The sequence below is a fragment of the Centroberyx gerrardi genome, chromosome 8 (assembly GCF_048128805.1).
Source record: "Centroberyx gerrardi isolate f3 chromosome 8, fCenGer3.hap1.cur.20231027, whole genome shotgun sequence".
Taxonomy (NCBI): domain Eukaryota; kingdom Metazoa; phylum Chordata; class Actinopteri; order Beryciformes; family Berycidae; genus Centroberyx; species Centroberyx gerrardi.
This window is the reverse complement of record NC_136004.1, coordinates 17,054,525-17,166,717: the sequence shown is the minus strand read 5'-3', so window position 1 is coordinate 17,166,717 and position 112,193 is coordinate 17,054,525. Positions and strand designations below refer to the sequence as shown.

At 42.7% G+C, this 112,193-nt stretch overlaps 6 protein-coding genes across 8 annotated transcripts; 2 read left to right on the top strand and 4 right to left on the bottom strand.

Moving 5' to 3' along the window:
- The first annotated feature begins 14,596 nt into the window (after positions 1-14,596).
- ficd (FIC domain protein adenylyltransferase) lies at positions 14,597-17,121 on the top strand. Its single transcript, XM_071899752.2, has 2 exons — positions 14,597-15,175; positions 15,280-17,121. The coding sequence occupies exons 1-2, from the start codon at positions 14,905-14,907 to the stop codon at positions 16,359-16,361; spliced, it is 1,353 nt and encodes a 450-aa protein (XP_071755853.2). The 5' UTR covers positions 14,597-14,904; the 3' UTR covers positions 16,362-17,121.
- A 1,404-nt stretch (positions 17,122-18,525) lies between these two features.
- Positions 18,526-29,867, bottom strand: sart3 (spliceosome associated factor 3, U4/U6 recycling protein). Its single transcript, XM_071899705.2, has 19 exons — positions 29,682-29,867; positions 28,520-28,646; positions 28,306-28,410; positions 28,032-28,216; positions 27,534-27,639; positions 26,746-26,870; positions 26,425-26,580; positions 24,768-24,906; positions 24,328-24,435; positions 24,135-24,212; positions 23,971-24,029; positions 23,412-23,521; positions 23,156-23,268; positions 21,379-21,455; positions 21,122-21,290; positions 20,542-20,999; positions 20,247-20,399; positions 19,751-19,938; positions 18,526-19,381 (listed from the first exon to the last, which is right to left on the bottom strand). Exons 1-19 carry the CDS (start codon positions 29,865-29,867, stop codon positions 19,189-19,191), a joined length of 2,835 nt encoding a protein of 944 aa, XP_071755806.1. The 3' UTR covers positions 18,526-19,188.
- Positions 29,868-30,361: 494 nt separating this feature from the next.
- Positions 30,362-32,089, top strand: iscua (iron-sulfur cluster assembly enzyme a). Its single transcript, XM_071899759.2, has 5 exons — positions 30,362-30,478; positions 30,687-30,800; positions 30,898-31,008; positions 31,114-31,192; positions 31,369-32,089. Exons 1-5 carry the CDS (start codon positions 30,377-30,379, stop codon positions 31,458-31,460), a joined length of 498 nt encoding a protein of 165 aa, XP_071755860.1. The 5' UTR covers positions 30,362-30,376; the 3' UTR covers positions 31,461-32,089.
- A 4,990-nt stretch (positions 32,090-37,079) lies between these two features.
- On the bottom strand, positions 37,080-39,978 carry tmem119a (transmembrane protein 119a). Of its 2 annotated transcripts, none has more exons than XM_078285347.1 (2): positions 39,881-39,978; positions 37,080-38,207 (listed from the first exon to the last, which is right to left on the bottom strand). In XM_078285347.1, exon 2 carries the CDS (start codon positions 38,174-38,176, stop codon positions 37,421-37,423), a length of 756 nt encoding a protein of 251 aa, XP_078141473.1. In that variant the 5' UTR covers positions 38,177-38,207; positions 39,881-39,978; the 3' UTR covers positions 37,080-37,420. The 2 variants fall into 2 exon arrangements, with proteins under 2 accessions (XP_078141473.1, XP_071755909.2); XM_071899808.2 differs by having other exon boundaries at positions 37,080-38,191; positions 39,881-39,962.
- Positions 39,979-41,750: 1,772 nt separating this feature from the next.
- Positions 41,751-81,026, bottom strand: LOC139911999 (coronin-1C-A). Of its 2 annotated transcripts, none has more exons than XM_071899654.2 (11): positions 80,901-81,026; positions 63,401-63,600; positions 50,339-50,461; positions 49,170-49,299; positions 48,808-48,989; positions 47,158-47,277; positions 46,683-46,787; positions 46,411-46,556; positions 46,093-46,150; positions 45,701-45,943; positions 41,751-44,871 (listed from the first exon to the last, which is right to left on the bottom strand). In XM_071899654.2, the coding sequence occupies exons 2-11, from the start codon at positions 63,596-63,598 to the stop codon at positions 44,752-44,754; spliced, it is 1,425 nt and encodes a 474-aa protein (XP_071755755.1). In that variant the 5' UTR covers positions 63,599-63,600; positions 80,901-81,026; the 3' UTR covers positions 41,751-44,751. The 2 variants fall into 2 exon arrangements, with proteins under 2 accessions (XP_071755755.1, XP_071755754.1); XM_071899653.2 differs by lacking the exon at positions 80,901-81,026 and adding an exon at positions 76,089-76,138.
- Positions 81,027-89,150: 8,124 nt separating this feature from the next.
- On the bottom strand, positions 89,151-111,346 carry ssh1a (slingshot protein phosphatase 1a). Its single transcript, XM_071899699.1, has 15 exons — positions 111,232-111,346; positions 108,558-108,595; positions 101,198-101,298; positions 97,676-97,740; positions 96,577-96,698; positions 95,901-95,969; positions 95,512-95,577; positions 94,975-95,169; positions 94,732-94,825; positions 93,925-94,053; positions 93,683-93,729; positions 93,411-93,557; positions 92,924-93,124; positions 92,013-92,709; positions 89,151-91,806 (listed from the first exon to the last, which is right to left on the bottom strand). Exons 1-15 carry the CDS (start codon positions 111,310-111,312, stop codon positions 90,691-90,693), a joined length of 3,168 nt encoding a protein of 1,055 aa, XP_071755800.1. The 5' UTR covers positions 111,313-111,346; the 3' UTR covers positions 89,151-90,690.
- Between the last annotated feature and the right edge of the window lie 847 nt (positions 111,347-112,193).

Below are 112,193 nucleotides of genomic sequence, written 5' to 3'. Positions count from 1 at the left end.
TAGATAGATAGAATATACAACCGTTTTTCTTCAGTCCTCAGGGTTGATAATGGTGATATATTTTATTATGGAGCCAAATAAATCACTTTCCAACTTTTCCCTAAAAGGTTGCAGGAAAAGGTCGTTCAGTTCTATTAATCTGATAAGTATCCTGGTTCGACTTGGTTGAGTATCAAACACACACGCTGGCTCACTCCCCACAGATGCCCTTGAGTAAAGCTGATGTTTTGCGGGCTTCAAAGTCCTTCCTGATTGTAAGAATAAAATGATAAATGCTGGCTTTAAATATCTACAGGATAGGAAACGGATTATTTCTGTATAACGTCTGACATCATGACTTTATCTAAGTCCAGTGTGTTTGTTTGCATGAGGTCCCCATGGTTTAAAATGTGTACAGTGCTGGAGATTAGAGTGAACACTGGGGCAAGATATAAATTACCTCTAAGATAAAAGCCAAAGAAGAAACCAGTCCAATTACTCAACTGCACCAAAGAATGTATACAAATGCATAGACAGCATTACTCTCCTCTCTGAGCTGATTTTATGCTGCACTGAATTTGTCCTCACACTTGGACATCAAACTGACAGCGCATAGAAGCATAAATGACCATTGATTTCAGCAGGATGTGACCTAATTTATGAAACGTTCCAACCTTAACTCAACCATTCTCTCTACTTCTTTTCAAGCGCTCAAACCTTGCAATAAGCCGCCGCACTCATGATTATTCTTTCAGTCGGAGTTGTCTCTCTCTCCCGGTTTGATGGAGTGTCGTCTGCCCTCATCTCGGTATCAGGTTCCACTCCTGTCAGACAGTGTGCTATTTCAATTGTATTTTAAAGTAACTTGAGCATTATCCCTACATTAGTGTCTTCCGCTTGAAACCCATTATATAGATTAGAGAATGGCAGAGATGCAGCAGTCAACAGCATAAATCTGTTTACCTAAAATCCAGCTCAACAATGCAGATTAAAATGAAAGGATATTTGAATTACAGTATCAGAAATGTATGGTAATCATGTGTAAAATTGATCGATTGACCAAAGCAATGGCATTAATCTCAGAAGGCAATGCTGTAACTTCATACTTCCTAACTTTGCCTCTGTTATTAGAACCAGAGGCCTATGGTTTTGCAGCAGTTTTGTGTGTTTTGCTGGAGCATCAGCATAGATACTACCATACTGACTGAGTAAGACATAACATTAACATGAAATGCATGCGCTGAGCTTTTTAAAATAAGACAGAGCTCTAATTCTCTCTGTCATAGAGGCCCCACATTATACTGACAGCAGTTTCTCTCTGTCAACAATCTGTATGCTTACAATAGTAGAATGTCACTTTACAACAGAAAAGTCTGTAACTTTGTTTGAAATGGCATGGGTGAAATTGTCTTTGAAAATAATATGGTTTGTTTTAGTGTCAGATGGGTGGATGGGTGGGGAAAGACAATACAGTGAGTGACAGAAAGTTTAGACAATCAAGTCTTTGAAAGTCAATTTAGTATACTTGTTTGTGATTGACAGCTTAGCTGACAATATCTGAACTGTCCTGATGCGGTACACTGTACCCCACCTATCTGTCACACCAAGCAGGGTGAAACTTAGTGTCAAGATGTATTTGCATACATTATCTGGCCCATGTCTGACTATCCCAGTGGCTAATTAGAGCCTGTGATCAACATAGCTCCATGTCCCTTGTGACCGCAGAACTATTGATTTCCTCTGAATGCGACATGAGCATCATGTATAACAGTCGTCCTCCTGTGGAACGGCTCGAGCCTGGCACTTTGATGATGTGTGGCGTATCCTGAAAACGGGCCAAAGCCTTGGCAACTCTGATTAGCTTTTGCTGGCCACGGGGGAGCAAGCCATTGCCAATGGGATTATTTTCGAGTAGTGACGTGACTTGGCCTCGCTGTGAATGTAAGTGTCTGACTTGCAGCACAGTAGAAGCAGTGAGCAGCAGTGATGAAATGTAAAGCTTAAAGAAGGACAGCAGGGAGCGGTCAAAAAGTAACATTAGCATGACTTGATCACCACCTGTTGTTTACTTAGTATAGATACAATTGCTCTTCATGAAGTACACTGATGAGGTGAATCTAGGTAAAAGCCATTATCCCTTATTGATTTCCCTTAATACATCTATACCAATCACAAAGGAGGAGATGTAGAGAAGCAGACGAGTTAGAGAAGGATTTTTAAGCTTTGGGGCAATTGAAATATGGTTTGTGTAAAAGGAGCTGCAACTCAATCAGGAAGATGTTCCTAATATTTTGTTCATTCAGTGTATAGATATTTGATTTCAATAGACATAAACAATTATATATACCAGTGTCACTCAAATCAATCTAGACTCTACTGCTCTGCATGTTGTATTGATTTAATTGGGACAAATTTTATATGAATGTTAATCATTATTTTTTATTATTTCATTTTGTATTGGTTTGGCAACAGTGATTTCATCATCATTCATGCCAATAATGCCTTTTTGAATTGAATTGAGAGAGGGAAAGAGACAGAAAAAGAAAGAGAGAGACAGAGAAAGACACACACATGCACACACACACATGCATCCACACGTATGCACACACACTCTTTATACCCAAGAGGATTAGAGCTGGCTCATACGCACAGATGGGCCAACAGGGCTCCATGTTAAATCTTTACATTAACAGGCTTTATCCATCCAGAGGGAGGTTCAGAGATACAGCTGCCTCCCATTCAGACAAGACCTGAGTTACATTATTTCCTCTGACATTATTTCCACAGATCCCGTCTGACTATGACCCCTTTTCAGCCCACATATAGAAATACGGTTCCTGCACACACATATCGCTGCAGCACCAATTAGTGTATGGGTGGTGTTGCAGTCAAAACACCCTTCTCAAGACATCACTGACTTTTCACCCCACGCCTTCAAGTTCAGTTCTGTTGATATACAAAGCTCCACATAGTTATTTGTTAAAATGAGAGGTATTTTCACACTAAATCGGTTTCCCTATAACTCAGGCCTTACTGCTTGGCCACTTTGACAAATTGGCAAGTTATGATGGGACTAAAACTTGTGCCAGAGGTACAGCAGCAGAGGCAAACTGCAGCAGAGGCAACTGCTGTGTGGAGGACATGTGACACAGCATTAACTGGTCCGGAGAGAAAACTTTTTGAAAACTCAAGAGCTGGAAAAGAACAGCGGCTGTCTGCTTCAGTGGCCTGACTTCGCTGACCTCTTTGCTCTTAAAGGGGAACAACACTAGATTTTATCTTTCAAGTATTGCTGATGCCTAGTGACAGTTCAGTCAGTGTTGGTGACCACCGTTCACCCAGCAGCTCTAGGGAGACTGAATTGCAAAACACAGAAAAATATTACCCAGGCACATTTTCTCAGACTAAGGGTGCATTTTCTATGCTGGAATAAGAGCACTACAGTGATATAAAACTCATTTGGATGTAAAAGTAGAAAAATACCTTTGTACTAGAAGCAATAAAAATAAATAAGAATTGTGAGATTTCAAACACAGGACAATTGTAAACTATTATTTCATCTGTATGCAATTGACTGCTGACCTCTGCCTGCACTCTTTTTGTTATGGGATATGTGTAGTCTACGTTTGCTTTTGATGATTGTTTGTACTTTTAATTATCTTTTAAATTGTCCCATATGGGATAAATTAAGTTGAATTGAATTGAATTGAATTGAATTGAATTGAATTGAAATTCAAACTGATTTTGCATGCATTCACCAAGTCGGCCTTGTATTCACTGTCCCTGGAGCAGCTCCATGACATTGCAGATTAGAGTCTTAGTTCTCTGATTTCTAATGTTGGGTGAGAGTTGTTTATGTTCATAATTTCTGACTAGATTATCTTATTTTTATAAGAAAAAACAGGTTAGTTAAATTCCCATTCAGTGAATGGTATTGCAGATACTCGTATTGCTTTCTTTCTGTCTGAGGATGTAAAGACGGCTTGCAGCCTGTAGTAATTTATTTAGACTGTGAGTGGTTGTCTCAACTCCCTGAAGAGCTTTGGTATTTCATTCAGCCAGCTGAGATCTTTGAATCATGACTTGAATAAGGTCACTAATTGAGAAGTTTTGTACCAGTTTTGTATTAGAAAGTGCAGAGATGTTTGTGATAAGCAGTGTGTGTATTTGTTATGTTTATATACATCCATCTAAACTGACACACATCCCACTGAAGAAAGACAAGTGAACTGGATGAGTGTAAAACATCTTCTCTTGTACTTTAATGGATACACCACAGGGATTACAACCACTATAACCAGGAGTATTAGTTGAGGGAGCCCCTTACTCTGTTACAGAGGAGAACATTATATAAGGAGGTTTTGGGAGTTATGTCATCTTTCCAAGGGTCACAATGAAAGAATAACTGATTTGTTAGGAAAAGAATAGTTGAACATTAGATATTTTCTCATTGTCATGCCAAATTCAAACCAGACATCCGAGGAAGCTGAAAGGAGTTTACAAATCTTGGCACCTCACTCACTGGAATATATATTTACAAACTGCCAATGAAGCGGTTTGTACCATAATACCAGTCTTACTGTTATCTTGTTAAGCACACCGCCAGGCAGACTTTCTGCTGCAGCAGATGTACACATTCATTCAAAAGATCAAGTGAAAACTAAGTATATCGCTCTCGCTTTAATCAAACGCAGCACAGACATGTTTACTGTTATCAGTGTCACTGCAGATTAAGAGAAAACTATTTATCTAAACTCTCTCATAGATCTCACCAAAATATACGTTCTAGCTTTGGGTAGGAAACAAGCTTTTGAATTAAGGAAATTAAACCAATAAGATACAAACAGAAATGTCATAAATTATGCAGCTATGATAATCCAATATGACCCAGGCTCTGCGGTTTTATGTGATCATCTGTGCGGCTTTACCATCTAAATCCTGTTAGAGTGATCAGAAATATCCTATGGCTGAGAAAAAGTCAATTAGCAACACTAATCCTCAAAGTGACCTGGGCTCATGAGGAGATTGCTGCATGTAATCAGAATGTCATATCATTACAGTTTCCCTCCAAAGTTAGATGATGATAATAACATCGGTCCAATCTGGCATCACTTATATCTAAGACAGAGTAATAACTGAATATCTGAAATGGTAATATGCTTAAAATAATGAGCTAGAAGAAGTTCTGGTGGGCGGTGGAGAAACTTTTGTGTCATGTTTCAAGTCACGCAGGACAGTAAGGCAGCTGGGTGGAGGCCTCTGTCCTCTGAAGCAAGCGGAGCTGTGGAAGCAGATAGTGGAGCTCTGGCTGCCTGATTCTGGGGGTTTACATGCCGGCCTTGCAGATGTGAAGCTGGAGGAAATGGATGATGCCGCTGGCTATTTGTTTTTGCATTACGTATTGGAGGCGGTCTCCAGATGGGAGCCTCATGTATAATTACCATAGGGCCCGCAATGATGAATCAGATGTCAGTGGCATCAGATGGCCCTCGCCCGTCAACTACCACCTGCCAGCAACTTACACATGCGAAAACCCACATGTGACTTCAAAGCACATGTGCTTTTTGGACACAGTGTTGGTTTTCATATGTGAACTTTTCTTTTTCACATTGTATCCTGACATCACGTGACAGTTTTTACTTCAGATGTCAATTCATAGGTGATAAGTGGGTTTTTTTCACATGTGAAATTTTTTTTCAGGTTTTCACCTGCCATTACATATGACTTGACATATGATTTGTTTCATATGTGAAAACTTAATTTCACATGCAAAGAGACAATTCACAGATGCAAATGTCATTTTCACACGGGAAATGAGAAACTTCACATGTTCACATAGGAAAACCAACATGTGACCAAAAAGCACATGTGCATTGAATTCACATGTGGGTTTTCACATGTGAATCAATGCTCGGTTTGTCAGTGGCACAAAAGTGCCACTGACAAACCGAGCATTGATTTGTGACTTTTAATACTGCTGGCTTTTGATTCATACATTACAACTGACTATTGCCATATGAGTTCCTAACTGTAGGATGTGGGAAGGCCTCAAATAATCCTACTTTAATAGGATAACACCTGTATGAGTCACATCAAGGCTTTTGTTGAATAATTTCCCCCCTGCCACAGAATCATATTCAGCCTGCATTCACAAAGGCTCATAAACAAGTTACAACTAACGACAAGTAGACAATTTCCGGGGAGTACGTCTGAGCAATAATGTTACCAAAGAAACTGAACAAAGTCACCAGCCAGCCATCTCACTTCCCCTCTTGGTGGGTGAAGGAAATAATTAGCCACCCACGGTTGCTGAGTCATCCTTGTGTGCTGGAAGATGTGGCTGTTAGTGTTGGAATTGGTTCGTTTGACAGAGCCAGTGGCTTGTCCACCCACTCCCCTGAATGGCATAGGGCAATGTGGAAGTGAAATAATAAGTCGAACAGCGAGAAGCGCCCGAGGGAGGTCCCCGGTAATGGCTGCCCCTCAGCGGAGACCTGAGATCTCCGAGCTATTTCTGTCTCCTGTCTTTTCACGGGATCATTTGTTCACCTGTTGGCCCTGCTGAGTTCCCCAGGCATGTGACTAGCCTGGAGGAACAAGCCGACCACACGAGACCGCCTGAGGGAGATCATCTCCAGGCTGATGTTACTGACACAGGCTTTAATCTGCCGCCGCTGACAAACAAGCAAATATGACACTGATGAGGACAAGAGCGCCATGCCAATCGCCTGGAAAACAGATCACAAATATGAATATCTGTGCCTGTCTATTATAATGACTCTCCATGCCAAAACAAATGTTCTGTCTCTCTCTCTCTCTCTCTCTCTCTCACACACACACACACACACACACACTGAGTATCCTCTTTGTTCAGTCATTCATAAAGGGTGCCTCTATGTGAAATGCCTCCCCTCGGGGGGCTGTGTCAATAAGTTAAAGAGGAAGGACAGATAAGAGCATAAAGTGAATTAATCGTGTCCAGTCTCTCCAGACCATGGGCAGGAAGTCATGCGGAAAAAGCGTCTCTCCCTTCTGCCTAATCGTTTCTGTATTCCTCCGGAGTTTAGGAAGGACAGCATACTAAAAAAGCGATTCTCCACTCTACCTCCCTCCAAGTTGGTGTGTATACGGCATAAGCTTCCAGGAAAATTAATTATCCACGATGCTGGTTTCTGTGCTGTAGGGTTTTTTTGAACAGACCCTATGGCATATGTGGCAGCTGAGCCGATCTGCGGACGAGGCAGTAATAGTTAGTGGGGTCAAGGACAGACAACTCAGATGTCAGAGTGACCTGATGAGATAATAAGCATGTGGTGTATCTGAAAGGTTTTGTATGACAACACAACGTTTCTATTCATTTATATTTTGCGGCGAGAAGAAAAAGTGATTTAGCTAGCAAAATGATTAGGACTGCACTTGGCATTTTAGAGTAGTTATTTTCTATTTGAGAGGATGTAAATAACAGCAAAACAGAACTATTTTTGTGATATTTCTTATATTGGCTCTTGAGGAAAGCATCAAATTCTGGGTATACCTGAAAGCACAAAGTAAAATATAAGTATTTAGTTGTTAAAGATTGCATTGACCAAAGGCATATCCAAATTATATTTAGGAAAAGGGATAAGTTCCTGAAATATATCATTCTGTAGCTCTAACATATGGTCCATCCAGGCTGCAAACATGTTAGCATTTTGTCAATCATGGACTTAAGTTAACTGCAATTTTTTTAAGAAGGACCATAGGGAGCGGAGTCTCACTGTGCACTGGGCCTTTCAGGGAGAAAGACCGACTGCTGGACCATGCAGAGCTGGACTGTGAGTGAACCCTTGACTATTGTGTGTGTGTGTGTGTGTGCGAATCAGGAGAATTTTGAGGCCGTAAGAGTAAGTTTTTTGCTGTGGACTGTTTGATCTCTTTGACTGAGTCTAGACGGAAGAAGAACTCCTGGCCCGACGGAGGAAGGACCACTGACACCAACCACAGACAATTACTGTATGTTTTGTATTACCTGCCTGGGAAAAGGAGGTCTTTATGTGCTCAATTCAGAGCTGGAATATTTGGCCTTCATTTTGAGACAGGCCGGTATGTGGGCACCACTGAGGAGGACAGACTGTATTGTCTATGTGAACTCAAAGAAATTGAAAATGAAACTGACTTTGTATTTTCCCTTCTATGACGCCATTAGGAAGAGTTTTTTAACAAAGTTGATTTAAAAAAAATTTAATTCACGTGGTTGAAAAACGGAAATGGCTCTTTCAATATGAAACTTTCTCTTCTGCTACTTTTTTAGAAAAGGCTTGGTCGATGAGGAGGGCAATTTACAAGTAAAAATTATTCCATGTGCCTATGTGTATGTATGAATATGTATGTGTGGGTATGTATGCATGTATATACAGTATATGCTCATATATTAGCCCTTTTTATAGACATATGTGCTTCTTTTTGTTTTGTTTTGAGCTGAACACACCTCTAGTAAGGCCTGGCAGCCCACAAAAGACAATCATTTTGTAAGAGAAGGCATCAGTTTCTTCAAATTGTGGATATTGTATTTTGAAGCAAACCCCTCCTTGTAGATAGGCATTTGGGATGCTGACAGTCAGGGAGGCCCTTCTTCCTGCCAGTGCAGCTCTGCTTCACTCTGTCATCCATTTTACTGCCCACTCATCCCTGCCTTCTGAGCCATCCATACTCGGAGAGTGCAAAGAGCGTCACCATCCCTCTCCCTCTGACTGTCTAACGAGATCCTCTATCTCTGACACCCAGCTCTGTCACCCAGAACAAAGCCTCCACTCAGACAGAAAGGCAGGCAGACTGGCGGCTCCAAAGCCGGTCCGCAGAGGCTGGAGAGAGGAGAGGGAGACGGGGAGAGAGAGAGAGAGAGAGAGAGAGAGAGAGAGAGAGAGAGAGAGAGAGAGAGAGAGAGAGAGTCAGAGACCGAGGCGTCTGTGCCAGAGGGATTTATTTCCTGGCCTGACAGGTCTCTTTTTCTCTCCAGGTGGGCAGATGGATTTTCTACCTCTTGAAGCAGAGTCCCTGCAAGTAACCAAAAGACAGGTTGGTATTTTAATAGTCTGTGATGGGTCACTCTGTATTCGTGAGGCCTCCTCTGTTGGGGCTTCTCTGTGCGCTGGAGTGCGCTTTAAGTTAACATGTCACCTAATCTAAAGATCACGCTGTTGCATGCAGCGAACCTTTCCTTTACAAAATTTGTAAAAAAAACATATTAAAAAAGTATTTTATGGAGACAAAGATTCATGTACCATGCATTACATCATTTGACACCACTGATACAGGAGATAAAATAAAGGAATGTGTTACAAGTAACAGGCACCTAACTTGTTTTTGTAAGATTGTTTCATTCTGATAATAATCCCAAAGTGACATGAGGCATTTAATTGCATCAACACAGCAAAATTGGAATTAGTATTCTTCACTGATTTAATCTCCACACCCACACAGTTTGATCTATTTCCACAGCTGAGCAGTTTTAGCTCATATGAGCATATGCCAGATGGGCATGGAATTAGTCCACAATATGACCCGAGGGTCATTCATTTCATGCCATCGTTTCTCCTTCATCAGTCGCTCATTCTGCCACATCACTTCCTTTTCAATTAAAGCCTATTCTAAACTGGATTGTTGTGGATTCTTATCTGGAGAAGTGGCTAAGAGTTCACTGCTTTGAAGCTCATCTGTGGTTCGTTCTGCAGCAATAGCCAGAGAACACAACACACCAAGAACAGAGCAAAATTACTGTAAACACACATTTAACATTCAAAAATTTGGACGTTAAATCCACACAGGGTCCACTGAAATTTAACCATACCTCTTTATTCAGCATCAGCTAGTTATTCTGGGATGCACGCTCATTCACCGAATACAATTTACAATAGGCCTATAGCAGCTAGTTATTATTACTCCACAGACCTACTTTTCTCTAGGGACTTTGAGCCAGAAACCCTCTTGTCACTCCCCCAGCTCCCCCACACATTTACAGGGTGGGGGACAAAAAAACAGCACATGAAAAAAGATTTTAACTTTGAAGTAACTAAATCATAATTACAAAGGCAGCTACATAGTAAGCCATATTAAGTTGAATGCCAATTAGGGCATTCAAAGCAACATGAGGCAACTAACAGAGTTCCAAATAGGCCAAATAGTTATTACCCAAACTGTAGGTACGGTAAAAACTGCAAAATGTTTAATGTGGCAAGAGGAACGGCCTTGAAAATCATGACAACATGCAAAACACAGACAAACTGCATCAGTGAAGAGGAGCAGTGGCTGCAAGTCAGTAGGGATAGATTCAGGATTGTTGCTAAACACAACACAAAATTACGTCCTCAAAAATGACCACAGAAATGAACAAACACTTCTGTGACACACTTTCAACAAAAACTGTACGTCATGAGCTTCACAAAGCTGGTATTTATAGCAGGGCTGCCATTTGAAAACCGTTTGTATTCAAGCCATAAATAAGTAATATGGTCTTTTGAGTGATCTTTCACCTGTTTTCCTACATCCGGACGGGTTTTCTTTTGGAGAAAGCCTTCACCCATGGTTGTGGATGTGAAATGGTATTGGCAGCCATCTTGTGGGAGTCAATAGATCCGATGGTTGCTCTGCATGGTCGTGTAATGGCAAAGGAATATGAGGCCATTTTTGGGACCTCATGATGTTCCCATATTCCAAGATGATAATGTCCCAATGCACACTGCTAAACAAATTGAAGAGTGGTTTGATGAACATCAGGATGAAGTCAAATGCCTCCCATGGCCTCCCCAGCCACCAGAAGACCCTTCTAGACTGTTTATGGGAAGTTCTGCAGTACGAAATGCATTTTTACCTCCTTCATCCCTCAGAGAACTGGATGCTTTCCTTCTTGATATCCTACTAGACACTGTGCAGCCTGTCCCAAGATTAGAGTTGATTCAGGGAGATTATTAGTGGAAGCCTAAATACTGGTGTCCGTTCCCTTTTCATTCAGATGTATGCTACCTCCATCCCATTGTCACTTTCCTGAATATATGGTGTCTCCATCTGAGGTTTTTGATAGTGTAGACAGTAATACACATATACATCCATCTGCACTTTCTGTACGTTATCTACATCTGTAATTTGAATATATTTTATAAGGTGTGTAGTTTTCTTTATAATGCACATACACCTAGACACTTTCGGTTCGCTGCTGTTGCATGAAAACCTTGTTCCTCTGTTTTTTCAGGAACTAAGAAAAAACAGCCTTGGTTTTGACTTGACCACCATGCATCTATGAGTTTATTCAATGGGATTTGAAAGGATTTATTAAGCTTGAGGGACGCAGTTTGTCTCCAATTTAAGTTGAAACAGATTACCATGACAGTAGCGATATGTACGGCCCTCTGTAGACCCGTTTGAACACAAGCACATTTTTGCTCTTCCTGTATATATGATGCAATTTCTTATATTGTTTTTGCTCATATTCTGATTTTCCCCTCATTTGTTACATACTGCATATATCGCTCATTTGTCATTCTTTTTGACATATGCAAAAATATCTAATAACCGCCAGTTGGGTAGTGCAATTTGGAATTCAGCTTATAAATGGCATATTAAATGGACAGCCTTCAGGTTGCAGGCTGCACAGACACATTATGGTCTTCTGATTTCTTTTCATGGAAAAATAAAAGCTATGAATCTCCATGTGAAAATACCAGCCTGTGAAGGCTTCTTCCTTCTTCTCACTGCTACCAGCAATAGGCCTTGTTTCATGCATTATGGAGTGAAAGCTCCTTCCAAGCCAACCAGTAATAATAAATGTGTCCCAGTGCAGTGGCAAAATTACATTCCACTGAGGCTGAGTTGACCCACAAATCCACAGAATGCAGCATCTGTATTTCCCTGCAACAGCAGTTAGCAGTCCCTCCCCCAACATAGTTGATCATTTGCAACATTTTGATTAAATTTCTCCCCAGGGATGCTATTTTTCTCTTTCTTTCTTTCTTTCTTTCTTTCTTTCTTTCTCCCTCTCTCTCTCTCTCTCTCTCTCTCTCTCTCCCCCTCTCTGATGGACCTTCACTCCCACGTAATTGCATTTCATTGAGGGGGAAGGAGTCGTCACAGCAAATATACTCGTCCACCATAACTGCTTGAGGTTGCAGGGAAAGAAGCCCCTCGTATCATAAATCACTCTCCCCCCCCCTCGGAGCCAGAGAGGACACAGACAGCTACAGCCTCTCGTTGCTTTGAGAAGTGTGTGCATGAGAGTGTATGCATAGCATGAGTAAGAAGAAATAAAGAAATAATGTAGCGCAGGCCCACTCAAAACGGCCACTCCATTATCCTCCTAGGTGAAATTACTGTGGGACTAAGCAGCACACAGAGGCACAGTGGTGATAAGGAGGTTAGGCTGTGGCTCAGGAGCGCACTGTGAGCTTGGTGTGTGGAAAACAATTGTCTGCTGAAATCCAAATCCAAAGCTGAGCAGAACATCAGCGATAGACTCGTCACCTGTCTCTTTCCACAAACTAAGATCAGCCTTCAGACATGCCTTCGTAACTTTGCCAGTGCTTTCTGTGGTTGCAGGATCTTATTGAAGAGTCAGAGGCTGCGTTTGAGTACGTGCTATTTAGAGGTGCCGGCCTGCCGTGCCCATCTGTTGAAGATAGGTCTACCAGTGTTGCTTCTGGAAAGCAGCCAGGAATCAGTCCTCATCATCACAGGCCGTTCACAGCCAAAGATAATTTATGTAAAGGGAATTTCACTGAAAATAGTTGACACACACAAATATAAAAGCTATGAATAAAATACAGAATAACAGAACAGAACAGAAATACCAAGCACATGAAGGGCAGACATAAATATGAGTAAAAGCTTACAAAATGCTAGTAGTAAGTAGCCCAATAGGCTATAGGATCTTGCTTCATATAATTTAAGATTTCAAATAATGGCTTTCAAAAATGGTAGAAGACCAACACTTGACTAATGATTAGTTTTGAGTCTAAAACTACTGCTGCAGTCGTCAATGCAGGCTGTGCCACAACATTACAGTGATGGCTGCATGACAGAGCAATACTGCCCTCCTCTGTTTGTGGGTAAAGCTCCATTGAAAAGGTAAAAAATGAATTCTGTTATGTGCCATCCACAGAAATAGAATCAATAGAACGGCCACTTCCTGATGGATCAAGGTAATCTTTTTTTGGTACACTTCAAGATGGCCGCCATAGATGTTGTAGTCATGGAAACGAGCACTGTGGACAGTGCATGAGAAACACAAAGTTAGAGTTGTAGAGTTTGAATTGATAAAACAGTCATTCCCATTCAAATCTACACTCTTTAATTATCACTTGGCTAGTACACTTACAATGGCTGCCATAGAATGTTTGATAATGTAAATCAGTGTTGATTTGGTACATGAGACTCAGAAAGCTCATGTGTTACCATGGCAACAGCATCATTTGGATGAACATTCCAGTGACAGTTGTGATAAACATTCTAACTTTCTGAATCTCATGTTCTGTCCACAAACGGAACAATGTCCGTTTACATGACAACATCGTCATAATTATATGGTGTAACAAAGGAAATGACCATGACACCCTCGCCCCCCGCCCCAACACACACCAGCCAGTGGCAGTGAACGAGCCTCCTGCTCCAGAGTTGACCTGAACTAGTCTGATGCCCAGACTCACAATCTACATTGAAAGCAAATAGCAGAGCAATGGCGCTATCAATATTGCAGAGATTCTGACATAATAATCTTCTTATTAATTTCTGTTCACCCAACACTTCTGATGAATTCAAACAAAATGTAAATTTATAAAACTAGGAGCTGTAAATATATATAGTGCAGATGTCCACATAATCAAAAATACTGACGAAATAAAAGGCATCATGGCAAAAGCAACTACAAAGAGGACATTTTATTGCTTTTATTGCTTTAGCAATCAATCAATCAAATCAATCAAAGAATGCAAAACTCCCTGCTGTCAAGGAACAGTGCCTGTTCTGTTTTGCTCTGACTCATATCAATGCTTCAATAGATTGGAAATGATAAAACTGTGGTAGATTAAAATGATGATGATCAAATTAAAATGTTTCAGTATTGTAGGGGTGAGGGTGACTGTGGCATGAGAGGGCAGAAATAAGGGATACAGTTAAATATGGGGTTTGAGGAAATATCTCCCCCCTAAGACCAGGACAGTCTTGATCTGCCTTCAAGTACTGACGGAAATCGTGTCCTAGTTACAAGTTGCGCGCACATGAACGACCCAAAAAGTGGTAAATGCGACTGGACTCGTTCAGTTCATTGGCTGAGGACCAGACGTACTACCGTTAGCGCGTCTTGTCGATATTAAAGTCTGGGGCAGGTTGGGGCTCAGCTGGCGGCCTTAGTTGCCGTGGCTACTTTAAGAGAAACCGGAAGTACACAGAAGTGAAACCTCTCCCTTCAGCTGGAGTTGCTTCCCGCTACATCCAATCAAAGACGGCTACGAACCATTTGTTGTATTGCTGCGTTGTCAGCCAATCCGCAGCGTCTATCAATATGGTTCTGACCAATGATATTCCAGTATGTTCACAAGTCCAGCCTTTGATCGAGGAAGTTGATGATGTGTATTTTGTACATAACCCTGCCTCCGCTGCAAACGAGACAAGTCTATTCACCATTTAGTCGGCGTCAGAATTTCATCCTCAAGTTACATGACAGTTTTACAGACGGTAAAGGATTAACGCGATAGTGATTAGCTACAAAGCTAAGTAGACCTAGCTAACAAGCTGGAAAAGTTAGAGTGAGCGAGGGAGTGGTGAATTTACTTGGCAGTGTTGGTGAGTGACAGCTGTCATGTTGGTTGTGCTTTTCCTCCCCTCGACCGCCCTTCGGCTCTCCCAGCTGGAAGTGGAGTAGATGGGGGACGAGTCACCGGAGAATGGGGGATTCAACCGGGGATGATGGCTACTTTAACGGTGTGGCGTTACACCTGTGGCCGTGTCCTTGGAGGATGGGGGCCGCTGCTGTGTGTCCTCCTCGGGTCTTTGGTGGCGCTGTTGATGCCGATGGTCGGGGTGGAGGACCAGTGCTGTGCCACTCTGAAGGGCATTGCTCAAATACGCTGCCAGCTGTGGGGAAGCTCTCAACAGCCCAGTGTGCAGTCCACCAGCCTCACTGTCCCCTTCACCGCCCTGGACCTGCTGCCTCATAGGTCCAAGCCTAGCAAAGGTAAAAGCAATCACCTCACTGTCCATTTGCCCTGTTGTGTGTTGAAACGTTGCTATATGGAGAGAGTACTGGAGATGACGCTGTGTGTTATGTGCTGATTGCAGAGACAGAGCTGGAGGCCAAAGCAGCCCTGCAGCAGGCTGTGGAGATGAAGAAGCAGGGGAAGAGAGAGAAGGCCCACAAGCTGCTGGTGCACGCGCTCAACATGAACCCAGACTTTGTGGACGCCCTGACGGAGCTGGGGACCATTTTGGAGGAGGAGAAGGATGTTGTCCAGGCAGACCACCTCTACACCAAGGCCCTGGCCATCTCGCCGTGCAACGAGCGCGCTCTGGTCAGCCGAGACCGCACCCTTCCCCTGGTGGAGGAGATTGACCAGCGTCACTTTGGCATCATTGACAGTAAAGTGCGCAGGCTTATGTCCATCCCTAAGGGCAATTCTGCACTCCGACGCGTGATGGAGGAAACCTACTACCACCACATCTACCACACGGTGGCCATCGAAGGCAACACGCTCACTCTGTCCGAGATCCGTCACATCATAGAGACGCGCTACGCCGTCCCAGGCAAGAGCCTGCAGGAGCAGAACGAGGCCATCGGTGTGGATGCAGCCATGAAGTACATCAACACCACTCTGCTGTCCCGAGCCGGAGCCATCACCGTCACCGACATCCTGGAGATCCACCGGCGCGTGCTTGGCTACGCAGACCCTGTGGAGGGGGGGAGGCTGCGCACCAGCCAGGTGTTTGTAGGCCACCACATCCCACCCCACCCTCAGGACCTGGACCGACACATGCAGGAGCTGGTTCAGTGGCTCAACTCGGAGGAGGCCCTCCAGCTGCACCCGGTGGAGTACGCAGCGCTTGCCCACTACAAACTGGTGTACGTGCACCCGTTTGTAGACGGCAATGGACGCACATCACGCCTGCTAATGAACCTTGTGCTCATGCAAGCACGGTACCCGCCTATTACAATTCGCAAAGAACAAAGGGCTGAATATTATGCAGCTCTAGACACGGCCAACGAGGGTGATGTCCGGCCCTTCATTCGGTTCATAGCCAAATGCACAGAGATCACATTGGACACGCTGTTGATTGCGACGACTGAGTACGCTGTGGGGCTGCCAGGAGCCGGTCAGCACCAGGCCTGTCCCGACTGCAAACAGACTATCCCAGTCCACAACTGACACGGAGGGGGGGGGGCGGGCACAGGGAGCATGAGCAAGAACAACCCTAGCATAAATATTAGTTTCTTGATTGACTGCTCTCATGGCCATATGCTAACTTATCATTTCCTTGTCTTTCTTTGGGTTTTTCACCTGCTGAATCTAATGAAGCCCTGCTGCAGGAACACTGGAATCAGAGCATGGCATCAGGTCCCACCTCTCTTCTCTGTTGAAGTCTGATTTTGCTGTGCTTGTGTTTGCTATCATACAAATCTATTTCCTGCATATTGAAAAGAAAGCAATTTCCCACTTAGTTTGCAACCACAATGCCATAGAAATATTTTAATTGGCATCTGAGTAACATCTGAAGTACAGTATGACTAGCATAGATGTGAGGAAGAAAGAAAACCATTGACCTGAGATGCTTCAGTGACCAGTGATGTTGAAATGTGTGCAGTGTGTGGCCATTTAGTTTATTACCTTTGTCTCTGGCATGAAGGGGCTATCTCATAACACTGTAAAGCACTTTCATGTATTTGATTATTTATTTTACTATAAAATAAACTTGTTTTATTACCTTCCATCTGTAATGTCTTTAGGTTATATTACCTGTCTAGGATTAACAGAGTGAAGCTGTCAGAATGATATTGGGATGAAAGTTCATTTCCATTTCTTTATTAAAACAACTTTTAGACCAGAAACAACAAAGTAATGTGACAAGATGACTTTTTTTACAGCACCCAAAATACAGGGGTAGACCATGAAACAAGCAGGAAAATAAATAAACTAAACAGCTAAAAATAGCCATTTGTTATTTACTTCTATACCAAATTGAAAACCTTATGACTATAGAAATTATACAAAAACAATGCACATACACCACCTTTTTTTGTATTGGACAGAAAAATGAAGGTAACTTCTACAGACCCAATATATTCATATTTTTTCTCAATTAGGCCACTGTGGTGATATCAATACATATAGCTTGTATTCCATCTGTTTTCAAAGTTATAAATTCTTTACAAACTATGGTGACCTTTTTGAAATTTCAACACGGAACATAATGTTCAAACAAACCAAACAAAATCTCCTCGAACACCAAACCAAACACAAGTGAACTCTAGTACACAGTAAACTAGTGTGGCAAAGCTACATCGGCGAATGGTAAACTCTTCCTAACATGGAAAAAAAAGAATATATATACTTTGAACACTTGCAATCAAAAAACTGCATAGATTCTCTCTTGTATCAATGGACCCTGCAGACCTACATAGCATGTGTAGATGTGAGCAATAGCCTAATTTCCCAGAATATTTCAGAGCTGTCAGCTAATTATGGTCCAGCTGATGCCAACTTCATACAGAGGGCAACATTAGCTCGCCAAAAACCTCATTTATAAAAAAAACTGATCATAGGATTCCTTTGTGCACACGACTGAACACAGTTGCACATGTACTTTCTATAATGGCAAGTATGTTAGAAAGTTCACTGTGCGTGGATGAACTTCAGTTTGTTATTAACACCATTATTGTGTTCAACACATTACTGTTTTCATCTAAAGTTTAAGATTAAACGATCAAATTTGTCTGCAATACATTTTTATAAACAAGACCCCAGTGCCACTGGATGACTTGTTAGACACCGGGCTTGTGTCCTGCCTCCAAGGTAGCCAGTGAAATTAAGAATTTCTTCTAACATCACAACACATTAACATCCTGCCACTTTCTGTGTTAAGGGGAAAGAGATGTGTTTCATTTTCCCTTAGCATCCATCTCCCTCATACCGTCGTCTGCAAATCAAGCTTCTTAGGAAGTCTTAGGAATCTTAACCAATATAAGTTATTTCATGATAGATGCATTTTATCAATTGTCCCTAAAGAGAGGGGTCATACTATTGAACAGAACACCCACAAACAACATATGAAAACAATTATAGCATAAGAAGGTAAACTTATGGGCAGTTCTGTGAATAAATTATTTGTATAATTCCAGCTGAAGCTTTAGCAGTGTGACATAACATGAATGGCAGTGTCTGTATAGGACAATGTTATGTAATACCATGTCCTCAAGCCAAGATAAAGCCAATGAACTAGCTACATTAATTTAAGCAAATCTACACTGTTGGACGCTCTCTGGCTTTTAGAAGGGTATTCCATAACATTATACAGCTGATGGTAACTCAGAGAGATGGTATCATGGAAAACAATGTATTAGTCACACAGTCTGATAAAGTCATTGCTAGCATTGTTAGCTGTGTCCTCAGAGGTCAAGATAAGTTACACAACAAAGTCCTAAATGTCCTAAAAACGTCTGGAGAATGTCTTTTCATCATTGTAGCACACCCAATATATGTACACACACCAACTATGACACATCACATCTGAAATGTCCAACATTTGCATATACCTTTTTTAAACAACATTCACAAGTTTGGCTGTTAGAATATTTAAAAAAATACTCTCCCCTATGCTTCTGTCAAATCCTTTTCACATAGTCAGCACAACAAAAGAATACACCTTGCAACATGAGGTGTACAATTTTATATATTTACACACAGATACATTTTTTTAATAAAATAATCTGCCAACCTCCCCCAAAAACTGCTCATGAAACATTCTGTCATACCGGTCAAAAGTAACTTCTCTTTCACTCTTTCGTTGAAAAGGGTTTGTGAGAGAGAGGGCAGGAGCTAGGGTGATTAAGGCTTTCTCGCAGGAACTGATGACAGGAACAAGACTGGATTAAAGGGAAGTCAGGCAACCAATTACAGAAAAATCACCATCACTAATTTGTAAGGACACAAGATGGCTTTCAATATGAAGGCGGTCATAATTCTCTCGCTCGTCGTCTCACTTATTGAGGAGCATTCTGGCAAAGTCTGAATTCGACAAAGGTTTTGCCTGTGCTTCAAACCCAGCGTCTCCAGCTGCGTTCGCTGGTATTGGTTTAGTCGCAGTCCCATTCTCCGCTTTGCTCGGGGGCCCACTTGGTCGATGCAGGGAACGAGGGAGTAGTGAGAGCTGGGTGCGTCCTCTCCCTCTCCTGGAAAAAGAAAAACATCTTTGATTTCTTGGCCCAAATTTTGTTCTTGTACTGGGCTATGAATATACTGTAGCTCCAAGGGCTACCAACTATAAGCTTAGCATTATGGCTGCTTCTATAGTAAATGTCTTTTTAGATAATACTTGCATTTCCCATCACTGATATAAAGATAAATTGTATATTTCACAACCAAACTTAACTCTATACAATCTGTTCAAAGATAAAATCTCAACAATGGTCAACAGCTGCTGCAGATCTGATAATATCAGTAACATTTAAAAATCTGAGCCAATCTGTAACTTCTGCATACATTCACTGTGCAAACAAGCATATTTCAGTTAGCGTGACAGAGAAGTGGATCAAACTTACGCTCCATAGACCTGGCGAGTCATCGTGGCTGCCATGGCCCCACTGGAACCAGGTGTATCCTTCATGCTTCTGCGAGGAGGGTTACTGATGGCGACCGATATTTTGTTGTCCTCTATATCCATGCCGTCCAGTTTCAGCACTGCCTGAGAAGCCTGAGCTTCATCTTCAAACTCAACATATGCCAGACCCTGAACAGCCACACAGCAAAAAGGAGGTTAATGAGTATGTCACTACATTTTAAAAGCATCAACGGAGCCTTTTTTTTGCGATTCTTGTGAACAATTAGCATGTCACAGATAGATATGAATATTAATGTGAAATTCTTAATGGCTTGGAGATTCTCACCATTTATTAGAACCACTAACTTTCCCCCCTGCACTCAAAAAGCCATGTGCTTTTTGCTGAATGGTCAAAAGTGGGACTCATTAGCTGAATCACAGTGATTATTTTTAGCCGAACATCTGGACGCTGTCCTTCCTCCTGCAGTATGCCTCACCTTGGGTTTGCCTGACCGATATGTGACCAGACGAACATCTTTAACGGTGCCGTGACTCTTGCACAGCTCCTCCAGCTGCTCCTTGGTGCAGGAGAAGGGCAGCCCCGAGATGAAGATTTTGTGTTTCTCCATAGACGAGTTGTACTTGAACACCTATAGGGAAATTAATGTCAAGTGGTCACTGGTACTGCATGTTATAATACAAAAAGGAACGTGGCCCACTTGTGTCCAAGCTGAATACAACCTCATATTCATCTGCCCCCAAATCCATACAAACACAATCGGTCATATTTACCTTAAAATCAGGGTTTGTGTTTTTGTCTACACACGGCGATACGAACATGGGCCTGCCCTCCACTTCTCGTCGGTCCAGCTTCAGGGCTATGGGGACAGATGCTTGGGACTCGAACTGCACGTAGCAATAGCCTTTGAAGGTGCCCTTGTTGCTGAAGACCGGGCGCACCTGCTGGAGGGGACCACAGGTCTCAAACAGTGTCCTGAGCTTGCTCTCCGGCTCCTCCAGGGTGTACGCCAGGTTGCTGATGAACACGCTGTTGTTATCGTTGCGGAGCTCGGGCTTGTCGTCTTGCTGCCTCTGAGCGGCGGCCGCTGCTCCCTGCTGGGCTTTTTTAGCGCCAGGTGGCCCGAGCCTGTGGCCAGCAGGAGTTTTCCGCCCAAACAGTCCCGCCTCTGTCTCCATGTACTCCTCAGTGCCGGGCTCGCCGTCTCCTCTGTGCCTCTTAGGAGCTTGATCTGTCACACACAGAGAGAGAAAGCATAGATGACATTATGTTCACCGATTTTCTCACGGGTCATTCTTTCTAGAAAAATACTATTATCATACAAACTGTATAGGCCAGTCTATCTTTCCTTACCTGACTGTTCATCCCATTCATTCTGATAATCATCCTCTGCTCTCCTCTTCTCCCCAGCTCGAATTCCCTTTTGGCCCTTCTTCTGAGCCTTCTTGTCTGCCTTGGACTTCCGCCGCTGCTCAGCCTTGTCCTCCTCCTGGCGGACCAGGTTGGCTTCTTTCTCGGCCACCTGACAGATGGGTGGAGGACAGTAACGTGAGCCAACAGCAGCGAAAATGACGGACCTGTACTGTTACAGTGCTGATATGTTCTCTTACTTTTGCCCGTTGCTCATTGATCCTGTTCAACCGGGTCTCGGTCTTCTGCACTGCCACATCCCAGTCTTCCAGAGAACCTGTAGGTGAGAGGGCACAAACATTCAGAGACAGACTGTAATTTATGAACATATTCATTTTTATCCCTTATCTTCCCTTAGTTTAACCTTTATTTATACAGGAAGTTTTGCTGACCACTCATGCTTTTTCCAGCAACGCCCTGCTTCACATACATTTCACACAAACCCACTGCCCAGTGCAACCAGTCCTCACACAGCATCACCTCGGGTTAAGTGCCTGGCTCAAGGGCACCTCAGTGGTAGTTGGTGAGGGAGGAGAGAGCGTTAACCATTTACAGTTTCTGCCCATATTTTCCCCAGTTGTTCCAGGGACTCAAATTTTCCCCATGGTTTGTTTATTGGCATTTCTCATTGGAAAAGACAAAATAATACAGGACAACAGACAATAAACAACAATAAAAAAAACCCACAACATTTAACTTAAACAATATACACCCAGAAACATAAAAATGAATAAATAGATAAATAAAAAAAAGTACAGATGGCCATTACAGTAAACCACAGCGTACATCAGGTTTTATTCCCACAACCAGGGACTCAAACTTAACTAATTAATTCCACTCTTTTCTCCTGACTCACCTTCCACTAGGGATGCACCGATCCGATACTTGGCATCGGTATCGGGACGATATTGGCCTAAAATGCTGGATCGGACATCGGTGGCAGCTAACGTTATAATCCGATCCGATCCAGAGCAATCAGTTCGAGCCCCCGGAGTAATAAACGGGCGTAGTCGCCTGCCGTAAAACATGCCTGAGTTTGCACGTGACGCGACACGAGTGAGTGAAGAAGTTGGAAAAAGAAAGCGAGCGTGCAGGCAATGTGCTGATGTAAACATGTCAGCGGTTGGGAATTATTTTAGCCACAAAGGGATGCTAGATGGCTATGCCATTACTAGCGTCCCAAAGATCTTTATCCAACTCACTTTACCAAGAACTTCATCTGGCGACGCCTTCCAAACGCCTGCTCCTTAGCTCAAACTTACATCGAGTGTCCTTGGGCTTAGTATCATGTACACGCCACCATAAAGGTTTCAATTAAGTCTTCCGTTTTCACAAAACAAAGCTTTTTGGAGATGGGGGCTAAAGCTAATGCTACCGCGCTGATGGCGCTGACGCGACCTGTGCGTGCGTCAGCGACTGTCAACACTGTCAGTGAACGGAGGAACAGGCCGACAGCAGAGAGAGGTGAGATGCTTCTGTTTCTGAAGAAAAACCTGCCCCTTGTCCTAAGTGATTAAAACTAGACTAGACTTGGCACACACTGGATGTTATGTCCAGAAAAAGCCTATGTGTAGCAGTATTTTTTCTGTCAGTTATTCACACTAAAGAAGAGGAAAAAAAATATAAGCAAAGGCTGTATGGTTGTTTCAATATTGTTTTGTAGCAGTATGCACTGGTCAGTTTATTGCTCTTTTGCACTTTTGTGAGTTTTTTTGCACTGTATCCCTATATTGCAGCAATCTTATATATCCTAGGAACTGTCATTCCTATTTTGGTCAGTTCTTTTGCCCTGCTGCTTTTCTTTTTTTTAACAATAAAATTATTGTTCCCATGTTATTTACATGTTGTATGCAGCTGTGTAATTACAGAAGAAAAAAAGGGGTCAATATTGGATCGGTACTCGGTATCGGTTAATACTCAAAATTCTGGTATCGTTATCGGATCGGCAGTAAAAAAACGGTATCGGTGCATCCCTACCTTCCACCCTCTCAAAGGTGAGCAGGACTTCACACACATGCTCTGGGTAGTCCGAGGTGCACTGGACGGCCCTGTGGAGAGCCTTTCGGCAGTGGATGGGATCTCCATAAGACCTGAGGGTAAAGTAAAAAAAAAAAACATACAAGGTAAACATACACAAGTTTTTTAGCTAAATGTTAAGCACAAAGGTATTAACCACTGCACTTTAAATTAGCAATTATATTTCATTTATTTGCCAAGATGTGCGCTGACAGACCTTTCAAGGTTATAGTACTCCAGCCACATATTGGCATATTTGGCATTCCCCTTTGTCATGATGCTGTCCCACAGCTCTCTGGCCTTTTGCATGTTCTTGCAGTGGAGGGCCTGGTAGGGAGAGGAAAGTAGAAATATGAGACACTTTTTGTACCGTTTCCATATTACACATGCCTACATGCAGAGGGAAAGTATGTGACATTTATGCATTTTCTGTCTTACTTTGAAACAAAAATGTATTCAGTATTGCCCAGAGAAACTATTAGGTCATTTGATAATAAAAATTCACTTTTTTCCACCCCATCTACTCAACAAAAATTGTCACACATTTTGCAGCATGTGTGGAAAAAGTACGCAAACTCCTACTATAGTTCAGCAATAGGTCCTTCACTTCTTTGCAGTGCATTTTACTTAATTGTCTTTTAGCAGTGGCCTCATTCTCCTTCACCGTACTTTGGTAGCATGTGAAATACATAGTTAACTTTGTCCTGAGCAGCAAACCCTTCAAAATGGGTGTCAAGTCAACTTTGCTATCTTGATTCTTTATTTCTCACCCTTACCTCTATCCTTGCCCAGATCTGCATTATGGTACAGGAAGGATCTCCACTTTCACTGAATCCTACAGGAGCGCAAGACATTAGTGAGTCAAACGAGAATAAAAACTAAGAACGACACAAAAATAAATAAATAAATAAATTCAAGAATAAGACTGGAATCCACTTACTTTCTTCAACATCTTGTTTCATGTAGTCCAGAGAGCGAGAAAAGGCTGTCCGTAACTCCTCTAACTCTTTACTTGATTCTGAGAAATGCAAGATAACACCATCAATAAATTAACAATCTGAACTGGATTATCCGCAAACACAAAGAAAAATCTGGTTTTCATACCAGTCATACTTCATTCATTTCATACTCACCTTTGCTAAAATCTACGCGTCTCCTCAGGTAGTCAAGATATGCTTGCCAGATGTCCACATAATCCGTAGCTTGAATGAAACCTGCATTCAACGCCTTTTCAAAAATGTCTGTGAAGAAGACAAAAATCCAGGATGACTGAGCCCAGAAAATTCCATGTAATAGTGTGGGATATTTCTCCATACTACTATTATTGATATTTAAAAGCAGTTCTCTAATTTATCTAATCTCTGCATCTTTCAGACCTCACTGTAACAAAAATACAGGTCAATTTTGCCAGTCTTCACCAATAATACATACATAAATCATTTACGGCTTCAAAATACTATTTAATTCACGTTTAGCTGTCAAACCCTGTTAATGCTTGTGCCAACAACTCAGTAAATAACTGTAACGTGCAGAAAATAAACACACACAAAACAAACAACCGAGCTGTGGTTACCTGAGACGGTTTGATGCTCGGCCCCGTGCCTCTCCAGGGCCAGCAGGTAGCTCTTCCACAGACCCATGGTCCAGGGGCAATTCCTGACGGCACGGTCATGAGAGGAAAGAACTATGTCTTTGATCTTCAGCTGGCGGTCCTATGGAGCCCAGAGGAAACAGATAGAAAAAGGGTTTAATGATCTAAACACTGGTTAAACAGTCTGATAGAGACATTTTGCTGCAGATACAAAGTCATTTTTATGGGCAGCCATATCTTCTAACATCCCACCTACTCTTGCAGATTTTCAATCATTACTATGTATGGGTAGCAACATCTTTAGAGCCCCCCAGCTCTACCTTATTAATGCAGGCTGCTTTTATGTGCAATTGTGCACATTTTCACATTATTCAACGAGGGAAATTGGCCTAAACCATTATAATTTGAAATATGAGTAGGACTGAATCACTTAGCTTAAAGCAATTCAATTAGTGTCCACCTCCATTAATGTAATCACTTCACTGAATAATAAGCAGGAGACTTTTACCATTAGTTTAAAAACTTCCTTCATACAAGACATGGCTGCTTCCATGACCTTGTGGTTCTACAACTTTGCGAGTGAAACACAGGAAGATCCAATAAGACATTTTGGGAATGAATGGGTTAAGGGTTAGAAAACATTTTAGTGAAATCATTTTCCTCTAATCAGAGGAGCATAATGATAATCATCTTGATGAATCACCGGATATTGTGTGAGTTTAGTGTTTGCAATGTCAGCAGCCAATTACCATGCCATTAAAGCAATTAAAAGACTCATGAATAAATTTCAGGAGGAGCTGTTGGAGAGATATCTGGCTGTGAGTAATTAAGATGAGATGCTCCACAGTGCAACACAGCGCCCAGTACCCTCCCAGTACTGCCTTAATCAAGTACATTTGTAAACCGGCGACTGCAGCAAAACGAACATGGCCCAAAACATGACAGATCAAGTGAGAAGAGGAGCTGTCACATCTTCAGTCAGTGATGAATGAAGTTTCATTTAGTCTACCATAGATCATAAGAGTGTTTCCTCTGCAATTTTATGCAGCTGTGGTGCTTGGGGAGATAATTCTAGTTTTGTCCCTATCTGTCGCTGTTTGGGTCTAAGTTATGTTTCAAGTTGAGGTTGTAGTGATGAAAATGTTTTTTTTATCATAATAAAATAATTTCTTCTAAAACATTTGAACTACACTTATTTTAGTTTTAAATGATAGTAAGACTAAATTACAATGCTAATTTTAATTTCACATTTTCTCTAGTAGTGGTGGTAATTTCCTTGATGTGGCGCACCACTGCTAAATGAATACAGAGGAAACAACTTTGTATAACTTTATAACTTTAGTCATTCTTAGAATTCATGCCTAAGTTACATATTGTGCACCCCGATAAAACAGAAATACTGATATATCTATAGAATATTTATATAGCTTTCTTATGAGCTCTTTGTGGGGTGGGAGCTATCTTGAGTCGAGAGATGAGGAAATGTACACAGACTCTGAATGTCTCTTTTGATACATTTGGCCACTGAATTGGAGCACTTGCTCCACCCAGCTGGTACATCACTGCCTGACTGAGAGCCCTAAAAAGAGTGTGCCCAGCCCAACACTGGTGCATGATTGTGGGGGAGGGCAATACTCACAAGATAGGTGGTGTATTTCGCCCACATGTCCGGTACCAGGCAGTTCTCTGCCAGTGCCCGCTCAAAGATAAGCTGGACGCGTGCCGGATCACCCTCCTTTAGCTCGAAGTCAATGTAGGTCTGATACTCTGCCAGCTTGGGAGGCTCAGCTACCAGCTGCAGCGAGACATTGGCATATCAAATGCATTGTAAAACGTTTCAGTCACATATCAGGTATTGATGCAGGAGGACAATATCAGACTAATAAATAGTTAGCAATAACAAATTTAAAAAAGAGAATTTAAAAAAGAGAAACGGGAAGTGTCATTGTAAGATACATACCAGTGTCTCTTCAATAGCCTTGCACTTCTCCTTCTGCTGCAGGGCCCTTTTGTACTGATGTGAGACTGTCTCAGGCACCCCATGTTCAGCCCACTCCTCATACTCAGCATAGGTGCCCTCCATGTCTACAAAAGAGCACAGTTCTCTCAGTTTTAGAGATCCTGTTCTCTTTTCTCAACACTACCAACAAACCTAAACCAGTTAGTTACAGTATGAAAAAGAAGGTAAATATTAGGAAGTTTAGATTTAAAAAGTTAGACAAATGTGTACTGCAGAAAAGCATACATTTGCACATTTCCATATATACTGCCTTTTCTTTGTCCCATAATCTGAGGGAACAAGTCAGCAAGTGACATGTTCAGATAAAGAAGGATTATAACCAGAATGCTGGCACAGGTTATTGACAAGAGAGGCTGAGCCATTCCAGAAATGCCTCTGGTGTCCGTTCAGCCGGGCCAGGAAAAAACGTGCACAATACCAGACCATCTGGCTATCTCTAGTCCAGTCCTGCAATTAACTGAAAAGCTGGTCAGGGACTGTGCAACTGGGCCTGGAGAGTGATGTCTTTGTAAACCTGTACGGCTTTTCAAAAGCCTCACCACATCAACTGTGCAACACTCAGCTTATCCCATAAGGCCGCATTAGCAGTGCATGCCCCCCCGCTCAAAAAGATCTTTTTAAAAAGGAGGTAATTCACAATTTCCCAGGTGAGCCATGATTCCACCCCACAATAAGAATCCTCCCCATTTTACAGCACCCCCTCTGGACGGCGGAGGTGGGATCCGTACCCATTAAGGGGATGGCCAGCTGGCGGCGGAACAGCGTATGGATGCGCTCAAGCTGAGTCTTCAGCAGCTCCTGGTCCTCACATGTGGGCACCCTGCCAGGGGGAGGCTGAGAAGAAAGGAAGGAGAGAAAATGGTGTCAAAATTCAGGAAAGGCCTATTTTGTGTAGCATCAAAGGAGTTAAATCATGCATTTTAGGTTTGTATTTTCTACTCTCAGGAAAAATTTATCAAAAGCATGCTTTGGTGCAACATTAACCTGACAAACAGATGGGTATGTTGATGGGTTTTAAAACACCTACTGTCTGCTACTACTGTAACAACATTTTTTTATGCGACTACCTTGCATAGTCTAATATTGTTCTCAGAAACTGCCCTTCTCCTTTTCAAAATCAAGCTTTCTCTGGCATATGCATGCAATCCAACAGTTAAGAGCAAATACAAGGGTGTGTGTGAATGATGAGCGGTGAGATCTATAATACTACTGAAGGAAACTCAGACCTGTACTGTGGACAGCATGGCGTTCTCAAACTCCCTGTACGCTTCCCAAACAGTCTCTCCCTTGGTCATGTGCAGCCCCACCGCTGTCAAGGCTCTCTCAAAGATGGACCTCACCTTGTCTATCCCACCTGGTGACCCCATGCCACCAATTGAGTACTGGGCATATTCAAGCCAGATATCGGGACCTGGGTGTAAAGACAAGGGACTACATGTTAGGTTCTCACAGTGACAGTGCGTCAAATCAAAGGCAGTAACAATTCTGTAATGCACTCACAGATATAGTCTTTCACAGCCTTCTCAAAAAGTTCATAGACTTTTTCCCGGTTGGGCTCCTCCTCGGTCAGGCGGATCTCATCCTTGAGCCAGTCTAGCCAGATCTCTGCAGGGTAAGTAAAATTGTGGTTTCAGTAAAATTGGAGACACAATACATTTGTATGCTTGCTGTGAATTGGCTTTTGCTGATCCCAAAATAATAGACATACACAAACCTTCAGTGAGTGGGAAAAGTTCACTCATCTTCTGCCTTGCCCTACGCAGACGGAAGAGCTCTCCCTCCTGCCTTAGTAGTTTGATGAGATCCACATGGCAGTTGTAGTCAAAAGCATTGATTGACAGCTGAAAATCACACAAAGAAGGGGAGACAAGAACTTGATCAATATAACAAAATATAACCTAGTTATCCTTATGTGGTCTAGAAACAAAGACTACCATACACTAGAAAACTTTGAAAAGACTTTTAAAAGACTAAAGACCCTCTCACATCCAGCTCACATCTAAAGACTGTGTCATAAGTCACTGAGTTTTTAGTCACAGACTGTAAGATTTTGCAAAGACTGCCTACCATACACTAGAAGACTTTGAAAAGAGTTGTTGACAATGTTCACGTCATTGAACTTCACTATTTGCATGAGCCAAGACTAAAGACTTCGGATAATATTAAACATGTTTGATTTTATCGGAACGTCAAGACGAGAAAAAGACTGACTTAAGACAGCTCGGACTGAGTTTTCTGACCACCTTACACCAAACGAAATGACGGGAGCGCGCCACAACTCGAGCAAAACTCTCATGATTTTATTCCGACATTGGAAATTTGTCTGCGACAGTGAAATCGCTTGAAAAGTCGTTTGGTGTAAGGTCGCCATGATGAGACACACATGACTACTGCGACGGATTCAATCACGACCGATACATATTTTGAATAAGACGTTATCACAACAGTTTATACAATGACACCCAAACTTGTTGGTACAACGCATCTTCTGCAGCTACTGTACTCTACTTCAGACAGTTGTAATGTGACATTGGCCAGTAAAAGTCCACAGCCATGCTTAAGTAAAAAAAGGGCGCGTGGGTACAGAGACTAGCCATTCGCATCAAAGATTAGCTGGAAAGCTAATGACGTTAGCTATGTGAATTAATCGTGTCACATTGTAGTGCGCGCTCATTTGATTGTTTTGGGTAACGGTAGCTACATATTACATTTCTATTAAACCACAGTGCATAGTAGTCCACAGTTTGGAGGTTGTTGACCTGTTGTTGATGGCTAACGGTCGGCTGATATGTTTATAACCCATTCATTGTGGCTAGCTAGCAGTTAGGATAGTTAGCTAACGTTAGTTAACGTTAACTAGGTTGGCTAGGTGTTACCTGCTCCTCCAAACGCTGGATTTCGGCTTCATTTTCTTTCTCGTCCTCTGATGATTCGTCCTCTTCGTCATCTGAATTTTCGACACCCATGCCCTCCTCTTCGTCCGATTCCATCTCTCTTTCCATTCCTGCATCTTCCTCCATATCTTGCAACTGCGTTTCCTCTGCGTTGCTTGACGCTGCCATGTTGGAAAGGCTGTCTGCCTGGTAACAACCTAACAACAAGCCAGTATCGTGAGAGGTGGAGCCTGTCAGTAAACCCGCCGCCGTCCGCCGATCTATGATCCCTACTAGTTCATATTCATAGTCCGTTTTTAGTGATCGCTGTGTTTACTACTTATGATAAAAAAAAATCCCCCTTTTCCGTAGTTGTAACGCGTTTTGCTGTGTGTTACATGACAGTTTATAAGCCCACTCTGCACCCTAAAAGTGCCTCTGACTACTACTTGGTTAATATCAGTTCTCAGTGAATAATGCATATATCCTGACACCTGCCCCCTTTGGTTTGCTACAGTGTATGCCTAATTCGTTCTGGCTAATGCTAGCCACTAGGGGCTCTTGTGTTTGAAGTTCCTGCCTGTTTGTCAACAAAACAGGCCAGCGAAATTCACTGCTGGCCACGGGTCCCCTCGTGATCACTCGTCAGTTTCCGTGAATTGTCGTCAGTCTGAACCACAGATCGTAAAAAATAAAACATGGCGATGGTCTCCTTACGAAAGTGTGTGTCCCCGCTGATGTTGATTGGCAGAAGGTTACTCGGCCCGGAGCTGAGTGCACTTTGTTCATATCACAAAAAGGTAAGTAATTGAATATGTTTTCAACTTGTCCTTTACATGAACAGAATGAACTAAACCTTGTAAATTATAGCGTCAATGATTCTGCGTGTGTGTTTGTTTTTGCCAGTAGGTGTAACTTTACCAATGGCGTCCTCTCTCACCATAACAAATGACTCTGAACAACAGTACTATGTCTGTATGTTTTTTCTGTCTTTTTGACTTTTTGCAGGTGGTGGACCACTATGAGAACCCTAGAAATGTGGGTTCCCTTGACAAAAACGCCAAGGACGTGGGGACTGGATTGGTGGGTGCACCAGCCTGTGGCGATGTAATGAAACTTCAGGTATGGAGGTCAAAAAACTGTGGTGTTTGTTGTCCCTGTCATGAGTTTCAGTGTCACACTGTGCAGTTAAACGAGTGTGAATCTTGTTTATTTACAGATCCAGGTGGGTGAAAATGGAAAGATTGTGGACGCAAGATTCAAGACATTTGGCTGCGGCTCAGCTATTGCCTCTAGTTCTCTGGTAACTGAGTGGGTGAAGGGGAAATCAGTAAGTTGGCACATCCGAGTTTGAAAACAAACAATGGCCATTACTTTTATAAGCACTATGTTTTAGTTTCTTGGATTTCTGGTTATTCTGTTTTCCATCATGCAGATTGATGAAGCTTTGAAGATCAAGAACACAGACATTGCCAAAGAACTCTGCCTTCCTCCAGTCAAGCTTCACTGCTCTAGTAAGTTCAAGGCAACAAAGCCAATCATTCATTTGTGCAGTTAATATTATCACACACTGATTTGAAAAGCTTAAAAAGAACACAATATTCTTGGGAAAATAACAGGTTTTGCTGCATCTGCGGTTGGAATTCATGCTCATACTGTTTCTCGAACTTTCCTGCTCCTTTTCTTTTAGTGCTTGCAGAAGATGCCATAAAAGCAGCTCTGTCAGACTACAGACTCAAACAGCGGGAGAAGAAGGAGGAGCGTGTGAAAGCCAGCAGTTAGTATCAGTGCCCCTTTAGTGATATCTCAGCACCAGCATTGTAATGATGCATTGCAGCGTTGGTGGGCAGATTGGTTGGAAAGGTCAGCTGGTACACCCTAGGAAGTCTATGGAAATCTTCCTGTAACACTGCTGTGGTTTCAATAATTTGAACTCAAGCAAAGATTCCCATATCGCAGAACACAGCTGCTAGGTGTTAATGCTGTTTATAGTTGCAATTTCTTTTTTCTTTTGTTGTAATGGTCAGAAATTGCGGTGTTTGATAACTGATATTGATTTTGAAGTAAGTTAAAATTAAATATTTCAAAACAATTCTGATCAGTAAATTTCAACAAGGGAGCTCAATACTATTCTTATTGCAGAGTGTTTGTCTACAAGGAAAATTAATTAGCCTAGATATAGAAATGAGGAATTACAATTTGAGGTGTATTTGTTGTGTATAATTTTTGGCATTAAAGCTTTATTTGGCTTTACTGATTGTATAAACTCAATGGTCACTATAGGAGGATTCACTTTAAAAATGCAGTTATATATCAATAGCTAAACTACACATACAGAGTATAACACATCGGATACAGGATATAAGATTCTGTGTATGTGCCTGTCTCATTCTTACTGAGAATTAAATGGTAAAGACAAATGTGTTTCAGTCGTCTGTGCCGAAGTCAACCACCAGATTTACATTAAGCCAACTTTCATTTCTCAGCAGTTTATATTAGCTTGAAGATTGTTGCAGTGGAGCCACCCTCTGTTGGCGCGTCAGGACCTTTTTCAGTACAAGCAGCACTACCAGCGTTAGGAGAGCCACCAACACACACAACACAACCAGCAGAGATATGACCACTGCAGAGTCCTGCTGAGCGACCGGCCTGGGGTTGGGAGTGGGCAAGGGGCCAGCCTTGTTTGTGGAAAGCAGCGAGCCTGTCCCATCAATAGAGGTAGAATTACTCTGAGGGTACCGCCCTGTGACATTGTCTAGGCACCTTGGCTCCTCATCGGGGGGAGGAGTAGTGGTTCTAACATGGGGCAGACTTACAGATGGTGGTGTTGCATTGAGGGACAAGCATTCCTCATAGCTAAGAGTCTCTAAAGAGTAGTGTTCGGGTAATATATGAGTCAAAGGAACATCCTGATGACTATTACGAGCTTCAGAAAGGAGTCCAATGGTGGTGAATGTTTCCGTCGTTTTTTGCTGTGATGATCCGTCAGTCAGACCTCCCAAATTCCTCTTCTTTACACATGAGGATTGGACTCCAGGTGCTGTGGGCTTCACTGTCGGGGTCTCCGACTTTCTTTCCGGTCTAGAGGAGAAGCCAAGTTGGTGGATTCTCTCATTTGGCTTCAGGACACGGGGACAGATCGCCATGACGGAAAGGTTTAGAAGCAGACGGTGTGCAAGATGAACTGGCTCGGTGCACACCAGGTCCGTGGCCATCTTCAGCCTTCCACTCAGCAGCCAGCGGTAAAGATACAAAATGTCACACTCGCACACCCACAGATTGTTCGCGAGGTCCACAGATCGGAGACGCGGCAGGCTGTCGAAGGCGCTCTCTGGGACCGAACGCAGGCAGTTGCTGTTGATCTTCAGAACCTGCAGGTTGACCAATGCAGACAGCGAGGGCAGGTCCAGGGCAGAGATGCAGTTAGCCGAAAGGTCCAAGTGGGTCAGTGAGGGTGGAAGATTCAGAGGCAGGCTTGTTAGTTTGTTGCCCTTCAGTGTCAGGACCTGCAGCTTCCCAAGGCCCTGAAGCGCTCCCGGCTGGATGGCACGAATGCGGTTGTCCTCCAGATCCAGGCGGGTGAGGTTCCCCAGTTGCCGCAGGACGCCGGAGGTGATGTAGGTGATGCGGTTCTCTTGCAGCTGCAGCGTCTCCAGGCTAGACGGCAGGCCGCGAGGGAAGCGGGCCAGCTGATTGTGACTGAGGCTGAGCTCGTGCAGACCGGAGAAGGGCCGGAGCAGGTGGTCTATGTTACAAAGCTGGTTTCTGGCCACAGATAGGGCCGAGGTACTGAGGGGGACGGAGCGAGGGAGGGACCTGAGGCCCAGGGACTCGCAGAGAACCAAAAGCCCCGGGCGAGGGCAGCAGCAGCCGGGCGGGCAGGGAGACATCACCAGGCAGGCGAGAGGACAGACACAGAGAACCAGTAGGACACCACATCGGCACCAAGGCATGACTCACTGTGAGGGACGAGGGAGGAGAGAGGACGACATGACGAGAGAGAAACATGCAGTGTGAATACAGTGTGAACTGTATTGGGTAACATTCTGAAGACCGCTACGTTGTTTGTCATTTTAATCCAGATAAGATAAGTCTTACCTTTACTAGCAAACATTAAACGGTGTAGAATAAAGTATTGAGGCTCTATCACTCACCATTCTCTCATATCTGCTCCTCCGAAGAGATTGGCAGCCTCGTTTCCCAGTGGTCCTTACATGATCCACTGTGTCTCTAAAGATAACCACCGCTGTTGAGAATTTCAAGCAGATGCTCATCAAAGTTTAACGATAGCCTTAAGGTGCTGTATTACCTATTCTGGATCCTCTTCACCATCCAAATTGTTTTGAGAGCTCCGGGTTCTTTTGTCAGTGGCAAACACAGAGGTGCGTCAAAATGTAATACGCCAGGAACCTCCGCAGTAGGTGCAGTGCGAAAGAAACCCAGTTGTCCTAAGTATTCCCTCATCTGAGGTTACCGAAGGTGGAGGTTCCCGTGGTTTAACTCAAAGAGAGGGTGAGCGTAGCAAGCAGGCCTCTGACAGAGCCTGGTTGGGTGGTCCTGTGGCCTTCTGCCTTCCTATCACCTGGTGGGACGAGTGAAAGTGAAGGGGTAGTATTTTGCAGAATTATTTAGCACCTCATTGACAAAAGAGCAGGGAATCTGACCCTAGCGCAAGGCTCTGTCAGCTCTCACATTTCAGCCACTACAAGGTTACGCTTTGCTTTTGAGCTGTTCTGCCATCATCTTTGATGTCTGCTCTGGGTAAGCTGACACTCTGAATACCTGCTGATTAACTCTTACTTTTTATTCAAAACCTATTTGTGTTTCAGTCGTTTCTTCAACATTTGGAATGGAATTTGCAATCATTTTTTAAATGAATTTAACAATGCATGTTGGTCAATTACTTGGCATTTATAAAGAAACTACCCATAAAATACAGTATAACTGGTAGTTTTAAAAGTCATGAACATAAATCTGGTTGCAGGAGGACTTGTCAGTACTTGCAGCGTTCACATGAGGGCAGCATTAACCTGGAAGCACTCGGTGCTTCGACACATCAGACACATAAAACGTTATTTGAAATAAAGATCTGAGTTTTTGCCTCACTAAAACAAATCAGTGCTTCCAAGATTTTAATAGGAAATACATCATGTCATGTTGTGGAGCAAAGTGCTCCATGTATCTGGTTGACGGCTGTTGAAATATTTATAGAAACTTGTTCAGTAGCCAGCGGCGGGACAAAGGGGGCTCTCGTCATTTCTAGGCTCTAGTGCCTTTTGCTGCCTTTGTGTTTGGGCAGGACTTCACATGGTGGTGCCAACTACCTTACCAAGGCCAATCATAAAATGAGGAGACACCAATGCACTATATGTGTGTGTGTGTGTGTGTGTGTGTATCCGTGTGCTTGCACCTCCACAATGTAAATACAAAGCTTATAACTTACAAGAAAGCAGTAGAATTTATGTCTCTAGAGGACAGATATTACAAATCTGACATTTGGGTAATTACCTTAAAAATAGCTACACATGATTCTTGAGTGCATATAGCTCAAAATTACAGATTCCAAAGTTATACATAATGTGCACGTAGCTAGCATCCTCTCTTTTTCGCCCTTTCATGCCATTTCTAATGTTAGGTTTCTTGTTAAATGTCAAGACTGTATTTGTCTTTCATCATGAAACTGTTTCCACCGTTTTCGCCACACATTTTCAATAACGACAGATACATCAACATCAACCATTTTATTAAACTTAAGTAAAGAGAAATTAATTATCATTTTGTAAACAAAACTGTCACTTAGAGAGGAAGCATCTGTCTCAAAAGCTCTTGGGAAAACAATCTGGGGTTAAATGAGAAAAAAAGTATATAAACATTACCAAATTCCGGCCCTTATACAAACTGAATATCACACGTGGTTTAAATACATAGAGTCAATAGCATAAGTAATGGGACAGTGAGCTGAAGCTTTTTTTTCAGATGCTCATCTCCAGTGTAATATGGATTTAAAGTCAAATCAAATCAGATAAGTATGTGAAATAAAAACATCTCAGCTTTTGATTTTAAGTCTTTACTAGCCTCCATGAGTCTAAGTCAAACCATATTAAAACAATGACACTAGCAGAAAAGGTTTTTGATTGTAGATCAGAAAAAAACATAACATTAAAAACAATAACTATATTCCTAAAATCTATCTCATACATAAATATGTCCATTACTCATTTGTGAAAAACTCTAACTCTGATTCACAAAGCGTTTACTCCAAAGAACAAATTAAAGCTGTTTTCCAGAAAAGTATTTGTCATTTGAAGGCAGATCCAAATTACCAACAAAAATAAATATTCAGACAAATAGGGATGCTCAAAATAATGTTCGTTTTTCTTTTTATTTATTTCTTCATTTATTTTAGCTGTTCAGCTACCCAGAAAATACACAGGTGCAAATTGTGTTTTGGGTATAAACCTTTGTGAATTAGAGCCTCAGAGTGAAATACAATATGATATGAAATAACACTATGTAAATACAAAATGAAGTTAATATGAAAGTAAATATGAGGAGATTGTGGTTTTTTTTACATCACGTCTAATAAATCAAGGTTACTGGCATCTCATTTTGTCTCATTTACAGCACCAAAGATCTTATTGGACTGAGCCACTATAAACACCAAAATTCACAAACAGAAACATGGAAACACACAACAAATAGTTATCAAACTTTCACAAATATCAATATTTGATGACCAAGTCTAAAGTTTCTTTTTTCAGCGCCAAGGCATGTACTGTCTGGGAGGAGATAAAGGATTAAAAACCTCAACAAGCCAGGCTGCTGAGGCGTGAAACTGTTTTGTTCTAACTGACAGGCTGATTCAATCAAGACTCTCAGCAGTCCCACTAGCTGAAAACACTGGGGTGTGAAGGATTTCAGCTACATGTATTTAAAATACATGCATAATTACTATTTCTCTGTTTTGTCATTTCTACCTGGCAAGCATGGGGAAATCATCATCTTGCAGACTGCTTCTGCGGGGAGTTTTATATTTTTAAAATACTGAATTATAGGGTTAGGGTTAGACAGACAAGACAGACAATAGAAAACCAAACTAGACATCAAACTAGAAAATCTTGACCATTTAAAAAAACATATTTCCCTATGTCATGCTGCCTTAATGGCACAGTGGTATGATATTAGACTGTTGAGACTAATCAATGATAAAAACAACCAGCTGATTACATTAGTAGGCTACACCATAAGGCCTCAGCAGTACATGAGGCAAATAGACCTGCAAGGCTGCTGTTCTACTGTCTCTCCAGTCCCATGACTTTCTCTCTAGCCTCTGGTTGATTAAGGTCTAGAAGAATCAAAACTTTGGGAAATGGGATCAACATTTGTAGAGACACGGTTTGTGTGGCAACACACTTGAGAGTTTACTCAGCTTTCTGGGCACTTATCATCTCTCTTGCTGAGTTTTTAGCTTTGGATAAAACAAGGTAGTATTTCATATGTTCACAAATGTTTAGATGTTACTGTTTCAAAGATTAATGTTTTTTTCTTTTTAATACCAAGGGCATGTAAAACACACGTCTTGGTGGGAGTTGTAAAAAGGCTATTCTAATTTGCTTCACAAGACATTTTGATATATTTTGCTCACCTCTGTTGGAATAAACCACCTGTCTCCTTATGTATTTATTTCACGGTTCGATTCCCTACATTTCAGCACTTATGTCAGCAACAGCCTTGAGATTCACCTAGTGGTTTGCCTTTTTGAGATGGCAGGTGCAGACTACAGGCTGGCTGGAGCTGGAGCTGGAGCTGGGACCGGAGCTCTGCTGCACCTCCTCTCTCTGCTTCGCCTGCTCTTTGTGCTTGGGCTCCTCTCTCCTCTTTTCCACCTCTTCTGCTTCTCTCACCTTCCTGACCTCCTGGCGAGGCGACGACCTGACGTCCCTGCCCTTCTCCCCCACCAGCGCTTTAGAGGGCATGCGCAGGTTCTTGGGGGAGGCCATGCTCTGAGTCTGGATCCTCTTGACGTGGTCGACGGCGTACGGCCGGTCCTGGAAGTCGCTCGCACCCTTGACTCCTGCGGTCTTATCTGCCACATACTTCCTGGCTGGATGAGCCGGGGGCTTGTGGGCCTCCAACTTGCGCTTATGACTCATGGCGGAGGCACAGCAGATGATAAAGACCATGACGATGAGAAGAGAGGTCACCACGATGATGATGAGCAGATTCTCCTGCAGGAAGTCCACCACTCGGCTGAGGACGAAGTCCTTCAGGCGGATCATGGTGGTGGTGATGGTGTTGGTGAGCGAGGGAGCGCTGGTGGCGGAGGTGATGTGAGCAGGCGCTCGGGTGGAGAAGGAGGTTGGGAAAAGGAGTTCCTGCTCGCCGTCGTCGCCACTGCCGTCCACGGATATGTTGTAGAGGGGAGAGGCATGACACCCGCTGCACCAGAGCACGAGCAGGGTGACACAGGAGAGGTGGAACACAGAGCGGGAATTCATCTTCTCTTATGAGTCCTGAAACAACAACAGGCTGGTTTGAATCAAGAGGCAAAACAGGAGCCACAGTCAAATCTGATCTTTAGGGCTGCAGAGGCATGCACTCTGTCATGCAACAGACACTATGAAAATAATAATGATGTTTTTTGAGGTGTTGTTTCCCTTTGTAATGCAACTATATGCATTAAAGGAAAGTTCAGTTTAGGTTTTTCAAGGTTTTTCTTTCTTGCATCAGATCTATTTTAGCGGGCAGTGGAGTAGCCATTACTTATTCGGGGTGGAGACAGTGAGTTTGGTGCTGAAGGGCTTATAATTTGTAGAGTGGAGGGAGGCCACCCATCCACCACACCAAAGCCAAGAGGAAGCTATATATTCCCCAGGGACCAGGGAGGCGTGGGAGACCTGTGGCTGCGGCCTCTATATTTACACTGGGCAGCAGCTGCCTCACTGCAGACCACAGTGGCAGAGACCTGATGAAGATATTTCTGCAGGCAGGGAAGCCTGCATTTACTGTTGTGTCTTGAAAACTGTTACAGTACCAACTGACTGAATAAACTGTTCTCCTGTACCCAATATTAGATTATTTCTTCCCCCCCCCCAGCCCCCCCAGCCCCCCCTCTCTCTCTCTCTCTCTTTTTTTTCTCTTTCTCTCTCCCTCTCCCTCTCTCTCTCTCTCTCAGTGAAATCAAGAACATCTGTATTGTACCTTATTTTGGCCTATGCTACTGTAATATGTTTTGACAACACTCAGTACTTGATTGATTGATTTATGCCACTGAGGTTTCTCTGAATCTGAATCTGAAATCAAGAGGCAGCTTTAGCATTCAAAATTGCAACCTTTAGGGCAGACCTGAATCTGTTACCATTTGACATTTTAACTCTTAACATAGTATGTAATTAGACAATGCTTAGCTGTAAAGACAAGCTTCTAATCAGCATCATGTTATAGCCTAGTGAAGCTCCGCCTGCTGCTCCTGTGATTTACACTATATAGCGTACCCACGTCTCCCTGTGTGGTCGTACATATGTAATACAAACTATGCTGAACCAGATGTTAGGCTGGATCTTCCTCCTTGGATGTACAGCTATAGGACGGCGACTCACTGCACCATAATTTTAACCAAGCCATAATTACATCTCCGGGAATCCACTGGTGGGTCCGCATCACCTTCAACTGAAGGCCATCCAGACGCCGGTCATGCAATTAATCCATTTCATGTGTCATTTGAGTGCTTAAACTATCTCAAAATGTAATCTCATATAATCATGTAAAACATTATTAGCTTCTACAGTCTATTAGCTACAGCTCTTGGCATTTACAGATAAAACACGTCTGTCATCAAAGTGACATTATTAGGAGCTGGATTCCTGCCAGAGCCAGACAGTAATGGATATTACTTATTATAAAATGTATTTCATTCAATTTAAATTTGACACGTTGAAGCCTTTTCTGATGTTTCTGGCAAAAGAATAAGACTTCTGTTGTCAAAACATTACACTCAGTGATGACAGATCCTGAGAAAAAAAATCAATGTATCTCTCAACCTTAAATAAGTATATTCAACGGATAATAAAGGTTGAAACTTCACTAAAAAAAACTTTCTGAAATGTTGTCAGGATACACAGACTGTCCTGAAATCCCTGAAATATTTATCTAAACCTTCCTTCCTTGATAATATCCACTTTAAAATAGAAATATATACTTACAGAATGTGATATCTTGGGTTTGTCCTCTGAGCAGAACAAGACGGAGCGAAAGACAGACAGAGAGAAAGAGGGAATAAGGGAGAGACGGAGGAATGAGAGGAAAGTAAGGGTGGAGGAGAGCTTCCAAGCATCCGCCCTCCCTACTAAGTTATACTGAGGTTTTTTTTCCGAGCTCTAAAAAGCCTGCTAACTGCGAAACGATGTCCATCCCTCTATTTCCAGCTTCTCCTCCCTCCCTTTCTACCTCCCATCCTCATCCTCCTTTTGGGATTCAACCATATATATATATATTTTTCTGAACCATTATAGAAGGAACAGCCATATAGAAGTGAATCTATACATTGTGAAATTTTATCATACAGGGAGCAAGTCCTAAGGATAAACTGATGCATCCATTAAGGGTCGTCAATGGAAGACTTTTGGGTCAAAGGTCTTTTTACCAGGTTATGTTTTGATTATCAGACTTTGTCTTTATCAGATTGACAGTCAAAATTGAGCTTTCTACATTCACAAGAACATTACAGTGAGTACATGACTCCTAGGGTGAAGGCCAGCGGGTATTTCTGTACTTGGCAGGGCGAGTCCCAAGATTTCTCTGCCTCCCACTGAGTCCTCTCTAATTAAGTCCTCTTGATTACAGCCTGTCCCGATAGGGCATACAAGACCAGTGCACAGGGAGAAGGAACGCCTTTCATCCCAAAACACATGTACAGAGTGAACACATAAACTTCATGGTCTTTTACAAGCATTTACCTCGAGACATATCTGTCAATATGCAGGACGTCTATTTGAGACAAGTCAGATATCTTTATTCCCGTGATTTGACTTGGAGATGTTGATGTTGTGGCTGGTCAGCTGGGGAGTTAAGCGTGAATGTGGTGGCAATTCACAAGACAGAGGATACACCGGTGTGTATTTGAAAGGCTTGAGAGGATTTGATCAAGATTCATTTTAGTTTCAATGTATGCATACTTGTCAGTTTGTTGTGGACTATTTTCACTGCCTGGTAGTACTGGTGTATGAACAGACGCTGTAACACAGACTGCTTCTGAAGTGTGTTACATCTGATCTTTGGAGAACGCAACTGAAATAGTGCGTTTGGTTATTTCTTGTTGTGGATATCCTCTGTGGTGCTTGGCTTACTGTCTCCCCATAGTAAAAACACTGGAGACAACAGTGTTTGACAGAGAAAGTATCAACATACCCATAAAGCAGGAGCGATAAATCTGCAAAGGCAAAAAGACAGTGCCTCTGAAGAGCAGAGTTCCCCTTTTTGAAACTTTAAAAATCTGATGGCTGCTCACTTTTTTTACTGCAGAGTAAAAATGGGGCCATGAATCTACAAAGCAATGCGTATACTGCAAACTATAGAAAATAATTCACTTTTGATTTTAACTTCAGCTTAGATTCAAGCAACTGTCTAGTTCATTATCTATCTCTATCAATTTCTTTTCCAACTGTTAGTTTTAGTTATTTACTTGATTATAAGTTTTATTGTTTCAGCAGTCGGGCCACTGAGCAATTTGTTCACTAGGCTCCCTGATTTTGCGCACATTGACAGGGAGCTGCCTTTGGATGGTTTGTGTTGATGTGTTGACAGTTTATGTGGGATCAATACTAGAGGGTTGTCTTTAATTTTTTTTTAAGATGACTATTTTTTGTGATGTGTCTTGGTTTTAGTAAATTAAAACAACCTCAATGCAGAGTGACAATTGAGGCAAATGTCAAACAGGTGTTTTTTTTTGAGAAACGTACAGGTATTTGTCTTTTTGTCATAACCTTTCCTCTGTAATGAAAACTTAAGATTGCCCATATCCCCCTAAATCCCCAGAAACAGGCGCATTCACCAATTCAAAACTATACAGAGAGCCCACGTTTTAAAATTTCTTTATTAATTTTTCTTATAATCAATGTTCGATACTTGAAGCAGGAATAATGAACAAAAACGCTGAGCAGACCTCCACATGAGGCTTAATCCTGGTTTGTTTTCTTCTGTGATTAATTTCTTTCTTTTGATATTCATAATACCTGCGATATAATAGAGGTTCTGCTTTTCTCATGATGCATTATGGCAAGGTGCAGGGAACACAGACAAGGGGAAACATTTAAAACCCACCATAACCCAACTCCCATACAAATACCCTCTTCAGCACAACCACAAAACAGAATTTAAGAAAAAAAAAATAAAATACAAAAAAATATGGTCATGTTATTTACACAGCTTTCACTCATTTTTCTAGGCCTTTATTACAAACATACATCTACCTTTCAACTGCACATTTCTCCAACCTACGGTGTCCCTTTGGATAACTATTCACTAATATTCCTCAAATCTTAACTCTCGTGCCTAGAGTGCTATAAAGAATCCATAGAGTGGCAGTCTGATGTACAAGATAGGGCAGTATAGTTTAAGACAACAGGTCGTCTGTGTCAGACCCACATTGCTGTAGCACTCTAGATTTCCTTAGTCGTCTATGTGACTCAATGGTGCTCGAATTCAGGATTATATCTTGAAGCCACGATGAATCAATGGACTGTGCATTTAGCTGACAGCTTCCCGGTTTGACATCATTTTTTAATACCCGTACCATGGTGGAAAGCATCCAAATGTTGGGGGCAAATCAGAGCAATCAGATTCAATGCACCCAACTAAACGTAATCAGAAATGCTGCCTAGTGTATGTTGTACTGTAGGATGGGTTGGGAGGATGACGTCATCCAGGGGGCTGACATGCTTTGCTAACAGCGTCCATTGAAGAAAGGATGTGTCAAATACTTTATTTAGCACCTCAAAGTGATGTTAAACTTGTTAAAGTGTTAAACCTGGGCACCTATCATACCTTACTTTTTCTAAGCAACTCAAACTATTCACACAGTCCTCTATAAACACTCCCATGGTCACCTCTATGGCACTTTCTGGTCTTTACAGTGGTAACAAACTTTAAAGGCAAACAACAGACTGAACCACTACCCGTCTCACCTTCCCTCTGGGATACAATCCGAACTAAAATATCAAAACAACAGAGCTTTCATCATAGCTGGCAAATCCATCAAAACAACTCAAATTGGACAATCCAATGGTTCCTTGTTTTTCTATACTATACTGACTTGGGGCATCTGAGAAATAACCATTTAAAAACCAAGAAGTGGAAGTGCTAAGAGGGATATAAGCACAGCTGGAGCAAGAAACAGGCTAAAATTAACAGTGAAGCAATGACCCAACTATCCAATTCATCGTAGTTTTAGGCAAGTCTTACACATTCTACTGTGAGTCCATTTCATAACCAACCCCTCCCTCACATTTTCTGCCAGTGACAACAAAACAACAAAAACCCCACATGAAACAAAGCAGGTACATCCTTACAACAATACCCAAAAGGCCAAAGACATGAGGCACATATTCACACATACTTCAAGCCTTTATGGTCAATCTTGAATGGTTTCTGAAGCAATCTGCGGCTTTATCACCAGACAGTTGAAAATAGTCAAAATGAGATTACTTAGTTGTTTCATATACATTCCTGTCTTGGTTGAACAGATAAAAAGATCTGAGATGGGGATGGCATATAATGAACTGGAAGGATGGAAAAAGAATCCCACTATACTGGACTACACTTGTGTTTCAGAACATGAGCAAGCCCACGCATACTAAACACTGAGGTTGGTGACTGAACCTCTTACAAAAACAAAGCATAGCTGACAGGCCTTTTCTGCAGAAAGGTTGAAAATCTACAACGTCATTGGCCCTTCCATGGGCAGCACACAGCCAAAACAAAAATCATATAAACCCATAAATGTCACAATAACAACCGGCCACAGTACCGGAGTCAGCACCATGGACTACAGTAGAGTGTTTACAGAACGTAGAGAGGAATTTTAAAATGTTTTTTTTTTTCTTTTCTTTCCACATGAACTATGGCAAATGAGATTTGTGGAAGCCGTTTGTCATTTACTCCAATAAAGCACACAATGCATGTTAATAAAGCAGGTATGAAAGGAATGTATGTTTACATGAATTGTTGTGTCCACTGACAGTAGAGCATATTAGAATGGCGGGAAGGGGGATGGGAGAAATACCAGAAAGAAGTATAGATTTACGTAGCTTTAACACAGACAGCAAGAATTATGTCGTCATTTATGTCTGAGAGTGCTACTGTAGGTCGAGACTGTGGCACATAAATGTATGTAGATTCAATCAGAATTGAATTCCCTCCTAATTACAGTTTGAGTTGTCTGCCTATCATAACTATCCAATTTGTCTTGATTGATAATTTCATAGTAAATGATTGATGATTGATGAAATCCCCCCTCCTTGCATAACCGGCAACTGCATTGAGCCTCACGGTTTGCATTTTGAATCTTCCCACAAAAACGGAGAGAGAAAAAAAAAATACTGTCAAGGAGGTGTAAACAAAACTGCAAATTTGGCAACAGTGTAAGTTGGGGTATGGGGACATGAAATACTGATACCTACTTAAAAAAACATTTGGGTATACCATAGTAAATGGGAATTGTTCACATTGGAATTTTCTTGGTCATAATTCTAAAAGGAAAAGGAGTATGTAAGACTTTTTATACAACAAGTAGACAAAATAAAAATGACTGCCACAGATTAAAAGGAATAGATTTCTCTTTCACCAAAAAGCAAGAATATTTTCTGCAAAAGTTTGCCACACGTCCTTCTTATTCCACCTGTGTTAACTGAGGGTTAGGGGCTGGCTAAGAAAAAAGTTCATCTGGAATGTTGCTAGGGATCGTTGCTAGGCAGGCCTCAGGCGGAACGCTGTCATTGAGATTGGCAGTGACTGGTCCCGCCCACCCCCCAGCCAATGGAACGTCCTGAATTGTAGTGGGTTGGGTAAAGGGGTCCTTTTAAATGGCAATTTTGGACATCTGCTCTTCAAGTTTGATGATTCGCTTCTCCTGACTGCTGACCAGGTCCTTGAGGGATTTAATTTCTTTCAAGATCTCCTCCAGCTTGGCTTCACTTTTCTGTGGGAGACAAAAGACACATGTGAGACTGTTTCTTGGCATGCCTGTACCCATTCTATCACATTAGTGCTACAACTACCATGCTGTGAAATGAAGCACACCTACAGTCATATTTTGGCTAATATCAAACCAAATTTTAGGTTAATGTAGTCCAAAAGACACCCCCTTTGTTCAATCGCTACCTACAGCCTGAACTGCATGTGCCATGTGGCAGGGCCTGGAACTCTGAGGGTTAACATGCTTCGCCAGCAGGCTGCATTGCAGGAGCCCAGTGGGCTGTGATTACAGGCCAGAGCTGCAGAGAGAAGCAGAGGCATGGGCTGGGTCCCGAGCGGGCGGCTGTGTTGTGGGTGAGGTGCGGCAGGACGCCCAGCAGCAGGGCGCCCAGAGCAGCAGCAGACCCTCAGTTTGTGGGTCAGAGATGGGGCTGAACAACATCTACAAACCACCTCATGAAGTCAGCCAGCAATCTGCCATGCTTCTTACATATACATATACAGTCTGTCTGACAACCACTGCATGCTCCAGAGACCCGGCTACAAAGTGATGAGGCCGGGACTGAGGTGCATTAATGACTGAGTCACAGTGATGGAGCTGGGAGTCAGGAGGCCAGAACAACCCAGTGCAGACGGACAGTATCCATATCGAAATAGCACAAAGTACATAGCCGACCTAGATAAAACGTTCAAAAATAAGGGCCATGACACCAGTCGCCAAGAACAGTAGTCTGATGTCTGTTGATGTCTACTGACTGTCTGGTCTAATGTAACCCTGGCTGCATGTAACAGACCCTATAGAGCGCCAGTGCACTTCAAACAGCAGAACTCACAATCGATGGAGTGGGAGAGGCAGACTTGTTGGCTGGGCCTGTGTTCTCTGTGTTCTTGGTCAGCTTGTTGTCCAAAATGTTCTTCTTGACCACCTTGAGGTCGCGGTTCTTGCCCGGGACGTAGCCGTGTTTGAGGGAGATGAGGATGGGGTCTCCATTCTTGCCCTCAAACCACTCTTCAGCCTCCAGGGCGGGGTCTGGTCCAGCTGTGTCTGGGTACAAATCGTCCTGGAACAGGTCCGACTGGAGGGGAGGGACAGAGTGACAGCTGTCAGGAAACACTGTAGCCAACACATTACACGGTAGGGCCTTACAGAGCAGCCTGTGACAAGGCAAGCTGATGAGAGGCTTAATAACTGTCTGCAAAGTTGCCATTAAGGATGAAGACTCACCTTTCTAGGTACAGTCATGATGATAGGCTCACACTTCCTTTCCTGCAGTTTATAGAACCTGTCAACATACAATTACAAAGACCAATTACCCACAATTTAGTGCATCATTAAAGAACATTTCTTAGAACCATGTTTACTTCGGGCTGTGCCAAGAGAGCTCAGTGATTATGTTATGAATATCTACTGCCTCCTAGTGGTGAAGCTAAGAAATTCCACACTAGTCAGCGCTGAATAGAATAAAAAAAACACAGAATTAATTCTGGATATCAGAGGAAAAGATTATCCATCCATCTCTGCCATCTGTGTGTTTAGTCTTACCTAGCTATTTCACACTTATTGACGTCAAGGCCCCTCTTGGGCATGTAGCCCATGCCCCTCTGGGGCTCCTTGGTGGTGAAGGTGTTGAGGTAGTGGACAAATGGAGCCTCGTCCGTGATCTCAAAGTAGCGGATGCTGCTATCACCCTGTCAAACACCAAGAAACAGAAGAGTCTTTTATTTCTGTATTTAACTTCATGGAAATCAAGCCCACATTTCCAACTATATGCTATTTAATGGTTGAATCGACTTAGGCACTTCAAGGGAACTTACCTTTCCACAAAGGTAAACCACATTGGTGTCTGGGTCATAGAAGGGCAAGAGGACTCCGTTGCTGGTGTCCATCTCGTGAACAGAAATGGCCTCATCCATGCAATGCTAAAAATGAAGCATAAAGATCAGTCAGAGCCTAGGAGCGCAGGGTCTAAATAAAAATCCATTCTACTCTAGAGGGTCTCAAGAGAGTTGAAAAAAGGCCTTTTGTTGGTGGTTGTTAGACTAGAGGTTTGTATATAGTGGTGGATACTGTATTTATTTTTAACAGGTGTATACTGTTTTGTTTATGCTGTTGACTGAATTTATTTTTCTGCCTGCTTGCCTGCTAAACAACATTGTAAATACGTTATCCTCATAGCTATAATTCTTCATGCTTGTTGCCATATTGTAACAAATAAATTTGCTGTAATGGCGTGGAACATATAAGCTGTGAGTACTGTAGTTATGCAGTAGTAGTTATGTAGAAGCTTACCGGGTTCCAGAGGGCTAGCTGTCTCTCACTCATGCGGCTGAAACCTGTGGTGAAGACATTCCCATCGGCCAGGAAAATGGCTCTCATGGGTCGAGCTCCCTCATGTGCCTTCTCCTTCTCCTGTGAAGTATAGTTCAAAGGTCAACACAACACTTGTCTGGCCAAGTCACAATTTCCTGAACTCAGGAAAAATCATGCAGTTTATCAGAAACCCTACATTCTGTTCATTCATTTGTACTCTATTGATCCCTGAAGGGAATTTCTCCTTTATGTTGCCATCAGGGCTCCTAGACCGTGGAACACACCTGCCTGAGGAACTGCGGCCCCATTTACACTTGTCATTTCATTAGCCGTTAGCCAGATAGAAATCCGATTGCATCTCTTACTGCTTTCCTGCGATGTATGCAAATGTGGAGATGGCAGGCGCCACAGAAATTCCGATTTTGTATGCATTTCTGCGTATTCTTCAAGATAGACAGCAGCCGCTACTTCACACAGATTATTAAAAAAAAAACACTTGTAGTGAGAATGTGCGTACTGCTACAGAAACTGATCCATGTGTGCGCACATTTGAGATAGTGGGGAATGGCGACTTCGATGGCAAAAGTAGTGAAATAAAGTAAAAATGGCCTTTACACTCACAGTTCACTTCCAGGCCGACTATACAGCAAATTAGAAATCCCTCTAATAATAATATTCCGTGTCAGAAGTGTCTTTGTTGCCTATCGTTTGTCCAAAAAGCATCTACGTGTCATTATAGGCTCATATGGTCATAAGGTTATAAATTAATGATGCGTTATGGTTTTGTGGAGATGCCGGTGCCGGGCGCACAGCCGTCCTCTACAGCAGCTCTCCGCCACCGCAATGAGCTTCTTGGTGTCAACCTTTATATCTTCATATATATTTTTAGTTTTAGTTTTATAAACAGTCCGGCTCTTGGAGCTGGCAGCATTAACTGCTGCTATGACATGTTGCCACTCAAACTTTATTTCGTTGGTGATGCCCGAACCGAGGCTACCGGGGAAATTTCTCTTTTCCGTCTTTGCCATTTTCTCACACAGAGAATGGAATGACAAGCACATTTACATGCATCAGTATTCATTAAGGGCGTTGCTGAGAGACGTTTTTCCGTTTGGGATGAGTTGACGGTAGGCGTATGCGTCTTGACAAGACCGATGCATTTACACTTGGCAAATTTGAGGACACAATGCGTCTCAAGCCACCTCCGAAGGTGGTTTGAGCAATCGGATACCAAACTGTCTCCAATGCATCTTGGTTGCATTTACACTTGGCTTTTTTGCGTCTTGAGCAGATCGAATGGCAACCCGATCTGCTCAAGACGCATTAAGTGGCTCAGTGTAAATGGGGTATTTGACTATTGTTGTTGTAATACAGAACAGCGCCCCTGGAGCTGGTAGCAATTCAGTGTCTTGCTCAGTGACACGTCAGCGGCAGGTGCTTGTTGTCACAGGAGCCTGAACCCAGGCCTTGCAGTTGAAGCAGTCTCCCTACTTGCTACACCAGCCTCCTGCCCCATTTCCTGAAGTAGTTCATCTGATCTCCTAAATCAGTTTTCACCTCTCAGAGAGATACAATGACCTACAAAAGAGAAACATCAGCAAATTTAATTTCTTAGAAAACTCAGCTCACCGCCACAATCTTCTCCTTGCGAGGGTCGATGACACGGATGCTCTTGTCCTTGCAGGAGGTGCAGATGAGGCCGCCATTGCGGTTCCAGCAGACGCTGTAAATGACGTCGGGGTGCATATCCTCCAGGGTGATCATGGCATCACCGGTGCCCACGTTCCAGATGATGATCTGGTTGTCACAACCTGGCAATAGAGTAAAGTTAAGCTAAGCGTGCACACATCCAAGACAAGTATGCTTGTGATACAGTATTTTGCTATCTCTCTTGCGCAACGCCTCTGAATTAGTCCCCATAATGTCTTTACATCATATATTGTTCCCGGCCTTATTTTGTGTATTCAAGGGGCATAGAGGAAGGCACTCACCTGCACTAAGAAGGACGTTGCGTGCTGTGGGGTGCCATGTGATGATGCCAACCCGTTTGGAGTGACCCTCCAGCACCACCACCGGCTCAGACAGGGAGGTGACCAGGCCATTCTCAGGGATCTGCCACACCTATTGAGAACATGATAGGAAAAAGGTCAGGAATTGTAAACAGAGAGGGAATCCTGCTGGATATAGACTCCCAATTTCCCCTTGATGTTTGACTGAATGATGTGTACACTCTAAGACAAGGATTTATTCATTGAATAAGTCAACCATATATTGCACAAAGAAATCTGAATAAAATGGCAGTTCCCAAAAAGAACCTGAGGGGGGCAGCAGAAACCTAGAAGTCAAGGGCAATCTATACGATTTGGAGACAGAGGGGGTATACAGTCAAATTTAGCAACATAAGCGTTGTCATTATCGCAACAACTGAACAATGCTTATCCTTCTGCCAGTAAAATCATATGCTACATAGCCTGCATGAAAATAGGGAAGTCTGTGCCTTGACAACTCTGTACAACAGGACTTTCCATAATACATGAGTTCTCTGGAAGAGTGCACTATTGACACATGATGCAGTAGTAAATAAGGAAGCCCTAATCTAAACTTAATACTACTAAGAGCCTATTTAGGCTGTGAAATTTCAATATCAAGTGCTATGAAGAGAGGAACCATTGACGGTTAAACTTCTGCAAACATGAATGTAAAATGGCACAGATTCAGAGTCTGTGGTGTTTTTGATCCTCTGAGTGGGTTTATTGGGAAAGTCAACACGTTCAGGTGAGGAAGTGGCAGCAGCATACCTAAAGCAGGCAGCACACACACTGATCGCTGCCTTTCATGGACCAAATAAGGACACATGGAGGAAAGTACAGCAGCAGCCTCAAACAAGTCAGTGACCTCAGCCCAATAAAAACAGCTAAATCATTCCCCAGCTCTGATTCCTACGACACATATTTGAGCCTAATCTCATCCAGAGGGTGAGGCCTGCACCCATCCCACGGCTACAAAAATCTGGTCTTTCGCAATCAAAACATGTAGTCTCCTGTCACCTAGTAGATTAAGTGTGTGTGTGTGTGTGTGTGTGTGTGTGTGTTACCATTTCACACAATTAATAGTTAGAGGTCTCAGTTCAGGTATAAAAGGTGAGGGAAACTGTACTTACCATCACTGTGCAGTCCTCGGAGCCGCTGGCAATGACCTGGTCATTGTGGGGGCACCAGTCAATGTCTAACACAGGGCCTGTGTGACCACACACTGTGGGGTAGGATTTGTCAATGCGTCCCGTCTGTAAAGACAAAGATACACAACACAAAGTGATGAGATTAGTCTTAGCCTGGTCCTGCTTAGACGACACAGTCCATGCCGGAGGAGTGAACCTGTTTTGAAACAATTACGGCATAATCCTAAATCCCACCTGCAAAATTAAGCTCACGCACACACATAAATATTTAGGAAGAGGAGTTTCCACTGATTCAATCCTCAAGGGGAAAAACCAAATTCTTTGCAAGTGGCACAAACTGAGAGGAAGCATTGCATTTCTACACATTGAGGAATTGCCAAAAATCACAAAAGCAGCAGAGAATGAGAAATGGGGGCAATATGGCAAAATGTGACTTCACAATATGATCGTGGGTGACATGTGAGACCTCATTTACAAATTTAGTATAGAATATAGTTTTAACTTTTGATACATTACAGAAAAATGAAAACACATAAATCAATTTTTTTGGTCTGAGATTTGAATGTACCATGTATGGCCCATTGTGTGGGGTCAGTGAATTTGACAGGGCATTTCTCCAGCCACGAGGGGAGAGCCCAGTCCCACAAAAACCCCGGGCAAGTGCTGTAAGCCTAGCCTACATTTTGAAATAAAATTTTGGCAAAGTGTCGTATTACACGGTCCATTAATGCATTATGACCACAGAGGGGTACAAACATAATCGCCCCAAGGCCAAAGCCAGAGATTCATCAGCCCTGTTTTGTCACTCCATCGTTCGGCCAAAAAAAGAGGCTTGGGTTTTATTCGTGCTACACAGAAGCATACCCAGATTAGACTTAGTCCCTATTGGACCACCCACATTAATTAAGGAATGTTATTAGTGGTGGCGTCATTATACAGTCGATGCATGCCAACAAATGCTTAGTTTTCTACAGCATCTCTTACTTAAAAATGATAACCCTGAATCAAACACCAAACTGTGCCTTTTATATAACATACTTACACAACTCATGGACCAGATGACCACAAATGCATTTCTGTCTGACTGACTAACACACACACACACACACACCAGACAATGGAGCTTCCAATTATATCGACTGACTTCCTCTGTCCTCCTGGAATCAGGCTGCAATTGGATTCGACCTCTTAACCCCACAAGCCAGGAGAATCAGGTGCTGTCTCTCCTCGCTGTGGTGTCTGAGCAAAGCGCTGCTGTGGCGGATGGGGAATATGAGACACACCCGATTCTTTGCTGTTGATTCCAAGTGCCACCGCAGGGCCGGAGAGATGATGTCACCTACTGTAGCAAGAGTCCTCCTGCTGCAGCCCTATTTAAAGCATAATGGCTTCCCTAATATATACATTTTTAAATAAAAATCACTCACTGCCCACAGCTATTCTGCCATTAGACTGGGCACAGTGACAATAACGGCTCGAGATGGGCTACTAAATCTAAGAGCTGTATATTCAGTCATGGGTGGGGGGGGGGGGGGGGGGGGGGGGGGGTGGTAGAGGCAAGGGAAGAGATTTTGCAAGACCTTAGGAGTACAAGAAGGCAGGACCCGAAGCAATCACTCATATTAATAAAAAGAATAGATGCAAGCTACTAAAAGCAAGAACTTCAAAAGATTTACGCACAAACGGAAGTAGGTTGAGTATGAAAATAATAAAGTATGATGCACTGTTCTAAAAAGCCACACAGCACGACTAAAGAGATGCAATAAAAAGAGTGAACTAGCGGGAAATAAATGTTACTAAGCTACCACAGATTGTTGTTAGTCAGTTAGTCCCAGCTGCAAAAGGTAGTGGTGGTGTTTTTAACGAAAACTATACAGAGGAACAGTTCACCCCAAAATGAAAATTCTGGGTTTTGTAGCTAAATGATTATGCGCAAAAGGTAAATATAGGAAGTAATGAGGTACATAGTGGCCTCTTGGACTCAATTGTTTGGCTACAAAACACTTGTATTGTTTGGAGAAATATGATGGTCATTTTATGCTCTTTTGGGAACTCTAAACAAGCAGATCCTGTTCACTTGAACAGTCTGGGAGAAGAAGCTAACTTGATGTGTGTTTGGTGGTTGTATGCACTTCAGTGGAGTTCTGACTGACACAGGGGTGAGTTATGATTTTCATTTTGGGGCGAGCTGTTCCTTTAAGTGCTGCTAATATGATAGGAGGATATGAGTCAGTATGTTGTCCAGGATTTCCAGCCTTGAGAATGCCACAGCAGACAACACAGCCTGGCACTTCAAGCCTGCTGCCACATTACAATGCACCCCCGCAGTACTGTGGTTGATTTCACCATGCAGCATGACTCACATCTTAAGTCGGTCCATATGAAGTGAGACCGAACAGATGTTTTAGCTTCTAGGTCAGTATGGTCCTACAATTGCTGGATATACACACACAGGTCACAGTCAATACAAAAATGTAAAAAAAAAAAAAGAAAAAGAAAATCACAGTAGGCCTGTACCTCATGCAATCACCTGACTGACAGACTTGGGCCGTGACACATACTCCAACTCAAAGCTCAGTGATCAAAGTCCAGTGTATGTGTGCGTTTATGTGAAAAGATCGTCCAAACGTCACCCTGCCCAGTGAACACACCCCAAAAATCCACCCTGGTGCTGAGAGTAAAGGACACAGGCTTGACACTGTGGTCAGTAGAGATATTCTGATCAATCTGCCACGGACTGGTATCAGATGACGTTACCATTAAATACAAGATTGGTGACCTGACAACTGGTGCTCAGCCTATTTGAATATTCCTCCTTCATTTTGTAAAGCAGAAATTACAAACCATTTGCATCGCCAGGTGGACACAATACAGTGTCTAGCATTACACTCCATCTGCCTCTGGTAAAAAAAAAAACCTTCCAATTCAGTGATATCTTTCAGTGCATATTAATTTCCTCGCACAGAGAGATATTTGAGAGGCTAGTTTAGCTTCAAGCAAAGAGGCCCATATTCCTGCAGCCTATTTCCCAAAGCTAGTCGGAGCAGGATGTAAAGCAGGAAGGACACAGACAGACGACCAGGTGTAGTAGGGAGAGGAAGGGAACAAATAAGTCGAAAAACATACATAAGACGAAAAACATACTGATCATGGACATTTACTTCATCCATACTACTACTACTTTTAATGTAATTCTTTTTCCAAACACTATTTTTACAACACAAACAGGTCCAAAGGGCTACAGATCAAGTTCAGCCAAGTTCTAAATTTTGAGTAACCACAAAAACCCATGTACCATTATCAGTACTTTTTTGATCTTGACAAAAAATGTTTACAGGCCGTTCAATTTTCCATCAAACTTTGTAATGTAAACATTACAGTTAATACCATTCCAGCATCAAATGGCGCTGTACAAGTACTCTGTTGGCATCTGTGGTCTTTGCTGAAGCCAAGTACAAGTACTTGAGGGCCAGACAGTATCTGTGTACCAAGGGGAATTGTTAGTGTTGAGCCTGCTCAAATTTTCCCAAAACAATATGCTGAGGTTTTTCATGAAACACTGTGGTTTCATGTTCAGTTGGCTTGCTGCGGCACTTTAAAACTGACGCGAACAATAGTGCTGGAGGTTTGCAACAGATCTCATGGTTTATGTACGAGAACAAAAATGGGAGTAGACTATGACCTGGGTGTGCTGGTGTATTATTTATGTTGACTGCAAATGTACGTGTACAGTCGAACCTCTTATCTGAACGGACTGGTCTACCCAACAGGCAAAGAATGTTGTGCTGTGAATATTTTGGCTATACTACCGATTGTGGCTAGGTTTATTGCAGAACATTTCAGAATAAGCACACATGCATATTTTATGTGTAAATAAGCTTTATTCTAGAATTTCAATGGGTCCACATTTCAGTATTTAATTTGACCATTCCCCGAAGGGTTCAAATAAATTAGGTTCTTGTGTATGCCTGTCTACTAAAACAAACACGGTGACAAAACATCCCTAGTAAGTACACTCAACACACACACACGGTCCTACTTTCTGTCTGGTATTTCCCGCTGACGAATGCTGTCCCACTCACAGAAGCCTGGTTGACAGAGCCCGCGGAGATTAAGACCATGTGCTCTGTGGACCTCAGGACTCTGCCAGAGTTTCATACTTCCCAGCACATCTCACATGTTCAGTCCAGTGTGTCCGTACACACTGAAAGACTCTTATATGTACATCAGTCTCAGTATTCAGTAATCCCGTCAACACTTTTCAATCGCCCATCACATGAAATAATAACAGGATCTTAAATTTTAGTGATAAACTGCAGCCTACATGGTTGGCTTGTGGCACTGAACCATGGAGCCCAGCAACATTAAAGCTAAGCCCTGCAGGCTGACCTCCTGGTCAACCCAGGCCGAGAAGAGCACAGCAGACCAGCCTTCTTGCCACAGTTGAGGGGGCTGCCGGCCAGTTCACCAGAGAGCCTGGCGTTCTTCACATTCCACACCTCGGCCCTAGGCAGCTCTGGTATGGCTATGACTAATGAGAGCAAGGAGGGCTGCTAGGGTGTCAAATGTAGCACCCTTTGAGGTGTTAATGGTGTTTGTGTCTGATATACACGATTAGGAATTCCAGGGTCTGAGAGGGGAACACAAGTGGATCTCGCTCCGAGCCTGCGTAAACTGCATTTGATAGCATGATACACAAGGCAGGATCGCAGTTTGTATGGAGTGAGATCACTGTAATTGTTTGCACTGCCAATTAACAATCAAACTGAAAACACCGTTAATGCTAACCAGGCACCCACCACCGTGCCAGGAAAACAAAGTGCACATATGAGATGTATGTTCTCGTACATTTCTGAACCATTGGCTTTCTATACATAACTAAGGCTATACAACCCAGCTCATAACCCTAAGCTCACTACAATGAGATGCAGACCAGTTGGCAAGTGGCAACCTGCCTCATACTCCCATCTCTTCTCTCTCCCTCTGGAAGAGCCAGAGCTTCAGGGGAATTTGTAAACCCTTAAAATGTCCTAACATTTACCTGCATGTCATTCACTAACCACAAGAATAATAAGATCTGATTCAGCAGAGGCAGGTACTAGGTGAGCCGTTTACAAAGTTGATATTAACATTAACTTTGAGTATGTTGCTGATAGTAATCAATCTCAAGAGGTAAATGCGACCATCATTAGGAGCGCTCAGGCGCAATTTTTTTTTACATTTTTATTTATTTCATTTACAGTGAACTGTTCTGAATGAATGTGAAAATATTTTTGAATGACAACATTGGGCCACAGTTTGCAGAACAGAACAGGTACTTCAAATAATTTATAGATCAGCAACATAAAAACCTTAGTAGAAAATGGGAAATGGCGCTTAAATTCAATAAAAATGACTAGTTACAAACAAACACTGAACAGAGACAATAGACATGCTGCCATCTTGGACCATGGACCCTAACCCTAACCGTGTGATCCCTCATCTTCATATGTGTGACGCCCCACCATTGCTCCATCGCCTAGTGTGCACGCCTTTCTGATGGCACGGCAAGGATTTACTCAGGACCAATCGTTTAGTCTGATCTGCCCCCATCTGGCAAGATTTGAACAGTCTTGTAGTCTGACTTAAGCTTTACAGTAAGCAAGAACCATCAGCGTTTTACATCTGGGCTCATAGGTGCACAAAGAGTTACTTGGCAGGACGGTCGGTGACGTCACACTTTCCCAACACTGGAAAAAAACTCTAACAGACTAAACCAGCCAAGCAAGAACAGTGATCATCTCCAACGCAACCAGCCTAGAGGAAGTGTGATTAGCAGAACTAGAGACGGTCAGAGTGAGCATCATTTTGTCCAGACGAGGGAGGCGAGAGCTGAGAAAATTAACAGCTCCAGGGTAAAAAAAAACACCCACACCAACAGCAAGGGGCTAAACTCACAGCAGTCAAATACCTAACATGTCCATAACTACACTACAGACATTTATATCCTTCGAGAGGAATGTCTGACGCCGAGCAAACGACTAGTTGCATAGCAACAAGTGAGGCTGTACAAAATAAGGGTGAATCACGCTGCGAGAGATACAAAGCACGACGCTGAAATGCACACAAAAAAAAAAAAAAATGGATGACGATGAACAACAACATTCCCTCAAAGCAATAGAGGGCATTCTGTTCATTCACACAAGAGGCCTGCACACTTCCTTTCCTTGCAGCTCAACATGTGATTCACACGCACACCACTAAAGGGTCTTCCATGCATGCTGCCCAGCGCTCCTCGGAGCTCCATGGAAATTTCCACTTTTACAAGTCACTTCGCCTGTATGGTCTGGAGACAAACAGCTGAAGCAGTAGCAGCAGCGGTTCTGTCAAACCCGGAGCGTCTGCTTGTGATTTACAGCCTCTGAATGATAGGGGGGGGTACAGTACAGTACAATACAGTGCAGTACACCTCAGTCAGACCGGACACTTTAACTATAATATATGGGTCTCTCTGGCGCATGGCTAGAGGACTCTTGGTGACTGCAGAATTTAATAGGGTAATAGATGGTGAGGTGACTGTGTGCCCACACTGCAAACAACTGTAGCAACTAGTCAGCGCACGCCTGTTCATTCTGTATGAGAGCAGGAACACCCGAGACAAGTCCACAGACTTTCATCGGTTGCCCATGAGGAAAGGTTTGAGGCTGCTTAATTTTTGGGTAACATCAACTGTCAGCAGCCAACTACTCCTGTAGCTTGCAGGCAAAAATAATATTTGTGTATAGACAACTGTATGGCAATAGGTTTGGTAGTAGAACGGTCTACAGTGTTACTAGCAGACGTTTGGTTAAAGTTTTTATGTCGTCTCCATGATAACTCTGCACTCAACAGATATTCCTGTGATGGATGGCCACCTGTCCAGAGCGTCTCCCTGCCTTCTGCCCAGTGTATGCTGGGATAGGCTCCAGCCCCCCGCAGCCTTGAAAAGGATTAGGTGGATAGAGAAAATGAATGAATGGATATTTTTAGTGGGAAACTTGCTGGAACATGTCAAAGGCATGATGCCTCTTGTCAGCGGGCTGTATTACTACGTTAGGTCAGAAGGCCATCGAAAATTGCATAACACAAAACAATGTATCCTGTGGTGTCCGCATAAGTTCACATACATTAATGACTGAAACTTGTCTTGGGTAAAAAAATGCATTGCCCACACACAAATTATTAAGCAATCCAACAATCATACTAATTATCACAGTAAAAAAATTAAATAAAAAAAAGAAGAATGTAAATGTGGCACTTAGAGACAGTGCGACAAAGCAAGTGACTATGTGACACAGAGACAACACTTGACTTCAAAACAGATTCTCTCATCCTGGCCGCTCTTCCTATCCCAGCCTATCCCAGAATTCACATGTGTACCGGCACAGCTAGCAGCAGCCAATGGCAGGGCAGGGAGGAAATGGTCTTGGAAGGCTGTCAGGCAGGGAGCAGTGAATGACCATATATGGTAAAATCTGCAGTCAGCAGGACTGAGCGGCAGCAGCGGCGAAGGCAGAGGCAACGAGGCAGTATAGAGGTCTTGGAACACAGATCGACTGGAGTATGGGGAAAGACCCTTCATATTAAGCATGCCCAGTGTATTTTTGTGTGTGCAGAGAGGGAGCACGGCTTAGTTAGTATCCCACCAGGCGTATGTGAGAGAGGGAAATAGAAATAATGTGTGTGCACACACCCAGGGATTACTTACACCAGAGGTTGAGCAGTGGATGAATGGGGGATTGAGGGACTGAATCCAAATCAAACACACACTCCAATCTCATCGTCCTTTCTGTACAGAGGCGGTGTTTGAAGCACTAACGTGGAACATGCCTTTTCTATTAGGCAATACACTACTCGGTGTTATGGCTAGTCCATCTCACACAGAAATGGACAAAAGAGGAAACCAGAGATGCTAACTGTGTCCTAAATATTTCACATAGTGACTAATACGGGGAGTCTGCATGGAAAATGAAGATGCTGAGGCTAGAGCAGGGCAGACACTAAGGAGAACTTAACAATGTCATGCTTGGCTGAATCAAATAAGGGATTTCTAGTCATTGGGATATAAATCATAACAACTGTAATGGTTTATTGAGACTTTTCTCCCCTCTCCTTCTCTGCTGGGTCAGATTGAGAGAGAGGAATTAACAGGAATGTCTCACTGCACACTTGCTAGCTGCTGCATTCACACTCCCACAACTTCCTTCATATGGAAATCAGGGAATAAATTAGTGGGCATCCAGCTAAGAGAAGTGAAAGGGGGAGATTGAAAGCATGAGGGAAGGGAATGACATGTGTTTAGCTGGACATCTGACACCCTCTCTACAAATCCCTATGTTCTGACAGGAGGAAGGAACAATACTCATGGCTATGCTGAGTCATGCTGGCCTGCCGCACTAACCTCACCCTACTCAGTCACACAAAGAGAAAGCCTGGCCCTGCCCAGCTCCATTGGTTTGGTCGAGCCTCAGACCTTGGGTCAGGTCACAGACCCATGACATCAACCTCTGCTCTCCCCAAGAGATGCTCTCCATTTCCAGCCAGATGAAACAACATGACAAATAGTGGATCTCAGGAGATGTAAGCAGACAAAGCAAAATGTCAGTGTAAGAGCTTGGATGAATTCAACTTAAAAATTATCCTACTCCCATCACATCACTAAAACAAAGACAGTGCACAGTTGCATATTTTCTGAGGCTTATTATTTGGGAAGGGGGAAGGAGCATCGCACCTCTACCTCCCCCCAGCCAGAGTGTGGTAATGACAAAGGGCTGGGCTGGGAGTAAGCATGGGACAAAGGCCCTGAGCAGCTGGCTGCCCACACAGACTGGGAGCAGCGCAGCATGGGCAGATGGGCTAGCCGGCCAGATGCACCCTCACATTAGGGATGGGAAGGGGGGCTGGGGGATGTGCGTCCTTGCAACAAAAATGAAACCATACCCAACTGATTCGAACCCCAAGTGCCCTTCAATAAGGCACAGAGTTTTAGGTGCAAAGCTGAGTCCAACAGAAACTAGCAAAGTAAAACAGCCACTTTCTCCAATCAGCATGCTGACCCATGGTATAGCATACTGATTAATTATCTAAGTGCCTTACAAATCATTAAAACCAATTTCTATTTAAGAGGAAACTTCATAATCGTTTTTATTAAATGCATTAAATGACTGCAGGTGCAAAGAGCAGCTCTGTAATACTGATCCACTGCAGTGCGGTCTAGTCTTACCGTTTGCAAGAACAGACTCGCCCCACTTTAGAGATCTGCACTGTCAGCTGAGGCTATATGGAGATTTCCAAATGAACCAGCTTTTTTCTATGAGAGATTACACACTGGATTCATTTGAAGACACCATGGTGATAAAAGTCAAACATAAATCTTAAAACACACACACAAATGAATTACAAAAGGGAATACCAGTGAATTTAAGCTCTCAAGTTTATGTTATCCTTATGACCTACACAGTTGAGTTTGTATAAGTGAACATTCACATCCAGAAACAACAGGCTCTCTCCCCACCCCTTAATCTACGATGTAACGCAGATGTGTAGCTCCACAAAGAATGCATTGGATAAAGTGGGAATGTGACTATAAAAAACTGATAGCACAATTATAATATAAATGTTATATGGATGTCAAAATTCAGACAAACTTTATATGACTTCACAAAATCAGCCTTCCATTCATTGTCAATAGAGAAACTGTATGTTGTACCACAATATGATATCAGACATGGGCTCTTGGTTCTGTGGTAATAAATACTGAAAGGAAGCCATAAGAATAACATACTTGAATTCTTAAATAAAATGGTATTCCCCTTCTACTCTTAGTGTTTTCTCCATCTCAACAGTCCACGCATTGAAAAACTATTGCTGAGAGATTAGTCCATGTCATGACCGCCAGCTTGTATGTGGGCAGATCTAAAAATCAAGAGGGCTTTTCTAATCTCTCACTTGAGGAAATTGCCCAGGCTTTGCTCTGCACATAAAGACCTCAGTCTCCCACCACTTTTAATTCGGCGGTGAAAGCAGACTTTGTTCAGTGAACACACCATTACTGTACTGTGACATGCCAGGCAGAGGGCAGCTCATTCAAGACACAGACACAGAGAGGAGGACAGAAGGAGTGTGAAGCTAATCTAGCTCCCAGCCCAACTCCAGCACAAGCTCTGCATTGAATGAGGTGCGGAGAGGCGTAAGCTGTGTGATGACAGGCCTAAGGATCCGGTCCCCTGTGCCAGAGCCTTCTCAGATGACATGGCAGCATACTGGCGTGCTCTAATTACAGGCCCAGGTTGGATCTGTCAACGGCACAGCAGCACTTATGTCACTCAGAGTGTCAGGACCTGTCACTAGGCCACGGTGGGTGCAGCCGAAGAGGAACCCCAGCAGAACGGCATCTGCTCCAGCCAGCCACCAATTCACTACTGGCCACCATTGATGTCACTCAAGAACCTTCTGGGGAACATACCAGACCCACTTGGTGGTTTCAATTAGAGTGTGACCTCTACTACACCTTAATTAGCCCAATTATGACAGCAGGGTTAGAAGAAGAGGGAGGAGGGAAGTATTCATCTAACTTGTTGACAGCCAAACACTCTTGAAACGCCGTCTCGCCCCCAACCTGAGGGCAATTACAGTTACAGTGCAGCAATTCAAGGCCCTTATATGGAGGTGAGGAGCAGGGAGACTGTTCCCTCCAGGGCTTTGGTGTGGTTTTCTATTGTATACATGCTGGCTGTGTGAAACAGCCCTCTGGTAAACGTTAATCCCAAGGTACATTGACCTGAAGAGTCAGCAGTCTTGTTTGTAGCAGGCAAAGTCTGCAATGCAAATGTTTGTTTACTGTACACAAAGCAAGGGCAATAGACTGTCACTGACAAAAACAAAAGCCAGAAAAAAGTTGAAGCCTATACGGCCTGCTAAGGAAGAAAATTTCACCTCAACCGCAAATGTTTGCATTCATGTCAGTCCAAAACATTATCCCTCAGATATCATGGCTTTATCATTCTCTTCATCTCATTACTGACGTGAAGACGATATCAAGCTTTTTTCCCCTCCTCTAAAAATACCCCTAGGTAATATGATCCTCTTACATCATCTGTAACTACATCATCACATGCATATCCACACTCAGGAGAGAGACAATGCCTTTAAAAGGCCGGCGTTACACCGTTCCAATGCACCATTTCTCGCTGAGTGGAAAACATATACATGATCCTTAAACCAATTTCCCATTAAATTAGTACACAGACTTTTTGGGAGATTAACCCACTCATTAATTTACCCGTTAAGTGACCCGTTAAATGAGACTATGGACACCAAAATCATCCATCTGTACCCGGTAGATTGTTCGCTCCGGTGCTCCATGCTAACACATTACCACTATGCTGAGTGGTCATAGGCGACTAGCATTATCTCAAAAGTGAGTAAATGAGAACTTGCAGTTCTATTTAGCAGTTCTAAAGGTAATGTAAGTAATTTTAAATGATTTGTGGCCAGGTCTGTCAGTTTTGTAAAGGTAAAAATTGTGCAAAATATGATACACAAATGACACCGTTTTGAACTACCAGGGACAGCTTTCTCTGTCAAAATGTCTCACTTCCCACAAGACTTGGTATGCGACTTGTTGGTTTTTCCATAGGAAGTCAGCATGTAGGGCAATGGCAGACTGTGTACAGCTAAAAATCACTGCACATCAGATAAATATGTGGTTGCTAACCTGAAACGGTTCCAAAAATATATGTGGCTACGTCAGCTATATTGAGTTAATGATACTTCATTTTTAAAATGAAATACAGGCCACATAATAAAAACCACTAAACTTTTTAAAACATTAGTCTTCTTCTGGATGGTGCTAGTTGCCTACAATCAACCGGGGACACATGGATCATTTTGATGTTCTCATCACAAAATGGGTAAGTTGACCAACAGGCCAATCTCCCAAGTGCTTGCTTTCCATGTAGTGCTTTCCATTAAACTTCAACTTGAACCTAACAGGACCTAACTAGAACTAGAAGAAGAGCTTGAATAGATTGAAGACTTGCAACTCCATCCCAGCATGGACAGTTGGTGCCGCTGACATCTGGGCTAGTTTGCATGTCTCCACAGACTACTGGTGAATGTTGCACTGCTGAGAAAAAATCAATCTGTCACAACCCATCTGTGTCTCACCCACTCAAACAAGCCACTATAGGCTACAGTCACACATAGAAATCCCCCTCTGCTAAACCACAACTTTAAGAATGGCTTTGTAATGTATAGACTGAGAATATACTCTTTGAGAATGAACAAACAAGATAAGAAACCTATATTTTCAAATCCAGTAGTGGGTTGGTAATTGTTATCTTACAGCATGTGGCCAGTGTGTGATTTCCCTGAACTGAGCTCTGAGTCATGCGGCAAACTTTACTTTGTGTAATGTGTGTCTGAATATTGTATATTCTAGACAAGTGGCGGGACTGGGTGTCATACTGCTGGATACTGCCAAAGCTGCCAAACAAACCAGCCGATTTCACCTGAGAAAAAAAAACTACAACACTGATTAACAAGTGCGCTAGTGCTTTTTAGGTGCTCGTATGATTGGAGTGGCATAGAGCAACAGTAAATATATGGTTGCATGTCCAATCTTAATACCATCTAGCGTCTCATTAGTGCTAATCCTATGTCAGGTCTCATCAGAATGTCAACCAGATGATCAGGTACAAATTTAGGGTAATACTGAAAAGATGTGTAGCCTGTCTGAGGTGATCAAGTCCCAACTTCAAGTCCTCAGTGTGCAAGTCAGAGTCAAGTCACGAGTCATCAATATTAAAGTCTGAGTCAAGTCACGAGTCATCAATATTCAGGTCCGAATCAAGTCACAAGTCTTCAAAACTGGGACTCGAGTACTACAACACTGTCCTACGCGTACAACCTCACAGCACTGATGAACACACAAAGTGCAGCTCTTCCTGAGATGCTCTGTCCCGAGTACTTAATATATCTGCTGTGCTAATCCATCAGTCACTATATCAAACTCCTTAAACTTACCTTGTGAAGAGGAAGAACCAGGAAAGCTCCACCTCCACTGGCCTCAATAATTATGGCAACAAATTTGGGGTTGACTGCACAGAAGGCGCTGTCCCATGTGACCCTCGACACCCGGATATCATCGTAGCATTGGTCATTCTTCGCCGCCTGACCAAAGACATGACGGAATTTGCTCTGCCGTACAACTCGTCTGGACATATCTGCGCAAAGAGGAGAGAGGAAGATTTAACATCATGTTATTTGACAAATGAAGCTCGTCAAGGATCGTTCAGGCTTTTACATCTATGAATAGTTTTAAAACCACAAACATTGACAAGATAATAGGTATTGAGGTGTATTTGCAATATGAACAACTAACACACATGCAGACTACTTGAGCCACTCTATAACTTGCAACTCAAGACATGAGCGCACAGCACATCCCATCCACATATTGCAGCAAAGCTGGTAGAACATATTGAGAGCATCTGTGAGCTTTTCCACATAACACATTCCCTTTCCAGATGTGTATGGTTCTCTGACTCCAAGGTTGTGTTGTAACAGACCATTCCTACTCTCCTCTCGCTGACACATCACTGACTGTTAGCAGACATAAGCTAATGTGGCTACCAATTAGCACAGGGTTGACCAACAAACATTGAATGCATCGCTTTTGCCAATGTTGCAGAAAGTTCGGGAACTTTGTAGAATAATTTGAATCTTAAAAAATAAAACTATATCCCAATCAGATATGTTTACATTTTTTTTTGTACACAAAAATTTGATAACTGTATCTATGTGGTTCATTCATTACAAGAACTATACAACTATAGAGACTACACAATTAGGGAAAATATGAAATGATGTATCACTGCTTTTCCTTTCATACAATGACTCCTTAAAAGTTAAAATGTCTCTCTGGAATTTGAGTGCCCAACTAACCCCATTCAAAATTAAGGGCATTGGAAACTTCAGTACAGTTTGCGCTGAGCATTGCTCTTTAGGCGTTTACAAAATGTTAGAATCTTCTGTGCCAACTTTCGCTAATTTTAGTTTCATTTAAATAAATACAGCATCAGAGAAGCCATGTTTGTTGTCGTTCCTCTCACAGCCAGTCACGATCAGTTACTATGTTAACATGCATGGAGTAATCCGGTGATTAGCCATACTCCAGTTAAGGTCTCATTTGGGTTAATACCATTTAATATCGTAGTAAGCCACGCATCTTAACCAGGTTTCTAATAATCTGAGTTATGAGTTTACCTGGGTTATTCTGAGTTATGACGCTTACATGTCCACCCAAAACCAGCTTACTTTAGAAAACTGGGTCAAGAACAGAATTCTCTGTGCTTTAAGCGTAGCCAGGGTTGTTGCATTCAGTTTTATTTGTGACTGGCAGAGCATCAACATGCTGTACATTAACCTGCATGGCTATTGGCTACATGCCAGACACACAACCCACTCCAACCAATACAGAACAACAATCTCCGCTTCAGTGCGCATTTCGACTTGGAAAGAGATTTCCACAATGCGAGAGATAAGCAAATGAGATTCTATTTTACAAAACATACACATGCAATGTAACGTGATAAGTCCAATGCAAACATAGTCATTGATGGCTAGAAGCATTGTCGCTTCAAACGTTATTTGCAAAAATTGTGTAATACTCAAAAATGGAAATGAGAATATTTTCTTCAGATCCTGCACCAGTACACCATGTGAATATGGCAACACATGAGCATGTTTGACATTTCCAATGAGACTCACCACTTTTTCACAGCCTATTTGTTTCTTTTCATCTTCTGTTGTGCCAAATATTAAACATCTGAAATACTACAAACACCCTTTTATCTGTGACTTAGGCTACTTAGAAAGAGCCACTTCTAAAAGGAAAATATGACATATCCAATCCTAAGAAAAACAGACTTTGTAGCTGGTTCAGCTAAAATTCTCACCCAGACAAAAATCTGCTGGCAGACAAGAGAGCTTTGGAAAACAAGCCTATTCAAAAGCTACAAGTCCTGCTGCTCAGCCTACAATAACAGACCACTTCCAAAGACAATGGAAAGCTGGCCAGTTTCAGATCAATGAACAAAACCAAGGTCCAATCTAACCTACAAACCTAAGCTAATACAAAAGCCCTTAACTGGGCTTGGTATTTCACGGAAAAAAGGAGTTTTGTGAAGCTCATCAAATCCTTGTTGAACCTCTTTGATACTCTACTCCACTACACTTCCCCAGGCTGAGCCTGACTCACCAACATGACCAAAGCACAGCAGAGGATGTTGGACATATGTTAATGGTGGTTCTCATGGTGTGTGTGTGTGTGCATGTGGTGTGTGTGTGAAAATGAGGGAGAAATACATGAATCCTACAGGAGAAGGAGCAGAACACAGGCAGGAAGTTCTTCCTGTACGGATGTGGGAGTCTCCTAATAGACCAACTCTTTTGTAAAACACGTCAAGTCATTGAACGAATCATTAGAACATTTTATTTTTTAATCTCTAAACACAGATGTAGGGCTAACAAGACCCAACTTTGTTCTATGGAATAAAACAGTTGATGACTCTGAGATCACCTCAACTTTCCTTTTATTCACTCTTACTGTTTGCAATTTCCCTGAAGTTTCACGAGATTCCCCAAATCTTCCCTTAAATTAATCTGGATCAGAAGCAGCATTTGTCTAGTAAATAAAATTGTATTACTCCGGCAAAAGGCCAAAGAACCGATTTCCCATCTTAGACAATCTTGAGAAATCTTGGTAGATGTGCTTTCAGTTTAAAAGACCCAGAATTCACTTTGATGCCAGGGAATGGAGAATTTGGCTAACAAGTTCAAAGATCATTTATTCACTATTTTTACAGCACGTCATTGGCCGGCCTGAATCAGCATTTGGCGACTGCTGGGAAAACCTCATCTCAGCTTGAACTCCTGACGTTCACGCTCAGTTATGTTTGGTTTTCAACTATGTCAGAAATGGAAAAAGGAAAGTTGCTCTTCTTTACAGTAATCTAAGGGCAGTCTAGGGAAAACATTCAACAAGGACAACTTTGTTTTAAGGGGTGAGGAGCCATGAGGCCTGTTTGCCTACCTTCCTATACAGATCTGCCACATAGCACGGTTGCACTGGAAGCTGTATGTGAAGAGACACCTAAATCAACCACCTGTCCAGGGGGGAGGCTTAATAACGTAGTCAAAAAACTCCAACATTTTTTCATTTGACCTTTGCAACCTCTCATTTCTCATGCTTCAGCCTAGTGCCATGTTGAAGCTGCTGTGATAATGAATAACAGAAAACACTGATAAAATAGCAGGAAATTAGTTGTAATTTGTGATAGCAGAGTATCCTGTTCAACACTGCATGTGCTATAATTTGCCAAGTCTTTGGAGCATTTTTACCCTACCTTGTAATTTGTATTGAAAACTATAAAGGCTACAGTGAATGGCAATTAGACCACCTAATACTGCAGATGTAGCCCATAGGCAAAGAATAACTCAAATGCTACACAGAGGGAATCTAACTGAGCAAGGACACCAGTTACAGTGAATATAGGGTTCAATACACTGTTTCAACATGTTTGTTCAGCATTTATGCAACTCTTGCCTGAATATTTGTGCAAGAAAAAAATAAAATAAAATGCCACGGCAGTTAGGCTGTGAGAAAGAAACAATTTGACCATAAATTCTTCAATAATTCAGTCTTCCCAGGATTTCTAACCCGTCTATATTTTTCCCCACACACAATACGCTTGTGTGCCTGTGTATAAACTGATGCAGCGGAGAAAAGCCCTAGGTTATTTGAACAATCTACCGATTGTCCTGCCAAAACGCATGAACCCACTGCAGTGAGGGAGACAGAAAAGATTAGGACCTCAGCCAGCTTGGACCTGCCACATAGCCTTGTTAGACAGACACCCACAAGAATACAAATATGGCTTTTTGTGACTTCTGATGTGTTCAGCAACTAGGTTAATTGGCCCCTTTGTCGCACTGTGGTGATCTTGCTATGTCAAAGAACAACCAATTTGTAATATTCTGGTATTAAGAGAGCACAACATAGGATCTGCCCAAGAAGCCCCGTGAACAACACTTAAAGACTTCAAAAAACAATATAGCTTTGGTGAAGTTGCACTATAAAGACTTAGATAAAGATAATACATAGAACAACTTTTATCACAGAACTGGAAGAAACTTGAATTCATAGCATACATGGTAAATTGAGTGTTTGCAGGCACTCGAGTGTATGACAGGCTAATAGCTGGCCACTGCAAGTGTTCAATTAGAGCTAGCCCCCACTGGTTCTCTAATGGGACCATATGCTGTCTTGGCTAGAGTGCTCTCTCCTAAAAGGGAGGGAGTGAAATGATAATTGACTGGTGAAGCCACTGTGTGCATCACAGTTCACCAGTAATTTGGTGGGCCGGAGCCAAGTAAGAATCAATTGTGATGAGTCTTCCTCTCCAGTGTGTTGTAGATCTGAAAACCTGCCTTTGACAAAGTCCCTCTACGATGATTTAGAACAACAGAGCACATGATGTGATGGGCCAATACAGGCCTTGAATGTGATGTCTGGAAAATCAGTGTCCTGGCCAACCCAGTGAACCCTGGGCATCCCTCTGGGGGATGAAACATCTTACAACTCCAGGTCCGTCTCCACGCCAGTCTGCATCACTGGAACGTCTAATGACCACTCTCTCTGGCAGGCCGCACTGCATGCTGGGGCATTCTGCTTAGTCTTACAGGTCTGCATAAAGAGGGTCAACGAGGAGTCACAACAGAAACACTCGGGTGACAGGTGAGGCTGAAGGAAAAAAATCTTCCTATTTCAACAGTGAGAGAGGAAGTGATATGCTGACCAAATCTGAAAAAGTAAATTTTCTCCCTTCACTTTAAATTCACCTCATGTCGTGGTCAGATGCATGTGTGTTCAGTTGGCTGCAATCCGTCTCCAGGACATGTTTACTAACACAGAGATGCTGCTTAGCAACATCAGGGAAATACCAGCCCAGGAAAAGTAAAAAAGAAACATGATGTGTTATGAGCTAAGGCACGGCCATAAAAAAAAAAAAAAAACAACAAAAAACAAACCAAAAATTAAAAAAAACAGCAACACAAATGCCTTGTAAGGTTATAACGTCAAAAAGGCAAGTAGCTGTTAAACTTTGAATAAATACCACACATTGTACACTGATGGGAATGTCCAATTTCATGTCACGAATCATTGAAATCTCCAGGTTCTGTAACCAGACAAGAATAGACAACGGTAGCAGTTTGGAACAATTGCTATCTAATCAAGTCTGAAAACAGAATGGATTTCCAATATCAACCTTTGCCATTAAGAATTCAACTCTGCAAATCATAATAGGGGTATACCAAGGACAAGATTTTGAGCAGTTACAAAGGGGAAAGGAGAACAATACAGACAGTACTTTCATTTGGAAGACAAAACACTGTTGGGCAAAACAATTTTTTTTTTTACATGGTGGCCATGGGAGAATTCTTAATACTGAGCGAGCAGTGAAAACTGAACTAATGCCTCAACGTCAGTGCTCTTGGCTCTGTTAATTTGCAGTAGAAAAGTGCATTGTTTTTTGCAGGAGAGCTTTATAAGATGTGCTGTTTTATCACCACAATAGTGTGACTAGCCTAGACTAAACAATCACTGCATTCTTGAGGTCAGCATGGGCCTGCACAAAGATCCCCAGTCACACCATCCTCAGCTCTACAAACAACAGGAAAGGTTCAATTAATATCATATGTTGCTATTATAGCCAGCTACCCTGAGGACAACAAATCAGGGCCGGCTCGGTCCCAGCCTGATATTGCACCCAGAGTTATGTTAGCCCTGCACCAACAAATAAGGTTTACTGGTTTGAGGAGTGGGTGATAATATATTCTCAGCGATCAGCCATCAATTAGGCCTCTGCATCTTCACTAGAGCTGACACTCCTTCCATAAAACTTGAGTTCGAACAAAATTATTCCAAAGAAAATTAATTATGAATTCAATACTCATAATTAAAACATTACGAATCAAGTCAAGTGTCTTCTGTTTGGCTCATTGTTAATTATATGCATGCAAATCAGTGCCTCACATCAAATTATGCAAATGCATCCTGCAAATCAACAAACTGGAAAAAATAAATAAATAAATATATATATATATATATATATATATATATATATATATATATATATATATATATATATATATTAAAACTGCAGGAAACAAACTGCTAGGGCTCCATTAGCCTAGCTAAAATGACCATCCCAATGATATTGCTAGATATGGTTATTAATCACAATTATTAGTCCATTATTAATCACTAATTTTCTGCACTTTTGAATATTACATCAGTACCATGTTCAACCACAGTGGACATTCTAAGTGAAAAGAAAAGTTTCAATATTGCTTATTGTATAATAATTGTGGAAACTTAAATCAAAATACTTGATTATACACACATAATTGTGCAGTCCTACAAGCTGCCACCTTGTTGCAGTGTTATGATATTTTGATTATCATGTGTCTGTTATTGTGCAGAAATAGACACACTGGTACTCCTCATTGTACAAGTTGATCTGAGGCTGTGCTGATGATGGGAAAAGAGGAACTACAATATAAAAGTGATTTCCCATCACCAAACTTCTGTCTGGAGATTTTAAACAATGTTATGGTAAACAGTGTAAGGTAACCACTTCATTTAAGCCGGTATGCTCTATAAGCACTAGTCATTTTATCTTGAGTTGAGGCTAATGAATTAGCGATTTGTTATGCAGTATTTAGTAAAATAGATCAAAAGTATTCCATGAAACGTGACCTTGAATATTAGTATATAAAGGAATTACAAATAATGTGTTACCACACTTGATGGTATTTAGAAATCGATTTAATGGATTGCAGGAGATTATCTGTTACCTTGAGATACTTAGCTATAAAGTGTAAGAGCATTGCTTTTACTTTTATTAATTTATGTATTTATTTAGCTATCTAGGTCTTTCACCTTTATTGTGCTGAGGGAAATTTGGTTTGCAGGCAGGGTGAATATATATAAAAACGTGTGAACAATAGTAAGGACCAATAGATAAAGCCACAGAGATCTAAGACTAGAAATAGAGCACATACCTACCATACTACAATGCTACAGTGCAAATAAGCAAATGCAAACAGGCAGAACATGTATGATAAAAACACACCGCCGGCCTGAAGGAGGAAGTTCTTGCTCGTAGGTAGGGCAGTTCAGTCTGTAAGGTCTAATAGACCAATCACCTAATTTGTGCTTCTGGAAAGATATTTTCTGACTACATTGCAATGATAATTTGTTGTAAAATGGGGTTAATCTGTGCTGACAGCACAATAAATAGGTGGGGCCCAGGCTTACTTCATATGCCAGCCGCAGGCTATAGGATACATGTTCAGACAAACTGACAGACAACGAAAGCCAAGAACAACGCAGATTGGAAGGTTTTAACAATTTGTGATTTTTTGATGAATCAATCTGAAAATGGACCTACTGGAAACACACACAGGCTTACAGGCTGCATTGGGTACCATATACATGTCAAACATAACAATTTTATGACCATTCCATATGTTTATTTCACAGTAAAAATATAAAGTCAAATTAGTGATTAGGGGAATCATGCATGTTAGATAATCCTGACACATTCATTTGGTTAGTGAAATAATGTACTAAATGTACGCTTACCCAAGCCATTTTGGTTAAACTAGGTTACATGCATTGTATATGAAACCTTTATAGAGAGGGTTGGGCTTTTACAACTGTTTTAGTGTACACAAGTGATAGCAGATTGGGTGGGGCTGCTGCTGGTTGTGCAACATTGGGACTTGGAGAGTGAGTCTTGTTGCTTGGTGTAGCCTGACAATCCTTTTTAGGAAGATATCACACCATTTCCTGTTCACTGCTGCACATTCAACAGCCATTCCCATAGATACACATGGCAAGGGGAGCCAAGCAGGCAAAAATGCAGTAGCAGTACATTTCCGTAAGCCACTCATCAACAGCCACCAATGTGACATCAATATAAGGTGTAGGCTATTTAAACTGTTACATTGCAGCTGCCAGCCACATAGTCGATTGCTGTTTCCTTTCAAGCTGGCTACATTTTTAATGTTAATATGGGCAATTCGCCATAATTTGATCACCATACTGATCTTAAGAGCCTTGTAGTTGCACATCTGACCAGTGTTGTACTCAAGTGTTGTAGTACAGGAGTCCTGGACTCAGACTAAAGTCCGATCAGAGTCATGACTCAGACTTGAATATTTATGACTCATACTTGGACTACTTCAATATTAAATGCTCATACTTGGACTTGAATATTAATGACTCATACTTGGACTTGCGCACTGAGGACTTGAACTGGAGACTCAATCACCTTAGACATCAGCTATGGCTATAGCATTGGCTAGTATGAAAACTTGCAGGGCTCTGGGTCCTAAGGACCAGAACTGAAGACCACAGCTCTAAACTGCTTGTATATTTGTAACGGTGTCTGCTATACAGTAACTTGACAATGTAGTTGTCAGAAATGTGTAAAATTACTCAACACCTGGATATAAGGTGAACATGTGCTTTGGCACAATAAAACATTTTTCCGGTGGGAGGAAAATATCTGCAGTGGAGATTCTTTGATCTCAGTGAAGTGACGGCTGTGTTAAGCTAAGGTGTCAAGCTGTGGTGCAGCTCCGTCAAGCCGGCCAAAGATAGTTAATAATACTAGAAGTGAGGTGATTCTGCCTTCAAAATAAAAGTGTAAAGTTTGTCACTGTCACTGAGTTATGTAATGTTGGTCTATATGGTACCATGTGGTTCCACACTTTATATCTGTTCTGAAATCTACAATGCAATACAAATTGCCAAACATGTAGGCCTAACTGTGTTTTTAATGATTTAATAAATAAATGTTTACATTACAGGCAGTTTAGCCAAGGCTCGTATCCAGAATGACTTACAATGAGCACAAGGCTGTGTACATACCATACTTGGATTGGAAAAAAACGTTATGTTCCAAACGCCTTCTTCCTAAACTATGATTCTCCTACTCTCATACTCGGGGGCGGCGCTTCAGCCAAGGTGCCGTAACCATTCAAAATAGTGTTGGGGGAAACTGTTTTGGTGTTGGAATGTGTACATGACAGGCAAATGTTGTGAAAATAGACAAATCACCACCCAATATCGCAGAGGCAAGATTGAAGTGGAGACGACTGGTGTGTTGATTAAGTCCATGTCACTGGAGCATGCTGCTGTCAGGATTAAATGACGTGCTAACGCAACCCTGACTGGCTTTGGCTAGCTTGCTAAAGTGGCTAAGTTTTAGTTGTAACAACAGATGGGGATGAAAAGAGCAGCACACAGGAAGCGGAAGGGAAGGAGCATTCTGCCCAAAACTAGCGAAGGCCTCATCCCAGCGGCCAACTACAAAGTCAGACTACTGTAGTTGCCACAGAAACCCCAGGAACTGATGGTAAAGGCATTAATTCTGTAAAAGGGTAAAACATCTATAAACAATTACAGTGATTTACTTCTTCATCCAGTAGAACACAGTCCATTTAACAAAGTTAAACAAATACTGCTGAAAACCAAAAAGCTTATTTAGCAATCTGAAAATGGGAAAAAGACTTCCTAAAACAACACATTTGAACAGCTGCAACGGCCAAATTAGAAGTCAACGTTGATCCCCTTGAACGAATATTCAGTTTATATGACCCATCCCTAACATCAACATCGTACTGACCATGGCTGACATTTGCATGTAACAAGGTCAGCAGTGGCTGTGTTGAGGCAGGAAAGCGCTGCCACCAGTCTGGCAGCAGCAGACATACGTTAGAGAGGCAGACACATCCTGCGGGAATGCTGTGGTGCCCAGTGACACTCTCCTGGGTCATATGGCTCACTGATCCAGCCCTAATTCAAGCAAAAAGGCCTCAAGGACCTGCGGGTCAAATCAGATGAAAGGAGCCAATAGAGGCGTCTGTACCTTCCCAACTCAGCAAGAGGTGACCCTGATGTGGAGAGACAGAAAGGGGACCCCAGAGCCCGAGGAAATGACTAACAGGAAATGGGGCCAGTGTGACATGGGTTTTAGCATCCTTCTCCACATTCCACAGCTCCCTCCACACAGACATCTGACAGTTCTGTAGGGGAAATGTGGGTCTGATGGCAAATTCACTGCTATACTCGTCTCTTTCAATGATTAGTCTGACTGCACATTAACACTGCAAACCAAACTAACAGAGGTCATGTTGTGCTGCTCTGTCCCGATATCAGATATCCTTGTATCACACGTCTCTCTGAGGCAGCTAGATTATTGCAGCCCTGCCATGTGTCAGTGGAGCCATATATATTAGACAATCCTACACCGCAAATGGTAAGGAACGGCACAAAATGAGAAGTGATAAGGGAAGAATTCAGGCCATTCATTGTTGCCTTAGAGCTCACTGGGGGTCACGCCTTGCAGGGTTCAACTCTCAACTCTACCTCACCGTCAGAATAGTGCAGACTGCTGCCTTCCATTAAACCAACGGGAAATTGTTTTGCTCTGACATAAGACTACAAAACATCTACGGAACAGAGAGGAAACAAGTTTAAAAAAAAAAAAAAACGGAGTGAAGGCTCATATTTGGCCAGTGTGCCAGAATGCCTTCTTTTATTCCATTGCAGCTGAGATGCCGTCTCAACACCATACACCAGTGATGAGTAACTGGGGCCTGCAGGCCAGATCAGTCACAGATACCATCTAAATGTGGCCCTCAAGAGTATTTCTAACCTCTGCAGTCGTACTCACCAGTGCTTAAACTGACTTAACATATCCCACGGGTTGTACAAATACCCAATATGTATTGGGCATTTGTTATTACTGGAAGGAAAAACATATTTTCTCTCACTTGATCCAAGATACATCTTAGTGACTGAACACTAAGGTCACTGGGGCACTTGGAGATGATCATCATCCAGTAAATCTCCTTTTTTCTTCCTAAATAGTATTTCTTCTGGGCTTACAATGACGTCTAAAATATCACAGACAAAACATTCCAACTACGGACTTTCTCTTCAAAGCAACATATGATATTGACGTGTTTTGGGGTCTTGAAGCCTATAAAAGACAATTTACATTTTTTTTTGTTTCACTTTTTATATTAAGTAACTGAAAAGTATGCAATTTTTTTTTAAAGGTCTTAAGGTCGTTTCTTTAACCATTTTAAAGAATGGCATGTCGTACATAGCCTATGTCGTACTGTCCATACAGTAATAAATTGACAAGTCTAAAATGAGATGGCCACCATCTGAAAAAAAATATGATCTCATATATGGGTTTTAGAGCAGTGCATAAAACATATATGATTACGGCCCCTTCTTGGTGACAAGAGACATTTATGTTGCCTATCCCTGCCATGCACGGTTATGTTAACGCATTCCAATTACAACTTGGGCCACCCCATTCTGTCAATGGCCATTTGTACTACAACCGGTTTGTCAATGACAGGGCTGAGACACAGTAACACTATTGCCGCACCCTGACAGTAAAACTCATGGTATTGAAGAAACAGCTCTACATACAGTGATCTGAAGAGCGGCTTACTGATCAGTCTGACGGCTCGGTTCTGGACAAGGGGGAGATCCGCTAAACTGCCTAGCTACAACACTCGGACAATGAGATCACAACAGCAGATAACCAGCCTAACCTGGATTAAAAACTCCTATTACGTCCCTGTGGAACCCGATGACAGCGGCTTATCCTGGAGGACGGGCTGCAGCTCGATTGAAACCAGAGTGAACAATGTCAATCCCAATTAAATAGACAACCTCTATCTTCTCACCATCTATACAGCTTGTTGCTGGGGAGCTAACTGCCCCCGATGCCCTGTGTTTACTTGGTGAGTGAGATGTGGCATAACATTAAAATCCCAGCCACAAATCAGGATGAGCTATGTGGGACAGGGAGGGGTAGCAGAAAGTAACAGAATTATGATGAAGCCAAAAGATTCTTTCTCCACAACAAAAAGTTATTTTAGGTAACTACTGTATATGTAGATGCAGTCTCTCCATTACCTTTCCTCTGGTAGGTAGGCTACTTAGACACTTTAAAAAACAGGTAGTCAATCTGGTATTAGTCAAGCATAAGGGGTAAAACAAAGAGCCATGACAATAAACCTAAAAAAAATTAGCATCACATTGCATTTTAAATAGCACAATAACTTAATAATAAATAAATAATACATTTATTATTACTATTAAACATTTCTGAAGTTAATATTTCAGAGGTATTTGTCCTGAGGGTATGTGTGGCGATTTACAGTTGACAGATAATAGGCCTGCTTCCTCACAACAGCAAACAAAATCTACAGTACCAGTCCACTCGCAGCCTGAATGAGCTGGCAGAAGCTGTGACCCTCACAACCAGAAATGAAGTCAACCAAACCCATGAAATGTTGCACAGTGCTAGGTAATGTGAGAAACAAGGCAGTTAACTTTAGAGAGATTTTCCAAATAGAAATAAATCCAATGTTGTGCTTTCTATGTAGTAGACTCCATATCCCTTAACAGTCAAGGTTTTTAATACAGATTGTGGCATATGCTCGTTTCATGTATTATAACACTTTATATTATCTTAAAGCTACAACAATAATAGAGCAATACGGGACTTGTCTGCCACATGTTTAACTTCCCTGTTCCTTTGTTTCTTACCTTTTTCCGCCATTGCTTCCCTGAGCTGTGACTGCTAGCCTCACCTTGATAGCAAACAACCCAGCTCACTGCTGGCCACGCCTACACAGCACACACCCACAGCAAATGGTATGTGCCCCAAAAACACCCTGAACATCATTGAAAAGCCAATTTCAGTCAAACTAGGGGGATGTAGGCATGTATAAACAAGGTCACAGACACAGACTGATAACATTTAAATATCCTACTTACTTCTTAGTGTTTTAACATCAAAAAAGTTGCATATTGTAACAAAGTACACAGTATGTCTGTGCCACTTATGGAAACAGCCTGTCTTTTCCCACAGTCTGCTACCCATATCGCCCCATGGCTCTGTCGCCTCAATGCTCTCCATACACTGGCAGCCTTTTGCCTTTTGTCACCAAGAACGCATGAGACGCCACCTAAATCCCCTTCCTGTAACCAAGGCCACGGACCACCATTGTAATCAGATTCCAGCTACATTCCAGCGCTTTTTGCAACAATGAGATAAGGTGCTGTTTTTTCACCCCTCTCCACCCCCAAGTGACCATGTGGTCTGTGCTCTGCTCATTGTAAAATACTACGAGAACACAACACATTATGCACCAGTGCTTCAGGCAATGTTGCTGTACTCTTTTACACTTTGTGGAGGACATGAGCTTTACACACACACACACACACACACAGGAGTAATGGAGCTCACAGATCATCTTAGTGCTAAGCTAACGTATGGACAGAACCATCCACCAGAACGGATCCGATTAGACTGACTACGTAAAGGCCATCTACAACTACGTCTATCCAAAGCATGTGGTTTATCAGACATTTACAACTAAAATGATAACAGCCTCACGAGTCAAATGAGGCGCTACTAACTTCCTGATTCCAAAACAGGCACAACAGATAAACACCTCCCTTCATCCCTCTCTCTCTAAAGAGATTTTTAATCTCAATGGGAACTACCTGGTTAAATAAAAAGGTTAAAAAAAATCAAAACATGACCTTAAAACAGTGATGTCAAACGTCTCTCAAAAGGGAGGCCTTCACCTAAGCTGGTACTTATCCTGCTTACAGTCAAGATTTGAGAGAGACCACTTGAAAATCCCATAAAACTACGTAAACCAGGAAAAGCTTTTTATTAGTGTGTGTGTGTGTGTGTGTGTGTGTGTGTGTGTGTGGTGGTGGGGGGGGGGGGGGGGGGGGGGGGGTATAGTATTTACTATATACAACCATACAAGCTACAACTCTGCCTAGCGCCTGCCTAGGTTTTCACTAGCAAATATCTGATAAAATTTCAGGTTCAATACCAAATGAGGACAACAGAACTTGTCACAAAAAAAACCCACTAATGATAAAAACATAGCCTTACTAATAAACTAGTTGGGTATCCTATAGACCTAAACTGGATCATCTTCAGAAATGGTGGTTCAAATTAAACAGTCAACAGTGACAACTCCAAAATATGAGAGCAAGCCTGTCCCATCCTTTTCCCTTTCTGCTACTTTCCCCTCCCCCAGTGAGCAATGCACCAGCCACTGCTCCATTTCACCAGATGTTGTCAACTGTGGGTGGGAAAAACGAATGGAAGAAATAATATTAGTCTGTGCATCTGCTGGAAGTTCTGAGTTACGAAGCATTACAAAGCTCTGAGAGCAGATTCAGCAAAAAAAAAAAAAAAAAAAAAAGAGAAAAGGGCATTTGAACTTCATCTGTGATTGAGGCATCCTTCCCCATCCAGATTCCTGCTTGCCAAGCAAAAGCACTTCCAAAAAGCCTATAAGTTAGATATGACAAAAACAGATCAATTCCGCATATAGGTCTAGGTTATTCTATATCTAGATATAAAAAGGCTCATTTTACAGACATAGAGGTTACCAGCGAAAATGGATACCATATTTATCAAAAAGTGCTCGCGGCTCATCAAATCAAGAGGGCTTGGTAATTTTCGCAATCATTTTTGAGCAATAATCCTATTGTCCCTTTTGTTGTTGCGATTTAGGCCTATTGATAATAACACTCATTAATATATTCCTGTGTAGTAAGGCTGTGTGTGTGTTTCATCATACCATGACTGTGTGAACCATTAGGAGTCCCAAGTGCGATTATCCATCTTAATCTTTGTGATCCTGCTCACCTGCCAGGCTGGTCGAAACAAAAAACACACTACTATGTTGAGCAGACGCTCGATTAATGAGATATTTTCTTCCTACCTGTCCTTAGCAAATACTATTGTTAAACCTGTCTGGGGAAAACTAATTTTGTAGCACATTAAACTCGAAATATAAAAAGCAAAATGCAATGAAATTTTCAAGTTCTATTTCATTTTGAAAGATTTTGGCGGAAGTTCCTCTTGAAGATGTGGACTTTGATAACATCTTGCACAGACAGGACCTGACACAAACTGAGGAATGTCAGACATGTTAACAGAGGTATGCAATCTTGGAAACCAACAGAGATGCTGTGTTCAAAATGCTGGCTGAATATTCAGTTGATTTCCCCAGGATGCTTACTATCAGATTGATATGAACACTAACTGGAGAGATCTCATACCCGAACCTACTCTCTAACATACAGTACATTAGTCTACAAAGCATAGCGCAGGCCTAAGAGTACTTATAAACCATGTTGGTGCTCAGGCATGCTATAGTGCTGTAAAACAACACAATGTCAAGGCAAACCAAATGGTTGGAAAATGTCACAATGTCTTGTGCAATTGTACAAGAGGGCCAGCAAACACAAGGAGCTGCTGGACTTAGCCAGAGCTGCATCAACATTGATGAGATGGATATTTTGGACAATGGACATAAATCTTAATTTTTCTTAACAACATTTCTTCTAAATCTTACGGCACACCAGAGTTCACCACACTTCACATCAGCATGCCTTGCCGCAGTGGTTAAGAACCAACACTTCTCCACGTCTCATGCTTAATTTCCCTCTGCTTCCTGACCCACTTCCTCTCCCAGCCCAGCCATAGGAAGGCAGGCTACGCACTTCTTAAGACAGTGTACTGCAGCACCAACAACCAGCAGAGTCTGATGCGTCTGGAATGGCCAACAAGCCCAAACACAGCTGTAGGACTGTTGACATAAAACCCTTGGGTCTGTCAGTCAGCCTTCACCTGCTCTGCATCCCACAGCGAGACTCAGCGAGGGAACTCCCAGCACTCCAAAGCTGATTACACAAGGGAGCTGAGTAACCTAGATCTAGAGAAGGGCCAAATATGCAAATCAGGCTGCCCTTTTGGCACACTAACCATGGTCATTACAACTCAAACTGCCCTATTGTCGTAAGTGAACACATCAGCCAGAGGTGGCGTAATGACATAAGGGTCACAGAGAGGACTATGTGGGTCAGCACCCAGCCACTATGGCTTGACTGCAGAGATTATTTATGGTTGCCCAGTGAAGCGCCATCAAGTCTTTATGGATCTCTTTATACACTTCATTTTATCCAATCATTTTTCAAAAATATAGCTTTCCCAGAATGCTGTTGAGTTTTTGAGTTTCACCCAAGCCACTGCTCCAATGCAGAGTCAAGTAGGGATTTTCATGTAGAGGCTAATGCAAAGTATAACACTAGGATTGAATGTGTTTATTTGACAGAACAGCCCAGGTGACAGTCACTATAGACAAAAATAATTTTAGTGAGGTAAATAAAAAAAATTAAAAAAAACGCACACATTTAAGTTATTCAGACTAATAATTGAACTAAGACAAAGTGTTGTTCAATACAAGTTACATTGAATGCAACACAACTTAAGTCTGATGTAATTCAACTTAATTGTTGTTTTGCAGGGTGAGCACACGTCTGTCCTTTCATCTAAAATAGGCTCAAAACAGGCTGTGACCAAAACAGTCTTGGTTTCAACATAATACTTCTGGGCTCCATATGAGCAGGTATGAGCTCAGGTGCAGGAGCATACACAGCTGTGTCTTCCCTCATTAACTATTATGCTCGCTTGTACTGTATATTATGGCTACACCGAACAGGCCTACGCATAATTTCAAACCAACAATTCTCCACGTGTTACAGCCAAACAAGCAGAGGTTGGACGATGATGGCTGACTGACACACACAGCAATCTATGCAGCTGGGTCACGGTGGGTTGCATTTCTATGCAACCCCCACCACGAGCCTACTCCATATATTTTCAATACCGGTGTGTTAGTGGGCCAAATTTGGCACTGGCATCTGGATTAAAATCACACCGCAGGATCTTGGATCTGGATTAAAAACCATATTGATAAACATTAAAGTGTCTTGTTCACTGACTGAGCTAATTCAGCAATATTTCTATGTTTGGGGTCCAATATTCACCGTTAGAGGAACCCACATTAACGCTGCTCCCAAAAGCCAGGGGCCTGGGCGCGGTTGGGCTGCCTGCACCCCCTGTATCTCCGCCTATGTGGATCTATCGTTTCGGATTTAAGTTTTCCTTCCGCACTAACGAGCTACCCCACCCCATACAGCACAATACAACGGGGCATTTAATTTAGCGACGAAGATGTCAACGAATCCCACCTAACACCAGAAGACAAAAGGCAAAATCTTGACTGAAAACACTCACCTCTTCGGTTACAAGGTTAGAAAGATGATTTTTTTGCATTACCGGATAACTGTCGTAGCAGGCTAACGCTAGCTGAAAAGCCAATTCAAATTCTATGGACCATCCCGATTCATTTAGCTAGCGCATGCACTTTCCTGTCTGGATGGCCACCGTGTGTAACGTTAGATAAGCAAGGAGAAATAACACCAAAACGAGAGAAAACTCCCAGCAGCTGCTAAGCAAACGACTGAGCCATAACCTACCTTCCAAGAGGAAAACAAAACTATTCCCGAAAGCCGAATGATAGCACACAGCCCAATGTGTATCCCAATTGATTCCTCCCTTGCCGAAGCCGCTGCTGAAACTCGTTTGTGTGCTCTTTTCCCCACTGTCACTGTGCGGTAGCTACATGGGTAGCTACGCCCTCCCTAAGTCCCGCCTCTCTTATGGCTTGGCGAGGCGGGTGTGGAACAGCGACGGCTAACGGGCAGCCGCGGTAACCAATCAGAAGAAGCACTGGGATAAAATAAGGGAGCAAACCTCACGCCTCCAGGCTGCCAGTTAACCGACAAAATATATAATATTCAGATAGGGACAGAGGCCTACAGTGCATCTGTGGTGCTCAATAGTGCTCGCTTTATGGCATTTCTATTTTACACTATTGTAGTATTACTACAATATTCCTGTAACATTCCTATACTTGAATCATTCAGAATTTTGCTGCATGATTGCTGTAGTTCTTTGTCGTAGCCTACTGATATAACTAGGCCTATTGCACATCTCATCTTACAGCTCTGAGGTAAAATTAAATGAGCCGAGAGGAGCAGTAATATTTTAAAACGTATTTTTCATTAGAGCGATAGTGGGAAGGGGGGATGCACATAAGATCCTCATGGAAATAAATGCAAGTGCATGTGCTGGTTGAATGGCAGCTGCGTGATGTCAATTGCAAATACTTCATCCATTTGAAATGTATGTGCAGGCAGCTTTGCATCTAAAATAGATGAAAATATAGTTGAGGATCGGCAGTGAAACGGTGGTACTTCGCCTTAATACAGGCTACTGTCAGGTACCAGTTTTCATTTTATAATATTTAAAAAATAATTGCAGTTCTGCTTGAGAACAAAATGTACCACAGATTTATTAGTGCACCACAAGATGGCGTTATTTCACAAATCCAAGCAGCAACGACTTCTCATGGTAGAAAACAGCTGTATTCCATCATCCAATCCATTTTTCCCTGACCCGCCTTCAGTCTTGTAGCTGAGGGTTGATGCAAGTGATTGTGGTAAATCTCTTAACCCAAATTCTCAGGAACCATTGACCAGAAAAGCAGACTTCATTGGTTTATTACATTTCAGTGACAAATGACTCACTGATTCATTTACCTGCTACCCAAATATCCTCAGTGCATCCAGCATTGCTCAGAGTTTCTACTCATTTGATACTATATAGTGGAGTAGGCTTTATTTTAGTGCCCTTACCTTTTCTCACAGATGGCTTCCTCTCCAGTGCCTTATCTGGGGATTTCTGAGCTGAGTCGAAAGCCGCCTTCATCTGTGCCACCTTCACAGACTGGCCCTGCTCCGAGGCCCCGTCAGGCTTCACTTCAGGCGGCTTCGGCCGATCCTGCTGCTTCAGCTTTTCGTGCAGCTGAATGGTCTCCTTTATGAGTTCTGAGACGGGCCTGGATTTGGGAACGCTCTGGGATTTGTCTCTCACTGTAACGCTGTCATCGCTGTCCTTGCCAGACGTTTTATCAGGCTGGCCCGTTATCGTATTTTCTGTGTTAAGAGTCACATGTTGAGACTGCTGCTTCTCATCCTGTTTTACGCTGGCCATGTCCTGGTGGCTTTCTTCTGTCCCGGCTGAGCCAGCATCCACAGCTAGTGCAGGAATGTAGTCGTCCTTAGTGGGGTCTTTGAATGTCTCGGCATTTGAGGTCTCAGAGGCGTATAATCTTGGTGCAGTTTTGCTCTTGGTCCCATTGTTTGCTTGTAGTGGAGGGCTTACAGTCTTCTCATCAATAAGTAAATGGCGGGACTCTGCAATTCGGTCATCATGTTTTTGGGGTGGAGACTTGGCATCGGTGATGACCTCAGACACGGAGGAAGATGCAGGTTCCCCTGTGATCACACCACTCACTTCACAGGACCTTCTTTTATCTGGAGCAGCTGATTGTAAGTTCTCTAGTGAGAGGTTTTTAGAAGGGGCTGCATTTAGCATTATATCCACTTCATCTGTTGAGCTGATGTCCTGCTCTGAACTTTGACAATCAACATTGTCTGAATATGACTTTGTGAGTGGCATCTCACTACCTGAGGCCACACTGTCAGTATTCCCAGTCTGTTTCACTGCAAGCTTTTTATTGTAGAGACCTTTTGTGGCAATGTTTGCCTCAGTCAGGTTCTCTGTCAAATCAGAGGAGGATGGCATAATCCCCTTGGTGGCACACAGTGAAGGAGGTATATTTATATCTGACTGATCGACCTTTGGAGTATCATCGGCTGTTGCTACATCGTCTGTCTCCTCGCCTTGTGAATCAGGGATTCTCTTGGTGTTCATTTCCACAGGAACATCCATGGCATCCTTGTTTTCTGTGTCAACCTCTTTCATTTCTGACAGAGCCGGGGTTGCCTCATTTCTATTTCTTCTCAGGAGCTTCTCCAAAATAGAGCTGGGCTCAGTGGGCAAAACGGGATTTGATGCCGAATGTGATGGTTTCTTTTGGTTTGTATTTGTTTTAGTTTCATGCGAAGATGTGTCTTCGTCATCGTCTGGGACAGCATGAGGAGATCCAGTTTGGATGGTGTTCTTCTTGGTGTTCTTCTTGTCACCTAAGTCATTAAAAACTGGCTTCATCTCATCTGAGTATTTGCTGTCTTTAACACGTGCCTGCCTCCCCCCTGCTGTATTATTTTTTACTCTCCCCTTTGGAGGACTGCAGTAAAAGGTATCACTCATGGCTAATAGAGACTCTTTCTCCAGACTGTTTTTCAAAGGAGGTTGGGGTTGAGCTGTAGGCGGTTCCTTCATCTCACTCAAGTGGCCCACTGTTCCAGCACAGCGCTTAATATCTTCATCCTCGACTTCAACATTCATGATCTCATTCTGATCTCGTTGAACAGACGGCAATAACTCACTTCCTGCCCTCTGGGTGAGGTCATTGTTAGTTCCTGGATGAGCCCCACCTTTGCTGGTCTTCAAAATCATCGAGTTTCCATCCACTGAGATAATGCCAACAGTTGCTCCAACAGTGGGGCCGTACTTTCCATCTGAGACTCCAGGTGAGAAGTTTTCGTCTTGGCTCCCCTGAGGTGGGGCTGTCCCCTTGGCCTGATACTCCATTCTGATCTTTGAGGAAGTGTGAAGCTCCTCCTCACTCTTCTTCTCTCTCTTGATTTGATTGAACTGCCTGTATGTTCTGGCTCTCTCCTCAATCCTTGCACTACTCTTTGGATTCTGGCTATTGTCCGGCTCCTGTGGAACCAGCGGAGCAGTCCTGCCTCCTTCTTCTCCTCCCTCCTCTTCTCCTCCCTTTCCTACAGCCCCTCCCTCTCTCACCTCCCTCGCAGTGAAAGGAGTCACCCGCAAGCGTATGTGTTTCTCAATAGAAGGTGTTGTTGGCTCCTCGCCTGGGCTCTCATCCAAACGCTGAGCGTCTGGTTTCCCTGAACTTTCCCCAGTGTTACCAGCCTCCTCACCGGGGCTTCTTCCCTCCATGACTCCACCTGTATCGCTGCCTGCACCTCCAGAGTCGGGGCAAGGCCCTCTCTCCTCCGATCCTTCACTGAGGGCCTGTTCCCCCCCTTCCACTTTGTCTTGGTTCTGTCCCATATTGGTCTGTGGAGAGAGACATGCTGTTAACCTCATAATAAAAGACCAGTCCTCCCAAATGATGCCATGTCTTTGGCATGCCAGCCCAGCAGCATTTATTATTTATTTTTTTGTCTGTGTACCATGACTGATCTCACAGCCTCTTTTCTACTATGCATCCATACTAACATTCCATGTTTGAATAATACACCGCACACCGTAAGAGATTGAAATAGAAATGAAACAGAAGAAGAGAAAAATGAGCAGTGAAATGAGTTACCAGACACCCAGGATTAACATCAGAGAAACTGTACATATTTGACATGGTGTAGACACAGTGCAAAGTTTAACGTCATGAGAAGAAACCATAAAGCAATTACAAAAAACTGATAGTCACACAGGAGCCGTTTTTATGGAACTGGTGAACACTGAGTATCTTATGACTTAAACTACTATAGACTCAGTTGTATTATTCATGCTGTTGCAATGCCCACCGTAGGTCAACTTTAAGAAACAAATTAGAGTCACAAGATTTTGCACCAACCTCTGTTATGAATCTTAAGCCTGCCTTCTGGCCTGAGAAGCCATGATAAGACATGATCACAGCAACAATATCCAGTTCACATTCGTGCAAAATGAATAGATGATTTGAATTTGGAATGAAAAAGGGGAAATACAGAATAAACATCAATGTTTTTGATTTAATGTAGTCTAATGAGAAACTGATGAAAGAAGCAGAGTGCAACTTGATTAACTGTTTGGGATAATCAGCATCACAGCAGCTGAGGCAGAGAAAAACAACAAGACTGCAGTCCGACTGATAAAATAATCCCTCCTCTTCAGTATTGAAGGTTTATAAGGTCACATGATGCTTTGACTGCAAATCTTTTTCCCACGCTATTTTGCCAGTTTTCATGTGACCCAAAGTACAGGACATCTTACAGTATTCAGTCTTTACCTTGTCTAACTGATGTGAAAGGATGGCATGATGTCACCTGTTTATTGAATTTCTTATTTAATGTACTGAGTCCTGCATCACATTTCACAATTTGTATATGAGCGGGCTTTAATGAATACCAAAATCAATTGATGTGTTAACTTCAATTATTCATGATCATGATGATGATGTTGATGGTTGTGTTGGTGATGATGATGGTGATGATTGTTATTATAGCAGTAGTATTAGTAGTAGTAGGAGTATTAATAGTAGCAGTAGTATATCACCAGTGACTTTGTCCTGAATAGTTATGAAGTCAAACAGAGCACAGTAGTACGTAAATGGACATATTGCAGAGGCAGACTATCATCATTATGTGTAATTGTCCATCATGCTACCAAGCTAACTTTTCTCTCACTAAACTGCATTAGTAAGCAGAGAAAATGGTGAAGCACAATGAACAAGGATCTGGACCACGGGTCTGTTTCCTGTGGATGGCCCCACACTCCCTCTGTGTTACAGCATATGACTGCTGTTGTCTTATCATCTGACAGGCCTGCACATTCGCCAGAGACATGGCTAAGTGAACTCATGTTATCTAACTAAAATAGTAACATAGCTGTGTGGAGAAGATACAAAAATGTTGGTATTTAGAGAGTGTGATTTTCAGAGATAAAATACGAGAGCAGAAAATGAATGTAAAAATAATGTACAACAAATTCACAAATCAAGGTGAAGTGTGAGCTCTCTTATGCAAAACAGAACTCGCTTTTCTCATCCATCATATCATGTGGACTTTAAAGACACTGTTGCTGCTCAGTGGAGCTTGCCTTCTCTGATTATCCTCCACCACCCCCGAGCCCTGCCATCTCCATCAGGACTATGGCCAACATGAGGAACCCCTGCCCTCAAGGCAGTCCGTCCCAGTAACAACCATTCTATTATGCTGTATCTTCCTCCCTGACTGCCTAAAGCCGATCACTTGATCGCCATGTGCTCTGCTGCCTCAACATACTCAGACTTACAGGAATTCAAACCAAGAACCTTTGGGAAACAAGCTGTTCAAGTTGCGGCATCTGGAAAATAGACAACCTACCCTTTCTGTCAACTCTGTGTACGCTGGTTAGCATAAGACATAGAGCTGGGCCTGACACATGACAGGTCACTGCTATTGCAATGTGATGGATATGATATTGATCTCTCCTATCATATCCAGGTCTATCGGGGTTGACACTTACCAGTTAGACGTCGCCGAGTCGATGATCTCCCAGGACTGACAGAGTGCTCTTTGTTGGTTGTTTGGTGATGTTCAGTCCTCCCTCAATTGCACAAGCAATGGGAGCCTTATATTCCGGCCATGTGATGTCACAGCACATTTGACTAATACAATCAGGGAAAACTCTTACTTTTAGGTTTACTTTTTCCTGTGTTGAGAAGCCTAGGACATATATTCTCTTTGATAACTCCATCTAAACTTTTGTTTACGTTCAGTCAGGCACATGGAGTGTGTTTTGGGTATGAACCTGTGCTGAGTTTTTTTTTTAGAGATGTGAGTGGTGAACTTTTTCCCAGTTGTCTAAGTGGGAGAGAGGGAACAAAACTGTATGGTATCATGTTTTATCACCAGCTCAGATCCTGACAGTCCTATAACTCCTCAACCTCATTAGAGTGAATATGAGGAATGTCCTCCTTCCTTCTCTCTTCCTTACCCAACACTGTTTGCGCTGCCACAGCCTGTACATGCAATTTCATGCCAGGAAACAAGTTGAGAGAAGTAGGAGACAGTGAAAGAATGCTTGTGGAGTGTGTCTGGGCTGGATGGTGAGTAGTAACTTAAAGAGACGGCAACCAACCTGGGTCTGTCTTACCGGGAGGGAGGGAAATGACCTGAAAAATAGCTGTGAATTTTCTCTGTTTCTCTTGGTCTCTATAGTAACATCCAAAACAGGATACTCGCTCAGATAATAAAACAAAAGCGGAGGTATGGCAGCCAAGAATTCACCAGCAGCACAGGCAGAAGAAGGGGAAGAGGGGCCGGCCCACACCCAGTTAGTATAGATTCTGAGGGCTGCTGTGCTGACAGACAGGCAGCTCGTGGTCCAAATGCTCCTGGCAACCGGTGCTTTCATGTTTGTGTTTGAAAAGTGTAATAGGGCACTCTTAGGAAGTTGCATCATTGTAATGCAAAAGAAAAGCCTCGTCCAGACTTCAGTTGATCTTTCCCCATTTTAAAATCATCAGAAGACAGAAGTCAGAAGTCAGAAGAGAATCCACTGGCTTGTTGGCTCACTAAAGATGACAGTTTTATACGTTTCTTATTTGATCCTTCTGTTATTTAAATGTCTACACATTTAGGTTAGTCAGAGAGTTTTATAGGAGAGGCTTCACATAAGCTCTGATATTTGTGTGGCTGGTTTACATTTTCACATTCCCAGCAACTCCACTGACACGCATACAGTTGCAGTTTCAAGTTTCATGTACATGCATAAAAAATAGACGATGAAAGGTTTAACACCATCAATTGTCAATTCACATACCAACATCGCAAAAGAACAGCTTTGCTGCTGCAACGCCCCACTATACACACATGCCATTTCATTTTATGAAATGAGGCCTACTGTTCACACACACACACACACACACACGCGCACACACACACACACACACACACACCACACACACACGCACACACACACAGCCATACAGGCCAGGAGGAACAAGAGCGTGCAACTTAAGTGTTTCATTGATGTCATGCAAACGGGGATGGGCAGCCAAATGTTATATAACCTGGCTGTTAGAAAGCCAGTTTCTTGCCAAGGTATACAGATGGGGGCATTATGATGTAATGCCATTTCAGGATGCAGACCATCACAGTCAAGTCAGTAAAGTAATATTAGGGCTTTTCACACAGCACATTCTTAGCCTAGGGTTATCTTAACCCTGGGCTAACAGTTGGCCCAGGGTTAGCTTAACCCCTGTTCACACACAGACATTTAACCCATGGCTAACTCTTAGCCCAGGGCTAACGATTCACACAGCATTCTTGTTAGCCCAGGGCTTACATGTCTGAATATTCTATGGTAATAAAAACACTTGAGCCCAGGAATGCCATGCATCGTTGCTGTTCTGAAGGAGAAGTTTGATTTGATTGAACACACAAGTGACACAAAAGTGTTCTAACCCTGTTCACACAGCCAACATACTGTATAACCCTGGTTTTAAACAATTTTCTGGGGATAACCCTGAAAAGTCGGGGTTAACCCTGCTCCGGAGCAGGGCCAGCTATCCCTGGGCTAAAGTCGGGGTTATCCCACTTTGGAATTTGCCTGTGTGAAGCGCTTTTTAGCCCAGGGCTAGTTATATTTAGTTTACCCAAATAGAAAGAACTCTATGTTAAACAGTCAGCTGTGGCAATCAAGCCACTGTTTCTCAGTGTGACTGTGCAGATTTATCAACCCACTGCCGTTTTGCCTGAGTGATGAATATAAAGAGATGTGTAAATATATGCAAAAGCTCTCATTGTGTATCCCGATTTCCCTGTGGTGCTGCTGTTTATTTCTCAATTAGCAAATTGATAGCAACAGTGTATAGATTGAATCAATTTTAAATGGCCAATGCTATTAGTTTTATACACAATACTTTCACCTGTAAAAGAACAAACAGGGTCCCTGTGATATTATGTAAAAGAAATGTTTATTTCCATAATAAACACATACAGTACATTATTTTAACCAACATAAAAAGTGCAATATGCATTCAAACTACAGCAAATGTACAGTACAAAAGTTACTGCATACTTAAATATAAAAAGAAAATGGTTACAAAACTGTGAAGTAACCTATTGTGATCATTGTCACATCAGTGTGACAAAAGCTTTAAAATTCATTGATGAGTCTCTCTTTCGTTTCTCCCAAAGGTGCAAAAAGATGTAACAGCGTTTAAATACATACATGATTGACATAATGATTCACATATTTTGTACAGCTTCAATGGTGTATCCAATTTGTCGGGACAGCCGTAGAACTTTGGTCTTCCACATTTCAAAGAGCACAATGAGTTTAAAATGTTGGCAACCCTCAAGGAGTAACAAATAGGATAAGGTATAGAAGATTTGGACGTACAGATTTGAATATTTTTGAGTTTTTATATCATATCAAAGATGTTCAGACGGCTTTAGCCAGGGAAAAAACTAAGTTTCACATTATATGATTTGACTGTTTTTGTCACCACAGGTGCTTGCATTATAGGATGATTCCAAGCCATGCAGTGTGACTCCTCACCCTGCATTCCCAATAGCATTGTAGGGAATGATGAGGTCAATAACATTATTCTAATGTTATTTTGGAAGATAGCTTGTTGTGTGCCAGTATCCACTCATGAAAAGCAGTGCAAAGGAACCACAAACTGTTTTTTTGATAACACTCAGTGAGCGTGCCTCTAGCAAGAGAAAGCCAAAACCTTCTCTCTCACTCTCATCCCATTCACTCACTCACAGACTCACATACAGCTATGCATTGATGCATGAACACACATTTCTGCATTGAGTTCAACATGGATTTCCTTACATAACTCGACAACATCAATAAATGAACTGAATTAAAACTCTAGCCCAGTGTTCATCTGAGAAAGAACTCCATGAATGTACCATGAGGTAACCCTTTATTTTACAACCCTCTAGCATCTAAGCATAAATTGTGTGGTAAACAACTTTACAATTACTTATTTAACACTTTGCTTTCTTTCAAGATTCACTGAGTGACTCAAGTTCATCAATGTACCACTATGTACCAGACAGGTAAAAATAACTCAAGTGCCAATGGATACCTCACCATAGTTTGGTAGATACCAGGTACTAACAGCTTAAAACAGACTGTAAAGTTAAGGGTTACAGAATGTCCCCTCCCCTCTCATACTGCAGCAGCACACAGCTCTGTGCCTCTGGTCTCACAGGTAAGGCACTTTTGTGTCCATGAATCAAACCAAGTTAGAGGTGAACTGATGGCTTTACACACTTGTCAGATACAGCAATATGACTCATCACTGTGAACAGCAGTATCGGAAACAAAGTGGCAAAGGAGGGTGTTGCTGGGCACAACACTCCTCACAACAAAGGTTGGCATTGTTTTTTGCAGGTTCCATTAATTGACAGGCCAATCATATTGGCACACATATTTTCATCTGTTTCCTAAGACTCAACTTTCTCTCTCTCTCTCCCCTCTCCAGAATCTGTCCAACCCTCTCCAGCTCCCCAGAGTGAGAGATGAAGGGATGGGTGGAGGAGTATACCCCCATCCTTCCTGTCAGCTTCTGGGCTCCCCTGGTAGCGCTCTCTCTGGAGTGTGCCAGTCCTTGCAGGGCCGGGGCTGGGCAGAGGTGGTGGGGCAGTCCCACTCTGGGCTGGGGTCTGGCTCCGGGGACAGGGAGAGGAGCAGGAGGGTGCCTGCATCTGAGGAGCAGGCTGAGCACAGGTCGTCAGAGGAGAGATTGAGGCTGCCCAGCTTGGCCAGCGAGTTGGAGCGTTTGAGCCTCGACGGCACGGTGAGGCCCGCCAGACGCATGCGTGCCTCAATCTCCTGCGCTCTTTGACGCACTAGGCCCGGTTTCCCCCTCACGCTGCGCAGACTGTCACTGCTGGAGCTACGTGTCAGGGTGGAGCCGTGAGGCGAGGAGGTGGGTGTGAGCAACCCAGACCCCACCACCCCCAACAAGGCCTCATTGGTCAGTGGCACCACCAGTGGCTCTAGCCGCACTTGGCATGGTGTGGAAGATTTAGGGAAGTCCCCGGTGAAGCCAGAGAGCTCCTCTTCCTCCTCTGTGTGAAGCGAACTCTTCTTGGGTTCTCGGCACGCATGCAAAGGCTGCAGAGCATGGAGGCTCTCCTGGGATAAACCTGAAAGCCTCTCTAGTCTCTCGGCCCGGCGGCGGACCAGTCCGGACCTCTGCAGCTGCACAAGGGTCTCCTGCTGCTGGCCAAGGTAGCAGGCCACTCCAGGCTTCTCTTCCTCCAAATCCATTTTCATCAGCTCAGGAAGAGCCTCAGAGGCCTCCGGGGACTGCCGCTCCTCACTCTCAGTCTTTACTTCCAGCAGATCACCACTATCCTCAGGCTCCACTGAGTGCAGTGAGTCTCCTGGCTGCCCCTCTCTGTCAGTGTCAGGTGGAGCTGTAGGAGGTGAGGCAGCACAGTTGGCACAGTCACACAGAGGGCCACAGGGACACAGCAGTCCCACTGAAGGAATTACGCCATCAGAAGAGGTAAAGGATTGCGGCACTGAAGCACTTGGGACTTCAAGAGGATCGGGGTTAAGGCAAAGCTTAGCAACCAGGACCGGAGATTCTTCTTTCTGCGTGGACTGACAATCCCACCGAGACGGCATAGAAGGATCAACTGGATGAGCGTTTGAAGGAGCATTTTCCTAAATGCAGAGAGAAAGGAAGAATTAAGGGGCAGAGGGAAAGGGGTAATTCCTACAAGCTGGATTTTATGAAGTTACAAATGCTCCAGAAGATTAACAGGGTTTCCACTCTGAAATTTAGGTTATCCATTTTCTACAACGTATTACAATGTAGATCTCAAATTGTATAATGCAACACTATGTTCAAGCCTATTTCCTGAACTTACATTGAGGATATGCGGGGAGCTCAAGTGGTTGTTGTTGTTGGAATTCTCATTCAGGGTTGCCAGGTCCATCCCGTTACCCTCTGTATCCCCTTCTACCTCCAAATCTTGCGTTTCCTCTTCGCCTGCTCCTCCCCCACCCCCTCCGCCATCAGGTTGCATGAGTACCTCCATCTCCGCCTCCTCTTTTTGTACCTCCTCCTCATCCTCTTCCTCCACCGTGCTAAACTCCAGCCTCAGACGCAGTTCCTCCAGGGGCTCAGGACCCCGACAGCAGGTCTGGGCAGCTGTACCCTCCCCTGTAGGCGCAAAGTGGGGTAGCGGCGGGCCTTCACGCCCCTCAAAGTTCTCATCATCCAGTAGGGCGTCCCGCTCCACATCCTCTATTTCTATGAAGACTTTGTCCATATTCAGGAGAGGAGGGCCACGCACCGGTGTTGACGGCTCACTGTCCAGGGCCGAGTCAGAGAGCCGGCGGAAGTAATAGTTGTTGTAGGCGGGGTCTATCTCCAGTGCAACAGTCCTGCATGGGGTGAGGCATGCCGCCCCCTTATCAGACAGCGCCTCCTCACAGCAGGGGGACATGCCTGGCTCTGGGGTCAGGTGGCCTGCCTCCTCCCCTCCACAACACTGGGCCTGCTGCCCCTCTGCCATCTCACAGTCTGGGTCTGGACGCCACAGCTTGTTGTGACGCTGTTTACTGGAAAACCAGAAATACAGTGAGCAGGAGAAGAGCAGAAGTCATAAAACAGGTCAACTGAGAACAAACAACTAGTATACACAATAGATGGAATAGAACTCATGATACAAAAAGGGAACAACGCTGTTTAGGGTTTCATTATTACCGCACATACACACACACACACGCACATGTACACACACACACACACAGTGAGGTTTGGGGGGAGGTTTACCTGGCATCCAGGATGCCCTCGTACTCCGCCAGCTGTCTCATGAAACCTGCGTTGGGTCGTGTGATGCTCCTCTTCTGCTTGACAAAGCTGTAAGCCTTCTCTAGCGACCAGCCATACTCTTTCATGGCGTAAGCAATGACTGTGGAGGCAGACCGACTGACGCCCATCTTGCAGTGGACCAGACACTTGGAGCGGTTCTTCCTATTTGGGAGAATCAAAATGAAAAAAAAAGAAAGAAAGAGGGAGTGAGAGAGTTCACTAGCTGAGAAAAAATTGGCTTTGCTCCTGTTTTTTGGAGATAACCTCCTGATTCAACTTCATAACCGACAGATGATAAAAAGTAATGTTTTGGATTAGGTTTCCAACGCCATGCTTGCGGTCTGTTATGTTCTGAAAGAATAAATGTGGGAAATGAGATTTTAACAGTTTGTCTCCAGTGATAATGGGGTGTCTCTATAATGTGTTTTCTGTTCCATTCAGGACTCACTTGGCTTTAACAATAAAGTTGTACGTCTCATTCCAGTGAGCCAGCAGGTCAGTGGCCTCTTCATCGTAGACGCGTATGTTGTGATAACTGAATGTGCCTGGAAAGAAGTTGTCTATCTCCCTGGTGACATTGAGGATATAGCCCACCCTGGGGAGGAAAGATTCTGTTAATGGACACTCTTCCATCAACAACATTCTTACTTGCTCAAATCACAATAAAAATACGTCTTAAATGAGGTTATCTTTGCTCCGGCACAACATAAAATAAATTACCCTGTCTCTTGCAGCTCCTCCAAATTAGATGCATTCCATTCAGATCCCTACAAACAAATGAGGAAAAATACTGTTTATACTCAGCATTTTTCCACTCTGTGTAATTGTTCTTTTTTTCTCCAAAAACAATTATTTCACAGGCAAGATTAGTCTTTAATTGGGTTGGACAGGACAGAATCAGTCTATACAAGCTATTCAAGGGAAACAACAGAAGAGGCGAGAGGCGATATCAAGTGTCCCACCAGGTAGAGGTGGTCAAAGATGAGCGTGGCCTTGTCCATCTGACCCAGGATCAGCAGCATCTCATTGTCGATGAACTCTTTGTACTCCTTCAGGTTGCAGTTCATATGCTGCTCCAGCTCTGTACGGATCTGACAAAGAGAGCTCCGGCATTAGATCATAAACATCAAATGTTATACAGTATAAGTTGATTTGTGTGGAGGTTTTTGTTCTATTGCTGTAATGCGTTTGCTGTAAAGCACTTGATCACAGTAACCTCCTCGCTGGGAGAAGTTTACTCTTGTGAACTCTTGCCTTAAAAACATACACACATTTTATACCTTATTTGGGGATATTGTTTATGCAGTGGTGAATATAATTCTAGGCCATGACATACCCAAGACTTACAGAGTTATACTGTGTGCCTTGAAAATATAACAGTGCTATGGAGTGGGTAATACCTTGATATGTTACTATTTGTAGCCAGCAAGGAAGCAATTACAGGGAAATAGTATAAAATAGATTCCTCTAATTAGGAATAACAACAAAATAATATCCAAAAAATATTTACAGTGTGACTCACATACATGTGTCCAAGAAGACAACTGGGTTGTGTTTACGTCATAAAACAATGAAATGTAAATGTGGCTATGTAATAAAATTGTGAACATGTACATATATTAACTATGTGTGAAATGTGTTACCATCAACAAATTTGCTGTTACTGTATTTTGTGATATACTATAAACATGAAAAACTGCAATAAAAATGAAATCACAATAAAGAAATGTTAAATTGTGTGTGTGTGTGTGTGTGTGTGTTCTATTTACCTGTTTGGAGGTGACATTCTCAAGATCCTGGCACATCATGATGCTTCTGAGTTTGGCTTTAATAAGGCACTCTGTCCTCTCCCTCTCTGAAGGCCTACCAAAGATAAAGTCTCATTAAAATCTGACTATTAGACAACACTCACACAAAAGTAGCATTTCAACAGCTAGTATATGAGTGAGTAGGTTAGCCTTTACATCAGGCTCCTGTATGGATCTGATCTGAGTGGATTTCTGTTCACTGACTTGTCGACAAACATGGTGGGCGAATCTGGCCTCGTGGTCTCCAAGTCTTTCATGGCGTTCCACTCGTTGATGCAGCTCTGCTCTGAAGCGATGCAGCTCTCATAGTAGCCTATCCAAGTGAGGGCCATACCTCCAGGGAAGTAGTTGTACCTGCGGGACACCTCGCATGCCTTGTGCAGGACTTGCAGAGCTGACCTAGATGGTGGTGGTTTGGAAAAATAATTGTCAGAGCTGTAGTCGATTGATTCATTCTCAGACAAATAAGTCGGACCTTACGGCTAATGATATTAAAAGTAATCAAACGACCATGCTGTCTACAATCTGGAAAGGCTCTATGCAATTCTATGCACATGCATCTCTGTACCAGCAGGTGGCAGAATGAATAAGCATTACCTCAACCTACGGCTCTTTTGCAGTGGAGTGGCACAAATGTTTATCACATACAATCAGAAGATTTATTGTTGTGTGTGAGACTGATTCATCACCCAAAACTTTTGTAGACAGCCACCGTGGCTCCATAGGTTGTTTATTACTCACCACATAGCCTGTACTGACACAGGTTTGAAGACATGAGTCCGACTTGCTGTGTTCACAGTAAACCCCCTGAGGAGCAAACAAAACAGATGGTCATTCCCCGAGCTGGAGCGCCACGGATCTACTGCAATACATCATTACATTTAATACAATACTAGTATTGCAATTGCATTGCTAGCAATTTTATTTCCCTCTAGGTTAAATAAAGTATTGATGCACATACTTACCTACCTACCCACACACCTACCTATCTATCTACAGTACAATATTCTAGTATTATATTCACAGTCTCAGATGTAGATGCATTGTCAACTAAGAGGTAGATCAATATCACTAAATGCTGTTGCTGTGTGGTGTCTGTCCTGACAGCAGGGGTAAGAGTAAAAACTCACCCATCTCCATCCAGATGGATCTTTGTGTCACTCCACAGAGGCAGCACCATGCCGATCGAACAGCTTTTGCTGGCAGGGAAAAGTCAAAATTAAAAACCAAGCAACTACAAAACTCTGCTTTTCTCTGAAATGGTTCATCTGCAACGAGGAAATCACATTTAACATGTTAGTTTATGTATGCCACAACTTAAAAGGGGGGGAAAAACACTCAATTTCAGGCTTTCCTGTTGTTCATGTGTTCTAGGACATCTCAGTGAATATCTGTGAACTAATGTGTGAATTAATGGAGAAAGATGACAAAGGCGCCTGCCGTCAAGTGAGATTTTCTGTGCTACAAGCGGTACATTTTCTGGTTCAGAACTGACAACTCTGCCATAGAACACTGAAGCTCATTTGGGCAAAAAACTTAAAATAACATTCTGTCTGTACACAAAATCTGTGTGCCTTTCAAGTATGTGCAGCTCCAGACTGGGTTTGAGGCGTACTTCTGCGGGAAAGAGTTGTTCACATTCACAAATATGAACTGGACTTTCCTCAATAGTCCACATGTTATGTCCACACATTACATAAATGAATATATCAGTTCTTAAATGGAGTGGTGTTCGCCTTTAAAAGGTATCTGTCTATATCTGGCATACAGTGATGATACAGCCACACACAGCGGGCTCGTTCGTACCAGTCCTTGCTGGTGAAGTCCATTCCCAGCAGGATGTTCTCCTCTGTGTCCTGTCGCCCGCTGGTGTACACCACCACCATGTACCGCACGCGATCCGACCACGCACTCTCCAACCGCACCGCCTGGACGGGGTAGACACAAGTCACATCAACTTCCAGTGCCATCCATTACTGGCCAACAAGTATACTCTCCTACTGTATTCCTTTACCATTATCGTGAGCCATGTACAGGAAAAATACTGTATTGCAATATGAAATAGGTAGTACGCTCAATCTCATTCACTGAGGTGAATGCATGGGCTTCATTCTAGGGTTAGACCGATATGTATAGGTTTTGATAGTAGTCTATCAAATAATTTGCCTGTCATTGAATAAATGGGGTGGGTCACACTGCCTTCAAGAGCTGCTAGCCCTAAATAAATGTCATTAGTGTGGGTTTCAATGGAGCGTTTTAGTGTCACATGGCCTAAATACTGTTACAGAGGCTCTTCCACCCGACCAAGAGTAAAATTCTGGGGTAAACATTGAATGCATGTCATTTTGGCATGAAAATGATGAAATTTAAATATATTGAATATCAGCACAAAATATCGGCTATCGGCAACTTCAGTACAAAAATATTGGTATCAGTATCGGCCTTCAAAAACCCCTATCGGTCGAACCCTACTTCATTCAAATGAAGCCAAGGTAGTTAGCAAACATGCACCATGACTGGAAGTTACACAACAGCCAATGCTCTGGAGGTGCCAATAAGGGCAGATCCTATGCGCTGACCCAAAAATGCATCGCAAACTGGATGTAATAAGGTGACTGAGCCCTAAAAAAAAGTGTGAGAGCACAGTGGTGGTAAACATAAAACGAACAAACACAATTTCACACAAACACATACAGATACACACACACCATGGAAACATTTGGTAATGCTCTCCTGAGTGTGTTCAAACATGCTCTCATGAGCTAATAATTATAGTGAGCAAATGAGAGTCTTAAGTACACAATAAAATGCATTCAGGAAGGTTTGCTATGACAGAGCGCCAGGGTGTTAGTCACTGGCCTGTGTGTGTTTTTGTATGTGTGTGCGTACGTATGCCGTCTCTCACCAGTTTGATTCTGTCCTCCGAACGAAGGATGTTTATCATCACCTGCAGGTGCTGAGGTAAGTCGCCTGTTGAGAAAGATCATAGAGCAAATAGATCCGTGACAATCTGTGGCTGTTTGGTATCATGTGATTATAAAAATACCTAGTCATACAGCTGATAGATCTTGACCTGAAACAGAAGATCCAAAGAAAATCCAGCCAATTCCACTTCGGCAATACTGAGTGAGAATATTAATGAGAATGTAATGATGCTAGGGAATACACAATGAGCTGATACAATTCAAGGCATTGCTCTAGTTGGTGAAGGTATGTGAAGGAACAGTGCTCCCTGGTGTTCAACTCTGAAATCTACACCCAATTAATGACTCCATGGAAATCATAATAAAGTATACCCTGTTCATTGTTGTCTTATCAGCTGAATTGTGTTGTTAATACAATGCAGTGCAATGAATTGAAGATAATTTTCCTTCTTGTTATAAGCAAACTGATCACCCTCAAACCCCCATCTAGAGATCGTCCCTTTGTTCCGCTGACAGCTCTTGGTGTTCGCTGTGCCAGGTTTGAGGTAAGGTAACCCAGGGAAGTGGGATAATAAAACAGGGTGTGGAGGGAGGTAACATGACAGCTCTACCAACAGCAGTGGTAGGTAGCTGTAGAAGGGGAGCCAACTATGTCTCAGTGTGTCACAACAGGTAGACAAATCATGTCATCCTGGCTGGTTTTAATTACAGCTTCCAGTAAGAAACAGAAAGTGCCAGGCTCTCTCCCTGGCCATGTACCTTCTGGGTCTCATGATTCATGGCCTCATAGTAGACACGTCCCTCCCACAGCAGGTTACTCTTTGGCTTTGCAGACATTTGTAGCCTATATTTTGAATGGTTTGATTTTGGAAACCTTTTAGCTTAATGATTAAAAAAAAAAAAAACTCAAACTATATTCACAAAGTGCAAAAAACATATAAGACTCATTTTGTGTTGCGATTGACAATGCAACTACTGCAACACTGTCAGTGAGGATGACATCCATATGAATCGTTCCTCACTGCTTACTGAGTTGAAGACTGCACACACATTTCCTAAAATATTCTAAAATGTTGTGTTACATATTATAGTTGAATAACTGAAACTCAACAGAATAATTGATTCTCTTAGAGATCAGTCTGGAACTAATTTCATGCAGTGTGCGTGAGCCTACAAGTCCATAGCTGTTCACTGTATAACCTCTCAAAGTGTGTTTTTTATGGTTTTGATGGGCCAGACTGTATCTGTAACTGTTTTAAAAGTCAAGTGTGTACAAGGCCTTAGTTCAAATAGCTCTACATATATGGTAGCCAAATTGGCATCTGTTCTGAATAAAAACAGCTGGAAGCTATGAGAGTTCTCCTCAGGCAGTCCAGCGCAGAGGTGCTCGGTCATACCCAGAAACATAAATATATCTCCAGAAAATTATGTATCACGTGTCAACGTTATCATGTGGATGGTTCAGGCCAGTTCAACTGGCAGCCTTGACTGACCACTGGATTTCAGCTTTGAAATAAGGTACCTTAAGACAGTTTACTCCGTATTAGTAGTGAACATTTACCAACTCCGCTACCCTGAAAACAAGAGCTGTAATCTGTGATGTCACAACAAAATACAGCTTTACAGAGAAAATTGAGAAAAATGGAGAGAATGACTGTGACCATTTTTGTGATGATTTTCTTGTGATCACGGCACACTTTTTAACATTGGATGAATCCACAAAGTCAGTTACTATCAATGTAGTAGCTCTGAGCTGCACACTGGTGTGGTATCAGAGATTATAGTGTTGTTGTCTAGGTGTTTTTTCAGCCTGTTAGAGAGATGTTCATGTTCACCAAGACTGTCTGAACTGGTCTAGGCCGTATGATATGTGAACTGTGTGCATTCTTACTGAGTGGTACTCCTCTTTAAGTCTAGCCCCATCATGCTGCTGCTGCTCTGACAGTAGGGCACCAGCTCATGGAGCAGGAATAGCTTTGGCAAGCAGTTTGCTTAAGTCATCTCATCATCTTTTTCGTCTGTAGGCCACAGTTGCTGGGAAATCCCAGAAGTATTTTCGCAGCCGCAGTTTTTCAGAACAAAGCAGGACCTGCAACTTGGTGGGTTACCTGACAAAGTGTCTGGTAAAGTAGACAAACCTGCCAGCCACAGCCAAAGACCTGGAAGCATTTGGGCTGGTGGCTGGTGTTTATTTCCCATGATGCCAGTAGACCGTCAGGCCAGCCCTGTGTCTTTGAAACATTTACCATGGGCTTTGAAAACAGCCTCTGATAAAAGACCTTGGCCAGTTCATTTCCCAAAGCCAACTCTTACCATGCGTTTAGACTGTGAGCAACACGATAAACAAGCTTGTCGGTCAAGAAAAGTTGGCCACAAAGTGTTCGCAGTCGCAATAGATATAGATTTCATATAGTATACAATAGTTCTGCTGGGCAAGGGAAAATGGGTGAGAAATTGATTACAGCCATTCCAAGCTTCCTAGTTCTCTATAACTTTTATTTGAAAGACTACAGGTATAAATGTCTCAAAAACAATGCTTGGAGAATGGTTGCATGTTTGGGGACGATGATAGGCCTGAAAGTTATTTTAGTGAGTTTTCTTCTGTTTATTTTTAATTGATGCTACCTACTTAGTGCTTGCCATCTAGCAATGTTAACTCATTAAAACAATGTAACATTATGACAGGCGATAACAGAGCAACACAAATACATGATTTGCCTCTGTAGCTGCAGGAGAACACTACATGGATGGAATCAGATCCTCTTGCACTGCCTACAATCAGTCAGATCAGCCAAGCTGCTCACAGTGTGAACGCCCTGTTGCTTTCTCTAATATGTGCAGAACTGTAGATTCTTTCAATAACTATGTGTAAACACTTGATGTAGGCCAACAGCCAACTTTCAATGTTGGCTGTTGGCTGCCATTTACATTGTGCCACAAACTGTTCCAACTTCCAACTCAATTCACTTTAACAATTAAAGCAACAGAGACACCAGCACACACGCACACACACACACGCACACGTACACACACACACACACACACACACACACACACACACACACTATACGTCTAGGAGTTTCCATAGCTGAGAATAGTCATGTACATTGTGCACCCATCAATTAAGCTAGCACAGTGAGGACAAGAGAGGACACATAGGTGACACAAACACTATGGGTCCTTTCTTAATCGTGAACAGAAGTTCTACCATGCATTAGACTTAATCACTAATCTGCCTAAGCTATACGTCTGGAACATGCTTATCAACAAGGCAGCCTCCCTCTTCCTCACCTCAGGTACAAACATCTGCTGTAGTGTTTGGGAGCGCCGCACATAAACTTATCAGACAGATGCACTGCATAACCTAGACTAAATAACAGCTTGACTGTCTGAGATTGATGAGCTCAAAACTATAGTTTGGGTAGAGGATGTATACAAAGCAGTTTTCCAAACAGTATGAACTCCAGCTGTGCTTTGTTGGTGTCACGCCTTGTGGTTCTCACCTGCATGCTTGTGGTGTGGATGTGCTTTCTGGCCCTGGGGACTGCTGCCCTGCTGCAGGAAGAGAGCAGCGCCCTTCACCATAAAGAAGCTCTCGCTCAGGCTGCGAAACAGATGGGAGACATGAGTTAGAAGCGTTACAACACAGACAATGTGCATCAGACACCATGCTGCAGGGCCACAGCTCAGCACTTAGGCTCCAAATGGGACTGTGTCCCACCTGTTTGCTAGAATCATCACTCCTAGTTCAGTGCACAGTGAGTGGAGGCTGAGAAGTGGGACACGAGACAAATTAAGTATTCGGTTTTAGTAGAGAGGTTCAGTTCAGAAGACCTAGGCAATGAGACGAGCATAAATCATGGTTGTCTGCTGCCAGTACATTACACAACAGCCAACTGAAAAAGCCCAGTTGCCACATTAGAGAGGGAGACTTCAGGTCTGCAGCAGCCATGAATCAAGCTTTGATCCTGAGTGCTTATCTGGCTTTTTTTTCCTGCTGCATGGGCTGCATTCTGATTTGACTTGTCAACTCTCTGCTGGCTTGGCCTAATGCAATACAGACCTAAATAATTGACCTAACTGCAGTTGTTTGTGATGCTTAACATTCCCGATGGCTGAAAAAGCAGCAATTAACAATTCACACCTGCCTTCAAAATCCAGCCTGTTTATGGGCTTTTGAGCGATCTGCCGATGACATAAGTAAGGAACTGCAGTGCAAGTGGAACGGAGGTGTTTCCTCAGGGCTTCAATCATTCCATTTCACTGTGCTTACAGAATGACAGTCTGAGCACATTCATAAATCTACCTGGCAGCAGAGTGGAACACATACCCTACGTATTCTGTGTGTGCAGTCTGGCAAACCAGGACATCATTAAATACAGGGGTGATGAGAGACTGGAACAAAACAAATCCCAAACAGGTACCAAACCCTGGTGTGCTGCGGTGGCTCCGACAGCTAGAAAAATGTTCATAAATTTTAAAATTCATTATCTGGCCTTATTGCTCACCATAAAATTTACAATTATAATTCCAAAGTTGTCCATATATCATGACATATATTGCGACATTAAGAGCAAGTCTTAAACTGCAACACCTCCTGGAGTTGATCCTGGAATGAGCCCAGGAGCAAACCGGGGTCTCAGAACCAAAACTCCCTCCACAGCCCCCATCAACAAAAAACTCTACAGAAAACACTAACCAAACATCTTCGGGTTTTAAGAATTGTTTATGAATATCCTTTTTAATACAATCTAAATGAAGTCATGAGCTAAACATTTCAGCATCACATTTTTGTGTCCGCTGAGGGTCAAGAACCAACAATGAACCCCCCCTCATCCCACACAAAGCTCCCACAACCAGCTCTCTCTGACTGGACTTCCAGAGTCCAGTACAGAAGACCAAACAGATGATTTTGTAGGAACAATGGACCCATTTTGTGCGCCTCACAATAAAATCCCAACACCCCCAATACCACAGAAACAAAGTTCCACAGTAACAGAGCACGGGGGTGGACACTCATCACAAGAGCTTTTGTCTCACTTTTGTTTTTTTTTGTTCTGTCTATCCTCTTAGAGATTTATGGGGCTGTCAGGAGGCTCTCCTGTCAGGGAATGATGGATATTATGAGGCAAGAGCTGCAGTAGCAGGGGGAAGACGAGGGCTACAGACCCAACGCTGCAGTACTGTGTACAAACCCCTACTGCTCATTCCACCTATTTCAACGGGTAGGGCAACTTTGGGTTCACAGGACTTAGTACGTGATACCTGAAACTTACCAGTACAAATCCCTTCAAAGGTGCATTCTTGTGAAATCGGAGCAAGTGTGAAACTTCTCCTGGTGTGTAAATCAAAAGCTGTCCCACTGCTTTGCAGACCATACTCAGACAGCCTAATTAAATAGCCACGGCTCTGGTGTCTCTTGCCCTCCAGCACCCTGCTATCAGCTTCTCCACAAACACTAGGGCTAAAAATACATCTGGTATCAAGGCAAACAAAGACGGTGACAGAAAGCTTGCCAGATAGCCTCAATGATTCCACATGATTACAACCTACGGTGCCGATACCCCATAGACAGACAAAGACACGGGCTTGTCCCATTGATGCCAAAAGATTATCAGGTCAGACAGATGAAGAGTGGTAGGAATACAGGCTAATACTATGTTTTGTGCACCTCATCCCATTGAATAACAACTGCTGTTGAATGATAGCTTATTTTTACTGTAGTCCACTATCTCACATCAACTGGGCAAGTTCACTTACTGATTCAGTTTGTTGGTCTGATATGATACCGTGCCTTTGTAGCAAAATGACAACGAAAAATCAATTCAAGAGCCAACATTCTTACTCTTACAGTGAACTAGTAACATTGGGACTTAAAATAACTGTAAAAAGTCAATCAGTACATGAATTCAATTCTCAAAAACATAACTACTGAGCTCAAAGGAAGTAGGCCAAACCTTAGTCAAGTTTCATATTAACTGTCCTCAAATTTCATCAGTGAAAGACCTTGTTAGTAGCAGTTCCCACCCCACTTTAAAAGACTCTCAAAACTCACATGCGGCATATTTCACTCTGGGTCAACACAGCGTTCTCCACAAAATAGGGTATCATCTTCATCGCAGCCTCCTGAATGGACTCTACAACCAGATGCATCCTGTTGACCGGAGCGAACCCAGGCCTCTCCGGTACGAGCTACCTCCTCTTCATCAGCCTCCAACGAACAGTGACAGAGCAAAGCGCAGATGAAGACAGACTGTTTCAGGCTTGGCCCACGCTTCTGAGTGACAGACTGACTGACAGTCTGCACTCATCTGTGCTGTTCAGTGGAAAAGCGCCGTCTGTTCAGATGCCACTCCCTCTGTCCCCTCCTCCCTCATCTGTGCGTCTCCCCGTGTTTGAGTGAGAAGAGCTGTGAGGAAGAGTACAGTCAGACTCCTGCCTGGAGCGACTTGCTGCAGAGTCTCCACCCGCAGCCTGAGGCAGAGAGGGCTGTGCTTGCCTTCTCCTTCCCTCACACTCTCTTTAACATAGCGTATAGGCTACACACACTCACCCACTCACAGAAACGCAGTCGATTCCACTCTCTTTCTCCCGCACACACAAGCTACACACTCCTACAACTACAACTACACACATACAGCCTCTAACAGAAACTGAGTCAATCTCACGCTCTCTCTCACACACTCACACACAGAGTCAAACTCCCTTTTGCTCTTGAACATAAACATAAGCAAACAAACAGACAGAAGGCTAGGGAGGGCAATGAATCCAGTGGAATTCAGGCTTTGGATTTCCTCTTCCTTGAGCATGAACTCTGTGATTGTTTACTGTCCTCCTCCATCAGGCCTGACACAGCTCTCAAACAATGGCCTACTTTTTAGTAGAAAGTGAGCAAGGGGTTCCCACTTTAGCAATGCAAAACATGTCCAGATTCAGGATCTTGCATTGCTGTCCAACAAAAAACTCTCTCCCTCTCCCTCTCCCTCTCCCTCTCTCTCTCTCTCTCTGACAAGCAAGACAACTTTCATCAATTGGGGAAGACAAAAAGAGGACAGAGGAATGTTGGCCAAACCTTCCTAATGGGATGTCTTGATCTGCATGCCACCCTATGGGTCAACTGAATCCAAGGCAGTGCTGCCAGGGAGCTTCACACATAGGCCAAGCATGGATAGAAAGGGCAGCAAGAACTGGCAAATCTCCCAAAACTCCCAATCTCATTACACTCAGGCTTATAAAGGGAGGGATTATCCTGTCTCTCTCCTTTAAGTGGCCAGTGTCGCCTGTCACTCACGTCGATCTACTGCAAACAGACCGCAATGTGTTATATTACTAGGTTAAGTAGGAACTGCCGAAGGAACAACTGTCACTGTTATTTGTAGTGGTAAAATGAGAGGGAAATACATTGCTGACAAGAAGAAAATGAAATATAATCCTGGAATGGCCGTCCAAAAGAATTGTTGGAATTGAGCCTACAAATTAGTCCCAGTTATGGGTAGGCTAGTATAAAGTAGGCCTTAACTGTGTTTCTCACTCTCGCTCTCTCACCAAGCACACACACACACACACACACACAATGAAGTTGCACTACTCTGTTAATCTGGAAGGATTTGCTGACACAAACACAAGCAATGACTCTGCGACACAGATAACAAGATAGCCCTATCTCTTCAGGACAACCTCTGTAAAACCTGGTCACTAACAGATATTCTGCTGGCTGATGTTCCAGGTGAAAATTCAGACAGCTGAACGTGTCAGGAGCATCCAGTAGTGGAGGGACTGGGTCAGATACAGATGGTGCTTCTTGATTTGAGGCCAGCGTCAGAAGCAGCAGGCAGGAGTGATGGCAGCGCCCATGTTACAGGGTTAGAGCATAGCTAGCTGTTGCAGCAGTAGCCAGATGGACCTGGATGGGGCCAAACAGAACCAGATGTCCTGTAAGCCACTGTTCTGAATCACCAGGTGTATGTGAGAAGTGCGGTGGATTACACCGAGGACTCACTACAAAGAGGCTACACAGAAGCAGTCACCAGGCTGGGTTATTCATGGTTTCAGAGCGGTTTGCACACACCAGCACAATGGAAGAAAAGCCTCCTCTTGGGGCTGTCGGGTTGCATAATGTTGGCATTTTCTCACTGACACTGCTGAAAGGGGTAAGGGGAGAACGGGGGGAGAAGGAGGGGGTACAGGGGGGAACGAACCTCCTCAGGTGTCGGGGGGAGAGAGGGATGGCTGGCCTGCACAGCACCCACAATAACAGCCTGGGCCTTTCCAAACATTTTTAACATTTAAACCCAAAGGGAGTCAACTGTATATATTCCGTAACAGACATATTATGACATTTTTATCACCAGCAGTCTTGACGTGTGCTTTTTAAGTGAAGAAGTGTTGCATAAAGTTCAAATGGAATTCACATTAGAAATAGGAGTTAACCTCATGAGATAAAAGTTTGTGGAGTTCATCACCTACAGAGCCCTCTTCTCAACCTCCATGCTAAATCCCCCCTCCCCTCCCCAATCCAAGCACCGCACGCCACACGCACACACACACACACACGCACGTACACACACCAACACTCACTTCTGGCTCCATTCTGTTTCTTGCCTAACGCTGCTGTGTACCATGTTGTGAGATGAAATCATTCCTTGGTACAGTGCCGCTGACACCTGCATGATGTTTATGTTGGCCTCCATCAACCCCTTGGGCTCGTCATCATTATCAAGTTCAGTAGGGAACAGCAAGTGCAAATACTCCCACTTGGCAGTCACATAGCTGTCAATTAATGTGGCTATCTATCTGCTGTGCTAATTTAGTAGTGCCTGAGCTACGAAAAATTCCGCCTGTCAAGTAAAAGAAAACTCAACATGCTGAATTACATAAGAGGTGCATTTATTGGCAATTTAATTGCATAATGGGGTTTGCCAGTCCCTCAGAAAATTTGCAGTACTCTGGAGGCAAGACAGGACTCGCATCATGCATAGATCATTCCCGCACAGACGCATCGCTTAAGGACATCGCATAAGCTATTGCATAACTGAAGAGAAAACTATCCTCAGAATGACTTATTTGCTTTGACTGATGGCATTTTATAATAAGGTCACAACAGTGCTTTAGCTTCCCATGACCCCCAGACCATGAAAATGTTTTAGAAGGCTATAATCAATATACATGAAAAACTGCGGAAAGAATGAAAACGTTTGTAGGCAGGTATCCATGCTGCTTTTATGCATCATGGTCTAATTTTGTTTTCATCTTGTTAAATGGAAGGAATTGCTGAAGCAGAAGAACAGCTTTGATATCCTAAGATGTCTGAGTGTCCTGAGATCAGAGTCCAGTTATATGTTGGTCAGTGTAACTACAAGGCCAAATAGAGACACTGTTCTCTTCTATACAATAGGCTGGCCACTACCTCTCTTTCTCTTTATCTTGAGACACAGTGTGGCAGGAAGCTGTAGCCTGCTTTCAGGCATCCTGTTTACTGTGGGAACAAAACCACTATAATGTCTGATGCACACAAAAGAACAGGGGACAAAACAGCCTAAAGAGAGGTGGGATCATGTGGTGAGAACAGCCATGTCTTTTCTCAGAATGGTCTTACTCAAGCATAACAAGCATAATTACAACAAATCAATTAATAATTACAACTAGCATAACAACATTACTCTTACGTGAACACTTTTGTTTGCTTTTTCAAATCTTAGCTGTTGCACAGTATACTTAAATTTCAGCTGGTCAATCTTTATACCTAGATACTTAGGCTACAAGTTGTGACTGTCTCCACTGGTTAATCATTGTTTCATTGATGGACCTCTGATCTGTCTTACCGAATATCATCTACAATCTGTCCAAAACAATCAAAACTGGACCACTGGACTTAAAATTAAGAGTTGAAGATGTTTTGCCACTCCTTCGAGAGGCTTCCCTGGTATTTAACCCCACTACAGAGCTTAACATATAGACCCATTACAGATCATATGGACAATGCCAAGCTAGTCTTTGTTCTTAAACTGTCAGACACAAATTGAACTTTGACACAACCCAGATAGAACCTCATTAATTTGGATGATAACTGAAGATAACTTCAAGGAAGAAATATTTTAGTTTACTGAAGTAAAAATGAAAGTAAAAATGACATTTCTGGCTTGGTGAACATGACCTCTTTTCTAAATGTGACATATTTAGGTCATATTTAGGTCACATAGCCCCAGACTTAAGTCTGAATTTCTATAAATACAGTATGTTGCATAATAAAAGGAAAAGGTGAAAGTATCAGTTAATCTTACTTGAAAGATCTCTCCTTGAAACAAGCAAACTACTTGAAACAGCCCCAGGGACTCTGCTACTGCCTTCTAACAGTTGCACAGAAAGCTGACTTCAGGTTTGAACACTTGTCACTCTGTCAGTTTCTAAAACACAAATCTTTACTTCAAAGACAACAAAGCCACACACACTCACAACAAGCTACTGCCATACATTTACAGTGTGCATGCACAGTGTGGCAGAACTAGTTTAAGTGACTCAGCTGATAACACACTGTTTCTAAAACTAGTTCTCTAAACTTTAAGTGGTGAAAAACTATACACATACCTACAGTATCAGTATGAACATGCTGCGTGCGAGACTACTGAGAACAACATGGTTTGTAAAAACAAGGAATCGATGACTCTACCACATAGACAGACAGGCAGATGTTTTATTACATTGGCAGTCAGCTGTCTTTTGGGAACCAGTCTGCCATCATTCCAGATTTCACCAAATGACTCAAAGACAGATGCAACCAATAAATGGTAATAACACCTGCCTATATCTGACCTACTTTGCCATGTACCATGCAACATTTGAGGAGAAGTGCTAAACCAAACTTACCTCTGATTTATTCGCCGTTCATCATCACTCCCAAAATCCTGTAATACAGATAAGAGGGAAATATATCATGAATTTAATACTACAAAGGCTCCACCACCTAGAGAGAGGCTTAGGCTTGTCTCTATTTTACCAGATCATAAGTCTTGATAATGGATATGTACTGATAAGGTGGCCCACACAAGAGATGCTATAGGTGATAATACAAAGTGTGTTATGTTTTTTTGTCTAGAATGTGAATGTACCAAATTTATCACGGCACAAGACCAAAAAGTGCTGCTAATGTTTCGTACAAATTAGACTGGTACTAAATCTCACTGTTGGTGTAGCACAGACTGAACAAATTCTCCAAAGCCCAAAGTTTTTATGAAAGATACTCCTAACTCTCTTGTAATTAAATGATCTGTGACCAAGCTGTGTAATTGTTCCATGGCCTATATAAGAAGAAAAACAGTCTAACAAATGTTATCATAACAGCAATATGACACCTCATATGTGTTCACCCACTTTCCACCCTGAGAGAGGTGAGTGGCACAAAATAGTGGGAATGGGGTCACTAAGTTTCACCGCAGAAGGAAGGATGCATTGTGTAGGGACAGTAGAGTATAGGGTTAAGTTTAGCCTCTAAGGGAGCAGAAAGTAAGGGTTAGGAAGGCTGGAGGAGTAAGCCAGTGTTTCACCTATTGTAAAATGTTAACCGCAAGTTCCCATTTGCTGTATAAGGCGGTGCACCAAAAGCACCAAAAGTGATATTAACCATGATTATGTTTTATGGAGACCTTTTTCATCCACGTCTGATGAATACAATCAAAATAGTGACTGGAATAATACCTAGCCTACATGCTCATATATAAAGCATAAGTCAGGGAAACAAAATGTCCTGAATGAAACAAAGGCACGGAAATTGATAAAAGACTACGGTTGGCCACTGAAACAAGGGAGGGGCAAGTCTGAGTGTTTTAAGACATGCTTCAGTTCACTGTCAGGGTAATCCTATAGCCGCCAATATGCAGTCGCTGCAAGTGAAGTTCCAGCCATAATTCAGCAGCACAGTGGAAAAAAACAAAAAACTAGCAAAAGCAGCAGGCTACAATATACAGAAAAGGGAGACTATCACCTCTAGGGAGGACGGGAGAAAAGAAAAGGCAATTGACTGCAAGGAGAGCGAAGCAGCCTGTAACAGATAACTATGATATTGTAGAACTAAGGGTGAAATAATATAACTAAAATCTAAATCCATTTTCACCTCCATTCTCTTTTCCTCCCCATCCTACAGTAGTGGCTCCACCACACCACCCCTCCCCACCCCACCCCCCCCTCAGGAGTAGATGACATCATAGCTGCAGCAGCCTCCTGTGAGCTTTATCTGTCCCACCTCACCACACTGACTGATCCAGAACGACAGTGAGTTACGGGAACATCACACTGAAGCTTGTCAAACTAACACACTACTACCATTAAAAGGGCCATTCGCATTGCAATAGGTAATAACTATGTGATAAACTGCTACACCATGGAATTAAAATGCTGAGTGGTTTTGAACACCCTGGTCCTGAAACAAAATCTTTTTACCAAAGTTCATTTTAAATAAACCCAGCTCTAACCCAAAGTTAACGTAAACACTGGTGGTTGCAAATAAATCCACCTACAGATCTGGAGTCTCATCTGCCTATGCAGTCCCACAGGGTGGACTGAGGTGAGCCTCCTCGTCTCTAGTTAGTAGTTAGCGCCCCCATCTGGTGGTGAAGACAGTGTGATTATCACAGATAGCTTTCTGTCTGGGAGGGACATCACTGCAGTTGAAAATGTCATGGGGAAATTATCTTTTTATGATAACAGTTCAGTGGGGAACACGACCACTGATTCTTGCTTTGAGTTATGAGGAACTGAAAAGCTCAAATCGTGAGCCTCTGAAGCTAGCTTGGAGTATGAGCAAGAGTTAGGTCTCGCCTTTTTCCACATGACTGTTTACCAGTCTGGAAATCCCAGACATCCCTTCCCTTTCCTTGTCAGAGGGATGAAGGCAGGACACCACAACTGCATGGAAATAACGTGTGTTAATGGTTGACTGTCTCCCTGCCTGGGCAGGAGCCATCATTTTACTATCGGACTTAGCTAGACCAAGCTATTGGATCACAACGGCCAAATGTTAGATTTTGTAATAACATAAATAACGTGCAGTTAGCAGTGGGTGGACTGCAGCAGCATCAGCAGTGACCCTGTTATTGTCGTGCCGGTGATGTGCCAGGCAAACTGTATGATATAATGTTCAGAAAAAAACAGCTACATTATTGCAATGTCAGCCAATCACATCATAAACAGTTAGCTACAGCTTCCATCATTCATACTTGCTAACCTAAGCTACTTGGTCCTTCTTTATCTCTAACCCTTGACCAAATTTCAGAATATTGTGTTTGCTATCCTGTCCAGTTTTCTAAAAATCTAGCAGTTAGCTATATTGGCGTGTGCGGTAGCCGGCAATACATTTACATTTTTGGTTATCAATAACCAAGAACGTTTGCTAGCTAGCTAGCCACCTAGCATAATACGTTGCCCAAAGATGCTAACTTAGCTTCATTCAGCGGGCCTATCTCCAGCAACATCTCCCACATCCTCAGCGCTTCCACGAACACCTCACCACCCTGGAGCATCTTTTTTTACCCAGGTGCAGACTTACCTCCCCCGCGGTCGTTGTGGTGGTGCTGGCGGTGGATGCGGCGCTTGGGGTCGGGGACCGCTGTAGAGTAACCAACGCCATGGCTGGAAGCTGGGGATGCACCGGCCGCTGTGGCCTGGTGTGCAGCTAACTGGGCTAACGATACATACAACTGATGGATGGAGAGAGAAATACTGGCTGGCTGAGGAGGAAGTGGTGCCTTCAAGGCCCCGTCCATCCTCTGACCAACCAGTGCACTAACTTACATGGGACTTTCTGTCTTGTAAACTCTTTGGAACTCTGTCAGTAGTATTGTAATTAGTTGTAGTAGTAGTAGTAGTATACAAAATGGACATCACGATCATCTTTAGAAATTGCATATATGATATTATATTGTTTATATTGATATATGACAATATCTGCTGACATATAATAAACAATTTTTTTTACAACAAAACTAAATAATAAAAAAATTCCACATCATTTTCATGGTGTGATTAATTTTAATCTCATTATTTTAGACAACATTGTGTATCACCATAACTCGATATTGTTATTTAATTCTCCTGATGGACAATTTTAAAATACATTATGTATGAATATGAAGAAAAGGTGTGAGGTAGTGTCTTTATTAGATATGTAACGTTAGGCTACATTTTGTTTGCTATGGATACACTACAGCTTGCTACTGTAGCAGCCGGCAGGATCCCAGCGTTAGACCAATGGAAACATTATATCAGACCCGGCCCATGCTACACCATGTGACACTTGGACAGACTCAAGTCAAACCCTACAGCTGCAGCTCGATCGAGTTGACAGACTGAGACCAGTTCGAAGGTAAACTTTATGGAACTTTTTGAAAAGATTTATTATTTATTTTTAGAACTTTTACAGTAGACCGCTTACACCAATCTTAAACTTTTCACGTCGATGATTTGCACTGAAATCCTCCACCGCTGATACTTTGAACTTCGGTCTGGTTT

Coding starts and splice junctions, on each gene's coding strand:
- ficd (XM_071899752.2), top strand. CDS start 14,905: ATGATGGCTACTTTAACGGTGTGGCGTTACACCTGTGGCCGTGTCCTT. Junction 15,176..15,279: donor TAGGTCCAAGCCTAGCAAAG/GTAAAAGCAATC, acceptor TGCTGATTGCAG/AGACAGAGCTGGAGGCCAAA.
- sart3 (XM_071899705.2), bottom strand. CDS start 29,867: ATGGCAGCGTCAAGCAACGCAGAGGAAACGCAGTTGCAAGATATGGAG. Junction 21,000..21,121: donor TGAATGGGATGAACAGTCAG/GTAAGGAAAGAT, acceptor TGTGTGTGACAG/ATCAAGCTCCTAAGAGGCAC. Junction 20,400..20,541: donor ACACAAACCCTGATTTTAAG/GTAAATATGACC, acceptor ATTTCCCTATAG/GTGTTCAAGTACAACTCGTC.
- iscua (XM_071899759.2), top strand. CDS start 30,377: ATGGCGATGGTCTCCTTACGAAAGTGTGTGTCCCCGCTGATGTTGATT. Junction 30,479..30,686: donor TTTGTTCATATCACAAAAAG/GTAAGTAATTGA, acceptor GACTTTTTGCAG/GTGGTGGACCACTATGAGAA. Junction 31,009..31,113: donor AGTGGGTGAAGGGGAAATCA/GTAAGTTGGCAC, acceptor TCCATCATGCAG/ATTGATGAAGCTTTGAAGAT.
- tmem119a (XM_078285347.1), bottom strand. CDS start 38,176: ATGAATTCCCGCTCTGTGTTCCACCTCTCCTGTGTCACCCTGCTCGTG.
- LOC139911999 (XM_071899653.2), bottom strand. Junction 47,278..48,807: donor GCAAGGAGAAGATTGTGGCG/GTGAGCTGAGTT, acceptor TATACTTCACAG/GAGAAGGAGAAGGCACATGA. Junction 45,944..46,092: donor TCATGACTGTACCTAGAAAG/GTGAGTCTTCAT, acceptor CCTCCCCTCCAG/TCGGACCTGTTCCAGGACGA.
- ssh1a (XM_071899699.1), bottom strand. CDS start 111,312: ATGGCGTTGGTTACTCTACAGCGGTCCCCGACCCCAAGCGCCGCATCC. Junction 93,730..93,924: donor TCTTTGACCACCTCTACCTG/GTGGGACACTTG, acceptor ATTTGTTTGTAG/GGATCTGAATGGAATGCATC. Junction 92,710..92,923: donor GAGGGCATCCTGGATGCCAG/GTAAACCTCCCC, acceptor CTGGTTTTCCAG/TAAACAGCGTCACAACAAGC.